General features: G+C 42.9%; 2 protein-coding genes across 4 annotated transcripts; both read left to right on the top strand.

The window, feature by feature from the left end:
* Window positions 1-16,232: 16,232 nt before the first annotated feature.
* Window positions 16,233-25,273, top strand: LOC129695816 (ARL14 effector protein-like). Of its 2 annotated transcripts, none has more exons than XM_055633164.1 (5): window positions 16,233-16,493; window positions 18,160-18,277; window positions 19,465-19,612; window positions 21,632-21,768; window positions 24,864-25,273. In XM_055633164.1, the coding sequence occupies exons 3-5, from the start codon at window positions 19,475-19,477 to the stop codon at window positions 25,090-25,092; spliced, it is 504 nt and encodes a 167-aa protein (XP_055489139.1). In that variant the 5' UTR covers window positions 16,233-16,493; window positions 18,160-18,277; window positions 19,465-19,474; the 3' UTR covers window positions 25,093-25,273. The 2 variants fall into 2 exon arrangements, with proteins under 2 accessions (XP_055489139.1, XP_055489138.1); XM_055633163.1 differs by lacking the exon at window positions 16,233-16,493 and adding an exon at window positions 16,955-16,996.
* A 14,920-nt stretch (window positions 25,274-40,193) lies between these two features.
* Window positions 40,194-140,600, top strand: commd10 (COMM domain containing 10). Of its 2 annotated transcripts, XM_055633160.1 has the most exons (7): window positions 40,219-40,349; window positions 41,497-41,911; window positions 45,083-45,173; window positions 48,415-48,525; window positions 56,543-56,698; window positions 139,059-139,118; window positions 140,003-140,600. In XM_055633160.1, the coding sequence occupies exons 2-7, from the start codon at window positions 41,790-41,792 to the stop codon at window positions 140,039-140,041; spliced, it is 579 nt and encodes a 192-aa protein (XP_055489135.1). In that variant the 5' UTR covers window positions 40,219-40,349; window positions 41,497-41,789; the 3' UTR covers window positions 140,042-140,600. The 2 variants fall into 2 exon arrangements, with proteins under 2 accessions (XP_055489137.1, XP_055489135.1); XM_055633162.1 differs by lacking the exon at window positions 41,497-41,911 and having other exon boundaries at window positions 40,194-40,349.
* The last annotated feature ends 3,579 nt before the right edge of the window (window positions 140,601-144,179 follow it).

Raw genomic sequence — 144,179 nt, 5'->3', positions numbered from 1 at the left:
ATTTTAGAAGATTGAGGGGGTATCTTATAGAAACTTACAAAATTCTTAAGGGGTTGGACAGGCTAGATGCAGGAAGATTGTTCCAGATGTTGGGGAAGTCCAGGACAAGGGGTCACAGTTTAAGGATAATAATAATAATAACTTTATTTGTTAAGCACCTTAAAAAGCAACCAAAGCTGACCAAAGTGCTGTACAGAAAAAAAATAAGCAAGACATCATAAAACAGGCAGAACAACAGAACATACAGCTAACACGATGCGCATAAGGGGTAAATCTTTTAGGACCGAGATGAGAAAAACATTTTTCACACAGAGAGTGGTGAATCTCTGGAATTCACTGGCACAGAAGGTAGTTGAGGCGTGTCCATTGGCTATATTTAAGAGGGAGTTAGATGTTGCCCTTGTGGCTAAAGGAATCAGGGGGTATGGAGAGAAGGCAGGTACAGGATACTGAGTTGGATGATCAGCCATGATCATATTGAATGGTAGTGCAGGCTCGAAGGGCTGAATGGCCTACTCCTGCACAATTTCTATGTTTCCATGTTTCCATGTTTCCCTCTCCTCACCCCTCTCCCTCTCCCACCTATCCCTCTCTCCCCCACCCCCTTCCCTCTCTACCCCCACCCCCCCCTTCCCTCTCTCCACCCGCCCCCTTCCTCCTACCCCTCTGTCCCTCTTCCATCACTCCCCCTACCCCCTCTCCTCCTCCCTCCCCACTCTTCCACCTCTCCCCTTCTCCCTCCACTCTCTCTCCCCACTCGTTCCCCTCCCCCTTCCTCCCTCCTCCCCCTCTCTCCCCATCCCCCCTCCCCCACATCTCTCTCCCCATCCCCCTCTCTCACCCCCTACCCCGCTCTTCTTTCCCTCCCAAATCTGTCCCGTTTCCTCCTCCTCCTCTCCCGTCCCTCACCCCACCTGTGTGTTTGGGGGGGGTTAATGTTAATGTGAGTGTGATGCCGCAGCCGCCCCCCCCCCCCCCCCCCCCCACTCGCAAACACCGTTGGGGAAACACAGACCCAACGGGTCTGCACTAGGTCTAGTATTCCATTAATTTTTCTCCGACACTAACTAGGAAGTCAACTAGAAGTCCTATTAGTCTAGAACTTAGCCAGTGTGAGAGCCTCCTTGCTTTTTAACATGGAAGCAGGCTCAGATTTTGTGGAAAGATACCTCATTGTGAAGTTCTCAACAGAAATAGTGACAGGGATTCTGCTGTGTGAGCCTGTAGTTAGTGTCGGAGAAAATTAATGGAATATCATTATGAGGATCTATTATTCTTTCAAAACTAGAACAGCAGGAATATGATGTTAACTGATGTAATGCCATGATCACAATGAATGGCGGTGCAGGCTCGAAGGGCAGAATCGCCTCCTCCTGCACCTATTTTCTATGCACGTGGATAACCCATGATTGCAGTGTTCAATTTATTATACAGCTGCTTCACTCAACTATGTTATCCTCGCAGGTACACAAAAAGCTGGAGAAACTCAGCGGGTGCAGCAGCATTCCGCAACAACCCAGATTGGGTTATCAAACCCGCCGACAAGGGAGGTGCCGTGGTAGTCTGGTGCGCCGATCTCTACAAAGCTGAGGCCACGCGCCAACCCCCATCTATGTTATCCTCGCATTTTGTACAATTAATTGGGCTTTGATTAAAGAAAATGCTGGAAATACTCAGCAGATCAGACTGCCACAATAGAGAGAAAAAAACCCCAATGTTTAGGGTTGATAATGTTTCATCAGCTTAACCTTAGAATTAACATGGACAAATGCAGCTGTGTACGCTTGTAATATTATTCAAAGTGTTTAAAATGCAAAGAATGCAGTACAATACAAATCAATATATAAACAGGTGGTCGCCATGTGCTAAAAGCTAATGATGGCTCTGTGGAGCAGATAATTCACATTTCCAAATTCAAAAGCTATGAAGATCACCAACCTCAATCTACATGGATGGATGAACAGACAAAAGGATGGTAATTTAGCAAAAGTGAAAATATTTCTTCTGAGATTTTTTTTAAATCCTCTCAATTTTTCCCTTTGTACTGTTTGGTTAATTAACACACATCAAACTCATTGAACTCTAAACAGGTAAGGGAAGTGTATTTGTTTGCATATCATTATAAATGATTAGTTTAAATCAACATAATTTCAAAACCCATTTATTTCAGTCATTTGAACAGCTGAAGTTTGGTTTTTGGGACTCAATGATACTATTTATTTTGCTGAAAAGCAGAATTGTTCTACCAGAGTAACGGCAATTTATTTGTTTAATTCAGTGATACAGCACAGTATCAACTGGCCCTTCATCTAAGCACATGCAGATCTATCTATCTATCTATCTATCTATCTATCTATCTATCTATCTATCTATCTATCTATCTATCTATCTATCTATCTATCTATCTATCTATCTATCTATCTATCTAATTGGCAAGGTGGGATAGAGGGGGGAGTAGAGGGAGAGGGGGACAGGGAGGGGTTGATTTGATGGGAGGGGGATAGGCTTGAGTGGTGGAATATTGCGTTGGGGGAACGGGTTGCATTGGGGGACGAGGCCTCCCTTGTGACTGGGACCCAATCAGTCCCACATAGTCTAGTCTATTTACATTAATCTCTCTTTATTCTCTCCACATTCTCATCAACTCACCACAGATTCTACTACTCAACCAAAAATGCATATGGCCAGGATACTGGATGCACACATGACACAATTAAAGCAAATTGGAATTCATGTTAACATTGACATGGTGTTAGAGTTGCTACCTCACGGCGCCAGAGACCTCGGTTTGAATACTGCCTATGGGTGCTGTCTGAACTGAGTTTTTCCATTCCTCCTGTGATCACGTGGGTCATCTCAAGGTGCTCCCGTTTTCCCCTACTTATTTGTATATCTGTTTGACCTCTGTAAATTATCCCTAATGTTTTTCAATAGGTAGTCTAGGTGTAATTGCTGCTTGGCTTGTATTCTCTGGCTGAAGGGCTTGTTTCCACGTTGTATCTCTAATCTAAACTATCTGGGACATCTCAGAGTTGACAAATTGTGACAACATGATGGCATCAATGCCACTCTGCTAAAAAGAGCTCCACCATCATGGGAAATCTGGTGGATCCATTCTTCACCTCACTGTTTTCTTGGAAGAGCTAAGGAAAAGTAATCATCATTTTTTATTGGGAGGCCATCATAGATCATCATTATGTAATAAAAAATGGAAACATGTTTGATATTGCAAGTTGATGCCAAGGTATCTTGGAAGGACCCCAATAAATGAAAGTCTTCATCCACCATCACATTAGTTACCACTAGCAATGTAGTTTTGGGCCCATTTTTAAATTTTACATGTGTGGCTAGAGCCGGTGACTTTTGTGATACTGGAATTTGCAAATGCTGTTGTAAATGTCAACATGTCTGAAGATGATTTCCTGCTGTTTGGTAAAATATAATTTAAAATAGTCTTAAAAAAGGATGTAAATGGATAACAGCAGAAGATATTGTTGATGCATAGATCTGCTCATATGACAGGAAAATCATACTGACCTGTATGTGGCAGGTGGAGAGATAAATCTACTAAGTCTCAGACTCCATTCAAATTTCACAAATCAACTGGGTGGATGGAATCCAAACAAAGGATCACATTTTTTTCGTGATCTGGTACATCTCAGGGTTGACAAACTGTGTTACCATTGGAAATCTGGCAGAGGCAACTAGGAATTGCACAGTACAACAGCTGGAAACTAGATACGGGTTGGTGTTGGGTGGATGAATTAATTAAATATTAACAATGTTACACAGTGTAACCTGCTTTAGAGAGGATAGAGAAGTTTCCCAGAATGCCGCCTGGATTAGAGGGTATTGGCCATACGGAGAGGTTGGACAAATTTTGATTGTTTTTTCTAGATTGAAGATGCTCAGGGCAGGCTTTATTGCATGTGGTGTGATGGGTGCCTAGAACTCGGTGCCAGGGGTGGTAGTGAAGGCAGATGCGACATTGGTAGGCAAGGGGCTTTTATAAAGGCACTTGGATATACTGGGAATAGTTAGATATGTATCAGGTGCAGAGGAGATTAATTTTACATGGTGTCATGTTTGGTGTGGAGACTTTATTAAGTGATATGACGAAAGAACTTCTCCGTAAGACAGTTCCTCAAGAGTACATGGGTTTATATACTGCCGAAGAAACAAGTGTATGTGCAGACTAGCCCTGTTCCTTAAACAGCTTGGTCGAGGAGTTGCGATTTGATCAAAACTGCCTAAATTACATTACTCAGACCCTACATAGGTGTTGTTGGTTTAGCAAATAACAGATAATAACATCACACACAAAGAAACAGACATCTGTACCCAATGCTCCAAAGATTTAGCCAAGTCTTTCCCAAGAACAATGTGGCATCTTTAGTTTTGCTATATATGTCAGCATGCAGAAGTTAAAATTTAGCAAAATTCTCTCACAATCCCTCCTTTTTGATCATATCTGATCAACCTATTCCCCGGGGTATGGGAACTCATAGCCATCAGGCAAAGGTCTCCTTTTGAGACATTCATACTCGTCATACTCCGGGTCTGAAGCAACCACTCCACGGTGCATTCCAGTGGTAATACTTCCTCTGGGGGGTAATAAGCAACAAATAAATCGTATACCGAGCAGGCACATTATTATTATTATTCCAAAAATTATTCCATAACGCGTCAAGGTGGCCCACCAGTTTCCAAATGGCCACCAGCCTACCCCAGGGTTATAATTGTGAAATTCTTGTCCCATTTTAAAATCTTATCAGCTTCCTATTTTACTGTAGAAATCTAGTATCGCTTCCCATTCACTATGTTTCCAGTGGACGGCCCATAAGGGTATTCCTCCTTCACTCTGATGGGAAATGTGGGTGCATACCCAGCAGGCTGAGGTATTACTGCGTTCAGCAAACTTAAAGCTAAAAACTGATTAAAGTACAGAAATAGTAAAATCCTGACCTGCAAGATTCATCATCACCCTCTGGATACAATAGTTGTTGAAAATTCATGCTTTTTTTTTTAATTAGAAGCACAATAATATGGGACCATAGATACCTAGTATATATTGACATGCTACAGTTCATGTACAGCTTCTTTTTTTATTTTATTTTAACAATAAAAAGGAGACAGAAAGAGAATAGAAAAGAAATAGTGTGTGATATCAGAAAGTGAGTAAAAGAAAATGAGAAAATAAAGAGAATAAAGAGAGAAGAAGAGGTAGAAAGCAGAAGAATAAGGGGCGATAGCTATTTGTTATTCTTGACCACCATTCATCCAGTCCTGAAACTGATCACTTCTACGTTTGTGTTGCACCATATGCTTGTAAGAAGTCGACAAATGGAGACCAATCCTCAGTAATTGGTCTATTTTGTCTGTTAGGAGTAATCGCATTTCTTCAAGATGTAAGGTTTCCAACATGTTTGAAATCCACATTTTAAGCATTGGTATCGATGTCTTTTTCCAAAATGTCAGTATGTTTTTTTTGCCGTTATTAAAGAAAGATTTTTGAAACATATTCAATTTATTCTTGTCTTCCAGTAATCCGAATATAATCAATTCAGTGTTAGGATCCAGTTTTATCTTAAGTAATTTTGAGAAAATTTCAAAGATTTTGCTCCAAAATTTGTGTAGTTTTATACAAGAAACAAAAGAGTGTGTTATAGTGGCCTTCTGAGATAAACATTTGTCACAAATAGCGGAGGTATTTGGGTAGAATTTATGCAATTTAGTTTTCCAAAAATATAATCTGTGTAGAATTTTAAATTGTATTAAGCTATGTCTTGCAGTAATCGAACATTTATGTATATATATCAAAGGTTTTTCCCAAGTTTCTTTCAGGATTTTTATCAGTAGTTCTCGTTCCCATTCTTCTCTAAGTGCCTCTGTCGGTGGTAATTCTATATTTAAAATGCTATTATATAAATATGATATTAACTTCCTTGACTCAGTCTTATTGTTCATTGCTTCTTCCAGTGAGTCTAGAGTTAAAGTTTGGTATCCTTGTATATGTTTTTTCAGGAAGTCACGGATCTGGTGGTATTTAAAATATAGGTTACTTTTCAGTTTGTAATTTAATTGTAATTGTTGAAATAATAACAAGTTTCCCATTTCGTACATATCACTGATCCGTTTAATTCCTAGTTTTTCCCACTGGCTATATGTTTTATCAGTGAAAGATGGTTTAAATGCTGGGTTATGAACTAATGGAGTTAAAAGTGAGAGGTTTCTTAATTTTAAAGTTAATTTTATTTGTTTCCAAATTCATATTGTATTATGAATGATTGGGTTCTTCTTATATATTGTGTTATTCAGTTTTGTCGGGGAGAAAAGGATCGCTCCTATATTAAAAGGAGAACAGTCCTCTTTCTCCATTTTTATCCATTCTGACTGTTGGGCAGAACTGTCCAACCAGTAGATTATATTTTTTATATGCACTGCCCAGTAGTAGTACAAAATGTTTGAGAGTGAAAGTCCCTCAGCATCTTTGGGTTTACACAAATGTTTTCTTTGGATTCTGTGTGATTAATAGTCCAAATTAAATTTGTAATATTAGAGTCTAGTTTTTTAAAGACATTTTTTGGTATGTATAATGGTATTGATTGGAATAGGTATAATATTTGTGGTAAAAAAAATCATTTTTATAGCGTTTGTTCTGAATATTAAGGACAACGGCTGTGTTTTCCAGAATTTAATCTGTGCATTCAATTTAGTTAATAACGGCATGAAATTAGCATTAAATAATGATTTATATTTTCTAGTAATTTGGATACCCAAGTATTTAAATTTTTCTGTTGCAATTTTAAAGGGGAATTTTAATAAATGTGTCGATTCTTGAGGTTTTAACGTCATAATTTCACTTTTATTCCAGTTTATTCTATAACCAGGAAAAGATCCGAATTCCTCTATTAAGTTTAATAACTTTGGTAAACTAGTTTGCGAGTTTGTGATGTATAAAAGTATATCGTCTGCGCATAGTGAGATTTTATTATTTGAAACTTTGGTATTGTATCCCCCAATATTCGGGTGAGTTCTTATACTTTCTGCTAAGGGCTCTATCACAAGGGCAAATAGCAGGGGTGATAGTGCACATCCCTGTCTATTGCCCCTTGAAAATTTGAAGATAACATATTATTGGTTAATATTCTTGCCGTTGGCTTGTCATATAATAATTTTACCCATAGAATGAAATTCTCTCCCATGTTAAATTTTTGCAGTACTTTATACAAATAGTGCCATTCTACTTGATCAAATGCTTTCTCTGCGTTCAGAGAAACAATTGATACATCTTCTTCTTCTATTTTATGAACAAGCGTCTCAGATTATTAAATGAGTATCTTTTAGGTATGAACCCCGTTTGATCTGGGTTTATTAATTTACTAATATATTTACTCAATCTTCTTGCTAGGGTCTTTGCTAGAATTTTCTGATCTGTATTTAAAAGTGCTATAGCTCTATATGAACCTGGTTCTTCTAGGTCTTTATCTTTTTTAGGTATAAATGTAATAGTTGATTCAGCTAATGTTTCTGGTAGTATGTTTTCCTTAAAGGCATGGGTGTATAGTTTTTGTATAAGTAGGGTGATTATGTCATGGAATCTCTAGTAAAAATTAATTGTTAAAGCCATCTGGTCCAGGCGTCTTACCATTTTTCAGCGAATTTATTGTTTCCTCTATTTCTTCAAGTGTAATCTGAGCTCCTAGGGGTTCCGAGGGGTCAAGTTTTGGAAGGTTACATTTATCTAAGAAGTTTGTAATTTTATTGTCTTCTGCTGTGGTTTTAGATGTGTACAAATGTTGATAAAATTGGGCAAATCTTTTGTTAATATCTTTAGATAATGTTAATAATTTACCTTTCTCTGATTTAATTTTAATAATTGTGTTTTCCTTTTCTCGTTCTTCAATTGACGGGCTAAACGTTTATGTGGTTTATCACCAAATTCAAAATTTTCCTGTTTTGTAATTTGGAATAGTCTTACCACTCTTGCAGATAAAATTCTGTTTAATTTAAATTTCAATAATGTTATCTTATTGTGTTTATCTGTATTTGGATCTTTGGCATTGTCTAACTCTAATTCTCTAATTTCTTGTTCTAACTTCAATTGTTCTGTATTATTTTTTTCATGCATTTAAAATAATCCATAATATAATGGCTCAGCCAGGTCTTCCTCTGAACAGAGGACAGGGTACCATATATATTGTACATTTGGCAACATTTCAGAAAAATCACATTTACCATAAACTGACAGAAAGCAACTCAGCATTCTGGTAAAAAGGCAATCTGATTCTCAAAGTTAACCCATTTCATGAAAAAAAAAAATATGTTGAGAATACACCACCTCTACCTGACTACAGTTCTTGGTTCAGGTTACACCATGGAGCAAAATGTGGCTGGGGAAAAGGCATATAAAACACTTTCTAACTCTCTGCAAAAGCAGATGTTAAAAATGTAAAAAGGTGAAAAAGAGGTCTACGCCATCTTCAAAATAAGTCAATGTCATAGTTTGAAATGTACAACAGTACCTGTACTAGAATTAGTACACTACTTAATGGGGTTGAACATTGTATCCATGCTCATCAATCCTGGAAACCTTTTACATTTATTTTGTATAATACAACAATTTTTTCAATTTCAACTTTTTTTCTTTACCTAGGATCATCCCATCATCGCCATCCCATTGTGTGATGGCGCCTAAAGGCAGTGGCTCCACTGCAGTCCGTCTGTCTTTTTTTTAAAAATTGTACCGTTAAATGTATGTTTTTAATTCTAGTTTTTATTATTGTTTAGCTGTGTATATGTGGGGGAACCGTTTAATCTCTTCCCTGAATGGGGACCCGACATTTCCCTGTCGGGTCTCCGGTGTCATTGGGCCTAACATCATGGAGCCAGCAGCGGCCTCCAACCAGAACTAACCTGAGGGCTCCAGTCGTGCAGCCTGCGGACTCGCCATCGCAGAGCTGGCCGGCTTCGGAGCGAGGAGCGGGGTGGCGCGCTGTGCACAGCTGCAACCCAACTTCGGAGCTTCGGAGGCTCCAGCCACAGGCCCGGTGGACAGGAACATCGGGAGCTCGCAGATCCCTGGTGGGAGACCGCTTTTCGGAGCTCCCATAACGACAACTTCTCCCTCGGAACGGGGCCTAACATCGCCCCGCGTGGCTTAAATGGTTGCGGGAATTACCATCGCCCGCCAGGGGCTTTAACATCGTGAGCCCAAGTCGCCTCGACACTGCAGTTGGACTGCTGGACCGCGAGAGAAGAACAAAGGGAAGAGATAAGACTTTTGCCTTCCATCACAGTGAGTTGTTGGAGATTCACTGTGATGGATGTTTGTGTAAATTGTGTTAAGTGTGTGTCTTGGTTTTTTTTTATAATGTCAAGAATGTAGGAATGAAATTCCGTTCAAACCTTGACTGTTTGAATCACAATAAAAGACATTCTATTCATTTACTATTTAAAAAGTCAATTGCCTTAAAATTGTTTTTGCATAATCTTTATTTTTAATTTTCGTAGCTTACTTTCCATCAGCTCACCACCACTGGTCACCTTTATCCTTCTAGATGACATCGTAGCCAGTAGCTCTCACCTTCCATTCTGGACAGGCAATTCTCCATCTCCAGGTACTCGCGGATCAGCTCCCGCTTGCTCCAGGGGGGACTAGGAGGTCACACAATCAACCTCTCTGATCTCTTATTCTTCATCCTCTTCACTCCTTTTTCTTATCCTGCTGCAACTTTCCGTCCGGCACATCTGGTCGTTTATGAAAATCTTTCTTACCTTTCCCTGTCGAGCTGGAGGTTCCCATTTTGATATTTTAAACCACAAATTTTAAACAACCAAAATATAATGGCTATTATTTCTTACTCTATTTAAAATCGTACTCTAAAGCCCCTGTCCCACTGTACGAAGCAACTCACGAGTTCTCCCGTGTTTTCCCTGATTCGAACTCGGAGAATTCCGTAGTGGGTCTGTAGGAGTTCGTGGATGTCTCATAGCGGCTTGTAATGCTAATGGTAGGTATAAAAAGTAACAATTTTTTTCATCACAAGTATTTTTTTACTCGTGGACATTTCTTACAGGGAAGAAAAATCGTCACGAGTTACTGGATGTCCCGAGTACCTACCATTAATGCTCGCTGATGAGTTTTACAAACCTGACAATGAAATAAGCAACTCTGCACAAGCCATCTGACGACTTCATCAGAATCAGTCTATTACATTTTTAGCAGTGAACGATGCCAAATTTCCAACTTAAAATGCATTTTATTTCTAACTTTTGTCACTTCTGATGAAAGATTGTCCACCTGAAACATTGTTTAAGAAGGAACTGCAGATGCTGGAAAATCTGAAACAATGATTGTTTTTCTCCTTCCTCAGATTTGCCTGTATTTTCAATGTTTGCTGCTTGTCAAATTTCCAGCATCTGCAGCATTTGTTGGTGTTTGAACCTTACAAGGTGGAACCAGATACAAAACTAAGAAATATGAACATTGTAGTCTTTTCTGATCCTCAAACTTGCTCAGCATTCAATAAGATCATGGCTGATCTTCCACCTCAAAATTATTACCAAATATCTCATCTGATCTCATTAAAAAAAAACCATTTTATTTAAAACAGATCAATCATGTCACCAAGTTAGAGAATTGCAAAGATTCACCACTCCAACTGAAGAAAAATCTCCTGCCCCTTATTTTGACCCCAATGTTGGACTTTCCAGCCAGGGAAACACCCCGTCAAGCTGTTTTCAATGATGTCACCCCTCCATCTAAACTGTAAAGAGTAGAGGCTTGGCACTCATCCCAAGAACCAGTCTAGAGTATATTTTTTGCATTCTCGTTATACCAGGTAGCCCAAAATTGTACACAGTTCGGCAGTTGTGATGTAACAAATGCTCTTTTTGATTGCAATAGGACATCTTTACTTTTATTCTCAAATTATTTTGCAACAAAGAACATCACATCATTTGCATTTGTAACTGTCTGCTCCATTTGCATGTTGGCTTTCAGTGATTATATTTTACACAATAAAGATTTGGACATATTGTTATTTAATCATCGTTAACAATAGATTTTAAGAATCATAAACGCAATGCCTGAGTGAGATTCACATTGCTGACAAGTTATGTACGACAATCTGAGTTGTTTTATTTTCACAAAAACTGAAATTAAACTGCTTATGTTCAATCATAATCGAACCATAAAGACCGATAGAGGAAACGTTATGCTCATTAATCTGAGCTCATTAATCCAAGTCCCAGAGGAAATTTTAGCGCTCCAACCCAGCAGTGAAATCATCCCCTTTGAGAATTTCAGTTACATCTCAGCAACAGGATGAGCTTTGGCTCCAAACAGTAAATACTCACCTATTCTGGGCCATTCAAAAATTCTGGAGATAAATGCCACCAACTTTGAAATCCTGATGAATGCACATTGATGATAATTTAAGAACTTAAAAGGCACCAACAAGTGTTATGTAAAAAGACTTGAGACAAAGGGAGAAACATTTCTAGAGAAGATTGGATTCTGCACGATTGAAGCAGCCGATTTAAAGGAAAGTGATGTAAATGAATGGATATAGTCTTGTGGTAAGTGTGGAAGATCATTCAATTTGAAAGAAGAGTAGGGAAGAGTGGAAAGTCCTGGAAAACTATCATGGTAATTGAAAATGACCCAGAAGATGGACTTCAATTATAGTGCAGATATGGCATTTGAGTATAAATTAAAAAGATACAAGAACGAGCTTGAGTGGGAGACCACATATTTGTGTATTGTTATAAATTGTTATAAAATGTTGAGTATACAATGTATTTTTTTTTTAAAAAGATGTATAACGTAAGCGACAAGATATTAGAAACATAGAAAAGTAATTAGAACCCATTACCTGAAAGATACTGCTGTGTATTGATTAGAGCATTATGTTGAGTCTGTGGTTGTAACTCTTATCTATTTTGGATAAAAGATCAGTTAACACAATTAACTGGTTTCACTGATTCAAGTCTAATTTCACCAAACACAAACAAAAGTGTGCACCTTGAGCACACTGAAACTGTAATAATTAACTCCCAAGCAGTTCTTCCAGAACTAAAGAGTTACTTTCAAGTTACTCAAAATGAATATAAATACATCTTGGATATCCTGGTATGGAACATCTCAGGCAGATGCGGTGGAGACGGAAGAATGGTAGTAGGCGAGAGTTTTTGCAGGAGGCAGTGTGGGAAGAAATGTAGTCTAGATAGCTGTGAGACTCGGTAGGTTTGTAATAGATATCAATTGATAAGTCTGTCTCCTGTGAAAAGATGGTTTCACAACACCTGTCTCTATACCTCCTCTCTCGACTCCATCCTGACAGTCCTTTCCGGTGAGGCATGGGGTAGATACAGATACAGGCAACCTCATCTACTGTATCTGTTGTGCTCAATATGGACTCATATATATCGGCGAGACCAAATGCAGACTGGGCGATCATTTGGGTGAACACCTACGCTCAGTCCGCCTTGGCCTACGTTATCTCAAAGTTGCCAAACATTTTAACTCGCCTTTCCAATGCTATTCTGACATTTCGGTCCTGAGCCTCCTCCTCCACTGTTAGAGTGTGGCCACATACAAATTGGAGAAACAGTACCACATATTTCACTTTGGCAGCTTACAACCCCAGCTGTATGAATATTGATTTCTCCAATTGTAAGTAACTCCTGCATTTCCTCTCTTTCTGCCCCTCCCCCACCCCACCGTCCAGTTCCACTTATATCCCTTCATTATCACCTCTTCCACAGCCAACAATGCTGCATTGTGGGCTCCACCTTTCCTCGGTCATGGTCTGATTTGTTCTGAACCTTTTCATGCATTTAGTTTCCCTTTCCCTCCCCCCAGTTGCGGCCCGAATTCCTTTTCTCCAAAAATGGTGTTACTCCAGCATTTTGTGTCTATCTTCAGTAAAACCAGCATCTCCAGTAGCTTCCGCCACATTATACCTAAGCCAGGCTTCAGCCTGCCTCTCCTCTTTCAGCTCTCTCACCCCCCCCCTCCCCTCCCTCCTACCCCTCCCCCCCCCCCAATCCCCATCCACCCCCCCCCCCCCCTCCCCCTCTCCCTCTCTCGCCCCCCCCCCTTCTCTTTCCCCCCCCCCCTTCTCTCTCCCCCCCTTCCACACAATCAATCTGAAGAGTAGTCCGTACCCAAAACGTTACCTATCCATGTTCTCCAGTGATGCTGCCTTCGGGATCTTCAGTGTAAACCAGGTCCTTCCTTATCCGTGGAGTTACTCCAGCACGTCCTTCTTTCACTTAGCTGTGTCACGTTGCCACCTGGTGGTACTTTTTCACTGTTTAAGAAGGAACTGCAGATGCTGGAAAATTGAAGGTAGACAAAAATGCTGGAGAAACTCAGCGGGTGAGGCAGCATCTATGGAGTGAAGGAAATAGGGGGGTTGCATGTAAGGTCACCGGGTCAAAGGGCTTGACGCACGGAGCCGCTCAATCCATCTGGAGGACATCGCAGCTTCCGGTATATGTTGTTAGTACACGAAACGCGCACTTTCCTACCTGTTAAAAACCGCCTAAATGGTGAATCTTTGCGTTGTAAATAATTGTGGAAGTTGGGGTAACCGTGAGAGACATTTATCCTACTTCTGAATTCCAAAAGTGAAGAGAAATGAAGGTAAAGAGAGCGAGAGCTGAAGGGACAACAACAGCTAAAGTGATTGGTGAACATTGGCCGTGCAGATATCAAATTGGAAAATATTGGGAATTATCGCGTTTCCTCACAGCATTTCATCAACAGTAAGGCATTATGTATAGTTTTTTTTTTAATTCATTTGATATGTAAAAAGTTTCAGTAGTGATAAATCTGGCTAAAAATTTTAAATCGCTCATGGTTCTGCAGTGGGTTTTTACAAGCAAAACAAAAACGCTTCTGAAGCTAAATTCATCATTAAAAAAATCTCCAGACTCCAAAAAAGTAAGTTTTCTATCATTATGCTATTGAGATGTATATTTTGGCAAATAATAAAATGCTTTGACAGCTTAAACGCCCACTCCCTTTCAATAGGATATTGTCAATTTGCTGAGGTTGATTATGTCCAATTAACAGCTAACAATTATGCCATTCCTTGGCTTGCATCTGAGTAAAATGTAATTCAAAACCCACGTATGGTTTGTGATTTTTTTTAAATTATGAATTTTGCTTCAGAGGCTTTGTGTAAGTAAAAACCCACTTGAGAACCATGGGCGATTTTAAAGGTTTACATCCAGATTTTTAGATGCTAAAGGAATCAAGATTTACTATAGATGAAATGCAGTGAGCAAACGCAATAATTCCCATATTTCCAATCTTGATATCTGCACGGTCAATGTCCGCCAAGCACTTTGGCTGTTGTTGTCCCTTCAGCTCTCGCTTCTATCTACCGTCATTTCTCCTCACTTTTGGAATTCTGAAGTAGGATAAATCTCACGCTTATCCTGATTTCCATAATTATTTACAGCGCGAAAATTGACCATTTCGGCGGGTTTTAACCGCCTGCTAGGCTGGAAACAATGGTCAGTGCTAACCTGCAGTTCATCGCGTGTACTCCAGTTGGCGTGTAAGGGCCGGGTCAAAGGGCTCGCACGGAGCCGCTCACCATCTGCCATGGGTTCCCTTGTTAGTACACGAAACGCGCACTTTCCTACCTGTTAAAAACCGCCTAAATGGTGAATCTTTGCGTTGTAAATAATTGTGGAAGTTGAGGTAACCGTGAGAGACATTTATCCTACTTCAGAATTACAAAAGTGAAGAGAAATGAAGGTAAAGAGAGCGAGAGCTGAAGGGACAACAACAGCTAAAGTGATTGGTGAACATTGGCCGTGCAGATATCAAATTGGAAAATATTGGGAATTATCGCGTTTGCTCACAGCATTTCATCAACAGTAAGGCATTATGTATAGTTTTTTTTTTTAATTCATTTGGTATGTAAAAAGTTTCAGTAGTGATAAATCTGGCTAAAATTTTTAAATCGCTCATGATTCTGCAGTGGGTTTTTACAAGCAAAACAAAAACGCTTCTGAAGCTAAATTCATCATTAAAAAAATCTCCAGACTCCAAAAAAGTAAGTTTTCTATCATTATGCTATTGAGATGTATATTTTGGCAAATAATAAAATGTTTTGACAGCTTAAACGCCCACTCCCTTTCAATAGGATATTGTCAATTTGCCGAGGTTGATTATGTCCAATTAACAGCTAACAATTATGCCATTCCTTGGCTTGCATCCGAATAAAACGTAATTCAAAACCCACGTATGGTTTGTGATTTTTTTTAAATTATGAATTTTGCTTCAGAGGCGTTTGCTTTGTGTAAGTAAAAACCCACTTGAGAACCATGGGCGGTTTTAAAGGTTTACATCCAGATTTTTAGATGCTAAAGGAATCAAGATTTACTATAGATGAAATGCAGTGAGCAAATGCAATAATTCCCAATATTTTCAATGTTGATATCTGCAGAGCCAGTGTTCGCCAAGCACTTTGGCTGTTGTTGTCCCTTCAGCTCTCGCTTCTATCTACCGTCATTTCTCCTCACTTTTGGAATTCTGAAGTAGGATAAATCTCACGCTTATCCTGATTTCCATAATTATTTACAGCGCGAAAATTGACCATTTCGGCGGGTTTTAACCGCCTGCTAGGCTGGAAACAATGGTCAGTGCTAACCTGCAGTTCATCGCGTGTACTCCAGTTGGCGTGTAGGGGCCACGGGTCCCACGGTGACCTGACTGCCGTGCAACTTCCCTCTAGGCAACGTTTTGGGTCGAAACCCAAATGTTCCTCAGAACATCCGAGGAAGGGTTTCGACCCGAAACATTGCCCATTTCCTTCGCTCTATTGATGCTGCTCACCCGCTGAGTTTCTCCAGCATTTTGGGATACTTTTTCCACTGATCTGTGGTCGAGCAAACGGAATGAGGGGGCCACAGAACGATCCGTTTACTCACAACAATCATGCCTCGGATTTTGCAAATTCAGCCGTCTCCACAGAGGCTGCCCAACTCGCTGATTTCCTCCAGCGGTTTGTTTCTATTTTAGCTTGAGATTCCAGTATCTGCAATTTGTTATGTCTCAAGCTTGATACTCCCTATTTATATGCTGTGATAACCGTTCCTCATTTCACCAGCGCACAACTGAGGAGATTTGGATCCCGCCGGCATTCATTATTTGCATTTGATTGATAGCAAGTCTTAAGAGACGATTGGTGAATAGATATTAGTAACACCTCGTGTGGTTGAAAAAAAATCGCGAGGTTAAAATAGTTTCAAATAATTTCGGGCACATAAAACAAGCAGTACGAAATTGTATTCTCGTTCGTTTTCGATACTAGTTGGCAACTGTTGCAATCTTAGCACGTTTAGTTTGTCGGGGTGTGTGTGAGCGCAGATTGCTTCAATTTCCTTTAAAATATTGCCCCAGGTATTTCATCATTTCTTCCACTGGGGAACAATTGTACCACAAAGCTTATTTGTGTGAACAGCTTGTAAGTATTGAACATGGTTTTTATTTCATTATTATGTACAAATATGCTATGTATCTTCTATATATTGGAGTCGCAAGTTGTTTTTAAGTTTAGTTTTCATAGTATCAATATATTATAAATTAAATAGTGTCGTCATCTGTTATAAAGTAAGGATCCCGACCCGAAACATCATCCGTCTACCCGACCGGCTGAGTTTCTCCACCACTTTGTGTGTTGTTCTAAATTGAGCATTGGAAATTGACAGTCGACAAAAGATGCTGGAGAAACTCAGCGGGTGTGGCAGCATCTATGGAGAAAAGGAGTAGGCGACGTTTCGGGTCGAGACACTTCTTCAGAAAATTTACATGTCAGTTTGAAGTGAAATATTACTCACAGCTTATTCAGAGCAGCTGACGTCCCAGGTTTGTGGCGTCACCAGACCGTTAATTTAACAAGATGCCCTGAACTAATCGATCATATAAGCACTTCTGCTGTTCAATAGATAATGATTTATCTAATTTCAAGTAAGTCTTGTATCCTCTCTCTCCACATCACCCCCCCCCCCCCTCCTCCTCCTCCTCCCCCTCCCTCCCTTCCTTCCTTCCTTCCTTATTTTCGTACTGTCGTCCTTTGAGTTCCATAGTCTGTAGTAACTCGTTATCGCTTATCCCACAGGCAATAGTGGACCATTGTGGGCTCCACATTTCCTTGATTATCGTTGCTGTCTGTATATCTTCCACTCATTTGTCTTAAGTGGGCATGTACTCGCTGGAGTTTAGAAGAATGATGGTGGGTGGGGACTTCATTGAAACATACAGAATAGTGAAAGGCTTGGATAGAGTGGATGTGGGGAGGATGTTTCCACTCGTGGGAGAGTCTAGGACTAGAGTCTCAGAAGTAAAGGATGTTGTTTTCGGAAGGAGATGAGGAGGAATTTCTTTAGTCAGAGGTGGTGAATATGTGAAATTCTTTGCCACGAAAGGCTGTGGAGGACGTCAGTGGATATATTTGAGGCAGAGATGGATAGATTCTTGATTAGTACAGGTGCCAGAGGTTATGGGGAGAAGGCAGGAGACTGGGGTTAGAAGGGAGAGGTAGATCAGCCATGATTGAATGGCAGAGTAGACGATTGGCCAAATGGCCTAATTCTGCTCCTATAACTTATGATTTAAGTACCGTCTTAAATTACGAGAGTCAGTGGAAAGTTTTATTGTGATATATCCCAGATAGATCAATGGAATTCTTACTTGCAGCAGCACAACAGAATATGTAAAACCTTGATTCTATAACGTCTATCCATGTAATCCAGAGGTGCTGCCTGATCTGCTGAGCTACTCGAGCACTTTGTGTCCTTTTTGTCAACCTGCATCTGCAGTTCCTAGTTTAGATTTTGGATTTTAGAAATACAGCATGGAAACATGCCTTTCAGCCCAGTGTTCACACTGACCAGCGATCACCCTGTACACATTTATAAATGTTACCAAAGCCAATTAACCTACAAATTGGGAGGCATGTGTGGGAGGAAGCCGGAGCACCTGGAGGAAACTCATGAGGTCACAGGGAGAACGTGCAAACTGTACAGACAGCACCTGTTCTTGGTCGCTGTAAGGCAGCAACTCAACCGCTGCCCCACCGTGCCGCACCATAAGTGTGTTTAATTTGCCTTTGTGCTTGATCTTAATCCAAGATAAAAGTGTCTAAGATACCAGAAGAGTTGTGGATCAAAGAAGAAAATACGTTGTGGCTATGACTGTCGGAGAAGCAATGGAATGAGGAGAGTGTGGTCCTACCAAAGTGGACAACAGGTGAGACATTGAAGGGAGATCTAATTTCATAAGCTGTAGGCAGCCTGTGAACTCTGAGGTGGGGTAGGTCACCTGATCACAGTATTAAATATGTCATTAATGATTTGGTTCAAAGGGCAGAAACCTAATCAGAAAGATCCAAACCTAAAATTTAAGGTCAAAGCACCTAATGTAGGAAGAACTCAGTGGGTGAGACAGAATCTGTGTAGGGGAGGACAGGTGATGAGAGAGGGATATAGGTTACATGGGTTGGAGGGGAGGGGAATAAAAGGGAAATGAGGCTCAGGATCATCTTGCCTTTAATCCCCCCCCCCCTTTTTTTTGTGCCTCTCCCCTGTCCTCTTCCATTTATATACCTCTCTGGCTTTACATCACTCCCGAAGATTCCACCTGGGACTATACTGGGAGTGGGTCCACGCCTCCCTTGTGTAGGGGCTGCAAGCCCGGGCTGACACCTTCCCCCCCCCCCCCCCACTCCCTGAAACAGGGACGGGACACCTGGGAGGGGACGGGGATGGTCCAGCAGCAACTCAACAGCGCCCGCGGCACGGAGACCTGACCCCCAACCATGGACCCGACACGATCTCGCTCACTCACCGGATGAAACAAAGGTCTGATAACAGCAGATCCGCTCCCGACAATGTTTATGGTGAGTGCCCGATGACCTGGCTATGCACAGTCGGAACATCAAACTCCCTTACAGTCCGCTGCACGGAACGTGTTGAGAGCTTGCTGCAGGGCCGGATAAAATCTTGTGGCGGGCCGGATGTGGCCCGCGGGCCATAGTTTGGAGATCCCTGATGTGTGGCATCAGTTCCAGGGACAAAGTTCAAAGTCCTCAACAGGGTAGGGGAGATTCGGACAATACCTTGACTTACGGAAGGACTGTTTCGAAGCCTGACAAGGGGAAGTAGCTGTTCCCTAGTCTGAGCATTTCATGCTTTAACCATCAGGTGTTGAGTTCCTTAATAGTTTATAATTGTTAACACCTAGCCATGCATTACAGCCAATTTTCCTATTGCACGCTGTCATTTAACTGCTGTTAGTTCAGATTTATAGTCTTTTTGTGTGCATAAAATGTTAAAATTAATTTCATTTCTGTGAAATACTAATAAGCTGATTGGTATAACACTTTTCTTGAGACATTATAATACTCTTTGTTTGCTCTGTAAATATCTATCCAATAGATCTGTGGCGATGTATGGGGAACAGGTGGTTGAATTGACCACTAGTAACCACGGCAGGATGATAAATGATCAAAATATCTCCCTCAACACCCAAAGGAAAACATTGCAAGAGAAAAATGTATTTGATACAGATACTCAGAAGAAACTGGTAAGAGTGGAAAGGATTGCCAAGAAGCCTGAATGTATTGGTGGCATTTTTACAACCAATGGTTATGTTTTGTTCTCTAACTTAATTAGTCCTTTTCAGGACCAACGATGACAGCGAGGTCAACATTTGTAACAAGATGGACACAAAAAGAATAGTATTGGTTTATTATTGTCATGTGTACTGAGATACAGTGAAAAGCCTTTGAATACTATAAAATACTCTGCACGAACATGAATATAACCTAGTCATACAGAAGTACATTTGATAGGACGAGGAAGAAACTTTTCAGAATCGTGCTCAGCAAATTCTTCCCAGAGTTATTCTCTAGCTCCCTTTTGAATACGAGGATTGTATTACCTCAAACAGTCATATTATTTTGGTGTCCTTAAGATATATTTCATCCACCCTCCCTGCCTTCCTCTCATTCCCCACACCTTTTTGCTTATCAATGGAGTGAGGTTTTTTTTCCGAATGAATTGAAGTATCAGGCAGATACATTACCTTATAGATGTTCTGTTCCTTCCATCATTAGCTTTGTCTGTAGCTACACATGGAAGTGGAAATGTATCATTTTTGAGGTTTTTGATTTGCAGATGTTTTAATTCTGTATTGGAAGCTATGCCAGTTCTACTTGCATAAATAGTCATATAAATATTTTTCTTCTTGGCTCTTTGCAAAGGTTATACAGAACCTTGTATAGAAAATGTAATTTAAACTGCCCATTACATAGATTGCCTAACACTAGTGTCCTTCCTAAAAATGTCTTGACAAGTGAAGTGAAAAATCTGTTTTTTCCTTCACCCATTCCCTTCTAAATTTCACACATATCCCAATTTCTGGTTATACCACATTATATTCTACAACTACCAACAAGTTTCACTTGGAACTCCAAAATTCTGTTGTGTTTGTCAACAGATCAGTTTCACACTTCCAGCCATTTATGATTTGTTTGCACTTGTAATTTAGAATTATGCCAAGAATATTTTGTACATTCAAACCAGATGGACGAGCAGGTTTAGCATCCAAAGCAGAATTAAGCGATTATATTAAATTGCACAGCTAAATATATTGTGCGCTTCTGCATGCAAGTTGATTGCACACCCTAAGTCTTCCAAATATAAATGCATGTGAGGTACATGCTAATTCCTAAATTATGATTCACTGTATATATAGAAACATAGAAAGTAGGTGCAGGAGTAGGCCATTCGGCCCTTTGAGCCTGCACCGCCATTCAATATGATCATGGCTGATCACCCAACTCGGTATCCCGTACCTGCCTTCTCTCCATACCCCCTGATCCCTTTAGCCACAAGGGCCACATCTAACTCCCTCTTAAATATAGCCAATGAACTGGCCTCAACTACCTTCTGTGGCAGAGAATTCCAGAGATTCACCACTCTCTGTGTGAAATATTTATTTTTAAATTGCAGGGTTTTGTTTTCCCAGCTTGCTTTGTTATTTTATGCAATCAGGCTTTGCTCATACAACTATGTGCTTGAACTATAATTATATTTGAAATGGGAATTAACTTATTATTTTTAATAACTGACTAGACCAAGTGCAGAGCCGTTGGGTCTGCTCCCCTAATGTATTGATTTTAACGGTAAAAATCTTGTGAAAGTTGGCATTTTTAAAGCTTTTATCACGAATAACGTGAAATAATAGATGAAATCTTCAGTGAAGCTGATCACTGCTATCCGAGCCATTGTGACGTCATCAGTTGAAACTGGTTGTTTTAATTTCAGTCTTTTGACTTTTTTAGACTTAATCAGTAATGAGTCGAGAAATAAAGCATATAATGTTCAGTGAAGATGGTCTCTGCCTAGAGGGGAAAAATGTAAATCGGAATATGTAAAAATGGAATTGTTACCACATAGTGTTTCTACGAAGATGGAGAGACAACCACATATACACACACACATAGAAGATCAGAGTTTTAGTAAGTATATGATATGATGATGTGTTGTTGAACATGATTTTAACTTTGAATTTTTCACAATTCTTTCAAAACTGTTGCAGAAGCAAACGGAACGGCAACTAAAATGTTTAGCATTTCGGAATCCTGGTCCTTTGCTAGCGGAGTTCAACCCGGAGACCAGATTACAGACAAAGGAGATTCGCAGGACAAAGCTGAGGCAGCTTGTCTTTGAAAACAAGTAATTTGATTTTCATTAAAATTACTTATCCTAATTTTTCATCCACCTCTCACAGGTTCAATTTCTTTTCAACTTTGATTACATTTTCAAATGTCATGTTTATATTTATTATTTTGAATTGTCAGTGACCAGTTAAAACAGCTAGAATGCTTCTATATTAAGAGTATAAAAGTGAGATCGACCAATTGACCAAATGGTGCCAGCACAATAACCTGGCTCTCAACACCAGCATAACCGAGGAACTGATTGTGGAGTTTCGGAAGGGGTAGGATGGGGACCCACAGTCCTGTTTATATCAACGGGTCGATAGTGGAAAGGGTCAAGAAATTCAAATTCCTGGGTGTGCATATTTCCGAAGATCTCTCCTGGTCCCAGAACACTAATGCAATCATAAAGAAAGCACATCAGCGCCTCTACTTCCTGAGAAGATTACGGAGAGTCGGTATGCCAAGGAGGACTCTCTCGAACCTCTACAGGAGCACAGTAGAGAGCATACTGACTGGCTGCATCGTGGCTTGGTACGGCAACCTGAGCGTACAGGAGTGGAAAAGACTGCAAAAAGTTGTGGACACTGCCCAGTTCATCATCGGCTCTGACCTCCCTATCATCGAGGGGATTTATCGCAGTCACTGCCTCAAAAAGGCTGCCAGCATCATCTATTGCAAATAGTCTGTTTCACATTTTTTTTTTAAATCTATACCCTGAGGTATAGATATCTGTATCATGGAGTAATGGTAGCTGCCTTTTCCCATAGCAAATGGTTTGGAAAGTTTGTGAGAGCTGCTTATCTCAAATAACTTGAAGCAATGGAGGTGAATGGGCAGGAGGTGTGAAGCAGAGAAGGATGGGAGATATTGTGCTGAATTTAGCCATTTTTGCAAGAAGTAATTTGAGAGATGTGTTATTTCATGTAGAGATCATGTCAGCAAATTGAGAATTAGATTTGTGTAAGTCTGGAAATATCCTTGTCCATACTAGTGGCTGTTGAAGAACAGCAGCAAAAATAGCTCCTAATGATTCTGATTATATATAATTAAAGAAAAAAGCAATAGATGCACAAAATCACTTGTAAAATGAGGGTATATTCAGAGGACACATTAATAAAATAATAATAATTGCTCAATGCGTCCATGCAATGAATTCTGATTAATAGCAAATTAAACTATTTTCACTCTTTCACTTGTCAAAACCAAGAAAACTGGCAAAAAGTCAAAAACCTCCCCAATCGTCTTGACAGAATTTGTGTTTTCTTTGAATATATCATTGTCGTTACTCAGCAATAACGTGTTATTAGGATTCTTGGTGTTCTAACCATTCCCAGATCAGAAGGCCATTCAACACATCTGCATGCCACGTCTGTGCCAGGGCAACAGATGAGTTGCACATACTTGCCCATCTTGTGATCCTGTATATTTTCCCTTGTCATATAGACTTCCCTCTTGAGGATCTCTATGATACACTCTCTACCAAATCAGCAAGACTATTCCAACACGCACTACATATTTTGAGGGATTTTCATTGTTTTTATATTAAATCTCTTTGTTATTTCTGTGACATTTGGTCATCTACCCAACCACAGGAAAAATAAGCATTCATGCTTATCTACATGCTGCATTATTTTATAAACAAGTTTGATTTCCTCTCAATCTCCTCCAAAGAAAATAGTCCTACCCTCTCCATTCTCCCTTTGTAACTGTAGTCCCTCACCCAAGAACACACTCTAAAATCTCAATTGCACTCTCCCCAATAGACAATAGGTGCAGGAGTAGGCCATTCGGCCCTTCGAGCCAGCACCACCATGCAATGTGATCATGGCTGATCATCCCCAATCAGTACCCCGTTCCTGCCTTCTCCCCATATCTCCTGACTCCGATATTTTTAAGACCCCTATCTAGCTCTCTCATGAAAGCATACAGCAAACCTGCCACCACCACCCTCTGAGGCAGAGAATTCCACAGACTCACACCTCTCTGTGAGAAAAAGTGTTTCCTCGTCTCTGTTCTAAATGGCTTACTCCTTATTCTTAATCTGTGGCCCCTTGTTCTGGATTCCCCCAACATCGGGAACATGTTTCCTGCCTCTAGCATGTCCAAACCCTTAACAATCTTATATATTTCAATGAGATCCCCTCTCATCCTTCCAAACTCCAGAGTGTACAAGCCCAGCTGTTTCATTCGCTCAGCATATGACAGTCCCGCCATCCCGGGAATTGTAACCTACGCTGCACTCCCTCAATAACAAGAATGTCCTTCCTCAAATTAGGGAACCAAAACTGCACACAATACTCCAGGTGTGGTCTCACTAGGGCTCTGTACAACTGCAGAAGGACCTCTTTGTTCCTATATTCGATTCCTCGTGTTATAAATGCCAACATGCCATTCGCTTTCTTCACTGCCTGCTGTACCTACATGCTTACTTTCATAGACTGATGTACAAGGACCCCCAGATCCCGTTGTACTTCCCCTTTTCCCCCACTTGACGCCATTTAGATAGTAATCTGCCTTCCTATTTTTGCTACCAAAGTGGATAACCTCACATTTATCCACATTAAACTGCATCTGCCCACTCCCCCAACCTGTCCAAGTCACCCTGCATTCTCATAGCATCCTCTTCACAGTTCACACTGCCACCCAGCTTTGTGTCATCTGCAAATTTGCTAATGTTACTTTGAATCCCATCATCCAAATCATTGATGTATATTGTAAATAACTGCGGTCCCAGCACCGAGTCTTGCGGCACCCCACTAGTCACTGCCTGCTATTCTGAAAGGGACCCGTTAATCCCTACTCTTTGTTTAATGTCTGTCAACCACTTCTCTATCCATGTCAGCACTCTACCCCCAATACCATGTGCCTCTCCAGTTCCTTTGTGTTTGACCTAGAGAGATCAGTAAAATTGAACACTATATTCCAGTTGAAATCAAATTAGTTTTTATAAAGATTGACTTAAAGGATGACTTTCTTGCATTTTATTTCCATGCATTCATTGCTTATGTCCATAATCTATGTATTATGTACTACATATTATGTAGGGGTAGATTATGTTTATTGGCTAGATTTTGAACTAATTTAAATTTTATTTTTTTTCTTAAATAGTGGTGTCAGGCAGAGGAAGTATGACAACACTGGAAAACTGCTGCATAATGGCATAGACCTATGCGACTGTCTGGTTGTAAACTGCCCTGGCTGTTTCTACCCTTGCTCCAAATGCAGTTCTTGGAAATGCGGTTGTAAATGTCGCTGCAACCGGAAGTGGATATATGATGGAATTGAAACTGAAGGAACCGATATAGTGCAAAAGTTCCCTAATTTGGACCTTTATTAATGTGCATATGATTTTCAATTATCTTTATCAAATAAGGAAACATTGTGATTTTTGCACCTCAACAAACATGGACAATTGGCAATTTTTTTGCCTTGCTTAGAAATAATAATTGGTGGATATAGTATTTACTTTTACTTGTGTTTGAATAAAGAATAGTTTACAAACAATTGCTACTTGTATCATTTTTATTTAAGCTGAAGTGACCTAAAAGTATAACATGATTTCATTGTATCACACAAAGTGCTTTAACTTTTTTTTAGTTTAAATAAGGGAATTGAGGAGTTTAGTAATGGGGTAAAGGGAACTTGAGAATGTTCTTAATTCTTTGAGCTGGGAATGTTGCGAGAAATAGCTGATTGTGGTAAAGCAAAACTAGCAACCCTATTTCTTAGATACAGGGAATATTGGAAATGGCTTCCAAAACATTTAAAGGGGTAAAAAATGAAATAGTTATTTGTCAAAAATTACTTGCAATTGTCTTGCAGATCATTAAGTACTTTTTTAATTTTTAACTATTTTTGTCTCGCTGTGAATAATTTTTGATGGGTGATTTTAAAAATAAATCCTGGGAACTGTTTTTAAATTCTAGTCATGATCCTCAAACATCAGGATAAAATCACACTATTGGAGATCGGAATTTTTCATTATTCAGTTTGATTGTGGTAAGTCTTAACTCTGATTTGATTTATAAATATTTATACCTTTCAATAGACAATAGGTACAGGAGTAAGCAATTCGGCCCTTTGAGCCAGCACCGCCGTTCAATGTGATCATGGCTGATCATCCAAATTCAGTACCCCATTCCTTCTGTTCCTCGACCCCCTTAGATCCTCTGGCCTCCAGTACTTCTGTGAGATTGTTTGTGTCTTCCTTAGTGAAGACAGATCCGAAGTACCTGTTCAACGCTTCTGCCATTTACTTGTTCCCCATGATAATTTCACACGTGTCTGCCTTCAAGGGACCCGCATTTGACTTTGCTACTCTTTTTCCCTTAACATATCTAAAGAAGCTTTTACTGTCCTTCTTTATATTCCTGGCCAGCTTCCCTTCATACTTCATCTTTTCAGCCGTATTGCCCGTTTTGTTTCCTTCTGTTGTCCTAACTCATGACTGAGTAGCTGGACATAGTGCGAACTCCATTATCAAGTTCGCCGACGACACCACTGTTGTGGGACGAATCACTGATGGCGATGAGTCAGAGTATAAAAGTGAGATCGACCGATTGACCAAATGGTGCCAGCACAACACCCTGGCTCTCGAAACCAGCAAAACCAAGGAGCTGATTGTAGGCTTTGGAAGTGGTAGGATGGGGACCCACAATCCCGTCTGTATCAACGGGACAATAGTGGAAAGGGTCAAGAACAGGGATGGGGAACCTTTACATAATGGAATGCCGCAATATGGCAGCTGTAATCTAATAAGGCCACATCCAAGAAACTTCAATTAGATATACTTCAAAATGTACATTATTTTGTAAAAATCTAACCACTCTGTACTAACTTCAAGAAAATGAAAACATTTTGTTAATTCTAAAATTAACTAATCTTTTAATGACTTTGTTATGACTGCTTTTTGTGGGAAAGCATTTGAATATTTGGTTGCAACATGGAGGTACGCAGTTTCAGCATCTTCTAGATGTGTGTCCGTCATTTGTGACCTTAAGGGCATCGAAGTGGTTGAAAAGCTAGAAAGCATTTTTCCTGCATGTTGCCAAAGATTCTACTGCATTTTTCCTGCATGTTGCCGGTATTCTACTGCATTCTACTAGACCCGCAAGCGCTGCTGAACCGCCACTGGCCCGGCAATAGACTGGGCCGCGCTGCGGACAGCCTTCAGCCCTAACCTGGAGTTAGAGCTGGCCCAGACTCTGAACTTGGGGCTGTTCGTTTTTTTCATCCTTTTTGTTATTTTTAGCGTTTGTTTAAAGTTTGTTTTAATGTTCTTCTGTTTGTTTTATGTGGGGGTCAGAGGGGGGGGTCAGGGGAATCTTTTTTTTCCAGGTTCTTACCTTCCCAGAGAGGTGATCAAGTTTCAGATCACATTCTCCGGGCTCTGTGGCCTACCATCGCTGGATCGGGAAGCCGCCTCGGACTGTCGTGAGCCCCACCACTGGGCGCGGACTTAATATCTGAATGGATCCCTTGCCTGGGATCGCTCCCCCCCCGCAGCCTGTGGACTTACCATCAAGGGTTCACACTCGGGAGAGGCTAGTCGGGAGCTCCAACGCCACAGAAGGTTCATCCAGCCTCGACGCGGGGGAGCTGACATCGCCCCGATGCGGGATCTGAACGCCTCGACGCGGAGGGCCCAGAACGCCGCTGGCAACGGGACTCAAGACCGTCCCGTCAATGGGGGGCTCGAGGCCCCCAACCAAGGAAGAACAAGGGAAGGATTTGAACTTTATATATGTATAGGAGTCACTGTGATGGATGTTTATGTTAAAATGTGTTTTTGAGTGTCGCTTTTTTAAATTGTATGACTGACCTGGCCAGTGAATTTCACTACACCAATTGGCGTATGTGACAATAAATAAACCGGGTCCCTGGAGGGAGACCGCTTTTCAGGGCTCTCGCAACGGCGACTTCTCCCGCCCGAGTTGCGGGGTCGAAGAGCTCCTGGAGCGGGGCCTAACATCACCGCCCCGCGCGGCTTGGAATGGCCGCGGGACTCTGCGAGCGCATGCCGGGGGCTCTAACACCAAGACCCGGTGTGCGACCTCGCACCACCCGGCGTGGCTTTAATGGCCGCGGGACAATTGCCATCGCCAGCCGGGGGCTTTGACTTTGACACTGACATCGGGGGGGGGGGGGTGCAGTGGAGAGATAAGTTTGTTTGGCCTTCCATCACAGCTATGTGATGGAGGTTTATGTAAATTATGCTGTGTCTTGGGTGTATTTGTTTGTAATGTATGGCTGCAGAAACGGCATTTCGTTTGGACCTCAAGGGGTCCAAATGACAATTAAATGTATCTTGTATCTTGTATCTTATGACAAGGGGAGGAACCCGTCCGCAGACTCTCTCTCTGACCAGGACAACTCCAGCAGCAGCGGCTCCGAGTCAAACGTCTTCAGCAAAGATCTTGTAGCAGAGCAAGATAGACCACTCCTCGAAAAACGCGTAGCATGACGTGTGTGATTGTCAACGCCATTTTATAAGGCATTTTATTGGGCTGTCATGGCGTCCTCATCTAAATGTTCATCTCACTGCTCTGCTATCAACTGTTCTAATCGTAAATCTAAACGACCAGATCTGTCATTCTTTAGGTTCCCCAATAAAAAAGAAAGGTAAGAAAATATTATTATTATTTTCTGTCGATATTCTGTCGTGAAAATGTTATTTTCTGTTCTCCCATCAACAGCCATTGGGAAACTAGGTTTGTCGGTACATTAGAAAGTTAGTAGACTTATTTTTAATGGATCTTTACTAACCACAATAATAAAGACAATTTTAACACTTCTGTACGTTTTTGGTTTTGTTCTTGTAAGGGATTGGTCTCCAAAATATGGCCCGCAGGACACATTGGGCCCATTGACCACGGGATTTTTCGAGCTCAGATTCGAGTCCGAGAACGCGACGGCTGTTACCCGTTATGTCCCTCGAATTGTCGAGACATCACAAGCAAAGATCACAAGCCCGCCGTGAAGAAGGGTGCAATCAAAGATTATACAACTCTGCTCTATCATCTTTGGGTGCAATGGTGGCCGGGGGGTTCGAAGGCGGCCGCAATCAAAGATACGAGAGGAGCTCTGCTCTATAATCTTTGGTCGGAATGGGACGGCTGCGCGTTATAAAATGCTATCGTTCCACCCTCCCTCTCCCCCCCTCTCCCTCCCTCTCCCCCCTTCTCCCTCTCCCCCCTTCTCCCTTCTCCCCCCCTTCTCCCCCCTTCTCCCCCCTTCTTCTCCCCCCTTCTCCCCCCTTCTCCCCCCTTCTCCCCCCCTCTCCCCCCTTCTCCCTCTCCCCCCTTTCTCCCTCTCCCCCCTTCTCCCTCTCCCCCTCCCTCTCCCTCTCCCCCCTTCTCCCTCTCCCCCTCTTCTCCCCTCTTCTCTCCCTCTTCTCCCTCTCGATCCTTCTTCTCTCGATCCCCTCTTCTCTCGAATCTCTCTCTCTCTCTCTCTCTCTCTCTCCCTCTCTCTCTCTCTCCCTCTCTCTTCTCTCTCCCTCTTTCTCTCTCTCTCTCCCTCTCCCTTACCTCTCTCCCTCCCTTACCTCTTCGTGAGAGTTGGCAGCTCTGCTATGGCTTGGATAGAGGATAAAAGAGGATAGAAAGAAAATACTTAATGTCTTTGTAAGAAGATTTTACTTTTAAGGTAAATTGACATATTAGAGGGAAAAAAGCATTGTCAATATACAGGTCTCTCCACACAACTGAAAACAATTGCACTTAAGTGATATGTCATCCATTGTGCAGGCATGTAGTTATGATCATTTTTTTTCTTATTAGTTAATCCTAAATGATATCTCCTGTAATTTCAGATGTCAACGGTGGGTCCAGAATACTCGTCGACAAGATCTCCTGCACCGAACTCTGGAGTACTTGTCAGCCAACTGTTGTCTTTGTTCTTTACACTTTGAACTTGACCAGTTTTCCAACAAGCAGACCAAGAACAGGCTAAATTGGAATGCAGTTCCAACGCTCTTCGACATTCCTAACCCGCCGAAACGTCTGTCTTCCCAACGCAGGTTACTCAAGAGGACGAATGAGAACCTCCCATCCTCACCAACGCCTTTAAAACAGCAAAGAGGCAAGTAATTGTCTCCTTTTTAAAATAAAATATATTCTCTCACTTTGGCTAAATATGAGAAAAAAATTGTATCCAAACTGATATGATTGCTAATGGTCAATATGTAATGGCATGTATGGTACTTTAATTTTCATTTTGTGAAATGTTCACAAAACTATAATCACACATAAGACTACACAGTGTGGCTGATGGAATGTGTGCTAGTATTTAATTCAAGTAAGAACATCCATTTAAAACTTCCTCAAGCATAATTATTACAACATTTAAATTGATTTAATTTATAAAAAATCTTAAAAAATATCAAGATTATGATTTTCTTCTGGTAGATTGAAATTGGTGCATCACATCTATTTTTAATTATAACTAGACCAAGTGCAGACCCGTTGGGTCTGTTCCCCCAACGTGCGGTTGGACTACAGCCTAAGGCCGTTGTTTGTGACCAAGGCCCAAGCAATGTTCGACTATACTCCAACTTCGTTGTGACGGAAGACCATCCTTTCTTCGTCCACGGGGGAACCAATATCATGACCCACCCCACTTGTTGAAAAACACTCAATCAAATTTGGAGAAATATGTTTTTGAGAAGGGAGAGGATGGCAGAAAAAAACATGTCAAATGGGCACATATTTACGCATTTTATGAGCATGATTCACAGTTGCCCATTAGAAAAGCCCATAAATTAACCAGAGGCCATTTTGTTTTAAACAGCTTCTCTAAAATGAGAGTCAACAAGGCTGCGCAGGTGCTTAGCCATTCAGTAGCAGCAGGTGTCTACACCTATGCAACTCTTGGAAAGTTACCTGGGGAGGCTGTTTATACGGCAGAGCTTATTGAAATGGTTGATGGACTTTTTGACTCCTTTAACAGCAGGTTTTACAAGGACGCCAAAAAGTTAAGGAGGCCTATGTCAGAAAAGTCTGCACATAAGTCATTCTTTGAATCATGCTTGACTGTACTCCAAAGCCTGACAGTGCTTGGAGCTAAAAATGTGTTGTTTGTCAAGGGATGGCGGCTTGCAATTTCTTGCATTTCACAACTGTGGCAGCACATCAAGGAAAGCACAGACGCCCGTTTTATGTTCACATCCAGGATCAATCAGGATGTTGTGGAGAATTTGTTCTCCACTATTCAGCGAAAGGGCGGTTTCAGAGAAAATCCATCTGCAAAGGAATTTCGATGTGCTTTTCGGATGGTTATGGTGGCTGAACTGATCAAGCCATCTGTGAGTGCAAACTGTTCCCCCGACTCAGACACATTTATCTTGACATTACAAACACTAACTAACGTAAAGCGCATAATTTTCAAAAATTATGTATTTGAAGTTATACTATTCAAGTTCAAGTGAGTTTATTGTCATGTGTCCCTGATGGTACAATGAAATTCTTGGCTTTGCTTCAGCACAAGAGAACATAATAGGCATTGACTACAAAACAGATCAGTGTGTCCATACACCATTATATAAATATATACACACATGAATAAATAAACTGATAAAGTGCAAATAACAGATAATGGGCTATTAATGTTCAGAGTTTTGTCCGAGCCAAGTTTAATAGCCTGATGGCTGTGAGGCAGTTGCTATCCCTGAACCTGGTCATTGCAGTCTTCAGGCTCCTGTACCTTCTACCTGAAGGTAGCAGGGAGATGAGTGTGTGGCCAGGATGGTGTGGGTCCTTGATGATGCTGCCAGCCTTTTTGAGGCAGCGGCTACGATAGATCCCCTCGATGAAAGGGAGGTCAGAGCCGATGATGGACTGGGCAGTGTTTACTACTTTTTGTGGTCTTCCTCTCCTGGGCGCTCAAGTTGCCGAGCCAAGCCACGATGCTCTCTACTGTGCACCTGTAGAAGTTAGAGAGAGTCCTCCTTGACATACCGACTCTCCGTAATCTTCTCCGGTAGAGGCGCTGATGTGCTTTCCTAATAATTGCACCAGTGTTTTCGGACTAGGAAAGATCTTCATAGATGTGCACACCCAGGAATTTGAAGCTCTTGACCCTTTCAGCCATATAAACGGGACTGTGGGTCCCCATCCTACTCCTTCCAAAGTCCACAATTATTTCCTTGGTTTTGCTGGTGTTGAGGGCCAGGTTATTGTGCTGGCACCATATGGACAGTTGCTCGATCTCTCTTCTATACTCTGACTCATCCCCATCAGTGATACGTCCCACAACAGTGGTGTCGTCAGCGAACTTGATGATGGAGTTCGGATTATGACTGGCTACGCAATCATGAGTATAGAGTGAGTACAGCAGGGGGCTGAGCACGCAGCCTTGAGGTGCTCCCGTGCTGATAGTTATCGAGTCTTGACACATTTCCACCAATATGAACAGACTGTGGTCTGAGAATGAGGAAGTCGAGGATCCAATTGCAGAGGGAAACCCAGTTCTGCGAGTTTGGTAACCAGCTTGGAGGGGATGATTGTATTAAATGCCGAGCTGTACTCAATGAATAACAGCCTGACATATGAGTTTTTGTTGTCCAAGTGATCCAGAGCAGAGTGGAAGGCCAACGAGATTGCGTCCACCGTTGATCTGTTGTGGCGGTAAGCGAACTGCAGTGGGTCTAGGTTTTTGATGCCCTTTTGAAGCAGGTGGGAACCTCAGACCTTGGAAGTGAGAGATTGAAAATGCCCATAAAAACACCAGCCAGTTGGTCCGCACAGGTTGAAAATTTACGTAGTTGAAAATTTTGATTGTTACCCATACAAAATCGTGCCAATGACGATTTATTTATCTATATTACTAAAACTAAGATCTTGACCGCTCTCGTCTTTCTGTTTCTTGATTTCCGAGTGAACGCCGCCACTTACGGCTGTCATTTTTGGCCAGCTCACTCAGAGTCCCAGGGGGGAGGGACCATAAAACCGGGAAGTGTTGTGCCTCACGCAGTCTCTGCAAGACAGAGGAAGCGAGAGGGTCACGGCTCTCTGAGCAGCGAATAACACTGAATGCACGTCTACTCCACGGCGAGCCCCCTTGATGTGGTTGCAAAGTGTTTGCCAAATTGTCTTGGCTTTTAAAGACTCTTCAGAAAATGTGTTGGATGCTTGCAAATTGTTTGCCAAATTGTCTTGGCTTTTAAAGACTCTTCTGAAAATGTGTTGGCTGCTTGCAAAGTGTTTTGACTAATTGGCTTGGCTCTTAAAATCGTCGCAACAGTATGCGGATGGATAAAGCGGCAATGTGGCGCTGAGTGCGTAATTTCCGGTTCGTGGCAAGATGGCGCTGACTGCAGAAGGCACCGAGTGAAGACACCGCTGAATAATTCAAGAGAGCTGACTACTCTGTCAATGGTGAGTGTGTTTGTTGGACGTTATTTAAAGCACGTATTTGCTTCAACAGCAGCAGCCTCTACAGGAGGCTTTAAACATTTGAGTGAGTCTGTATGTGTGTGTGCGAGTCTCTGTGTGCGAGTGTGTGTGTGTATAGATGTGTGTGAGTTTGTGTGTTTGTATATATGCGTGCTTATATAAAGGTGTGCTTCATTGAATGATGACTTGTGAGATAAATTATCAGATTTTCTTGGTTAAAGTTTGACCGCTGAATCTCTCTATATTTAAATTGTCTCTTTTTTTTATCAACAACAAAGAGACATAAAGACGCAGTGAGCAGCAACAAGAGGCACAACAAGAAAGAATTATTCTCATCTTTGACATTTAAAATGTTCTTATATTTTAAGAGATTCACATTTTAAACTTTAATAAATCATTTTTCCACTTTTCATGCCTGCGTGTTCTTCATCACAATGGGAACCTAATGGGCAGGAATGGATACTCTGTGGGAGTATCTTGCTTCTGCCCAAAGATAGGATCTTCACTTCGGCCTCTGCACTCGTATCCACAGATCCTATAGCGGAACAAACATAGAAACATAGAAAATAGATGCAGGAGGAGGCAATTTGGCCCTTCGAGCCAGCACCGCCATTCATTGTGATCGTCCCCTATCAATAACCCGTGCCTGCCTTCTCCCCATATCCATTGACTTCACTAGCCTCTAGAGCTCTATCTAACTCTCTCTTAAATCCATCCAGTGACTAGGCCTCCAATGCCCTCTGTGGCAGGGAATTCCATAAATTCACAAATTTCTCTGGGTGAAAAAGTTTCTTCTCACCTTATTCTTAAATTACCTCCCCTTTATTCTAAGACTGTGGCCCCTGGTTCTGGACTCGCCCAACATTGGGAACATTTTTCCTGCATCTAGCTTGTCCAGTCCTTTAATAATTTAATATGTTTCTATAAGATACCCCCTCACCCTTATAAACTCCAGTGAATACAAGCCTAGTCTTTTCAATCTTTACTCGTATACAGTCCCACCATCCCAGGGATCAATCTCGTGAACCTACGCTGCACTGCCTCAATCACAAGGATGTCCTTCCTCAAATTAAGAGATCAAAACTGTACCCAATACTCCAGATGTGGTCTCACCAGAGCCCTATACAACTGCAGAAGAACCTCTTCACTATATATTGAAATCCTCTTGTTATGAAGGTCAACATTCCATAGCTTTCTTTACTGCCTGCTGTACCTCTAAGCCAACTTTCAGTGGCCGGTGTACAAGGATGCCCAGGTCTCGCTGCACATCCCCCTTACCTAACCTAACTCTATTGAGATAATAATTTGCCCCCTTGTTTTTGCCTTCAAAGTGGATAACCTCACATTTATCTATAGTATACTGCATCTGCCATGCATCTGCCCACTCACTCAACCTGTCCAGGTCACCCTGCAACCTCCTAACATCCTCTTCACAGTTCATACTGCCACCCAGCTTTGTGTCATTCGCAAACTTGCTAGTGTTGCTCCTAATTCACTCTTCCAAATCATTAATATATATGGTAAACAGTTGTGGCCCCAACACCGAGCCTTGCGGCACTCCACTCGCCACTGCCTGCCACTCCTACTCTTTGCTTCCTGTCTACCAACCAATTTTCCATCCATGTCAACACCCTACTCCCAATACCATGTGCTCAAGATGGACCACTCCTGCGAAAAACAATCGACAATCGGCAATGTAGGTAATACGACTTGTCTTTCTTCAGGTTCCCCATTAAGGAGGAAAGGTAAGAAAACATTTATTACTTCTGTGGCATATTGAAAATTTTATTTGGCCTGTTCCATCTCTCACTGTAGTTAGATCATTGAGCTCAGATAGTCGAGTCCTCATAGCAACATCCTTGTAAAAATCTTCTCAAGAGCATTTTCTTTCTACATCTCTGTTATTTAATGCAGAATAAGAGCATATTGACTGCAGATATTTTCTGTAATTTCAGATGTCGACAGTGGACATGATCTACACCGAACTGCGGAGTATTTGTCAAATAACTGCCCTCTTATGTACATTGTGTGAAATTGTGATTTGTTAATTGCACAAAACTAATGCAAATGGCGATTTATTTATTATTGTATCTACGTTGGACATTTTGCTCTTTGGTGAAGCAGGGGTGGGGCTATCATTGTGTTACATACGTTAAATTGTACATCACTTTCACTGGTTAGCTGATATGCTGAACACTGCAATCCTGTATAACTCGCGCACAGAATAATGTGAATTGTGTAAATCTTATCATGCATGTCGGAAATAAAATGTTAACCATGTTAGTGGATCTCTATTATGAAATATTTAAAATTGAGTGTGTTGGCGCAATATTGGTTCCAGCCATCAGTGACTGCACTGCCAACCCACGAACCGTGAGTAAGTGAACTGCCAGCCCACCAGCTGTAAGTGACTGAACTGCCAGCCCACCAGCTGTAAGTGACTGAACTGCTAGCCCAATAATCCATTTAGTCCACCCTCTCAACCTTCTCTCTGACAGACTCCCTAGTCCTCACCTTTCACCCCACCAGCCGTCACATACAAAAAGTAATCCTCCGTCAGTTTTGCCACCTCCAACGTGACCCCACCACTCGCCACATCTTCCCATCTCCCCCCATATCTGCCTTCCGCAAAGACAGCTCCCTCCATAACTCCCTTGTCAATTCTTCCCTTCCCTCTCGTACCACCCCCTCCCCGGGCACTTTCCCTTGCAACCGCAAGAGATGCAACACTTGTCCCTTTAACTCCCCCCCCCGACTCCGTTCAAGGACCCAAGCAGTCGTACCAGGTGCAACAGAGGTTTACCTGCATCCTTCCAACCTCATCTATTGCGTCCGCTGCTCTAGATGTCAGCAGATCTATATCCGTGAGACCAAGCGGAGGTTGGGCGATCGTTTCGCCGAACACCTCCGCTCGGTCCGCAATAACCAAGCTGACCTCCCGGTGACTCAGCACTCCAACTTCCCCTCCCACTCCGTCTCCGACCTCTCTGTCCTGGGTCTCCTCATTGGCCACAGCGAGCAGCACCAGAAATTGGAGGAACAGCACCTCATATTCCGCTTGGGGAGTCTGCATCCTGGGGGCATGAACATCGATTTCGCCCAATTTTGTTAGTCCTTGCTGTCTCCTCCCCTTCCTCAGTCCCCCTGCTGTCTCCTCCCATCCCCCAGCATTCGGGCTCCTCCTCCTTTTTCCTTTCTTCTCCCCACCCCCCCACCCCCGATCAGTCTGAAGAAGGGTTTCGGCCCGAAACGTTGCCTATTTCCTTTGCTCCATAGACGCTGCTGCATCCGCTGAGTTTCTCCAGCTTTTTTGTGTACCTTCTCTCTCACAGAGTCTGTCACCTGTTTTGGGCAGAATATCTGGCATTTCTCAGCTTCCAGCCTGCCAGGTCTGAGTGACTGTACTGCCAGGCTTCAGTGACTGAGTTGCCTGGACTTAGTGATTGAGCTGCCAGCCCAAGAATCCATTCGGCCCACAATGTCCATACTAGCCCTCTGGAAACCAGTCCCTTCGGCCCACAACACCCATACTAGCGCAACAGAAAGCCCCTCCAACTGGCCAGCAATATAGGAATTGGTGGAGAGGTGGAATATTGCATTGGGTGACCAGCCCTCCCGTGTGAGGCTGGGACCCAACGGGTCCCACTTAGTCTAGTGATTGTGTATAAGTTGGAAATTTTGTTCTTTGTTTGAAATGTGTTGAATTTGACATCACTTTTATTGATTAGCTGATATGCTAAACACTGCAACCCTGTATATGTCGCGCACAAAATGATGTAATGTAAATAAAAATTGTTTTCCTTGTTTAAGAAGTTCAATTTAGAATTATTTGAAATTGTGGGGGTTGGTACAAAATACTGCTGACCCACAAATGTGTTGCTATGAGACATTCACATTTAAAAAATCCATGTCTCAAAAAAAGCAAGAAGGTGCCCATGTTATTTGACCAACTTATCAGATTAATTTAAATATGTAGGTATGTATGCATTAGTTTTGCTCCTAATTCCCTTTTCCAAATCATTAATATATATAGTAAACAGTTGTGGCCCCAACACCAAGCCTTGCGGCAAAAAAATCCAGAAGATTAGTCAAACATGATTTCCCTTTCATAAATCCATGTTGACTTGGACTGATCCTTTTAGTGCTATCCAAATGCCCCATTATTGCATCTTTAATAATTGACTCCAGCATCTTTCACACCACCAAAGTCGGGCTAACTGGTCTGTAATTCCCCGTTTTTTCTCACGCTCCTTTCTTGAAAAGTGGGATAGCATTAGCTATCCTCCAATCCACAGGAACTGATCGTAAATCTATTGATCGTTGGAAAATGATCATATGTATAAATATATATGTATGTGTATATATGCATGTATGTGATTTTATTTGATCCCAATAGCTGCCGTGAACCTCCATTTGTTGATTTAAGTCCATTGTCACGGTACGTGAAGCCAACATTTCTGAACCTGGGTTTTAGGATGGACAGTGACTTTAAATTAGATCGCCAAATATGCGCGGTGGTTAAGTCCAGCTTCTTTCACTTAAGGAAGCTGGCGAAGGTGAAGCCCATTCTTGAGCGGCAGCATTTTGAAACAGTAATCCACGCCTTTATTACATCTAGGCTGGATTACTGTAACGCGCTCTATTTTGGAGTTGCTCGTTCTTCACTGGCTCGTCTCCAGTTGGTTCAGAATGCTGCTGCTCGCCTTTTAACTGGGACTCGAAAGAGGGAGCACATATCGCCAATTCTGGCCTCCCTCCACTGGCTCCCGGTGCACTTTCGAGTTCATTTTAAGATACTGTTATTTGTTTTTAAATCTCTGAATGGGCTCGCCCCGCCTTACCTCTCTGAGCTGCTCCACCCATACGCTCCTGCCCGGTCCCTCAGGTCAGCTGGTCAGATGCTCCTGGAGGTACCGAGGTCTAATCTGAGGCTCAGAGGGGATAGAGCCTTCTCTGTTGCTGCTCCAGCGCTCTGGAACACCCTGCCGTTGCACATCGGGCAGGCCCCCTCACTGTCCATCTTCAAATCCAGTGTTAAAACACATTTGTACTCCCTAGCTTTTGACCATGCCTGAGACTTTGCTTCTGTTTTTATTGTTTTTAATGTTTCTTTATTTTACATGTCCTTTCCTACTATTTCTTTTGATTGTTATTATTGGTGTCTTAACTTTTTTCGTCAATGATTAGTGATGTACAGCACTTTGTTGCAACTATGATTATTTTTAAAGTGCTCTGTAAATAAAATTATTATTATTATTATATCAATCAATCAATCAATCAATCAACCTTTATTGTCATCTTGCAAGCAACAGTTGTACAGTGCAAAATGAAAAGACGTTTCCCAGTGAATAGCGGAGCATCGCACATGAAATTTAAAACATTTCACACATAATAACACTAAAAACAATCCAGTCCCTGATGGAACAGTATAAATAGTTAAAAGCAGGTAAAACACAATGTTAAAATACAATAAACCAATCATAAAAATGTCCGGGGCAGCTGATTTGAGTGGCCAGTGCCAGTTATTAAAGTGTCCGTGCCAGCCGCAGAATCAAGTGACTGTGAGTACAGAGTGACTGTTTAGCAGCCTCACAGCCTGTGGTAGGAAGCTGTTTAGCAGTCTTGTAGTCCGGGCTTTGATGCTTCGATATCTCTTGCCTGATGGCAGGAGATCCAGGTGTATATGGAGGGGGTGCAGTTTGTCCTTAGCAATTCTCTGAGCTTTTTTCAGACAGCGGCTCTGGAACAGTTCTTGTACTGTATATATGTATGCATATAAATGTATCCATATGTATGTGTATATATGTGTGTATAAATATATATATGCATATATTTATTATTATAATTATATATAATTGCCTTTATGGTTTATGTACATCATCTTACAAGACAAATAAATTAATAGTGATGATTTAAATCAAAGTTGCTTCTGATACATGAGAATAAACATTATCTCTAACTTGCCTCTCACACACAAACACACATTCATATAAATATATAAACGTTAAATTTAATTATGTGCAGTGTGTGTTAAAGCAATACAAGGGAAACTGCACAATACAATGCAAGGGAAACTACGCAAAGGAGGGGGCTGTTCCCGCTACAAGATACTCGAGGATCTTTGCTTTGGATCAAAGATTATAGAGGAGCTCTATTATCTTTGCTTTGGATTTCAGCGGGTGGCATTAAGAAATGGCGGTCGTACTACACGTCAGTCCATTGGATTTCGGAGAAGTGGTCTATCTTGCTCTGCTATAAGATCCAACAGAATTATGAACTAACAGAATTATGAATCTAACCCTATATCACACACAAAAAGTCCCCTGGCAATGTCAATTACCCTGCGAGCCGGGTCGGTTCCGGTTACTACAAAATCAACTCAAACACTGCTTGTGAACCATTTAAAAAGAAATGATTTAAAAAACATTAAAAAAGACAATTACCAGAGTCAACTTTTATTCTTGACAAGAAGTATGAACTGACAGATTTATGAATGTAACCCACAAACTGTTGCCCCGCAACATTGATTACACTGCGAGTCGGGTAGGCTCAGGTTACTAAAATGCCCAGGATCCCCTCCATAGCGTACTACACGTCAGCCCATTGCATTTATCAGGAGTGGCCCATCTTGCTCCGCTATAAGATCTTTGATAAGATCTTTGGTCTTCAGCAGGATCTCGGTGTCAGACTGAGGGCAAAGGGGGTGGAAGTGGAGGGCTGCTGGGACCGGCGGGACAGACAGACAGGCAGAGCCGCCCAGGCCCAGGGCTACCCCGGACAAGCTGGAGAAACTCAGCGGGTGCAGCAGCATCTATGGAGCGAAGGAGATAGGCAACGTTTCGGGCCGAAACCCTTCTTTCTTCAGACCATCCGACTCCATCCCGCCGCCGCGCGATCAGCTGGTCCCGGAATGCGCGTTGGAGGTTGCGCGTGACGTCAGCTGGCAATGGGAGGTTGCGCGTGACGTCAGCTGGCAATGGGAGGTTGCGTGTGACGTGAGGCGGCCGTTGGAGGTTGCGCGTGACGTCAGCTGGCAAGGGAAGGTTGCGCGTGAGGTGAGCGGCGGTTGGGGTGCGGCCGTTGGAGGAGGTTGCGCGTGACGAGGGCGGGTCCGGAGCAGAGCGAGCCCGAGCCCGGGCCCGGGTGCGAGGAGTTTGGCCACTGCTGCCGGGATGGCAGCCATCGTCAAAGAGACACAGAGGTGGGAGGTCAGCCACCATTGCAGCGGCTCCGCTGTTTGCACCAACCGCAAGTCTCCCTCACCTCTTTATTCAACAGCGGCGATTTGCATTGATACAGTCGGTTAGGTGGGCCGAGGCCGGCACCCGGGCAGAGCCAAAACAAAGTTTGCTATAACTCAGCGGGTCAGACAGCATCTGTGGGGACACTGTGTCCACCCCCACCCCCACATGCTTTCTGACCCGCGGAGTTACTACAACACTTTGTGTTTTGATGAAGATTTCAGCATTGCAGTTCCATGTATCTGCAGAGATGATGAAGATAATCAGAAAGTGCTGGAGTAACCCAGTGGGTCAGGCAGCATCTCTGGAGAAATTGGAGTATGTGATGTTTCCGGTCAGGACCTTCAGTGTCAATTACAGAGATTATTGTTTTAAGGTTATGTAAGTGAGAGGTAGAAACATAGAAAATAGGTGCAGGAGTAGGCCATTCGGCCCTTCGAGCCTGCACCGCCATTCAATATGATCATGGGTGATGGGTTCTGATAAATAATATGGAACTGGGAGGTCTGCTTGAGGTGCCACCACTTAGTTTAGTTTTAGTTTAGAGATACAGCGTGGCCTACTGAGTCTGCGCTGCCCACATTAACACGAGGGACAATTTATATTTGTACCAAGCCAATTAACCTACATACCTATACGCCTTTGGAGTGTGGAAGGAGCCCGAAGATCTTGGAGAAAACACACGCAAGTCACAGGGCGAAAGTACAAACTCCGTACAGACAGCACACGTAGTCGGGATTGAACCCGGATCTCCTGTGCCGCAAGTGCTGTAAGGCAGCAGCTCTGCTGGGGAATGTTGTGCTGAGATGTGGAGAAGTTGTAAGGCCTGAATTTAAGACTTGTTCTTTTTATGTTTTGGTTGAGGCAATAAGTTTATAAAACTCTACCCATTGGACTAAATACAATAAAATACAATAATACTTTATTAGTCAAGTATGTTTTGCAACATAAATGAGGAATTTCATTTGCCAAGTCAGACCTACAAATAAAAACAACATACAAAATTCATTTTAACATAAACATCCACCACAGTGACTCCTGCACATTCCTCACTGTGATGGAAGGCACAAAAATGTTAAATCTCTTCCCATCTTTGTTCTCCCGCAGTCGGGGGCCTCAAGTCTTCCATTGACAGGACGATCTTACTACCATAGCCGGCGGTCGGGCTCTCCGCGTCGGGGCGATCAAGCTTATTGGGGGGATCTCAGCGTCGTGGCGATCAAGTTTATTGGGGGGATCTCAGCTCCCTGAGCCAAGTGATCTGATCCCGGGTTGGGGCTTGTCGAACTTTCTGCATCGTTGGAGCTCCCGACATCTACAGTCTACCCGAGACTGCGAGCTCTCGATGGTAAAGTCAACAGGCCGCGGTTGGAACGATCCCAGGCAAAGGATCAGCTCCGATGGTAAGTCCACACCATCGGTGGGGCTCAAAGTCAGTCCCGAGCGAGACCTTCAGCTCCATAATGTTATGCCGCAGAGTGACCGGAGATACGACCCGGAAAATAATGGCATCCCTGGCAGGGTAAGAGATTGAAAAAAAAATTCCCCCGACCCTCCCCCCACATAAAACAAACCAGAGAACATGAACACACTTTTAAAACACTAAAAATAACAAAAGAAGATGAAAAAACAGACAGACTGTTGGTGAGGATGCTAATTGTGCGGTGCCCCTGGTGGTCACCTCACCAGAGAGTCATTAGTATTGAATTGTTATATGTACTGACACCAGAACATTGAAATTCTTACTTGCAGCAGGACTGCAGTTAACACACAATATGCAATAAACCTTCCTTTCAACGGATCCTTTTACAACAGATTTTGGTTATAGTGGACAGACCTGCCGACGCCACCACTGCCTAGCAAGGTGCACCACTGAGTCCTTCATCCGCCGCATGGTCTGTTTGACACGGCTGTTGTTGCGACTTACATTGTAGCCCCTGGTGACAACACTCGCTTCTGGTTGCTGCCACAGATTCAGATTCAGATTCAATTTGACAGGAAGAGCTCAGAGATTGTGGGGCTCCCTCCCCTCTCAGCAGCAGCTTCCTGTTGGCCGTTGCTTTGTCCACTCCCTGCTCCACCGCTGCCTCTTCCTCTTCCTCCAGTCGCACTGTCAATTTGGCCTCCGCCCCTCCACAGCTGCCATCTCCTCTTCTCCCTCCCAGTCGGTGACAGAATCTACTTTGGAAGATGTCGGTGACTCCGGGGAAGAGGATGCAGCGGAGTGGGCAAAGCGACGAAAGACAGAAGTGAAGGAGGTGCCAGTGGGGGAAGGGAGTGGACAAAACAACAGCTGACAGGTGAGAGGGGCGGAACCCCAATGGTGAACGAGCGCTTCATGTCATTGACAATGGCCTGAAGAAAGAGCTGCTGGCCAGGTGCTACAACATGAGCCACAACAACAGCCGCTTCAACTGGACCGCGCTGGTGCAGACCAGCTCGGCACCAAGTTTTAAGGTGAAACGGTACGAGGTGCTGGAGTAACTCAACAAACTATCACTGAAGAAGGGTTCCAATGTCACCTATCCATGTTCTCCAGAGATGCTGCCTGAACTGCTGAGTTACTTGGATAGATCTGTTTGATGGTGGGAAAGTCATGGACCAGGCAGTGTACACCACTCTGTAGTCTTCACTCATGGGTGTTTGAGTTTCCGAACCAGGCCATTATGTAACCAGTCAGTATGGTCTCTACCATACACATGTGGAAGTTCGATGAGGTACTCGTCAACATATCTAATCTTGATCATCTAAGGACATAAAGGCATTGATGAGCCTTCATTCTGATTGTAGTGATGAACTGGGCCCAGGATAGGTTTTCATAGATATTCACCGCCAGGAACCTGAAGCTGTTTACGTTCCAGGGGGATTAGTGGTAAGGGTCAAAATAAGTGTCAGAAGTGGTTAGGTAGTGTTGATGTACATGTGGAAACAGATCAAGTCTGAGCCAACATAGTGCGAAGAAGGAATCTGAAAATGTCTCCAAAAGACTATACATTTATATGGGTTGCCTGATATTCAAGTTTTGGATGTTAAAAGCAATCAAGGGGTGTTGAGTTGCTGCACAGAAGTGCCGCTGAAATGAAAGATCTTATTGAGCGACAGACCTGAGGTTGGCGTTGGGGGTTGGGGGGGTTTGGTCGTTGAATGGCGTAATCTGCTTCAATTTCTTATGTTCTTTATGACTGTATAAGGCTATTGAGGATGAGGTTAAGATCATGTACTATGATAATTATTGTGACTTGACTGGTGTAGTCGCCAAGTAATAGGGAAAGGTTATAATGAGAATTTGTAAAAATGTTGGCCACCAATGGTATGTTGATGTAAATTGGTTTATTCATGTGAGCAATTGTTGCAAAGGAATTGACATAAATTAATTGCGTTAAATGAATTTATGGGATAAAAACATGTCATTTATTGTGTGTTAGAAAGAGACCTTCGCAGTTTCTTAATGATATAATAAAATTTGGTGTGCTAAACATTTTGCTGAATCTCTGGTTTTGCATACGTTTTATCAGTATATCTAAATGTTAACTTTGAAGTGCAATTTTGTATACATTTAATAAATTAAATCAAATTTCTTAAGAATTGGCAACCAACTGTTTAAAAATACATTCTTTTTACATAAATGTCAAAAACGAGATCATTGATTGATCCAGCATGACAGCAGGAGAGGCCGAGTGGGCCAGCGCACAACTGTGGTGTTTCAGACTCATTAGCCCAGGGGTCGGCAGCCTACGGCCCCGGCCGTAAACCGAAATTACCCAGGCGGATTTTTTTTCCCCGTAATCATCCGGCCAGCCGAGCTCTGAGCTCTGGCTGTACTGCTTCCTGCGCAAAGTCGCCGGCACAGTCGCGCACCTTCTGTGAACACATTTAAGAAAGAACTGCAGATGCTGGAAAAATTGAAGGTAGACAAAAATGCTGGAGAAACTCAGCGGGTGGGACTGCATGAGGCTGCCTCACCCGCTAAGTTTCTCCAGCATTTTTGTCCACCTTCATTGAACACGTGATTTGATGACTGCCATCCGGGGCGGAATAGGGGCGGGATCCATGTGTACACGTGATAGACGTGGCCCGCCATCCGCACAAAAACATGCGCCCTGGCCCTTATGCAGAACAAGGTTGCCGACCCCTGCATTAGCCAGACTCTGCACTAGGCGAGTCCTGTCATTGTGGCAGAGACTGGACAAAGCCAGGGTGAAAGGGCGAGGGTTTTACTGATGGGGGAATAAATTTGGGGTGTAGCCATCAAATTCATCGCACACTGTCCTGGGCTTTACTGACAGAGAGGGTTCTCTTGGTGTGAGGTGGTTCTGATCACCAGTCAGCCATGTGTGTTTTCCCCCTCTGGGCTACCTAATCACCTCTTCTCCCTTCAGTGTGGCCCTCAAGTAAGCCTGAGTATTATTGATTGTTCCAGTACAAGAGGATTATATTCTTTACTGTCTATGTCTAAAGAAATTAGCTTTCATTGTATGGCCCCTTTCCCCCATCTCCCCAAAAAATCAAAAGCACTGTCCATGGACTTTGTTTCATGGTTTATCAAAAGTTGGAATGTTCAGGAATGCACAGTATTCCTTAAACACAGAACTAAAAATTTCCTCTAAATTTTATACTCAATCATGCTGTATTAACACTTTAGAAAACAAAACTATTATAATTTACTCACCTGACTTATTTTCTCTTTAAACAGCATAAAGCAAGCTGTGTTGTTGATTAATGGACTTGATACTACAAAATTCCCACGATTACTCTCTCGTATTCTTCAGAAGCTTCACTTGAAGGTACATGCTGTAAACCATAGGAGTTATTTTGTGTTCTATGAAATAACAGGTTATTTACTGAAGTTGTACATAGTTTTATTGCAGTCAAGTATGGCGTTTGATGTGTTGACATTTTTAAAATCTACAAATGGCATAATGAATGTTTATAACAAGTCCTGGTTTATTAATGCATCACAGTTGAATAAGCAAGTTCGATGTTCCGACTGTGCATGCCCAGGTCACAGGTCACTTGCGATAAACATTCTCAGCAGCGGTGCTGCTGCATGAATACAGACCTGCGTTTCATCCGTAGTCAGGATCGAACCGGGTCTCCGGCGCTGCAAGCGCTGTTGAATTGTTACTGGACCGTCCCCGTCCCCTCCCGAGTGTCCCATCCCTGTCCGGGGGCGGCTGGAGATGCCCGGGGTGACCCTGGACTGATGGGACACTGGCCCGGAACAGTGGTGGCCCAGGCTTACAGCCAGCACGGAGAAGAAGCGTTAACTCCACTGCTTCAGGCTGGTGTTCCGTCAGTCCAGACAGGCAGGGTTGAGCTGGAGTTAGAGCTTCTTCTCCATGCTGGCTGAAAGCCTGGGCAACCACTGCTCCAGGCCGGTCCAGAACAGGGATGGGACACTCAGGAGGGGACCTGGGTTCGATCCTGACTATGGATGAAATGCAGGTCTATATTCATGCAGCAGCGCATTTTTCGGAATACTGAACTCGCTTATAGGCAGTAGAGCCATGTCTCTGCCTTTGCCAGAGACCTGTGTTCAATTTTGACCTTGGGTACTAGCTGTGTGTAGTTTTCCTGGGACCATGGGTGTTTCCTCTGGGTGCTCTGGTTTACTCCCATATCGCAAAGGCATGTAGGTTCTGAGATTAATTGGCCACAGTAAATTGCCATGATTGTATAGGTGAATGGGGAGTGTTGACGAGAATGTGGAGCGAAAAACAGGATTAATGTAGAATTCACATAAAGGGTGGATAATAGTTGGCATGGATTCAATGGGCCAAAGTGGCCTGTCTCTGCGCGATTCCCCAGTGATGATAATTTGCTGTTTTTTGGGACAGAATTATCATTACCACTGTGGTTTCATGGATTTAAAAACAGAGAAACATTCTCTTATTAAAAAATTGGTTGATCCATACTTGTACCTGTGTGCAGAAAATGCACACTTATATTTCTGTCCAATTGTCTTCAAATAATGCAATTATGCAACCAAAATATGGGAAAAAATATTCCGCCTTGTGGAAAGAATTAATATTTAAGACCAACGATCATTTATCAGAACAAAATCATGCAAGAAAGTAAGAGCAGGAATAGACCATCCAATCCCTCAAGCTTGCCATGCCGTTCGATGGCTGATCTACTTCAGGCTTCAACTCCCCAGCTTTGCTATTTCCCCAATGCTCTCAATTCCCTGATCTTTTAAAAAAATATATATATGTACCTCTACTTTAAAAATTTCTCATGATCTAACCTGTGCGACCGTCTGCGTTAGAGAATTAGGGATTCACAGCTCTCTGCAAGAAGAAATTACTGTGCACTTTGGCGTTCGATGACCAGTTTCTTATCTTGTAACCATTTGACATTTGCCCATGACTGAAACAACTCAACTTTCCTGTTCTGTCCCCTGCGAGCTTTTATTTCAATAATATAAGCATCTTCTGCTAAATCAAAGAATACAGACTCAACCTGTTCAGCCTCTCTTGATTGGATGATCCCTGTATCTCAGAGATAGACCTGGTAAATCTCCCTTGGTTTGTCTCCAGTGCAGTGTCTCTTCTCATTGGTAAGGGACACAAAACTGTGCATGGTATCACAGATGTGGCCTAACCAACACCCTTTAAAATTGTAACACAGCTCCTGTATTTCCAAACTCAAATCAAGAATGTTTAACTGTCAAATGTACTGACAACAGCACAATGAAATTCTTACTGCAGGTTAACAGGCCCATTAATGCAATAACACAAATACATATATATAACCAATAATAAAATAAATTAATAACAGTAATACTGGGTAACATAAAAATGCAAAACCAAAGTCCACAGTGCAACCAAAGAGACAATCCATAGACTATCATTGTTGGTCAGGTAGTGGTTAGCGTTGTGCTATGTTCAAGGGTCTGATAGCTGCAAGGAATAATCTGTTCTTGAAACTGGTGATCATGGCTTTCATGCTTCTGTATTCCTCAAGGTGAAGGGGAAAAGATTTAATAGAAATCTGAGGGGTAACTTTTTGCACACAAAAGGTGATGGGTATATGGAACAAGCTGCCAGAGGAGGTTGTTGAGGCTAGAACTGTCCCAACATTTAAGAAACAGTTAGACAGGTACATGGATAGGACAAGTTTGGAGGGATATGGACCAAACACTGGCAGGGGGGACTAGTGTAGCTGGGTCATTTTAGCCGGTGTGGGCAAGTTGGGCCGAAGGGCCTGTTTCCACACTGTATCACTCTATGACTCTTCCCAATGCTGAAAGTGAAATGAGAGCATGACCTTGGTTGTGTGTGTCTCTGATATTGCCATTTTTTAGACAGCACCTCCTGTAGATCTGTTCGTTGGTGGGGTGGTCAATTCTGAGATATATTAGGCAATGTCTACACTCTCTGTAGCCTCCTTCATTCTTGGGCATTCGAAATTGCCGAACCAATCAGTATGCTCTCTATTGTACACCTGTAGAAGTTTAATAATTTGTCAACATACCGCATTTCCTAAATCTTCTGGATAGGGAGCATTTGGATGGTGTTGGTGGGAACACCCTCCTCTGCAAATTTACAAACTCCAGCCTCTTTGCAATAAAAGTCATTATTCCATTTGCCTGGTTAAATGGTTAAACATTTGTTGCACGTGCCTACATTTCTTTTGTGAACCATGCACAAAATAGGGTAAATACCTCTTCATTTCACTGGTCTCTATTCATTTAGGTATTCTGCCTTTGCAGCCATCACTGAAGTGCAAGACTTCACACTTTCCCACATTAAATTCCATTTGCCAAACTTTCGACCCGACATTCAATCACATTGCAGAATTGTAGTATCCTCGTCCGAACATGCCCTTCTACCTATTTTTGGGTTTACATTTCAGTGTCTCATTTTAGTTTGGATTGGAAAAGTTAACTTTTTAAATGTAACTTTGTCATGTTGTAGCTATCACTCAGAAATTAACATTTTCCTCATTTTATAATAATGCTTGCAATTATCTTCATGTTGACTAAAGCTTTTCTTGTACTGTGCTAATCAAATACCATTTTAGGATGAACATTCATTTAACGAAGAAGAGAGAGAAAAACTCCAAGCAGCACTTTCTCTGGAAAAATATGAACTTCGCTTGGTGCTGGAAACTGTATCTTTTATCTTGGAACAGGTGAAATAAAAGGAATTTACTTTGCATAATGTCTGGACCCAAGCATGTTCTTCTTTTAATTAAAATGGGTTCCACTTAGTCTAGTAACTATTAAAACTCTGATCTTGGATGGGGATTTGTGTGTTTATATGTTCGTGTGCAATCACATCTTCTCAAAAAAACCGACGCGCTAACGGTAAAACTTTCACATATTCCGGTAGAGATTTATCCCGTGGAGTCCAAAGTCGCCTTATCGAAAATATTCATGCATTATTTCTCGTTATCAATGAAAATGTCTCAAAAACCTTGGGGAAAAAACAACTGTCTTTCGCTTAATCCCTGTGCTTAGCCCAGCTCGCAACATTGATGCTATCCAAGTACACTGAGTTCTGCTAGTCCCAAGCAAGTGCAAATGCATTTTTTAAAAAGTTTTAATTGCGTTGGAGGAACGGGTTGTGTTGGGGGACCAGGCCTCCCGTGGGGGCTATGGGTGAGTGGTGGAATATTGTGTTGGGGAACTGGTTGCGTTGGGGGATCAGGCCTCCCGTGTGACAAGCCCACTTAGTCTAGTAACTATTAAAAATCAGAATAATATTAACATAATATCAAGGGGGATGCTTAGTGTATGTGTGTGTGTGTGGGGGTGGTTAGTGTGTGTGTGTGATGCCGCAGGCTGCCCTCTCGCAACCGCGCGTTGAGGGGACGGGACCCAACAGGTCCCACTTTGTCTAGTCTTCTATATAACTAAAACTTCTATGGTCTCATCTTGACCACTTCCTGTCTGCGCTGTATATTGATTTTAGAAAAACGCTACCATATATTGCTATGATTTTTGGCCATCTTACTCACAGTCTTCCTCCGCTGAGGCAGCCCCGAGGATTTTTCCGATCAATGAAAAATTAAAAAGTAATGAATGTTTAAAAAAATCTTGAGATCAGCTGATTGTCTGTCAATCACGTATCAATCACCATGATGAAGGTAACGCCACTTCCGGTGGGGGGGGGGGGGGGGGGGGGGGGGTGTGGAGTATAAAGCTTGAAATTGTATGAAATTGCATTTCAATTTGGTGGCCTGCACTCTGCTTGAAATGGGATGAAATTGCATTTGAATTTGGTGGCCTGCACACTCTTTGAAATGGAATTTCAAGGAATAGCCGTGTGTGAACTGCCAACCCACCAGCCGTGAGTCAATCAACTGCTAGCCTACCAGGCCTGAGTGACTGAGCTGCCAGCCCAAGAATCCATTCTGCCCACAATGTCCATACAAACCCTCTGGAAACCAGTCCCTTCGGCCCACAACATCCATACTAGCGCTCCAGAAAGCCACCCCCCACTGGCCACCAATATTGGAATTGGTGGAGAGGTGGAATGTTGTGTTGGGAGCCCAGCCCTCCCCTGTGACCATGGGACGCAACGGGTCCCAGTTAGTCTAGTACCTAGTCTGATTTTGTATGTGGATTTGTGTGTGTGTAATCTCATCTTCTCGAAAAACCGACGCGGTAACTGTAAAATCTTTACATATCCTGGAAGAGATTTTTCCCCTGGAGACCAAAATCGCCTTATCTGAAAGATTCATGCTTTATTTCTCGAGTTATTAATGAAATCTCCCTCCCCCCCCCCCCCCATTATTCAAACAACGCCTGGGGGTTGCTTTCCCTCGGGGATTGCTTGGTGGGGAGGTTGCTGCCGCAGGCCGAGCTTGGCTACTGGACCTGGGCAGAAGCAGATCCAGGAGCCTGGAGTGAAGGACTATTGCGTTTGGGAACCAACCCTCCCCTGTGACGCCGCGGCCCCCCCATCCCTCCTTCTCCGCCTACCTCTCCCCCCCTCTACCTCTCTGCCTCCCACCCCTCCCTCTCTGCTGGCCCCTCTGCCCCTGTCCTCCCTCTGCCCCTGCCCTCCCTCTGCCCCTGTCCTCCATCTGCCCCCGCCCTCTCTCTGCCCCTGCCCTCTCTCCCCCTCCATCTCTAGCCGTGCCTGCGTGTTGGGGGCTATGAGTGCTGGGGTAAAAGGAGCAAATAAATAATATTAATATAATATCAGGGGGGGTTGTTAGTGTGTGTGTGACGCTGCAGCGTAACCGCGTGTTGAGGGGATGGGACACAATGGTTCCCACTTGGTCTAGTAACTATTAAAGGGCTGATCTTGGATGTGTATGTGGGTGTTTATTTGTTTGTGTATAATCACATCTACTCGAAAAAACTACACGCTAACGGTGACAATTTTACATATTTTGGCAGAGATTTTGCTCCTGGAGTCCAAAATCGCCTTGAAAAATCTGAAAAATTCATGCTTTATTTCTCGAGTTATTAATGAAAGTGTTCAAAAATCTGTCAAAGCTTTGAAAAAACCCCACTGTCTTTCGCTAATGATGTCTCAATGGGTCTGCGTGCCTGCTGTTCTTGCTTGTGCTGCAAGATGTCACCCCCCCGACCACTTTCCCCCGAATTCTCGCCCCGGGTCAGCAAATGGTGTGGAGGTTGCTGCCGCAGACCGAGCCCGGTGACTGTACCTAGGCAGAAGCGGAGCCGGGAGCCTGGAGTGAGGGACTATTGCTTTCGGGAACCAGACCTCCCCTGTGACGCAGTGACGCAGCTTCCCCCCCCCCCCCCCCTCACCCCATCAAACTCTACCCTCTCCCTCTCTGCCCCCCCTCTGCCCCTGTCCTCCACTCCCTCTCTCCCCCACTTCCTCTCTTCTGCCCTCTCTGCCCCTGCCCTCCCTCTGCCCCTGCCCTCCCTCTGCCCCTGTCCTCCCTCTGCCCCTGCTGCCCTCCCTCTGCCCCTGCTGCCCCCCCTCTGCCCCTGCTGCCCTCCCTCTGCCCCTGCCCTCCCTCTGTCCCTGCCCACCCTCTGCCACTGCCCTCTCTCTGCCTATGCCCTTTCTTCCTCTTCCTTTCAGGCCTGTCTGCGAGTTGAGGGCGATGCGTGAGTGGTTAGGGTGGAGGATGGGGTAAAAGGAGCGAATGAATAATATTAATATAATATCAAGGGGGATGGTAAGTGTGTGTGTCTGGGGGGTGGTTAGTGTGTGTGTGTGAGGGACTCAAATCGTGAAAGCTAGTAGTCAGTGTGTGAGGCAGGTGGCAGAGAAGGGTAGCACTCGGACACAAAATGTAGGGGAGGAAAAAGAAAAAGATAATACACAGAAAGTGCGAGAGGGTGGGTTTCTTTAATGTGTATATTTTAATGCTAGGAGCATTGTAAGAAAGGTGGATGAGCTTAGAGACTGGATTGACACCTGGAAGTATGATGTTGTGGCGATCAGTGAAACATGGTTGCAGGAAGGCTGTGATTGGAAATTAAATATTCCAGGATTTTGTTGCTTCATGTGTGATAAGAGGTGGCGGTGTTGCATTGCTTAGTCAAGGAAGATATTACAGCAGTGCTTTGGCAGGATAGATTAGAGGGCTCGTCTAGGGAGGCTATTTGGGTGGAACTGAGAAATGGGAAAGGTGTAGCAACACTTATAGGGGTATATTAAAGACCGCCTAATGGGGAGCGAGAATTGGAAGAGCAAATATATAAGGAGATCGCAGATATTAGTAATAAGCACAAGGTAGTGATTGTGGGAGATTTCAATTTTCTACAAATAGACTGGGAAACACATTCTCTAAACGGGCTGGATGGTTTGGAGTTTGTAAAATGTGTGCAGGATAGTTTTTTGCAGCAATACATAGAGGTACCTACTAGAGAAGGGGCAGTGCTGGACCTCCTGTTAGGAAATGAGACAGGTCAGGTGGCAGAGGTATGTGTTGGGGAGCACTTCGGGTCCAGTGATCACAATACCATTAGTTTCAATATAATTATGGAGAGGGTCAGAACTGGACCTAGGGTTGAGATTTTTGATTGGAGAAAGGCGAACTTTGAGGAGATGCGAAAGGATTTAAAAGGAGTGAATTGGGACATTTTGTTTTATGGGAAGGATGTGGAGGAGAAATGGAGGACATTTAAAGATGAAATTTTAAGAGTACAGAATCTTTATGTCCCTGTTTGGTTGAAAGGAAATTGGAAAGAGCCATGGTTTTCAAGGGAAATTGGACACGGTTCGGGAAAAAAAGAGAGATCTACAATAATTATAGGCAGAATGGAGTAAATGAGGTGCTTGGGGAGTATAAAGAATGTAAAACGAATCTTAAGAAATAAATTAGAAAACCTAAAAGAAGATATGAGGTTGCTTTGGCAAGTAAGGTGAAAGTAAATCCAAAGGGTTTCTACAGCTATATTAATAGCAAAAGGATAACGAGGGATATAATTGGTCCATTAGAGAGACAGAGTGGACAGCTATCTGCAGAGCCAAAAGAGATGGGGGAGATATTGAACAATTTATTTTCTTCGGTATTCACCAAGGAGAAGGATATTGAATTATGTGAGGTAAGGGAAACAAGTAGAGTAGCTATGGAAACTATGAGATTCAAAGAAGAGGAAGTACTGACACTTTTGAAAAATATAAAAGTGGATAAGTCTCCAGGTCCTGACAGGATATTTCCTAGGACATTGAGGGAAGTTAGTGTAGAAATAGCAGGGGCTATGACAGAAATATTTCAATTGTCATTAGAAACGGGAATAGTGCCGGAGGATTGGCGTACTGCGCATGTTGTTCCATTGTTTAAAAAGGGTTCTAAGAGTAAACCTAGCAATTATAGAACTGTTAGTTTGACGTCAGTGATGGGCAAATTAATGGAAAGGATAGTTAGAGATAATATATATAAGCATCTGGATAAACAGGGTCTGATTAGGAACAGTCAACATGGATTTGTGCCTGGAAGGTTATGTTTGACTAATCTTCTTGAATTTTTTGAAGAGGTTATTCGGGAAATTGATGAGGGTAAAGCAGTGGATGGTGTCTATATGGACTTCAGTAAGGCCTTTGACAAGGTTCCTCATGGAAGGTTGGTTAAGAAGGTTCAATTGTTGGGTATTAATGGTGGAGTAGCAAGATGGATTCAACAGTGGCTGAATGGGAGATGCCAGAGAGTAATGGTGGATGGCTGTTTGTCAGGTTGGAGGCCGGTGACTAGTGGGGTGCCACAGGGATCTGTGTTGGGTCCACTGTTGTTTGTCATGCATATCAATGATCTGGATGATGGTGTGGTAAATTGGATTAATAAGTATGCAGATGATACTAAAATATGTGGTGTTGTGGATAATGAAGTAGATTTTCAAAGTCTACAGAGAGTTTTAGGCCATTTGGAAGAGTGGGCTGAAAGATTGCAGATGGAATTTAATGCTGATAAGTGTGAGGTGCTACATCTTGGCAGGACAAATCAAAATAGGACGTACATGGTAAATGGTAGTGAGTTGAGGAATGCAGTTGAACAGAGGGATCTAGGAATAACTGCACAGTTTCTTGAAGGTGGAATCTCATGTAGATAGGGTGGTAAAGAAAGCTGGCCTTTATAAATCAGAGCATTGAGTATAGAAGTTGGGATGTAATGTTAAAATTGTACAAGGCATTGGTGAGGCCAATTCTGGAGTATAATGTACAATTTTGGTCGCCTAATTATAAGAAGGATGTCAACAAAATAAAGAGAGTACAGAGGAGATTTACTAGAATGTTGCCTGGGTTTCAGCAACTAAGTTACAGAGAAAGGTTGAACAAGTTAGGTCTTTATTCTTTGGATTGCAGAAGGTTAAGAGGGTGACTTGATAGAGGTCTTTAAAATGATGAGAGGGATAGACAGAGTTGATGTGGATAAGCTTTTCCCATTGAGAGTAGGGAAGATTCAAAGAAGATGACATGACTTGAGAATTAAGGGACAGATGTTTATGGGTAACATGAGGGGGAACTTCGTTACTCAGAGAGTGGTAGCTGTGTGGAATGAGATTCCAGTGGAAGTGGTGTAGGCAGGTTCGATTTTATAATTTAAAAATAAATTGGATAGGTATATGGAAGGGAAAGGAATGGAGGGTTATGGTCTGAGTGCAGGTAGGTGGGACTAGAGGCGGATAAGTGTTCAGCACGGACTAGAAGGGCCGAAATGGCCTGTTTCCGTGCTGTAATTGTTATATGGTGATGCCGCAAGTCGCCCACTCCCCCTCCGCAATCGCGCGTTGGGACGGGACCCAAATATCATATCTCTATACTTATAAAACTTTAATCTTGGATGTGTGTGTGTGTGTTATGTGTATATAATCATACTGCTCGAAAAAATGACGCTCTTAACGGTGAAATTTTTTTGCATATTCTTGTAGAGTTTTATCACAAGTAAAAAATTGCCTTATCCTAAAGAATTCATGCTTTATTTCTTCAAAATGTTCACTAATCTCAAAAACCTTTGAAATTAAACGAGCTGATGACGTCACAATGGATCTGCTTGCTGCCGTCTTGCTCGCGCTGTGCGTGAGTGTCTTCCACGCGCTGGGCACTGTTTTCCACACGTCCTTTGGTCGCTGTGTTGACCGCTTTCCCCCGCTGCAACTCTCTCCTCCCCACTGCAACCCGTTCCCCCGCTAACCGCTCCTCCCCCCGCTGCTATCCGCTCCTCCCACCGCTGCTAACCGCTCCTCCCCCCGCTGCTACCCGCTCCTCCCCGCTGCTGCCCGCAGCTACCCGCACCCCTGCTACTACCCGCTCCCTTCCGCTGCTACCCGCTCTTGCCTGCTGCTACCCACACCCCCACGCTGCTACCCGCTCCCCCCTCCTCTTCCCTCCCCCTCTCCCCCTCCTCTTCCCCCCCCTCTCTTCCCCCCTCCTCTTCCCTCCCCCTCTCTTCCCTCCCCCCTCTTCCCTCCCCCCTCCTCCTCCTCCCCCCCACTCCTCTCCCCCCCACCACCTCCTCTCCCCCCTCCCTCTTCCCTCCCCCTGTTCTTTCCTCCTCCTCTCCCTCCTCCCTCCTCCTCTCCCTCCCCTCCTCTCCCTCCCTCCTCTCCTCTCCTCCCCTCCTCTCCTCCCTGCTCCTCTCTCCCCCTCGTCCCTCCCCTCCTCTCCCCCCCTCCTCTCCCCCTCCCCCACTCTCCTTCCTCCCCACCACCTCTCCCCCCTGTCTCCACCCCCCGGCAATGAAGACGCACCTGCATTGAACACGCACCCCCAATTTAAGTTGCTATATTTTGAGAAAAGCATGGCGGGACAGGATCTAGGGTTTGGTTTAGTGCAGGTGTCGGCAACATCGCCTGCGTGCCCCGGGACTGGCTGGAGTTCCCAGATCCCTCGTGTCCCCGGGACTGGCTTCAGTTTCCAGAACACTCGCGTTCCCGAGACTAGCTGCAGTTCCCAGGTCACCCGCCCCGGGACTGGCTGTAGCGCCCGGGGCGCCATGGTAGCGATGATTGAGTGAGTTGCTGGCATGATCCGCGATCCTCTCCTTCTCACCGCTCCTGCCCTCCCCGCAACTCCCAGACCCTCCCCGCCAATTTGTGCCGCCCAGGCCGTGCTGACCCGGGTCAGGCTCCCCAGACAGCTGTGAAAGGAACACTCCCCCCCCCCCCCCCCCCCCCCCCCCCCCCCCAGCGGTGCTGTCTTTTTTACAGCCGCTTCCCACTTTACAGCCACTTCCCATCAGCTGCCAGCAATGAGGGATAGACTTGGCAACATCATTCTTGAGGGATAGCCCAGTCTATCTTTCTTGGCTAACAACCTAACCTTCGGCCTCCAAGATGCAGGTATATTTTCGCGCCTTATTTTTGGGTAAAAAATAGCGCCTTCATTGCCGGGAAATACGGTAAGCAGGGAAAAAAAGGCATATCAATTGCAAGGCTTCAATAATAACCTCCACTAAATTTTGATGTCAAATCACTTTTATGATGTAGGAAACATTTTGTCCAAATTGACAAAGTAAAAATACTAAATGTTTCAAGATCATTTTATTGCTTCAGTTTCAAGTTCTTTCTAAGCACAAGCTTATTTACAGTGGCTATAAAAATTATATTGGGATCAAATAAGCGTAATTTGTGACAGTAAGAAGTTGAAGCACTATCAATAATTTTGAAAATAGTGTCTGCTTCAAAAAAAGCATACAAATGCATTTGTAATTAATTTGCGTTAAATTATTTGATCTTAAATGTGTGTTTCACTGTGGTTTTGTCATTTCTCACCAGGCAGCCTACTACAATGTGAAACCTACTGCTCTTCAGCAACAATTAGAAAATATCCACCTGAATCAGGAGAAGGCAGAGGCTTTTTCCCAGGCTTGGACAAATATGGGTCAAGATTTCATTGAAAAATTGAGGCAAAATACTTTTGCTCCTAAAAGGGTAAGAACAAGCCTACAGATCAAAATGTAATAGAGATGAGGATTTCTCTTTCAAAAATAAATTAGATGCTACATAAATATCCAAAAATATGTACGTTGATGTGTATTTGCCGTGGTATTATCACCAAAGAGATTACTGTATCTACAAGGAAATTAGTGATTTATTTGATAGTACTTATTATACATTTCAAGACCCTCTATGTCTACAAAGCACTCAATGGGCTTTCCCCCTCCTACATTAAAAGTCTTCTACCCACCACTCCACCTCCAGGTCCCTCAGATCAGCCGACTTGGGGCTACTGAATATCCCGCGGTCTAGGCATAAGCTTAGGGGCGACCGCACCTTTGCGGTTGCAGCTCCTAGACTGTGGAACAGCATCCCCCTTCCCATCAGAACTGCTCCCTCCATCGACTCCTTTAAGTCAAGACTAAAATCTTATCTATATTCCCAAGCCTTTCCTGACGTCCACTGAGCGAGGGATATACAGTATGTATGTAGTTTGTTTGTTTATACTATTTTTATAACAAATGTAAAGCACTTTGGCCAACGAGAGTTGTTTTTTAAATGTGCTATGTAAATAAATGTGACTTGACTTGACGTATTAGAGGTGATAAGAAAGAATAGATCATGGACCTTTGTAGAATTACTTTATATTTGTCACATTTCGCCATGTGTCCACATGAACCATTAAAGACAAATACGTATCTGACGAGGAATTTTAAGGCATTGGTCAAGAATAAGAAGGACGCATAGGCAGCTGGGATCAAGTGTAACCCTGGAGGAGTTTTGAGAAATAAGGAGCAAAGTAAAAAAGAAAATCAGAAGGGCAATAAGAGGCCAGGAAATAACTCTGGCAGATAGCATTACGGACAATTCAAGAGCTTTTATAAATACTTAAAGGGGAAAAAGGGTAATGAGAGATAGTGGGACCCCTCTGTGTGGAAGCCACAGAAGATGGGCAAGATTCTCCATGAGTATTTCTCCTCTGCATTTACCGAGAAGAAAGTCAAGTCAAGTCAAGTTTATTCGCCACATATACATGCGAGATGTGCCGTGAAATGAAAAGTGGCAATGTTCGCGGACTTCGTGCAAAAAGACAAACAAACAAACAACCAAACAAACTAAACAGAATGGAACAGAACGATCAGCTCCTTAGTTTTTTTGATGTTCAAGAGGAGGCTGTTGTCCTGACACCAGAGTGCCAGATTAGCCACCTCCTCCCGGTAGGCCTTTTCATCATTGTCTGAGATCAGGCCCACTACCACAGTGTCATCTGACACTGATGAAAGACAGGGGGACAGATGAACTTGGGGCAATCAATGGAAGTGCCTTGAGAGCAGTCAATGTTACGGTCGAAGAGGTGCTGAAGGTACTATTATGTATGAAGGTAGACAAATCTCCAGGGCCTGATCAGATAAATCCAAGGACATTGTGGGAGACCAGAGAAGAAAATGTGGGAGCCCTGGTTGAAATTTACGAGTCGTCATTAAATACAGAAGAGGTGGTGGAAGACGAGAGGGAGGCAAATGTTGTGCCTCTATTCAAGAAGGGCGGTAGGGAAAATACTGGGATCTATAGGCCAGTGAACATAACATCTATAATTAGAAAGTTACCAGCGAGTATTCTGTGGGATAGGATGGACAGGCATTCAAACGTACAAGGGCGTTTATGGATAGTCAGCAGGGTTTTGTACGTGGGAGGTCGTGTCTCACAAATAAGAGATTTTTGAAGACTTGGCCAAAAAGATCGATGAGTGGAAAGTTGTAGATGTATATATGGACTTCATCAAAGCATTCAATAAGGTTCTGCATGGTAGACTGCTCTGGAAGGTTAGATCGCATGGGATCCAAGGAGAGATAGCTGACTGGATAGAAAATTGGCTTCATAGAAGGAAGCAGAGTGTGATGGTGGAAGGTTGCTTCTCGGACTGGGGACCTGAGACTAATATTGTGCCTCAGATTTTGGTGCTGCTCTCATTACTGTTGGTCATCTATATCAATGATTTGGATGAGAATGCAGACCACATGATTGGTAAGGTTGCAGATGACACTAAAGTGGGTGGTTTTGCAGATATTGAAATTAGGTATCAAAAAATACAGCAGGATGTTGATCGATTGGCCAGGTGGGCTGAGGAATGGTTGATGGAATTTAATACAGAACAATGTGAGGCGTTCTACTTTGGGAAGTATACAGTGCCCTCTATAATGTTAGGGACAAAAACCCATAATTTATTTATTTGCCTCTGTAATCCACAATATGAGATTTGTAATAGAAAAAATCATGGTTGAAAAATGTGGTTAAAGTGTCTGATTTTATTAAAGGGTATTTTTTTACATTTTGGTTTCACCATGTAGAAATTACAGCTGTGTTAATACACAGCCCCCCCATTTCAGGACACCATAATGTTTGGGACACATGGCTTCACAAGCGTTTGTAATTGCTCAGGTGTGTTTAATTACCTCCTTAATGCAGGTATAAGAGAACTCTGAGCACCTAGTCTTTCCTCCAGTCTTTCCATCACCTTTGGAATCTTTTATTGCTGTTTATCAAAATGAGGACCAAAGTTGTGCCAATGAAAGTCAAAGAAGCCATTATGAGATGGAGAAACAAGAATAAAACTGTTAGAGACATCAGCCAAACCTTTGGCTTACCAAAATCAACTGTTTGGAACATCATAATGAAGAAAGAGAGTACTGGTGCGCTTACTAATCGCAAAGTGACTGGCAGGCCAAGGAAGACTTCCACAGCTGATGACAGAAGAATTCTCTCTATAATATAGAAAAAACCCAAACACTGGTCCGGCAGATCAGAAACACTCTTCAGGAGTTAGGTGTGGAATTGTCAGTGACCATCGTCCGCAGAAGACTTCATGACCTGAAATACAGAGGCTACACTGCAAGATGCAAACCACTGGTTAGCTACAAAAATAGAATGGCCAGGTTATAGTTTGCCAAGAAGTACCTAAAAGAGTAACCACAGTTCTGGAAAATGGTCTTGTGGACAGATGAGATGAAGATTAACTTATATCAGAGTGATGGCTAGAGCAAAGTATGGAGGAGAGAAGGACCTGCCCAAGATCCAAATCATACCACCTCATCTGTGAAACATGATGGAAAGGATGTTATGGGGGTGTTATGGCCTGGGCATATATGGCTGCTGAAGGTACTGGCTCACTTATCTTCATTGATGATACAACTGCTGATGGTAGTAATGCTGTAATTTCTGAAACCAAAATGTATACAAATGGCCTTTATTAAAATCTGACAATGTGCACTTTAACCACATGCAATTTTTTTTCTATTATAAATCTCAAATTGTGGAGTACAGATGCAAATAAATAATTGATGGTTCTTTGTCCAAAACATTATGGAGGGCATTGTAACATGGGCAGGATCTACAGTGAATGGTAGGGCTCTGAGGAGTGTTGTGAAGCAGAGGGATCTAGGGGTGCAGGTGCATGGTTCTACGAAGGTGGAGTCTCAGGTAGATAAGGTAGTTAAAAAGGCTTTTGACACATTGGCCCTTACAGTCAGAGTATTGAATATAGGAATTAGGAGGTCATGTTGCAGTTGTATAAGATATTGGTGAGGCTGCATTTAGAGTATTGTGTTCAGTTCTTGGCACCATGTTATAGGAAAGATGTTGTCAAGCTGGAAAGGGTACAGAGAATATTTACGAGGACGTAAATGTTGCCAGGACGAGAGGCTCTGAACTATTGAGAGAGGCTGGGACTCTATTCCTTGGAGCGCAGGAGGATGAGGGGTGATCTTATAGAGGTGTATAAGATCATGAGAGGAATAGATTGGGCTGATGCACAGTCACTTGCCAGAGTAGGTGAATTGAGGGCAAGAGGGCATAGGTTTAAGGTAAAGGGGGAAAGATTTAATAGGAATCTGAGGGGTAACCTTTTCACACAAAAGGTGGAGGGGTATGGAACAAGCTGCCAGAGTAGGTAATTGAGGCAGGGACTATCCCAACGTTTAAGAAATAGTTAGACAGGTGCATGGATAGGATAGGTTTGGAGGGATATGGACCAAACACAGGTAGTTGTGACTGGTATAGTTGTCCATGTTGGCTGGTGTGGGCAAGTTGGGCCGAACAGCCTGTTTCCAAGCTATATCACTCTATGACTCCATGACTTTGCAAACAATTATGGAGGAGAGCAGTGGTCTGGTCTGCAGCTTCGAGCCTGGTTCTGAAGCACTGTAGGGGTAGGGGAAAGGTGTTGCCTTGTCTCCCTGGTGCTAGGATCCAGGATATCTCTGAGAGATTGCAGACATTCTTAAAGGGAAGCGCGAGCAGCCAGAAGTTGTTGTGCACATTTGCACAAATGACATGGGTGGAAAAAGGGATGAGATCCTGTGAAGTGAATATAGGGTTAGGCAGAAGATTAAAACACCCAGGGGTAGTAATCTCTGGATCACTCCCAGTGTCAGGTGCAAGTGAAATAGGAAGATAGGGTAGACAAATGCGTGGTTTATGTGTTGGGGCATGGATTCAGATTTTTAGTCCATTAGGATCTCTTGTGCAGCAGAGGTGACCTATACAAGTGGGATGGGATGATTCCGAAACTGGATGGGGGGGGGGGAGGCAGTGAGGGGTAGGAGCCAGAGGAGTAGGTATGAAATTGGAAGGATTGATGGGAAGGTAGAGATTAGGACCAATAAGTCTCAAAGATAGGACAGAGAGGAAAATGCAAAGGTATATGGTGATGTTGATGGGCTGAATTGTGTTTAATTCAATGCAAGCAGTATTCTTTTCTGGATTGGTGCTAGGACCTATGATATTGTGGCCATTGCGAAAACGTGGTTGCGAGAAGGTCACTATTTAATGTTTCAGGGTTTCGATGTTTAAGACGTGGTCGGGCGGGAGAACAAAGAGGTGGAGGAGTTGTGTAGGAACGAACTGCAGATGCTGGTTTACACTGAAGGTAGACTAAAAATGCTGGAGTAACTCTACAGGACAAGCCGCATCTCTGGAGAGAAAGAATGGGTGACGCTTCAGGGTCGAGACCCTTCCTCAGACTGAGTTTTGCTACTAATCAGGGAGTCTGTCATGGAGCACTCAGAAAGTACATACTGGTGGGTTTGTCTGTTGACGCAATATGGAAAGACCTTAAAAATAAGAGGATTTCTTGAAAGTATTTGGATAATCCAACCCAAAAAGGGAACATATTGGATCTTGTGTTGTGAAATGAGCCTGGCCAGGTAACTTGTGTTACAGTGGAAGAGCATTTTGGGGATGGTACAGACATTTTGGGCTTAAGGGCCTGCTCTTGGGTTGTATGGTTGTATTGTTATGTGTTCTTTAAACCTCATCTATGGTATTTAATGTTCTCAAAGTGGCTCCTTTTCAGATGCCTTTTTCGTTTGATCGCCCCTCTTTCCAATCCCCTCGGTTTCCTTCCACCAATATCACACCCTGAGGCTTTACATTTCACTCCTTCTCTTCATATCCGACACCAAATTTTAATGTTGGTTGTCTCAAATCATCAGGCATTATTCTGTTAAAACATGCAAATGTTGCAGGTTTAAATTCATTAATTAGAAAAGAGATCTATGAGCCCAAATGATTATTGTGTATCATTTTTGAATGTTTGGTCTTGCAGACATGTATGCAAAGTGAACGTTTATTAGGAAGTAATGTCTAACATCAATGAGTGAGCAAAGTAACAACTTTTTCTACACCACACTCTCTTTTCTATAAACTTTAATTGAACAATATTACTCATTGTGGTTGAACATGGCTAACTTTAACATGTTGATTGCTCTAAATATTTAGATGCTATAAACCACTCTTCAAAATGATTTTTCATACATAGCTAGTAAATTTACCATGATATAAATTGTCCCAAATATATCGATGCCATAATGGAAATAAATTTGCCTACTTAGCTAGTAGGTTTCCCCTGATGTTAGGCACAGTAAATTGGGCTATGTGCTATAATAAATTTAGCAGTGTTAGACTATAGATGCAACAAAATGTACTTAATCTGCCAAAACTGTTCATGCTTGCAGCTTGAAAAAATTGGATGGTGTTTTAACCTCGAAATGGGGCAGTCACTGCAAGCAAAAAATGAAGTCCCCCCATGCTGTTCTTGAACTTGGAATTACTAGTGAAGATTCTGAGGTAAATAAAAATGATTATAAAGGGGTAAACTGCCCTGTGGTACTATTTGACATACTTTTTGCTAATCAGCTGCAACAATTCATTATTATGCATTCAGATCTAAATTGTTGTGCATTTAATGGATTTATGCCAGGCAGGTTATTCTGTTACAATACAATACAATACAATACAAATTTATTATCATTTGAGCCCCAGTGAGACTCAAACGAAATGTTGTTTCCACAGCCATACAAACAAAGACACTGTCTTACAGACATACACATAATTAAATTCACACAAACATCCATCACAGTGAAGCCACTGTGATGGAAGGCAAGTCTTTTCTCTCCCCTGTTCTCCGTGTCTCTCCCGATGTCCAAGCCCCAGGCGGGCGATGATGAGTCCCACGGCCATTTTAGGCCGCGCGGGGCGATTTACGGCCCCGCTCCCGGTCTGAAAGTCACAATGTTGGAGGCCCCGGCGGGCGCTGGAATGTCCCACGGCCATGAAGCCGCGCCGGGCGACGTACGTCCCCGCTCCGGGTCGTTCCAACCCCGCGACACGGGCTGGAGAAGTCGCGTTGCGGGAGCTCCGGGAAGCGGTCTCTCCCTCCGGACCCGCGAGCTCCCGATGTCCCAGTCCACCGGACCTGCGGCTGCGTTGCTGGAGCCTCCGAGCCCCAGGAGTCGAGTCGCAGCAGCGAGTCACCGCCGCTCCCCACGCTCCGAGGCCGGCCACCCGATGGTGAGTAGTCCGCAGATCCGCAGTCTCCGGGACTGGAGCCCCCGGGTCGTTCAGGTTGGAGGCTGCTCCACGGTGCTAGGCCCCAACGACAGCCGAGACCCGACAGGGAAAAAGTCGGGTCTCCCGGACAGGGAAGAGATTTAAACAGTTTCCCCCTCCCCCCCCCCGCCCCCCACATTTACACATTTAAAAATACTATTAAAAAACACCAACACTACATTTAACTAGACAAAAAATAAAAAAAAGACAGACAGGCTGTAGGGGCCGCTGCAACGGGTGAGTCGCGCCGCCAAGACAGATGTGTGCACTTTTATTGCTTTCCCTTCTGCTTAAATTGGCAAATACCGTTCAATTACTTTCTGAAATATTGCCTACCGTTCCATTTCTTACTGAAGGAAGTATTTTATTTCTATGAGCTTTAAGCACTAACCGTTGTCAGGTTGTTTAATTGTGATTGATGAATGTGAAACTACGCAGGTATAATTGAATTTCTTGAGGGTACATTTTTTCTGGTGTGTATAGTAGTAGAAAGTGTATTCAATGATACATTAAAAAATATAGTCATCGAATCACACGGCATGGTATTGGGCCTTTCAGTCCATAGTGTAAATCCCAGCCATCACCCATCTCTCCTGATCCCATTTCTCAGTACTGGAACTTTAGCCTTTTTTGCCATGGCGCTTCAAACATTACTCACATTGTGTCATATAAAACATAGTAAATTTTGTGAGTGCCTATCTCCTCCACCCCTTCAGGCAGCGAGTTTCAGATTTTAACCATCCTCTGGGCAAAAGTATTCTTCCTCAAATCCTTTAAATTTCGTCGCCGCTTTCACAGATATGATATGTGTAAGTTAGGATATATACTGCAGAAGAGATCATGGACCATACACGACTCTTTGGGCCACTATTCACAACATGTCGCGGGGCGACGCCTGTATGGTCGTGAGTAGTGGCCCAAAGAGTTGTGCCTTTTTCTGCTCGTCGCTGGATTTTCAACATTTTAAAAATTTCCGGCCACCTGCTGCGACTATGCCGAAAAAAACGAGTAAGTGGGACAGGCCCTTAAGGAGTATAATTGCAGTCGGGTTATGTGCTCAGGTTGACCTTTTAGCAACTTTGTTATTTATTCATCAAGAGTGAGATGAACAGCAATCACATCTTTGGGGATGAACAATATTTGCTGGCCTTGGATAAATAAATAAATAGGAAAATTCAACCAAGAGACACGAGTCTATTGAATGTTCTGAAAAATGTCAGTGAGAGCTTGGCAGCATTTGATAGGGAATGAGCCGAGTTCTGAATCTTATCTAAAAATAAAGACATAACTTCAGTGCTAGCGGTGATATGGTGATTGTAATATTGTGGCTAAGATGCTGGTCTAATAGTCAGAGCTCTGAACCATTGATTCAGAGATAAGATCTTGAATCCTATCATGGCAATTAATTAATAAATCTGGAATTATAAACCAAAAGCTAATCATTTGTAACTAGTGGATTGTTGCAATTCAATAATGTTCTTCGAGGAATGAAATCTGTTGTCTTTACCTACTCTGGAGTACATATGACTCTGCAACTGCCAATGTGATTGGCTCTTGACAATCTCCTTAGTTTGTGTCCAATGTGAATGGCAGTTAATGATGAGAGTTAATGAGAGGACACTTAGATTAGTGGCTTTGGCCAGCTTTTCATTGCCTCTCAAGCCATTCGAAGGTCACCCAAGAGTTTATGCTAAACACATGTTCCGTTATATGAGGTGCAATCTCAATATCATTTGTGTATTTTAATCCAGCGAGTTGTAAGATTTAAATTAGATATCTCAATGCCCATAAAGCATTCAATTTTTGAAGCAAATTTGTGTTATAACTAGTCTGAGAGTTTCAACAGAAGAGAACTATAAAGGCAATACGGGGAGAAAACATGAGGTACGAAGGTAAGCTAGCCAAGAATATAAAGGAGGATAGGAAAAGCTTCTTTAGGTATGTGAAGAGGAAAAAAAATAGTTTTGACCAAAGTTGGACCCTTGAAGACTGAAAAAGGTGAATTTATTATGGGGAACAAGGAAATGGCAGATGAGTTGAACAGGTACTTTGGATCTGTCTTCACTAAGGAAGACACAATCAATCTTTCTGATATACTAGTGGCCAGAGGATCTAGGGTGACGGAGGAACTGAAGGAAATGGTGTTGGGTAGACTGATGACGGCTGATAAATCCCCAGGGCCTGATGGTCAGCATCCCAGGGTACTTAAGGAAGTGGCTCTAGAAATCGTGGATGCAATGGTGATAATTTTCCAATGTTCTATAGATTCAGGATCAGTTCCTGTGGATTAGAGGGTAGCTAATGTTATCCCACTTTTTAAGAAAGGCGGGAGAGAGAAAACAGGGAATTATAGACCAGTTAGCCTGACATCGGTGGTGGGGAAGATGCTGACGTCAATTATAAAAGATGAAATAGCGGTGCATTTGGATAGCAGTAACAGGATTGGTCCAAGCCAGCATGGATCTACGAAGGATAAATCATGCTTGACTAATCTTGTGGAATTTTCTGAGAATATAACTAGGAAAATGGACAAGGGAGAGCCAGTGGATGTAGTGTACATGGACTTTCAGAAAACATTTGATAAGGTCTCACATATGAGATTAGTGGGCAAAATAAGGGCACTAGGTTCTGGGGGTAGTGTGCTGATATGGATAGAAAATTGTTTGGCAGACAGGAAACAAAGAGTAGGGATTAACAGGTCCGTTTCAGAATGGCAGGCAGTGACTAGTGGGGTACCGCAAGGCTCGGTGCTGGGACCGCAACTATTTACAATATACATCAATGATTTAGATGAAGCAATTCAAAGTAACTTTAGCAAATTTGCAGATGACACAAAGCTGGGTGGCAGTGTGAACTGTGAGGAGGATGCTATGAGAATGCAGGGTGACTTGGACAGGTTGGGTGAGTGGGCAGATGCATGGCAGATGCAGTTTAATGTGGATAAATGTGAGGTTAAATGTAGCAAAAACAGGAAGGCAGATTACTATCTAAATGGTGTTAAGTTGGGAAAGGGGGAACTACAAGGGGAACTGGGGGTCCTTGTTCATCAGTCAATGAAAGTAAATGAAGCAGGTACAGCAGGCAGTGAAGAAAGAAAATGGCATGTTGGCCTTTATAACAAGAGGAGTTGAGTATAGGAGCAAAGAGGTCCTTCTGTACTTAGTGAGACCACACCTCGAGTATTGTGTGCAGTTATGGTCCCCTAATTTGAGGAAGGACATTCTTGCTATTGAGGGAGTGCAACATAGGTTTACAAGGTTAATTCCCGGGATGGTGGGACTGTCATATGCTGAGAGAATGGAGCGGCTGGGCTTCTATACTCTGGAGTTTAGAAGGATTAGAGGGGATCTTATTGAATCATATAAGATTATTAAGGGTTTGGACACGCTAGAGGCAGGAATGGTATTCCCGATGTTGGGGGAGTCCAGACCCAGGGGCCACAGTTTACGAATAAGGGGTAAGCCATTTAGAACGGAGACGAGGAAACACTTTTTCACACAGAGAGTTGTGAGTCTAGAATTCTCTGCCTCAGAGGGTGGTGGAGGCCGGTTCCCTGGGTACATTCAAGAGAGAGCTCAATAGGGCTCTTAAAGATAGCGGAGTCAGGGGATAGGGGGAGAAGGCAGGAACGGGGTACTGATTGGGGATGATCAGCCATGATCACATTAAATGACGGTGCTGGCTCGAAGGGCCGAATGGCCTACTCCTGCACCTATTGTCTATTGTCTTTTGACTCAAAACGTCTCCTATTCCTTTCCTCCAGAGATACCAACTGTCCAGCTGAGTCACTCCAGTATTTTGTCTCTATGTTTTATGTTATATTAGTTGTTTTGGTCATATGTCTCCATTGTGTTTATATTTTTCACCAATTGCTTTTCGTTGTCCATTTATCTCTGGTAAGGGTATTTACCCGGACATCTTTTAATTGTCAGGTATTTGTGATGGTAATGCATTGAGAACCAGCTGGTGGCTCTCATTATCTTTAGTGAGTTGGAGGGCTGCTTGCTCTTGAGATTTGTTTTAAATTACAAAGTTGCAACCAGTTTTCCAAGCGAGGTGTTGTGACTATATGCCAATCTTATCATGTATGTTGTGGCCTGAACTTATTCTTGCACAGCTGTTAGCAATTGTAGAGGTAGGTTTCTTAGATCCATGCTCTGGTAACCACAATGCTCTTGTTCATTATCAAGAGTCAAGAGTCAAGAGTCAATTTAATTGTCATTTGGACCCCTGGAGGTCCAAACGAAATGCCGTTTCTGCAGCCATACATTACACACAAATAGACCCCAGACACAACATAATTACATTTTACATAAACATCCATCACATAGCTGTGATGGAAGGCCAAAAACACTTATCTCTCCCCTGCACCCCCCCCCCCCCCCCTACCCCCGAATGTCAGAGTCAAAGTCAAAGCCCCCGGCTGGCGATGGCGATTGTCCCGCGGCCATTGAAGCCACGCCGGGTGGTGCGAGGTCGCACACCGGGTCTTGGTGTTGGAGCCCCCGGTGTGCGCTCGCAAAGTCCCGCGGCCATTCCAGCCGCGCGGGGCAGTGGTGTCAGGCCCCGCTCCAGGAGCTCTTCAACCCCGCAACACGGGCGGGAGAATTCGCCGTTGCAGTCTCCCCCCAGGGATCCGCGGGCTCCCGGTGCCGCCGTCCGCAGACCCGCAGTAGCAGCCTCCGCATCAGCAGCAGCATTATCTTCTATTTAGCGCATGGGATCATTCATAGATTCTCCAACTACACCAATGCAAACTAATATAACTTTGGGATATTAGTCTACATTAATTATTTACTAAAAAGGGGCAATATGTATGAAGAGGAACTGCTTTGATGCGATACCTACTTAATCTCTGTTATTTCTCTCCGTCCTCTCCCTATTTACTGCAGTGACATGCTGAGCACTTTATAGTGATGGGTAAATAATGGACGGTTAGAGTGTTTAAGAAGGAACTACAGATGCTGGAAAATTGAAGGTAGACACAAATGCTGGATAAACTCAGCGGGTGAAGCAGCATCTATGGAGCGAGGGAAATAGGTGACGTTTCATAGAAACATTGAAAATAGGTGCAGGAGTAGGCCATTCGGCCCTTCGAGCCTGCAACACCATTCAGTATGATCATGCCTGATCATCCACCTCAGTATCCTGTACCTGCCTTCTCTCCATACCCCCTGATCCCTTTAGCCACAAGGGCCATATCTAACTCCCTCTTAAATATAGCCAATGAACTGGCCTCAACAACCTTCTGTGGCAGAGAATTCCAGAGATTCACCACTCTCTGTGTGAAAAATGTTTTTCTGATCTCGGTCCTAAAAGATTTCCCCCTTATCCTTAAACTGTGACCCCATGTTCTAGACTTCCCCAACATCGGGAATAATCTTCCTGCATCTAGCCTGTCCAACCCCTTAAGAATTTTGTAAGTTTCTATAAGATCCCCCCTCAATCTTCTAAATTCTAGCGAGTACAAGCCGAGCCTATCCAGTCTTTCTTCATATGAAAGTCCTGACATCCCAGGAATCAGTCTGGTGAACCTTCTCTCCCCTTTTCCTAATCGGCCACCATTTAGATAATAGTCTACTTTCCTGTTTTTGCCACCAAAGTGGATAACCCCACATTTATCCACATTATACTGCATCTGCCATGCATTTTCCCACTCACCCAGCCTATCCAAGTCACCCTGCAGCCTCCTAGCATCCTCCTCAGGTCGAGACACTTCTTCAGATTGATTATTTATTTATTAATTTTTAAATGCGTTGAATTTTGAAATGTAATTAAGGACATTATAAAACATTAGATTTTAGGGATAGACTTCTCTAAGCAGTAATTATAATTTATAACAACACTAAAATTTACTTAGACCTTTTCTGACATGGGATATAATTTTCTGAATCTTCAATCGTGAAACTAAAAGATGAGAACCAAAATAGCCACTTAGTGCAGGTAATTTTTTTTAAATTCCATTATAAAGGATTCAAACAGTGCAGCCTGCAAAAGTGCTATTGGATTCACAAACTTATCTCTGCAAAACCAGGTAATTCAGTTGTCAGCATTGCAGCAGAATCCAGGAATTTATCTCTAGTATCAGGTTTTCCAGTTCAGATATTCTTCTGCAGGGATGTATCTGGTGTGTACCCAATCTATTATTTTTGAAGTCACATTACTAATCTGTGATTCTAATTATTGCTCCTCTGGTTGAATAATTTTATATTTCATTTTCCATTACTGTTAATAAATTGTGATAATTGTTTCCAAATACACTTTGGCCACTGGAAGTGCTTCATTGCATCACTTTATTACTCAGAGCAGTGCCTCCTTCTCTGGCTGGATATTTGATCAGAAATCTGCACCTTTGGAATCCTCAGCATTATGAACAGGTTTAACTATAAAAATAGGGACATCAGTCCATGAACTGCTTTGGGGAACCTTTTGAACAAATCCGTTAACTGTGTTAAGCATTTATAATAACACATTGTTAATATATTTCTTGATTTTTAGTTTACTGCAGATAGTAAATAAAGCTAGATTTTACAGTACAGCTATTTTATGTTATTAGCTTACATCAGGGTACATGGCTGAAGTGTTGCTGGTGCACTGTGTGTCATCAGAGGTTCTTATTGATGCACTTGGTATTAATTGGAAAGCTCAAATGGCTTTGTGAAAAACATGTTTGCTTTATGCTCAGTGGCCAATGTCTGGTGTGCTATGATCCTCATCAATGGATCTATGGCACAACCAATGTCAATAAAAATCAGTGTCAAACAAACCTTGTCAGTGCCCAATCTCATTGCCATAATGTTCAATCTCTTCTGCCATAATTCTGCAATTCATCTCCAACAAACTTATTATGGGTCAACAAGCAAACTGCTGGATGAGCTCTGGGTGGGGTTCATGCAACATCGATGGATGCAGAGGAATGGCTGATGTTTCTGATCGTGACCCTAACATCATTCCATTGTTCTTCTGTCTCCACGGATATTGTTTGACCCACTTGGAAATGAGCAGGACAAGTTTTGGGTTGGTGACTGTCCATTTCCCTCCACAGATGCTGCCTGACCTGCTGTGTTCCTCCAGCACTTTGTTTTTTGGTCAAGATTTCAGCATTTGCAATCTCTTGTGTCGCCAGTTTGTTTATTGTCTCCTCTCCGTGCAGCTATATACCATTGATTTGGATTGTGAAGCAAAAATACTGCAAAGTATTCCTCAGAGGAAACATTAGCTCATGGTGTTTTCTTTAAATGATTTGCCAGAGTTATATACCTTCCATTGGCAGAGCTCAGCTTCTGATAAGCCTCTACAGTATCCTGAACCATTCATGAACCATCCTAGAGTAATGGGCAGATTGTTTTTTTTTTTGCTCTGTCTGTTCCTTGCTGCAGCCATGGTTATTGCAGTAATGTTCCATTTCCCCCAGATCTGATGAAGGGTCACAGACCTGAAATATTGACAGTTTCTCTTTCCAAAAATGCTGCCTGATTTGCTGAGGTTTTCCAATATTTTCTGTTTTGGTATCCCATTTCACTATGTTGGCTTTTGACATGTTGATGGGTATGGAGAAGATTTAGCATCTTCCAGATTTTTATTTTCTCCTGCAAGAGGTTGTTCAGTTGCCCAAATGCCCATCTGGACCCCACTGTCAAATTCTGTCAGGTTTCACTGGCTGCTAGTTTAGAGATACAGCATGGTAACAGGCCCACCGAGTCCAAGCAACTTGCGCTCCCCTTACACGAGCACACACTACGCACTCGGGCCAATATACAATTTTTACTGAATACAATAAACCTACAGACCTGTATGTCTTTGTAGTGTAGGAGGAAACCAGAGCACCTGGGAAAAAAAACACATGGTCACGGGGAGAACGTACAAACTCTGTACAGACAGCACCCATACTCATGGTTGAACCTGGGTCTCTGGCGCTGTAAGGCAGCGACTCTACCGTGGTGCCACCGTGCTGCCCCTTCATGTCCTACAGTGTGGTCTCAGTGGTCTTGTAGGCTACATGTGTTGTCAGACATGTTATAGCATTCCTCCTTTGTTGGCCACAGCTCGTGGGATGTTTGGTGATGTTGCAGTGGGGTATGCAGGATGTTGATGTTCTTTGATTTCAGGTGGCAGTGATGATTCTGCACTGGGTTGAGTTTTGCTTTGGCAAAGTGTCCCATACCAAAGTGCAGTCAGCAGTGTAGTAACAAAAGGTCATTGTGAAACTTCTCAGTATGGGTGCATGTATTTTACATAGAAACATAGAAAATAGGTGCAGGAGGAGGCCCTTTGAGCCAGCACCGCCATTCATTGTGATCATGGCTGATCGTCCCCTATCAATAACCAGTGCCTTCTCCCCATATCCCTTGACTCCACTAGCCCCTAGAGCTCTATCTAACTCTCTCTTAAATTCATCCAGTGATTTGGCTGCCACTGCCCTCTGTGGCAGGGAATTCCACAAATTCACAACTCTCTGAGTGAAAACATTTTTTCTCACAGCCTTAAATGACCTTCCCTTTATTCTAAGACTGTGGCCCCTGGTTCTGGACTCGCCCAACATTGGGAACATTACTCCTGCATCTAGCTTGTCCAGTCCTTTTATAATTTTATATGTTTCTATAAGATACCCCTCATTCTTCTAGACTACAGTGAATACAAGCCTAGTCTTTTCAATCTTTCCTCATATGACAGTCCCGCCATCCCAAAGGATCAATCTCGTGAACCTACACTGCACTGCCTCTATCACAAGGATGTCCTTCCTTAAATTAGGAGACCAAATCTGTACACAATACTCCAGATGTGGTCTCACCAGAGCCCTATACAACTGCAGAAGAACCTCTTTACTCCTCTGAAATCCTCTTGTTATGAAGGCCAACATTCCATTAGCTTTCTTCACTGCCTGCTGTACCTGCACGCCAGCTTTCAGTGACCGATGTACAAGGACACCCAGATCTCGCAGTACCTCCCCCTTACCTAACCTAACCCCATTGAGATAATAATCTGCCCCCTTGTTTTTGCCCCCAAAGTGGATAACCTGGATATACTGCATCTGCCCACTCACTCAACCTGTCCAGGTCACCCTGCAACCTCCTAACATCCTCTTCACACTTCACACTGCCACCCAGCTTTGTGTCATCCGCAAACTTGCTAGTGTTGCTCCTAATTCCCTCTTCCAAATCATTAATATATATGGTAAACAGTTGCGGCCCCAACACCGAGTCTTGCGGCACTCCACTAGCCACTGCCTGCCATTCTGAAAAGGACCCGTTCACTCCTACTCTTTGCTTCCGGTCTGCCAACCAATTTTCTATCCATATCAACACCCTACCCCCAATACCATGTGCTCTAATGTTAGTCACTAGTCTCCCGTGCGGGACCTTATCAAAGGCTTTCTGAAAGTCTAGATACACTACATCCACTGGCACCCCTTCATCCATTTTACTTGTCACATCCTCAAAAAATTCCAGAAGATTAGTCAAGCATGATTTTCCTTTCATAAATTCCATGTTGACTTGGACTAATCCTTTTACTGCTATCCAATGCCCCATTATTACCTCTTTAATCATTGACTCCAGCATCTTTCCCACCACCGAAGTCAGGCTAACTGGTCTGTAATTCCCCGTTCTCTCTCTCTCTCGCTCTTTTCTTGAAAAGTGGGGTAACATTAGCTATCCTCCAATCCACAGGAACTGATCCTGAATCTATTGAACATTGGAAAATGATCACCAATGCTTCCACTATTTCTAGAGCCACCTCCCTGAGGACCCTGGGATGCAGACCATCAGGCCCAGGGGACTTATCATCCTTCAGTCCCATCAGCCTACCCAATACTATTTCTTGCCTAATGACAATTTCGTTCAGTTCCTCTACCTCCTTAGATCCTCTGTACTCCAGTACATCTGGGAGATTGTTCGTGTCTTCCTTAGTGAAGACAGATCCGAAGTACCTATTCAACTCTTCTGCCATTTCCTTGTTGCCCATAATAATTTCACCCGTGTCTGCCTTCAAGGGACCCACATTTGACTTTGCTACTCTTTTTCCATTTAACATATCTAAAGAAGCTTTTACTGTCCTTCTTTATATTCCTGACCTTCTGTTGTCATATGAAAGTTTCCCAATCCTCTGGCTTCCGTCTACTCTTTGCTGTGTGCTTACTTTTCTAGCATTTAATATGTACAAGCATTAATTCTCAATATGGGTGCATGTATTTTCTACCTTGTAATATGTATAAGCCTTCTTTGTGAGGGAAGAAGATGATATCTGGAAGTTTGAGAGTGTAGCTTAGTTCAGGTGTTTGGTACTGAGTAGTGAGGTCTAAGTAATTGGACACACTGGGCTAAAAACCTTATCACCAAAGGACTAATTAATTTAGTGAAGAATTCCATAAACCTTAAACGTTTGGTTTGCTGAAGTGTCTCTCAGCTTCGCAGTAGTGTTTTTTTTAATTAAGGATCAAATACACTTTACATTTTGCGACTGGAACATACCCTATATTTTGTAGCTAAGCATATTGCATCTAGATTGACTTCATAAGGGTAACATTCAGCAATTACTGTAACAGCTTTTTTATTTTTTGATTACACATTGGGCTAAATATAATCTTTTAAGAAAATATTCATAAAATTGACATTTAAAGATCATTTAATCAGTCTAGACATTTTCAAAGGTTGACACAAGGAACAGCAGGAATAACAATTCAAATGTTCATGAAAGAATATATAAAGGCAGGGGAAACAGGAGGCAAATAGGGTTTACAAAAAATGAAAACTTGGGAATATGTGCGATGCGACTTAAGGGTTTATTTGTATAGATGACTACGTTTTATGAGCCCTGAGTTTCAAATTATTTTTTGAAGTAGGATATATTTGGACCGTAATTACTTGTGACCGTAATTCTTTTAGTTATAAAGTAGTTAGAGAGAAAGATAGGAATGGTCCACAAGTTAAAGTCCTAAATTGGGATAAAGCCCCTTTTGGAGGCATTAGATAGGATCTTGCAGGTGTGATGTTAGTGAGTATCAGTCATCGGGAGATGTTGGACAAAATTGGATTGTTCTCTGGAATTCCGGAGGTTGCAGGGAGACCTGATTGAAGTATATACAATTACGAGGCAAAGATAGGGTAGATAATCCAAACCCTTTTCCCAGGAAATACTTAAGGGCATAACTTTAAGGTGAGTGAGCAAAGTTTAAAGGAGTTGTGTGGGGCAAGTTTTTTTACATTATGGTGAATCTGGAATGCAGTGCCTGGCATGGGGGTGGAGGCAGATTTGATGATATTAAAATACTTCTGGATAGGCACATGGATTTGCAGTGAATGGAGGGATTTTGTGCAGGCAGATGAGTTGGTCTTGGCATCATGTTCGGTACAGACACTGTGGGCCGAAAGTACTATTCTATGTTGATTTGAGGAGTCTGTTTGCAGGTAAGAGGATGGCTTTCAAGTGGAAGACTTTTAAGAGTTAGTGATAGAACACGGCAGCGTGTTCCAGGTAGGGTTAAGGGCATTGCTGACAGGTTTAGGGAACCATGCTTGACATAAGATGTTGAGGCTCTGGTCAGGAAAAAGGAGGCATCCATCAGATTTAGGCAATTGGGATCAAGAGAATCCCTCCTCGAATATAAGAATTGTAGGAGTACATGTGAGAAGAAATCAAGTAGGTAGAAAAGGGGCATGAAATGGAGCTGACTGGCAAGGTAAAGGAAAATCTAATTTCTACAGATAAAAGTAAAAAGGTGGTTAGGGAAAGAATAGATCACCTTAAAGATCAGCATTACTGTCTGTGTGTAACACCACAAGGCGATGGGGGAGATATTACATAAATACTTCTCATTTGTTTTCACTAGGAGAGGATCATGGAAGCTAAGGAATTGAAACAACAGTTATGATGTCTTAGACCAATGTTTTGATATAGGTGTTTTTTAACTGCATTAACATAGAAACATAGAAATTAGGTGCAGGAGTAGGCCATTCGGCCCTTCGAGCCTGCACCGCCATTCAATATGACCATGGCTGATCATCCAACTCAGTATCCCGTACCTGCCTTCTCTCCATACCCCCTGATCCCCTTAGCCACAAGGGCCACATCTAACTCCCTCTTAAATATAGCCAATGAACTGGCCTCAACTACCCTCTGTGGCAGAGAGTTCCAGAGATTCACCACTCTCTGTGTGAAAAAAGTTCTCCTCATCTCGGTTCTAAAGGATTTCCCCCTTATCCTTAAGCTGTGACCCCTTGTCCTGGACTTCCCCAACATCGGGAACAATCTTCCTGCATCTAGCCTGTCCAACCCCTTAAGAATTTTGTAAGTTTCTATAAGATCCCCTCTCAATCTCCTAAATTCTAGAGAGTATAAACCAAGTCTATCCAGTCTTTCTTCATAAGACAGTCCTGACATCCCAGGAATCAGTCTGGTGAACCTTCTCTGCACTCCCTCTATGGCAATAATGTCCTTCCTCAGATTTGGAGACCAAAACTGCACGCAATACTCCAGGTGTGGTCTCACCAAGACCCTGTACAACTGCAGTAGAACCTCCCTGCTCCTATACTCAAATCCTCTTGCTATGAAAGCCAACATACCATTTGCTTTCTTTACTGCCTGGTTCATAAATCCCTGGAGCCTGATCAAGTAAATCCTTGGACCATTTTGGAAGTTAGGGAGGAAATTATGGAAAACCTTACAGAAATATTTACATCATCTTAATCTACTGATGAAGTCCCAGAATACCCAAGGATGGTAATGTACTATTATTTAACAAGGGCAGCAAAGGGAACCAGGGATCTACAGGACAGTGAGCCTGAGTCATAGGTGGGGAAATTGGACTTTAGCCAGGCCTTTGACAAGATCCCACTTGAGGGGCCAGTCTGTTAGAATGCATTGAGCCGATTTGGATTCAAAATTGGTTTGGAGGAAGGAGTCAAACTGTAGCTGTGGAGAGTTGTTTTTCCTGTTTGGAGGCCTGTGGCCAATGGAGTGCCGCAGGGGTCATTGCTGGGTCCACTGATTTTTGCTATATACATGAATTACTTCAATGATAATGTAGTTAACATTGCAAGTAAATTTGCAGATGACTTCAAAATTGGTGCTATAGTAGATAATGAGGAAGGTTACTGAAGTTTATAACAAGATCTCGATTAATTGAGAAGGTAGTCTAGGGAAGGGCAAATAGAATTTATCTCTGACAAGTGCGAGTTGTTGCACTTGATATGCCAAACCAGAGCACAACTTACACATGGTAGGGCCTTGGAGAGTGTAGAACAGAAACATTTTGGAATACTGGTGCATGGCTCTCTAAAAGTGGTGATTTAGATGGACAATGTAGTGAAGTACATTTGCTTTCATTGGGAAGGGTATTCAACCATGGACATCATTATGCAGCTGTAAAAAATTGTTGGTGAGACCACACTTGGAGTACTGTGTGTCGTTAAGTTGGGAAGGGTGCAAAAGAGATTCACCAAAATGTTACCTGGTCGTGGGCTTATGTTACAGAAAGTTGGATAGGACTTTTTTCTTTTCAATGTTAGAAGCTGAGGGGTAACTCTATTGAAGTATACAAGATCATGAGGTCGAGGATAAGAATGTCCTGTCTTTTCCCTAAAGTATAGATTCAAAAACTAGAGACCATAGACTTAAGGTGAGCGGAAAATTTAAAAGGGACCTCGGCTACTTTTTTCACTCTGAGAGTAGTCCATATCTGCAATGAGCTGCTAGAGGAAGCATAGAAGCATAGAAATTAGGTGCAGGAGTAGGCCATTCATGACTGATCATCCAACTCAGTATCCCGTACCTGCCTTCTCTCCATACAGAAATATTTACATCATCTTAATCTACTGATGAAGTCCCAGAATTCTATAAGAATCTTATAGAATCTTATAGAATTTTTCGAGGATGTAACTAGTCGAGTGGATAGGGGAGAACCAGTGGATGTGTTATATCTGGACTTCCAGAAGGCTTTCGACAAGGTCCCACATAAGAGATTAGCATACAAACTTAAAGCACATGGTATTGGGGGTTCAGTATTGATGTGGATAGAGAACTGGCTGGCAGACAGGAAGCAAAGAGTAGGAGTAAACGGGTCCTTTTTAGAATGGCAGGCAGTGACTAGTGGGGTACCGCAAGGCTCAGTGCTGGGACCCCAGCTATTTACAATATATATTAATGATCTGGATGAGGGAATTGAATGCAACATCTCCAAGTTTGCGGATGACACGAAGCTGGGGGGCAGTGTTAGCTGTGAGGAGGATGCTAGGAGGCTGCAAGGTGACTTGGATAGGTTGGGTGAGTGGGCAAAGGCATGGCAGATGCAGTATAATGTGGATAAATATGAGGTTATCCACTTTGGTGGCAAAAACAGGAAAGTAGACTATTATCTGAATGGTGGCCGATTAGGAAAAGGGGAGATGCAACGAGACCTGGGTGTCATGGTACACCAGTCATTGAAAGTAGGAATGCAGGTGCAGCAGGCAGTGAAGAAAGCAAATGGTATGTTAGCATTCATAGCAAAAGGGTTTGAGTATAAGAGCAGGGAGGTTCTACTGCAGTTGTACAGCGTCTTGGTGAGACCACACTTGGAATATTGCGTACAGTTTTGGTCTCCTAATCTGAGGAAAGACATTCTTGCCATAGAGGGAGTAGAGAGAAGGTTCACCAGACTGATTCCTGGGATGGCAGGACTTTCATATGAGGAAAGACTGGATAGACTCGGCTTGTACACGTTGGAATTCAGAAGACTGAGGGGGGATCTTATAGAAACTTACAAAATTCTTAAGGGGTTGGACAGGCTAGATGCAGGAAGATTATTCCCGATGTTGGGGAAGTCCAGAACTAGGGGTCACAGTTTAAGGATAAGAGGGAAGACTTTTAGGACCGAGATGAGGAAATAATTTTTTACACAGAGAGTGGTGAATCTGTGGAATTCTCTGCCACATAAGGTAGTTGAGGCCAGTTTGTTGGCTATATTTAAGAGGGAGTTAGATGTGGCCCTTGTGGCTAAAGGGATCAGGTGGTATGGAGAGAAGGCAGGGATGGGATACTGAGTTGGATGATCAGCCATGATCATATCAAATGGCGGTGCAGGCTCGAAGGGCCGAATGGCCTACTCCTGCACCTATTTTCTATGTTTCTATACCTCCTGATCCTCTTAGCCACAAGGGCCACATCTAACTCCCTCTTAAATATAGCCAATGAACTAGCCTCAACTACCTTCTGTGGCAGAGAATTCCACAGATTCACCACTCTCTGTGTGAAAATTGTTTTTCTCATCTTTAAAGCAGACGTGTGGAGCATGTCTTTTTTCTCCAATGAGTGGTAGGTGCTTGGAATGTGCTGCCAGAGGTGGTGGTGGGAGGCATACAATAGTCTTTTAGAAAGACACGTGCATATGCAATGAACGGAAGGATATGAATCGTTTGCTGGCTGAGGTTCAGCACGGACATTGTGGGCCAAAGGACCTGGTTCTATGTTGTAGGGGGCACCATCGAGTATGGCTGCCCTGCCAACAGCTGTTAGTCTTTTCACCCTTTTTAACTATTTTTAGTGACTTGTTGATCAGGCGCCTGTTCCGGGTCCGAGCATAGTGTGCACCCGGTCTGGCCATCGTGTACGCCGTCCTGTCCGTTTCGTACCTCGGATACTTGGGGGGGGGGGTCCTGTGGCGGTCCCTGGGGGGTAGGCCACTCCTTGGATCACCCCCCTCGACGATTGAGGGACAGGGGCGTAGGTCTGACATGGGGTTTACCGGTCGACTCCCGAGGGGTAGAGATAAGAGTGTCGGTGTGTGTTCTTGAACTGTTGGAATTAAAAAGCTTCTTTTGAATCCGCCTGGCGTCCGGTCTTTTCCTGACCTTGACCAGGCCACTACAAGTTAAAAGCGTTTGTTCTGGAGGTCTTTTAGTCTTTTTATGTGAGGGGGGGAAAGGGGGAAACTATTTTTCTCAGTCCCTAGCTGGTCGGAGATGCGGCTTTTCTCCGAGCCGCATCTTTGCCCCTTCCTCGCGGCCTACCAACAGTCTGGAGCGGCGTTTCCTGCCGGGACCGGCCAGGACTTCAGCTTCGGCGGCGGCACAGCGGTGAGGCACCATCGTGTAGCGGGCTTTGCCTTACCCGGGTCGCCGTGCGGTAAGCTCCAGAGTGCTATGACAGGCGACTCCAACATCGTGGAGCTGCGGTCTGTGGAGCCTCCAGCCGCGGGCGGCGCTGAGCTTTAAACATCGCGGAGCCTGGGATTTCACACCGAGGTCGCCAGTGTCGGAGCTCGGACTGGCGCGGCCCGTGGACTTCGGGAGCCGCGGTCTCCGGGGAGGAAGCAGCCGCTCCAGACACTCTGAGCCGCTGAGAGTGTTCACCCGAAGCCAGAGCTTCATCATCCGGCGAGAGGGCCTGAAGCATCAGGCTGCCGTAGCGGCGACTGCGGAGGCCTCAATAGGCCCGACTATGGGTGAACAGGGGATGGGACTGGACTTTTGATGCCTTCCCCCACAGTGGGAACCATTGTGAGGGGATGTTTTTATGTTTACTGTTAAATTCTTTGATGTTGTGTCTTATCTTTATTTGTGTGCTGCAATGGCGTCAAATTTCACTACACCAATTGGTGTATGTGATAATAAATGTCCCTTGTATCCTTTGTATTATTTTGTACTGTTCTGTTCTATTTTCTGTGTGAATGTTGCTGAACACTTATTGCCACTAGATGGCATACAATGCTCATTAATGTCACTTGTGCAAATTTGGACTGCACATACCATGTTGTCTTCAACCATTGGAGTAATTATTTTAGGAGAATTTAGGCCTATTTTGATGTTTGTTGCAAGTCTGTCTAGATTAGGCCTGATCAGATGTATCCAAGGACACTGTGCTAGGAAGAAATTGCAGGAGTCCTGGCTGAGTTCTTTGAATCATTGTAAGACACTGGTGAGATGTCGGAATACTGGGGGGTGGCTTATGTTGTACAGGTGCACAACCTTTTATCCGAAGTTCCAAATAACGAAAAGCTCTGAATAGCGACATTTTTTCGGTCCTTGAAAAAAGGTCCTTGAAGACGTTCACCGAGGGCGGCCTGCAGAGGTGACAGCGGAACCTCCGGTCGGTCCTCGAAGAAAGGGGAACTAAATCCCCATTCATAAAAGAGAAGGTGAGGGTATATTGCGCGGGAGGGTTAATAATTGACAATCTGCTGCTGCCTATCCGTTGAGTTAAAAATGTTCCCACGGTAGACTCACGATACACAGTGTATCGTGAGTCTTGCATGGGAACTTTTTAACTCAGCGGGCAGGTAGCAGCAGATTGTCGCTCCCTTCAGTTTCACCCCACCTACACCCCTCTGCTTCCCGGCCATGTGTGTGACCCCTTCCCTCCCCTCTCCAGCTCCCCGCCCATTGCACCGGCGCGGGGGCTTTGCACTGTCTTCACGTCGGAGCCAGTGCCAGTCACCGGAGACGTCAGGACCAACGGGACAGCGGCCCCCAGGCCCACTGCAAGCACGGAGATCCCAGAGACCCACAGCCAGCAGCAGCCCAGCCCCGCTCCAACTACAGAGGAACACGCTCCCCGTAGGGACAGAAGCTGATGGTGTGCAAAGTACGTCTTGGTCTTGGGGTTGCGGATGAGGGGGCGCAGCTCGGGCTGCGACGTCTCCGGCCACCCCCCTGTACAGGAGCTGAGACTGGGAACTGTGGGGTTGTTTGCAGTTGCAGAGGGAGGGGGCAAGGGCGGTAAAGTTCCCAGTCTCAGCTCCATTCTAGGGGGTGACCGGAGACGTCAGGACCAACGGGACACCGACTGCAGGCACGGAGATCCCAGAGACTCACAGCCAGCAGCAACTCTAGCCCAGCCCCGCTCCAACTCCAGAGGAACCCGGGTTGCGGATGAGGGGGCGCAGCTCGGGCTGTGGGCGAACTGCCACGTCGCTGTAGCGGCGCATCGGGGAGCGGGTTCTTGTTGGTCCTGACGTCTCTGGCCACCCCCCTGGACAGGAGCTGAGAGACGTCAGGACCACCAGAAGCCGCTCCCCGATGCACCGCTACAGCGACAAGTGGCAGTTCGCCCACAGCCCGAGCTGCGCCCCCTCATCGGGACACCGACCCCCAGACCCACTGCAAGCACGGAGATCCCAGAGACTCACAGCCAGCAGCAACTCTAGCCCAGCCCCGCTCCAACTCCAGAGGAACCCGGGTTGCGGATGAGGGGGCGCAGCTCGGGCTGTGGGCGAACTGCCACTTGTCGCCATAGCGGCCCATCGGGGAGCGGATTCCTCTGGAGTTGGAGGGACAGGGAGACACAGCGGCTTTTGAGAATGGTGGGCAATCACTTCCAAAGTTCTGCCCACACAGTCAGTACACCTCTCCTACACTTGTCTCCCGCACTAAGATCATCTCGCGATTGAGTAACTGCCGGGATCGAAGCGCAAACTCGCGACCTTGCGGATATGAGCCGAGCACTCTACCACTACGCTAAAAATCTTCCATTCCGAAAGCCGAAAAATTCTGAATTACGAAAAGTGTCTGGTCCCAAGGCTTTCGGATAAAAGGTTGTGCACCTGTACCTCTATTTTGGAAGCGATGCAAAAAAAGATGGGACTTGTAGACTACTACGTCTAAAATCTGTGGTGGTACGAGACCTCATTGCAGACTACTGCTTTAATCACCCCAAATATAACCTGTCCCAAATAGTGTAGGGTATTGGAAGTGGATCAGGCGGCATGCGTGGAGGGAATAGATAGCTGAAGTTTCTAATCAGGACTTTTCTTCATCTGTCCATTCCTTCCATAAATGTTGCCTGACCCTCTTGAGTTCCTTTTTTGCTCCAGATTCCAGCACCTGCAGTTTCTTATGTTTCTAGAGTGTTACCTGCATGAGAAGTATTGTTATTGGTATGGATGACCTGACTGCCATTTCCTCAGGCCAGTGTGCTGATGAATGTGAAGATGGGCAAATGAACAAGCAGTGCCAACATTGGTTTGCCAAGCTTATGATAAATGAAGCTTGTTAGAACAATAAATTATAGGCATGACCTCTGGCAGGGCTTAGAAGATTCAGCCTACTGATTAATTCATCATGTCATTTACCTCTTCATCACATTTTATTGCAAATGGTCATCAGGTGCCGTGTCTGTGGTTTTACAACTTAATATAATTCACCATGAAAACATGTCTCGAGGTATTGTCATTCCAATTGCAGTGTTTTATATGTTAACTAGACCAAGTGCAGACCCGTTGGGTCTGCTCCCCCAATGGTGTGATCCCCCAACCCAATATTCCGCCATGCACCCGTCTCCTCCATTGGAACTGAGCCCGTTTCCAAATGTAAGATTGCAGCCCTCCCCTGCCTGCTGCAGCAGTGAAAAGTTCAGTGTTCCTCTCTTGCAACTTTGTTTCGAAGTGTGTTGGAAGCTGACATGTAAATGGAGAAGGTTACACAAAAAAGCTGGAGAAACTCAGCGGGTGCAGCAGCATCTATGGAGCGAAGGAAATAGGCAACGTTTCGGGCCGAAACCCTTCTTCAGATGTAAATGGAGAAGCCTGTTTATTTTTGAAAAACTTGGGGTGGGGGGGGGGGGGGGGGGGGGGGGGGGGGGGGGGGGGGGGGGGGGGTAAATCTAGGGGGGGGGGGGGGGGGGGGGGGGGACTGGGGGAGGATTTGATTAAAAACATGTACTTCAACACGACGAAATGAAATGAGGAGCGGATACTTAGAAAGAAATCGAAATCTCTACCGAAATGGAAAATATCTCGGAGATTGAGCGTATGATGATATGATGATAGATAGATATATCTCTGGTCCTCATCTACATTAATATTTACTTCCTCATTATGCTAACCATGGACTAAAACTTGTAATTCACCGGATCATTTCCCTGAGATTATTGAGATTTGCTAATTTGAGTTTCCTGTTGGATAATCATATTTTATTCAAAATGCAAATTAAATGTAAATAAGCAATATATATATATATATTGGTATTGAAGAACTAGCGTCATGTAAGGGTTTTCTTGTCTTGGCTTGTTGCGTTGCAGGAATAATAGTTTTATTATATAAGCCTTGAAGTGTCGTGATGAAAAATAAATTACAAACCATTCTATTGTGTATGTTTTTAATTATAAATTTGATATTTATATATTATTGACATTGATTAATTATTTCTTAGCTTTTCATTTTTATGTAGAAATGAACAATCTGAACTACCATTATTCTTCCTTCAAATTTGTTCAAAGACTTTGTTCAAAACGAAGAGCAGACTGATGCCATGATTTCCCACAAAGCTAAGTAATTAGACAATTGTGTGGCTGAAGTTCAGACATTTTTCCAAGTGCTTTGAATTGCGCTAGGGTCACATTTTATGTGCCCTGGAGACATAGAAGGACTAAAAAAGGATCTGTCCTTTGACCCTTATTGAGGTTTACTGTTAATAATTATTGAATCAGTCAGTAACTTTGAAGATCTAAAAGATATTTATTGACAATTTAAAATTCTCAGAGCCTATAGTAATATTTAAATGTAAAACAATAAGATAGGATTATACATTTCTTACAGTATTGCTTATCCAGATGTCAGATCTCGTTCAAGTACACCAGCACACTTGTATATTAAAAAAGCCATAATTAACTCATAACCGATGACTTCTTGCCTCTTTCCACTTTCTTCTCCCACGCCAAGATTTATTTGCTAAATTCAAGGCATGACTCCTGCTGGGATTTGCAGGAACATCTACTATGGTTATATACTGCCCAGTCTTTATACGAACCTCATCGACCAAACCAGTACACATATCTGTGTCTCAAAGAGAACCGAGGTAGAAATAGAGGGCAAGCTAGTTCACCTCAATGAGAATGAAAGTTCAGGTTTTCCATCAGTTGAATATTTGAACTTGTGCAAATCAATACTTTTTATTATCTCCTTGATGGTTAAAAATGTTGAAGGGTAATTACAACTATCTTATTTAAACCAAACAAAATGGTTATGTTTATTTTGCAACATTCCTCTATGATAAATTATACAGATTGAATTAAGTGAATTACAATAAAGCAGCTATTCTGTTTTTTGCCTTAGTGGTGAAATAAGATAATATATTCATTTGTGTCTGATCTCATTTCACTTGGTATTTAGTTTTCTATTTTGGAAGAAATTAAAGAAACATGCAATGGGCACACATATGCAATCCAGATCACAAGAGGGTGTATTTTATGCGTGAGTTGTGCTGCCGTGCATGTAGATATAAAACAGTAACGGGTCTTACAAAATTAAGATGCTTGGAATGAGTGACACCATGGAATTACAAGTATCTGTAACATATATTAATTTTTAATGGAGGACCCAAATTAAAGTGGATCTGCCAGAAATAAATTGGTATAGAAACCTGCCAATACTGAACCACTTGAGCATTACTAGCTTATTCTTTAACACAATTGTACATATCTTGTGTTACATTGTAGCTGCAGTCTGCAAGTTTTCAAACTTATTTTAACGATTAAACTATTAAACTGGGTAAATTAAATGTAGTTAGGTTATTAAAAAATGAAATTGTGTATCAGATATCTCAACCAGGGTACTACTTAAAGGTTGGCAATTATGAAGTGGATTTAGCGAGTGTTGAGTCTATGCATGTTGAAAAGCAGTATAGCAACCTATTCAACATTTTAAATTTTCAACCAAAAGTTTTTTTTCACATTTCAATTTCTTTTAGTATTAGATAAGTAGTCACAGGCATAATAGTAAATGTGTGCAGTTTCCATTGTGTTAGCGTTTAAATTTTTATTAAATTTTATAAGTGTGAGGTGCTACATCTTGGCAGGACAAATCAAAATAGGACATACATGGTAAATGGTAGGGAATTGAAGAATGTAGGTGAACAGAGGGATCTGGGAATAACTGTGCACAGTTCCCTGAAAGTGGAATCTCATGTAGATAGGGTGGTAAAGAAAGCTTTTGGTGTGCTGGCCTTTATAAATCAGAGCATTGAGTATAGAAGTTGGGATGTAATGTTAAAATTGTACAAGGCATTGGTGAGGCCAATTCTGGAGTATGGTGTACAGTTTTGGTCGCCTAATTATAGGAAGGATGTCAACAAAATAGAGAGAGTACAGAGGAGATTTACTAGAATGTTGCCTGGGTTTCAGCAACTAAGTTACAGAGAAAGGTTGAACAAGTTAGGGCTTTATTCTTTGGAGCGCAGAAGGTTAAGGGGGGACTTGATAGAGGTTTTTAAAATGATGAGAGGGATAGACAGAGTTGACGTGGAAAAGCTTTTCCCACTGAGAGTAGGGAAGATTCAAACAAGGGGACATGACATGAGAATTAAGGGACTGAAGTTTAGGGGTAACATGAGGGGGAACTTCTTTACTCAGAGAGTGGTAGCTGTGTGGAATGAGCTTCCAGTGAAGGTGGTGTAGGCAGGTTCGTTTTTATCATTTAAAAATAAATTGGATAGTTATATGGCTGGGAAGGGAATGGAGGGTTATGGTCTGAGCGCAGGTATATGGGACTAGGGGAGATTATGTGTTCGGCACGGACTAGAAGGGTCGAGATGGCCTGTTTCCGTGCTGTAATTGTTATATGGTTATATGGTTAAATTGCTCTCAATTATTGACATAAATACCTTCATTTAGCATCTTTCAGGATATCTCAAAATATTTGATACAAACACATCCTATAAGACATAGGAGGAGAATTAGGCTATTTGGCTCATCGTGTCTGTCCGCCATTCACTCAGAGCTGGTCTTTCCTCACTCTCGACCCCATTCTCCTGCCTTCTCCCCATAACCTTTGACAGTAGACAATAGGTGCAGGAGTAGGCCATACGGCCCTTCACTGCCATTCAATGTGATCATGGCTGATCATCACAATCAGTACCCCGTTCCTGCCTTCTCCCCATATGCTCTGATTTTCAAGAGCTCTATCTAGCTCTCTCTTGAACGTTTCCAGAGAACCCACTGCCCTCTGAGGCAGAGAATTCCATACTCACAACTCTGTGTGAAAAAATGTCTCCTCATCTCCGTTCTAAATGGCTTACTCCTTATTCTTAAACTGTGGCCCCTAGTTTTGGACTCCCCCAACATCGGGAACATGTTTCCTGCCTCTAGCGTGTCCAAACCCTTAATAATCTTATATTTTTCAATAAGATCCCCTCTCTTCCTTCTAAACTCCAGAGTGTACAAGTCCAGCTTTACTTTACTTATGAAGGCCAATATGTAATTTGCTTTCTTCACTGCCTGCTGTACCTGCATGCTACTTTCATTGACTTATGAACAAGGATTGATGCCATTACTAATACACAACCTATCAATCACGGTTTAAAAATGTCCAATGACTTGGCCTCCAGTCATAACATGCGGAGATTAATTCAACAAATTTGCCATCCTCTGGTCCTAGACTCTTCCACTGCTGGTAACATCCTCTACGCATCCACTCCATCTAGGCCTTTCATTATTCAGTAGGTTTCAATGAGATTCCCCCTCATCCTTCTAAACTCCAGTGAGTACAGGCCCAGAGTCATAAATGCTCCTCGTATGTTACCCAAGCACCCATATAACCATATAATGATTACAGCACGGAAACATGCCATCTCGGCCCTTCTAGTCCGTGCCGGACACTAATGTCCCTGTCCCACTTAGGAAACCTGAACGGAAACCTCTGGAGACTTTGCGCCCCACCCAAGTTTTTCGTGCGGTTCCCGGAGGTTGCAGGTGGTTGCCGGAGGTTGCAGGTAGTGGAAGCAGCTCAACAATGAGGTGCTCTATAAAGCCATATTGTAGGCAATCTCCAAGTTCCTTCTATTAGAATCCAGTGCCCACCTGATTTTCTCAGTGTACCTGCATTTTGAAATCCCCCATGACCAAGGTAACATTGCATTTCTATCTCCTAATGTACAAATTACAATTACAAATTGCAAATTGATTTGTATCCTACTTCCTGGCAACTATTCAGAGGCCTGTATATCACACGCATCAGGGTATTTTTATCCTTGCAGTTTCTTAAATCTACCCACAAGGATTCTACTTCTATTTCCTATTTCATTGCCAAGGATTCAATTTCATTTCTTAGCCACAAATCTGTGCTACCGATAACATCGTACCTGCCAATTTCTAACTGCTCTGTAAGCGCATCCACCTTGTTTTGTATACTGCGTGCATTCAAATATCACACCTTCAGTGCTGTATTCACTACCCCTCTTCTCAAATTGGTCTTGGTATTAGATTCTTATCCTTTTCTAAACGTTCTGTCCTTTTTTTACTCTACAGATTTCAGTCGCCTCTCCACTTCATCTCTTTAATTTTATCCATACTTTTCCAATCGGTTTGAACCCACTCTCTCCCAATTTTTTTTAAAAACGGCGTTTCTACAGCTCCAGCTGTGCTACGAGGCTGCTAAACAAGATAGGAGCCCATGGTATTAAAAGCAAGGTGGTAGCATGGATAGAAAATTGGCTGACTGGCAGAAGGCAAAGAGTAGGAATGTAGGGGATCTTTTCTGGTTAGCTCTGGATAGCAGTAAAAGGATTAGTTCAAGTCAACATGGATTTATGATAGGGAAATCATGCTTGACTAATCTTCTGGAATTTTTTGAGGATGTGACAAGTAAAATGGATGAAGGGGTGCCAGTGGATGTAGTGTATCTAGACTTTCAGAAAGCCTTTGATAAGGTCCCGCACGGGAGACTAGTGACTAACATTAGAGCACATGGTATTGGGGGTAGGGTGTTGATATGGATAGAAAATTGGTTGGCAGACCGGAAGCAAAGAGTAGGAGTGAACGGGTCCTTTTCAGAATTGCAAGCAGTGGCGAGTGGAGTGCCGCAAGGCTCTGTGTTGGGGCCACAACTGTTTACCATATATATTAATGATTTGGAAGAGGGGATTAGGAGCAACACTAGCAAGTTTGCGGATGACACAAAGCTGGGTGGCAGTGTGAACTGTGAAGAGGATGTTAGGAGGTTGCAGGTTGACCTGGACAGGTTGAGTGAGTGGGCAGATGCGTGGCAGATGCAGTATAATATAAATAAATGTGAGGTTATCCACTTTGGTGGCAAAAACAAGGGGGCAGGTTATTATCTCAATGGGGTTAGCTTAGGTAAGGTAAGGTAAGGAGGGGTGCAGCGAGACCTGGGCATCCTTGTACACCGGTCACTGAAAGTTGGCTTACAGGTACAGCAGGCAGTGAAGAAAGCTAATGGAATGTTGGCCTTCATAACAAGAGGATTTCAGTATAGGAGTAAAGAGGTTCTTCTGCAGTTGTATAGGGCTCTGGTGAGACCACATCTGGAGTATTGTGTACAGTTTTGGTCTCCTAATTTGTGGAAGGACATCCTTGTGATTGAGGCAATGCAGCGTAGGTTCACGAGATTGATCCCTGGGATGGCGGGACTGTCTTATGAGGAAAGATTGAAAAGACTAGGCTTGCATTCACTGGAGTTTAGAAGGATGAGGGGTTATCTTATAGAAACATATAACATTATAAAAGGACTGGACAAGCTAGATGCAGGAAAAATGTTCCCAATGTTGGGCGAGTCCAGAACCAGGGGCCACAGTCTTAGAATAAAGGGGAGGCCATTTAAGACTTAGGTGAGAAAAAACGTTTTCACCCAGAGAGTTGTGAATTTATGGCATTCCCTGCCACAGAGGGCAGTGGCCAAGTCACTGGATGGATTTAAGAGAGAGTTAGATAGAGTTCTAGGGGCTAGTGGAGTCAAGGGATATGGGGAGAAGGCAGGCACGGGTTATTGATAGGTGACGATCACCCATGATCACAATGAATGGCTCGAACGGCCGAATGACCTCCTCCTGCACCTATTTTCTATGTTTCTCCCGGTATGCTACTCATCAGGACCGGGTCCCAGCAGGATTGAGATGCAGTCCGCCCTATTGGAACACCTCCCTCCTTCCCCAATACTGATTCCTATGTCCCATGAAATCAAACCCATTCCTACTTCACCCATCTGTACCAACACTTAATCTCCAAGGCTACCTTCTCTTCATAGAATAATTTCCTTCATAGTCATAGAGTCTAACTGTTTCTTAAATGATGGGATAGTTCCAGACTCAACTACCTGCTCTGGCAGCTTGTTCCGTACACCCACCACCCTTTTTGTGAAAAAGGTTATCCCTCGGATTCCTATTAAATTGTTTCCCCTTCACCTTGAACCAATGTCCTCTGGTCCTTGATTCCCCTACTCTGGGCAAAAGATTCTGTGCATTTACCCGATCTATTCCTCTCATTATTTTGTATACCTCTAAAAGATCTCCCCTCATCCTCCTGCGCTCAATGGAATAGAGACCCAGCCTACTCAACCTCTCCCTATAGCTCACCCCCTCTAGTGCTGGCAACATCCTCGTAAATCTTTTCTGAACCCTTTCCAGCTTGACAATATCGTATAACATGGTGCCCAGAACTGAACACAATAGTCTAAATGTGGTCTCACCAACATCTTACACACTGCCCTATGACCTCCCAACTTCTATACTCAATACTCTGACTGATGAGTGCCAAAGTGCCAAAAGCCTTTTTGACCACCATATCGACCTGTGACTCGACCTTCAAGGAACCATGCACCTGTACTCCTAGATCCCTCTGCTCTACAACACTACCCGGAGGCCTACCATTTACTCTGTTGGTCCTGCCCTAGTTCGACGTCCCAAAGTGCACCTCAAACTCCTCGGTATTAAATTTCATCAACGATACCTCAGCCCACCTGGCAAATCGATTCAGATCCTGCTGCAGTCGTTCACAACCATCTTCACTATCTGCAAAACTCTAACTTTTGTATCATCAGCAAACTTGCTAATCCTGCCCAGTATGTTCTCATCCAAATCATTGATGTAGATGAAAAGATGTAACTGGCCCAGAACCGAACCCTGAGGCATACCACTAGTCACAGGCACACAGGCATCCAGTCTGAGATGCGACCTTCCACCATTACCCTTTGCTTCCTTCCATGGAGCCAATTTGCTATCCATTTAGCTATATCCCCTTGGGTCCCATGTGATCTAACCTTCCAGAGCAGCCTACCATGCAGAACCTTGTTGAACGCCTTACTGAAGTCCATGTACACAACATCTACAGTCTGCCCTCATCAACCCGTTTGGTCACGTCTTCCTCTGTGTCCCCCTCTCTGTTTCTGTGTCCCCCTCTCTGTTTCTGTGTCCCCCTCTCTGTTTCTGTGTCCCCCTCTCTCTGTGTCCCCCTCTCTGTTTCTGTGTCTCTGTTTCTGTGTCCCCCCTCTCTCTGTTTCTGTGTCCCCCCTCTGTTTCTGTTCTCTGTTTCTGTGTCCCCCTCTCCCCCCTCTCTGTTTCTGTGTCCCCCTCTCTGTTTCTGTGTCCCCCTCTCTGTTTCTGTGCCCCCCCTCTCTGTATCTGTGTCCCTCTCTCTGCCTCTGTGGCCCTCACTGTGTCCCTCTCTGTGCCTCTGTGTCCCTCTCTCGCTACCCCCCCCCTCCCTCTCTAGCCGCGCCTGTGAGTTGGGGGCTATGCGTGAGTGGATAGAGCCGGGGATGGGGGAAAAGGAGTGAATGAATAATATTAATATAATATCAAAAAGGGTGGTGTGTGTGTGGGCTCTGAATTGAAGCCGCCGACGAGTTACGTTAACCCCCCCCCCCCCCTCTCCGACACGGTAATTTTGTCGACTCCCGACTCACAGTCCACTCGCACTTGTTTTTCACATCCGTGGCATGCAACAGACACCCGAGCTGGCTCACGGACTCGCCAGTCGCAGCCCACGCACGACCATCCGAAGAAGCCGCTCTCCAAGCCCCGGCCACATTCCAGCCGCACACTCCCGAAACCTGGGTAATCGGTACAGAGGGGGGAGGGATGGGGGGGGGGGGTCTCCCCGTCCGTCTGCTCCTGGGCCCGGCCAAGACAGTCACCCGTGGGTCCAGGCAGCGGGCAGCCGACGGCCACACCGGGATCGAGCGCCCGCCCCTCCTCCGGGCGTACACCCGTGCATCCCCAGAGAGGGACCATGCAGTGTCCACGGGGACCCCGCAGGAGGTCGAGCGCTCTGTTGATAAAGTTGGCGATACATCAACTTGATGATCGCCTGCCTGCAAACTGTCAACATAGGCAGTCCCTGTTTGTATCAATACTCGCACTCAGCCGGCTGCAGCACATGACCCCTCCCCCTCCACCTCCCTCCCCCTCCCCCCCCCTCCCCCTCCACCCCCCTCCCCCCCCACCTCCCCCCCCCTCCCTTACCCCCACCCTCCCTCTCCCCACTTCCCCTCTCTCTCTCTCTCTCTCCTCTCTCTCTCTCTCTCCCCCCCCTCTCTCTCTCTCTCTCTCTCTCTCTCTCTCTCTCTCTCTCTCTCTCTCTCTCTCTCTAATCTCTCTCCCCTCTCACTTTCCCTCTCCCCCCCCTTTCCCTCTCTCTCATTCTGCCCCCCTCTCTCTCCCCCTACTCTCTCCCCCCCCTCTCTCCCCCCCTCCCCCCCTCTGCCCTCCTGCCTCCTCAGCCCCCTCAGTCCCTCAAGTCCACTCCCCTCCCCCTCCCTTTGGCCCACTCCCCCTTCCCCCCCCACCCCTCTCCCCTCCCACTCTCCCCCTCCCCTCCACGTCCTCCCCCCTCCCTCCCCCTCTCTCCCTCCCTCCTCTCTCCCCCATACCCCCCCCCCCCCCACCCCCCCCCACCCCTTCCCCCCTTTCCCCCTCCCATTCCACCTCCTCCCCCCCCCCCTCTCAGCCCCCTCCCTCCGTGTGTGTGTGTGTGTGATTGTTTGTTTGTTTGTTTGTCTGTAGGACAGCGGTCTGGGACAATGTCCGGGGTAGTGATAATCGCGAAGCTGCGAGTGACTGTGAACGGGTCTCCCAATCTTCAATTGGTTGATCAGTAATGATTGCATCAATATCTTGCTCATTGCCAATTCATAAGGCAGCTCCTCAAGCGGGAATATGTCGCACCTCCCAAACCTTGGTTTTTCTCAATCGTTCTTGGATTGTCGGCGATGCAAAAGAAAAACAAATGCTTGAATGAATGAATTGCTGCATTGTGCGAGCTGTGGCAGCTGCAGTCCGGAATGTCAATGGATGACCACTGTAAACTAGAAGCTGCTGTTCGTGCAGCGATTAGACGGCTGCAGAGGTCAGCATCCAACGGAACCTTTGTCTGATCAAACCCTCCCTATAATATCACCCAGATTCACATCACTCCAGTAGACACAAAATGCTGGCGTAACTCAGCGGGACAGGTAGCATCTCTGGAGAGAAGCCAGCTGGTGATGTTTCAGGTTCAAGACCCTTCATTTAGGGCGAGTTATTCCAGCATTTTGTGTCTACCTTAGATATAAACCAACATTTGCAGTTCTTTCCTACACATATCTGTCCGGTCCGCTTTGGTCTTTAGACTACTGCCTTACTTTAGAGATGCAGCGCGGCAACAAGCCCTTCTGCCCACCGAGTCTGCGCCGACCAGCAATCACCCCGTACAGTAACCAATAAAGCGGGGGGGGGGCTGTAGCCGCCCCCCTCCCCAGACCTCCCGTCCCCCCCGGATACGCGGCCCATGCTTAATGCTAACCGCCTGAGCTATCTCCTGTCCTCTTTTTGCCCTTCTGATTTCCTTTTTTAGTTTACTCCTTAGTTCCAGAAACTCCTCCAGGGATGCACTTGATCCCAACTGCTCATACCTGTCCCATGCATCCTTCTTGTTTTTGACTAACGTCTCAAGTTCCCTCGTCAGCCAAGCTTCCTTACGTTTGCCTACTTTGCCTTTCACTCTAACGGGGACGTACACATCCTGAGCTTTCTTCAGTACACTTTTAAAAACATCCCACTTGGCCGATGTTCCTTTCCCTTCTGCTAATAACCTGCGCCAGTCAACTTGAGTGAGACCTTCGCTCATACCCTCAAAGTTGGCCTGACCTCAGTTGAGCATTTTAACACGTGGACCCTCTCCGTCCCTATCCATAATTATCTTAGAAACATAGAAAGTAGGTGCAGGAGTAGTGCATTCGGCCCTTTGAGCCTGCACCGCCATTCAATATGATCATGGCTGATCATCCAACTCAGTATCCCGTACCTGCCTTCTCTCCATACCCTCTGATCCCCTTAGCCACAAGGGCCACATCTAACTCCCTCTTAAATATAGCCAATGAACTGGCCTCAACTACCCTCTGCGGCAGAGAGTTCCAGAGATTCACCACTCTCTGTGTGAAAAAAGTTCTTCTCATCTCGGTTTTAAAGGATTTCCCCCTTATCCTTAAGCTGTGACCCCTTGTCCTGGACTTCCCCAACATCGGGAGCAATCTTCCTGCATCTAGCCTGTCCAACCCCTTAAGAATTTTGTAAGTTTCTATAACATCCCCTCTCAATCTCCTAAATTCTAGAGAGTATAAACCAAGTCTATCCAGTCTTTCTTCATAAGACAGTCCTGACATCCCAGGAATCAGTCTGGTGAACCTTCTTTGCACCCTCTATGGCAATAATGTCCTTCCTCAGATTTGGAGACCAAAACTGTACGCAATACTCCAGGTGTGGTCTCACCAAGACACTGTACAACTGCAGTAGAACCTCCCTGCTCCTATACTCAAATCCTTTTGCTATGAAAGCTAACATACCATTCGCTTTCTTCACTGCCTGCTGCACCTGCATGCCTACTTTCAATGAACCTAATCGAACTGTGGTCACTGGTCCCAAAAGGCTCCTTCACATACACTTCATTAACTTGCCCTTCCCAATTTCCCCAATACTTAATCTGCGTTGCCCTCTCACTTGTGGGAAAGAAGAGTGGGTACATTTGTGGATCTGTGGTTGTTTGATTTAGCACATCAGGTTCCACAATTTGATGTTAGCAAATAATCTCTTTAATGATGTAGGTTTAAAAATAACTATCTTTAGGCACTTTCATGTATTTTTGAAACTCAGCTTCATATGCGTATTGAGTCTTTGATGTGCACCTTGATTATTTTTTCAAATCTGAAATTCCTGAAGCTAGGCGAAATGTCTTTCGTGAGCTTTTAAAAAAAATTGTTGACATTGAAGGCACATGGTACTATCTTCATCCCATAATGATCCTGAGCCGATAGCAAAATATATTGTTTTTTTGTAACTGCACATGGATCTGACTACAATGCAGGAAGATGTAGAACGAGTTACTAATCAAGAAATCGGCTTCAGTAAAGGGGTACATATTTTTACAATTTCTGAAATTTCTGGCCTTCTCCATGAGGATGCAGATGAATTACTGGAAATGTCACAGTTGCCATCACTTCATGCACAAACTGCAAGTTTAGAATAGGGCTAAGGTGGCATTTTGTGCTTTCCAAATATCACAAATACACAAGGTACACAAGTGTAAAATTTTGATGATTTGGACAAGTGACCTTTGACTTCCTTTTTATTGTTCACCCATTGTCAGTGAGAGGTGTAACAAAAGAGAACAGATAGATTTTACTTCCAGCAATTACGGTTGATGGAAGGCCTGAGCAAATGGAAATAACACAAGTATAATCTCTTGGAGAATCTGAAACATTAGCACATTCTGCCCTGTGAATGGCTTTAAGTAATCTTATCATGACGCAAGTGTTTAATAACTAATCTGTTTCTCTAAATTGTAATCAGATTACACCCATGCATGTTTATTTGTCACCACTGCCTCAAAGACTTGTTTCAGAAGTCACTTTAATTAGATCCTGGTACAAGATCATTCTAATTTACATAGAAACATCATAGAAATTAGGTGCAGGAGTAGGCCATAATTTACATCAAAGTATGCCTTTTCAGATTTGGCCACAAGGGCCACATCTAAATAGCCAATGAACTGGCCTCAACTAATTTGGCAGCCAGATTCTTGGTGCACTCATGCGGAGTTTCAGTTCAAAGAATGCAGTCCCGTCTCCTTTGACTTTTTTTTTCCTGACTTTTTTTTGTATATTGGCTTAGTGTCTGTAGTTTAGCTTTTGGATTGAATTCAGTCATCCATCCAACGATGAAAGAAAGATGGACGAATTGATATTGAATATTTCTTAACTTCAGGTTGTCTCAAATGCTTTAGAGTTTATGCAGAAGATTTATTTTAATTCTTAATCTCTAGACTATTTATTTCTGTTTTGTTCTGTTCCGTTGGAATTTGCAGGCATTTCTATAAATTTAACATCCTGAATTATAAAAACATAGAAACATAGAAATTAGGTGCAGGAGTAGGCCATTCGGCCCTTCGAGCCTGCACCGCCATTCAATATGATCATGGCTGATCATCCAACTCAGTATCCCGTACCTGCCTTCTCTCCATACCCCCCTGATCCCCTTAGCCACAAGGGCCACATCTAACTCCCTCTTAAATATAGCCAATGAACTGGCCTCAACTACCCTCTGTTGCAGAGAATTCCAGAGATTCACCACTCTCTGTGTGAAAAAAGTTCTTCTCATCTCGGTTTTAAAGGATTTCCCCCTTATCCTTAAGCTGTGACCCCTTGTCCTGGACTTCCCTAACATCAGGAAACAATCTTCCTGCATCTAGCCTGTCCAACCCCTTAAGAATTTTGTAAGTTTCTATAAGATCCCCTCTCAATCTCCTAAATTCTAGAGAGTATAAACCAAGTCTATCCAGTCTTTCTTCATAAGACAGTCCTGACATCCCAGGAATCAGTCTGGTGAACCGTCTCTGCACTCCCTCTATGGCAATAATGTCCTTCCTCAGATTTGGAGACCAAAACTGTACGCAATACTCCAGGTGTGGTCTCAATTATAATGTTAATTTTTTTTTTCCTCGTCTGTAACCTAGAATCAGGGGGTATGGAGAGAAGGCAGGTACGGGATACTGAGTTGGATGATCAGCCATGATCATATTGAATGGCGGTGCAGGCTCGAAGGGCCGAATGGCCTACTCCTGCACCTAATTTCTATGTTTCTATGGTTTTCTAATCTCAGTCCCCCAATTGTTTTCAGTTTTACTGTTGTTTGAAGAATTTGAAAAGTATACAGCTTTTGGATCAGTTTAAATATGATACAGATGTAGCAATCATTGTGACATGACACGCCCCATAAAATGACATGTGAGATTAGAAATAATTCATTATTACTGTTAAGTTTAAAAATGCAGCCCCTTTTGCAGGAAATTTTTATCCAGTTAAACCATGTTGATTCTAAATTACAGTTTTTATGGTTATGATAACTAGATGTAGAGCTACTTTATTCAAATTGGTAAATGATTCACTTATTATATATCAGTCATAAAATTCGATTTTCTACCGATTTGTTTCCACTGCTGGAGGTGCAAATGGATGGTGGCTATGATGACATTTTATCCTCGGCGTCACTATTAGGTAAAGTTAATTACATAATTGGCATGAATTAGTGTATTTGAAATTTCATCATTAGCACAAATAAATTATGTAGCATCTGGGTATTATCAAAATTAACATGGCAATCCAAGTAAAATTTAAGAATGCTGCCTGTCTTTTCCTTTGGAGAGTAACTAGTATTATAAATTAGGCCTCGTTGTGATCATTAAACAAATTTATTAAGAATGTAATAAAATTAGATTTTATTCAAAATCACAGTAGTTTTGAGTTTTGTGAAGTTCTGAATGGTGAAATCATATTTGGCAATACCTTCCAGTACTCAACATGTGTCAGGAAACCCCAGCATTTCCCCAACAAAATATTAGCAAATGTTCAAGATACTAAAGGGCTTGTCCCACCTAATCTGCGAGTTTGGAAGAGTTTGCCCTGGACTCAAACTCGCAGCATGGTCGACACGAGGTCCTAGGAGGTCGCTGGAACTCTCCTGCATGTTCGAGGGAAGTTCCCGCCTACTCGGCCTCAGCTAGCTCACAATTTTTCAGCATGTTGAAACTTTTTTCCGCAAATAAAATTTGGTCGGCATGGGTCTTTTTCACTCGTGGTGCAGTGTAGTGGGGTCGCTATTTAGTTACGGACAGTCAAGGACAGCCATAGGCAATCTCCTTCGCTGACCGGGCATTTTAATTGGCTCATTGGAGTTTTCAGGACCTAGGAAAACCTACCAGTAGGTAAAATGCCCGCTAAACTATATCATACTTCTTAAATGTGTCTCCACTCCTTCTCTCCCACCCCCTCCTGTGCTTTCTAAAGGACTTACCGTTACTGTGCAGCCGTTCACCTTCATCTTCATCGCGCAGAAAACGCTCCACCGCTCTCCCTGACCCCCACCTTCGCGATGTGTGCGTGTGTGTGTGTGCGGTCGGTTGATCCAGCTCGCGGTTTCAACCCGGCCAGTCGATATCCAGCTCGAGGCTTTCCAGGAGAGTGCCCTCGAGCTTGAAGGTCGAAGACACTCTTCAGGACTCGCGGATTAGGTCGCCCAAGTGGGACAGACCCTTAAAGTTGTTAAGTGCTGGCTGGCAATTGTTTTCTCTCTGCCTGGAGCTCCTCATGGAGACCAGTGGCAGAGCCCAAACTTTGTCCAATTCTCCAGCAGTTCTGAGAAAACGTTGATTTAAAAACTGCTTAAGTATAGAACAGCTATGCATTAGAACATTTTCCATTGGTTTGCATTAATTATGTTTGCTTAAGTTTATCTAACTGTTGGGCTGATTTTATTTTTAATAGTATTTTTCAAATGTTTTAGAATATTTGATAATGCTGTGGATAATCATGGCACTCAGTGTTGTTTAGCAAGTCAATTGGGGTCTGGTTTAATTCTGCTGTGAAAGCTTTCTCAACATTGCATTGGTGGAACTTCTTCCCCCACCCCATAAAATGTTTTATTTTTGCATAAGGCCCTACCGCTGGGCAGTGCCACATTATTGAATCCAGTATGTTAAAGTAAGTTATGACTGAGGAACAGTGAAAGATAAGTTTGGACTTGTACAAAACTAGTCACATGTCAGATTTTCAGGCTCTGCCATTTATGTCCAAAAGGCTTGGCACTGATTAGGACCTCATTGATGTGTGGTGCTTCAGAAAGCTGCATTTTTACATCAGCTCAAGATAAGAGCAAACTTGGAAATGACTATCAGGAAATTTCAAGCCATTTCTGCTTGGGAGTCTGATCAAGATTTTTTAAATTTATTTAATTTGCTGTGTACACGATTCCAACCATTTCAGAACATTGTCACTTCATAAAGAAGTTAATGACACCTGGAAGGTTCTAAATGTTCAGATTTAAAAGGCACTGTTGAGTTTGGAAACTGATGAGAAAAATAACTTGCTCTTTGAAGAACAACAACCCTGGAAGTGATTCTCAAGGAATGTTTATTTGGCGTCTTCAAGATCTGCTGCCGTTGTTTATGTCTACTGCGAAACATTGGGTTTGATCACGTCGGTTGGGACAAATGGTTCTTAAGGGAGCTATTGGTGCTTAGCCATTGCATGCAAGTAATTTCTGGTTCAGCATAGTGATTGCACCTTGCCTCTAGGCCTTGATTAATTTCAGATGTTCACTGCATTTGATGCTTTGCCATTGGGCTTGATGTGAAATCCAGTATGATGCTATCTGACCTGCTGATTTTCTCCAGGTTTTTGTGTCTATCTTCGGTTTAAACCAGCATAGAAATATAGAAATTAGGTGCAGGAGTAGGCCATTCGGCCCTTCGAGCCTGCACCGCCATTCAATATGATCATGACTGATCATCCAACTCAGTATCCTGTACCTGCCTTCTCTCCATACCCCCTGATCCCTTTAGCCACAAGGGCCACATCTAACTCCCTCTTAAATATAGCCAATGAACTGGCCTCAACTACCTTCTGTGGCAGAGAATTCCAGAGATTCACCACTCTGCAGTTCCTTCCACACATTTTGAAGAAAGTCTTCCAGGAATTCCCCAGCAATATCTATTGGATCAGAAGTGGTATTACTTGTGTTTTTCTTTATTTGTTAATGTCTTAATGTGTCTTACATTAAATAATCTTATTGTTTTTACTTTCTTTCATGACATAAGACAAGTTGGTTTTGGTTCAATGCGCTCCAGGTTATATGTTTGAAATAGAGCTTAATTGCTTTTTTTCAGATCAGCCAGTCATAGGTTCAATGTGATAATACTCACAAATCTCCCCGTCTGTGTGAAAATAGTGTTTCAAGCCCATCTAGCTCTCGTTCTAAATGGCCTACCCCCCTTATTCTTAAACTGTGGCCCCTCTGATTATGGACTCTGCCAACAAATCTTAAACATGCTTCTGGGACTGTGCCCAAACCCTTAATCCAAACTTATATTTTTTTTTCACTAAGATGCCCTCTCATCCTTCTAAATTCCAGAGTATAGAAGCCCAGCCACTCCATTCTCTCAGCATATGACTGTCCCGCCATCCCGGGAATTACCTTGTGAACCTACGCTGCACTCCCTCAATAGCAAGAATCTCCTTCCTCAAATTTGGAGACCAAAACTGCACACAATACTCCAGATGTGGTCTCAGTAGGGCCCTATATAACTGCAGAAGGACCTCTTTGTTCCTATACTCAACTCCTCTTGTTATAAAGACCATTTGCTTTCTTCACTGATAAGCAGTGTATATACATGCAAGTTCTCCTTCCCTGTAATTATCCATCCAAATAGTGACTCTTTATTTCAATCTTTTGTGTTACCAAATTATCATTAGGAAAAATGTGCAAATTCTACATTTGCATCTTAATTTTGCGACTGTGGGATGTGAATTTTCCATACTATGAGAACTTAAATCATGTTTGGATCAGATATCTTTAACATCATTGCCTGTAGAAGATTTGAAAAGAATATTTAATGAATGGATCTGTGATCCTAACTAGTACCTTTTGCATTTCTAAATATGTGGCTGTTTCTTGGTTGAACTTTGGAATTATGCTGATTACTCGTTCAATACTCCATAGATTTCTCCATGTCAAGAAACAAAACTGATGTAGATTGTTAATGGTTTGCAGCTAATCTGAAATTCTTGATTAGAATGGGACAAGTCATTGATTGTAATTTGGATTGTGCCCACTGAGACACGTAGTATTAGTAATGGAGCAGAAAACAAACTTTGGACACGAGATTACTTGCCAACGAGAAAGTAGTAAAGTTACCAGAACATTTTTGTACAGATTGGATTGCTGGAATAAACCTCACTGCCAACTCTACTTTGCACTTTGCGCTGTTCACCACTAGAGTTCCTGAAATAATTGTGTTCATGATAATGCTCTTCTACCATTGAATTCTCACAATTCTGTTAACCCTTGCTGTTTCCTCCCCTTCCTACCTCTCCCTCAGCCTCTGGTTCCTCCTCCTCCTTTTCCCTTTCTTCTCCCCGCCCCCCAATCAGTCTGAAGAAGGGTTTTGGCCCGAAACGTTGCCCATCTCCTTCGCTCCATAAAATGCTGTTGCACCCGCTGAGTTTCTGCAGCATTTTTGTGAGCCATACATTCATATCCTCTATCTTCCTATTCTTACCTTCTTCAATAGCACGAGGTAATCTGGAGATCACTACCCTGCAGGTCATGCTTTTCAGTCTTCTGCCCAATTCCATAACATTTTGTTGCAGAAACTCCTTCCTCTTCTGACTTATATCATTCATTCCAACATGCACACGAACCTCCGACCTCTCCCCCTTACTCTTGAGGACGTCCTTCTGGACCATGGACCCTGGCACCAGGGAGGCAACACACCATCCTGGAGTCTCGCCTGTTGCCGCAGAATATCCTGTCCGCACCTCTGATGATGGAGTCTCCCACCACTACGGCTCTGCCTGACATCACTCTTCCCCATTGAGCCTTAGTACCAGGGTTAGAATCACAGCCCTGGCTACCACTCAATCTTTTTGTGTCGTCCGCTTCCTTGTACCAGTTTTCAGTCGGTACAGCCACCGGAGTCTCCTGCACTCCACGTTTACTCCTCTTTCTCACAGTCACCGATCTTCGCTCTGCTGGTGTCCTTGGTGTGACAACCTCACTGTAGGTCCTGTCCAGGAAATTCTCATTTACCCGGATGGCCCTGAGGTCATCCAACTTCTGCTCCAGTTCCCCAACACTTTTATTCAGGAGCTGCACCTGGACACAACTTCCCACATCCTGCAGGAAACACACTGCACTATCTTGCCTGCCATTTCTTCAGTGGTCAAAAATCACAAATTTCAATCAAGTGTAGCCTTCTTGTCTCAGCCTCCTCGCCGAAGACGCTTGAGCCAAAGACTCACACTCACCAAGGCTGTTCCCAACAAGGCTGCTCCAGCTACACTTGTTTTTAATCTCTTACCTAATTAACTACTTTATGACTAATTAGTAAATTACCTGAACCTGGGTCTTGGCGCCCTTTTTAAACTGTCTTTCCGTGACACTCACCTTCTTTCTCACAGATTTTCAAGCCAATAGTCACTTCTCTACTTCTGCGAGCTCCACGTAAAGACTGCGACTAGGACCGGTCTTGACGCTTTTTAAAAAACTGTCTTTCACTGTCACTCACCTTCTTTTTCACGCTTTCAAGCCTCTCTCTCTCTGCTTCTGCTTCTCCGACCTCCACGTAAGGACTCTTCTGAAGCATAAATAGGTTCCAGCATTTCTACAGAACAGAAAACAATGAATTATAGTTTAAATGGCTTTGTTTTTCAATTCAATACTATCTATACAACGTGGAAAGGCTATCAACATATTTTCCTTTCAGTTCCACTTGTACTTCCATTTTTATCCTTGCTTCTCTCTTTACCATCTGCATTTATCCTCATCATCCTCTTTTGTGAGTCAGGCCCTTTACTCTTTACAGAATTCATAAAAACTCTAAAAGATTCCTTTCCAAACACTTTGAATGCAAAAGGTGAACCTTGATACTGAGCTTCTAACTAACTGTTTTGTTTTCACCTCATAATTCTATAGACCTGTCCCTAATATTTTAAAGAAAAACACAAAACTGGCCCTCCATGACCGAACATGGAATGGTGTCCAAAGGCTGATAATCTCTAAGAAAATTACTTTTTCCCACTATCCCACGAATTCAGTGGCTATTAGATGTACTTAATTACATCATATCGAGCAATTTGTTGCAAGAGCTTATTCCGTTGACTTGGGAATCTTGAAAGCCAAATTCGGGTGATTTTCACACTTCCTTGCAGCATAGAGGGAGGACTTTCAGCCTATTGAGTTTATGCCAATTTTCAAAGCAATCCATTCTGTCCAACCCCCACCATGTTTTTCAGTCATTGATTCTCTCGCACAGGCTGATTAATCCTCCACCTCCAAAAACACCTTGGATTCTCGCAGCATCCACCTGGACAAGGATTAATATAAAATCAACTCATCACTGGCGATGCGTGAGGAGGCTGGAACAACCAGAGAATATCCACATGGTCATAAGGAGAATGTGCAAACACCACACAGGCAGCATCAAGCCTCTGGTCACCAAAGCTGTAAGGCAGCTGTCACTGTTCTGCAGGCTATGCAGGGCCCCTTCTAATTCTAAGCTTCTCCAAATAACCTGTACGAGGCAAAGCGTATTATTTGAAATGATTTTTAATGTTTTATGTCATTTGTTCTTCTTGGCTTTAGTTTAATATATACTGATTGGACTAGATAATGCATGTCAGGATTACATGTGATTCCCACTGTTAGAGGCTGAGGGAGGTAGCAACCCCAAGTGATCAAGAAATTAATGTGCTGAACTAATGCAAGTGGCTTTTATTTTCACCCTCGCGTTCCCATGGGAATGAAGTGAATTTTGAAGAAACAATCCCAATATGGTTAGAAGCTGCTAATGGCAAAACTAGGGGATATTCTCATGATCCCAGCTGAATTGAAGTTATTCAAAGTCCATTGATTAATTTCTGATTTGATATCTGTAACTATTTCTACTGTTCCAAACTGTCCCTTAAAACATGAATGATAAGTATTATTTTAACCATATTTGCTTGATCAACTTTTATGTGTCCACTATTCTAGCCTACATTATTGAATGACAACTCTATGAATGTTCAAAATTTTGTTTGAAAAGATGTAAGATCGCTATGCTAAAAGGCATCCAATTAGAACCGCTACCTTCACGGTACTGAAATCTGCCTGGTTTGGACTCCCGGCACCTCTTCTATATGCAGTCCTGAGTGAGAGATATTGGAAAGTGATTGTAGATGAAGCTGCGTCATTTTCTCTGCTTTGTTTCAATATTCAAGTGCTGGCTCCAAGGGAGAAGTGATCAGCCTGTGGCAAGTAGTGTTGTTCACAGACTTGTTTTTAAACTACACATTGGGGATAAAGCTATTTGGCACCCAATGCGAGAACACTAATTTCATCGCAGAATTATTTTACTGCGTTTATGGTTTTTTTTGTATTGAATTAAGCAGTGGAATTTGGCCATACATGGAAGTCAAATATGAATATACAAAGAACTTGTTCAGTATTTCTCGCTCAGCCTTTGGCCTATTGATGACACTCAGAAAATGGTGAATTCCAGCCTGCTTTGTGTTCAGAGCTAAAGAATCTATTTTGTGAAGTTTTGTTGTTGTTGGATTTCTGTTCCCACAGTAATACTGTAAAGTTGATCGTGTACTATAGTGTGGATTAGTAAAGGTTGCATACCAGAAGGGCTAACTGTCGTGTCCAGGCGATAATAAGGCTCATTACATCAGTTACTTTTAATCTGGGGGGAAAGATGTAAATACATTGAGAAGAATGAACAATTCAAAGTACAAATTAACAATGTATAAAGGTAGAGATGGCACCTCCTATTTTCACAAGCATTGTGAAAGGTAGTTGTAGTAAAATCAGTTCTGTAATCAAGTATTGACCATTGTCATTTTAGATATTTGTGGGAAGTATTGTAAACTTGTAGTGAATAGCAAATATGCATAAATTATTGTTTTTTAAGTTATAATGTGCTTTCTAATTCTACAGTCTCTAAGAATCAGATCTTTAAATGCGAGAAATAATTAATTTGGCCAAAGTAAATTGTTTCTTTAATTAGCCCATTTTGAAATACTCATTTGATACTTTCTGATACTTTCGCCAAGGTGCATATATTTCACCATGCAGCCTTTTGTTGCAAGCTCTTCATTTATAAATGACAAAAAAGCAACAATTAAAATTTATTGAACTCTTATTCCTTGACCTCAAATTAGACATCATCGAATGGCCCTTCCTTGCTGACTAATTAAATGTAATTTAAAATGTTTTAATGGACCCCATTATAACGGATTTTGGCATTGCAGACAGACCTGCTGATCCACCCTCTGCTCGCACCTCCTCCTCCTCCTTCTCCTCCTCCTCCTCCTCCCCGGCCCCGGCCCCAGCTTCCGACGGTACTCCTGGCTTGCAAAGTGCACCAGTGAGCTCTTCTTCACACGCTGCACGATCCAGTTGACGCAACTGCTGTTACGCATCGTGTTGTCACGGCAGGGAACAGCATTTTCTTCAGGGCACTGGCACAGGTTCCACTCGGTTACCCATTGCTTTGTCCATTCAGCTTTTTTCTCTCTCCCCCCCCCTCCACAATGTACCCCTGCTCCTCCCATTGCTTTGTCCACTTGACCTCTTTCCCACTCCACTTCCTCCCACTCCTCTTTCTTTAATCCCTTTGTCAACTCTGCCACTCTTCTCTTCCTTCTTATCCCGTCACTCTGTCCTCTCTCCCCCGGAGTCGCCGACATACTCCACCTTAATTTAGTTTAATTTATTGTCATGTGTACCAAGGTACAGTGAAAACCTTGGAAGATGTTGGCGACTGGGAGAGCAGACAAAGCGACGGGTGAGAGGGGAGGGAATGCCACAGTGGCAGAGTGCGTCCTGTTTGGTAGCGCGGCCTGTACTTTGGGGGGTTACAACATGAGCTGCATCACCAGCCATGTTAGCTGGTGTGGAAGGGCTTGCTAGTGCAAACCTAGGTTCGCCAAGTTTTAAGGTGAAATGACAAAATGTTGGAGTAACTCAGCAGACTGAATCAGTCCGAAGAAGGATCCCAACGACACCTATCCATGTTCTCCAGAGATTCTGCCTGACCCGCTGGGTAACTCCAGCACTTTGTGTATTAACTATCATCTACAGTTCTTTGTTTCAAGCACATACAATGATAATACTTTACTCTTGTTATATCGGACAATCAGCAATAATGGACACCATAGGACACCATGGACACCCCTCCCCCAGTCTGTTATAATGAGGGTTTACTGTATTCATTCAATATTTAAAAACTAGTGTGAAATATGTGTATTAGAATTTAAAATAGTGTTTTTTTTTTACATATTTTCATTTATTTTTTATTTTGTTTGTTGCCAATCATTTTTAAGTTGTTGAAACATGGTACATCTTTATGTGAGACTTCACATATTATTTGAACAGTATATCTGTAAACCTTTAGAATTTCTTTTATATGTACCATCTATATTCATTACAATTTTTGATATTCATGTGTAAAATATTCATTTATATCTTCCACCACATTCAGGTTCTTCTAGAAAGTTTGTTTAACTAATGGAGGAAAAACAGCAGTCTACTAATAATATGATTATTTAATTAATTTAGGAATTGTATAGCCTGGTTATTTGATTTAAACAGCACAACTAAAATGGGAAAGTAGAAAATACATTTTTTAATTCTCAAATAATTTGAATAGCAACTTTCAAATAACGTAAGTAGGCTATAAGGATAATACATTTTTGATCATTTTTTTGGAAGGATGAGATTTAGTGGGTTTACCATTGCAGAATGAGGAGCAATTCTTAGCTGAGAAATCAAAAAAGTTTTATGTATGTAGTAAAGACACTGCTACCTTTGATTGGGATTCAAATTTAGAAGATCTTTCAATTTCAAAAATGTTATCGTGTCCGGGTTGGAGGATCAGTAAAATAGTACATTCCTCCTTGATTCTCAATCACCAACTGTGCAATGGTTCAAAATCCCCAACTGAGGATGGGATAGATGTCAATACAAATTTCTTTGTGTTTCAACTAAGTCTGCATGCTGAAAAAATGGACATTATGACTGGATGAATAAGCAACTTGGCGAAGCCCAAGATTCAGTCTTGCTATTCAAGAGGTGACGAGACAGAGGCTGGTATAAAAATTGAAAGATGTTTCTTGTTATTTGAGAGTGAAGCTTAGCTCTTCTGCTTTCGTTTTTGATTGTGCCAATTTGTTTAATCTCCAAGAAATGATTAGAAATCAAATATTATGATAACTGTGTGTAAGTATTTTAACCATCTTCCTCAGCTATTTGAGTGAGGTGTGCCATTATTTTTCAACCTTGATGTAGTGCACTATAATTCCCAATCTATTTTAACAAAAAAAGCTGCAGCATAGTCTTAGTATGAGGGCTTTCTGATCCTTAATTATGATGCCTTGGTTGCTTCAAGCGCTATTCCTACTTCCAACCAATGTGATTCTCAATTGTTCGGCAAATGCACAACATAAGCTGTCCTTTACTAGAGGGACCTTGCTAACTCTGGTAATCGCTGAAGTCTTCTGATTCAGAAGACAGGTCATACATCAACACTTTCAAAGCAGATCTATTAACAGAAATGCCGAAGGTATTTTGATGTACAACTACCTGCCACAACTAAGGTTTCAAATTGATTCAGTACATCAAAAGTTACTATATTAATAGATTTTCCCTAAATATATCAAGGATTTAAGATGATTAAACTTTTATCAGAAAATGTGTTATTTTTTATTTGTACATTACATTCCGTGTAGAATTGGGTCTTTGTGCAGCTTCTTATTTTTGTTGCCAGTGTTTTCTAGGAAGGGTGCTGAGAAATGAATGTTGATGCCAATGTGAGGAAATGTTTATCACTTTCTATTGTGTTCTGAGTGGAGTGACAAGGAAGCAGGTGTGAATTTGTATTTAAATTCCCAATTTCATTATCTTGTAAAAGGCCTGAAACTGTCACCAGCTATTTCCATCTGCAAATTTATGGGGAAGGGAGTTGAAGAATGGTGTATCATCACATCCTGCAGCTGTATGGTATAGTTATTTTTATAGCTCATTTGTTTATCTATTTCATTTCACGAGGTACTAAGTTCATTTTGGAATATAATATTGTACAAACAGCATAATGTCATAGGTACACGCAAGTATGTGTACTTTTATTTTTGTAGATCTAGCATAATGGTGCAATGCATGATTTGACATGTGAATACTCAAGTCAGAGGTACGTCTAATACAATGTGTGCTTATCTTGCAGTACATGAGAAACTGCTGCCCTGCCTTTCAACTATATCCATCCCAAGTATTTTTACCATACTGATCTGCAGGCAATCCCCACATTACAGGTTGTTTTCCTAAAAAGTGGGTTGTATTGTAATTTTCCATACCACAAAGCCACACCATCTGCATATGCATCAAGAAACCTGTTGAAAATGTATGTTTTGTATTTATTTACTACTTTAAACTCAAATGTTATGTGAACTCTGCAAATTTTTTTATATAAACGATCCCAAAGAATTATCAGAATGATTTTTCCAATCCAGCTAACTGTCCGATATCAGCAAAGCAATGGATGATGTCGCTGATGGTAGCAACTCATGCCATGTTCAAAAATAACCAACTACTCAAAACTCAGTATGGGTTTCTCTTGAGCTCTTGACCTCATTACAACCTTAGTTCAAATGGTGATACATGGTTTGAATTGCTGAGGAAGGGTATTTAATTGAATGTTTCATTATGGAGCTTGGCTAAGTCAACCTTTCCACCAAACACAATTAAAAATCAAAAGTGTGATGGAATACTTTGCACTTCATCATTCAAGATCATTTATGTTTGATACATCTGGGCGGCCACAGTAGTGCACGGTAATGTTGCAGCACCGGAGACCCGGGTTTGATCCCGACTACAGGTGCTGTCTGTACGGAGTTTGTACGTTCTCCCCGTGACCGCGTGGGTTTTCTTCGAGACCTTCGGTTTCCTTCCACACTCCAAAGACGTACATGTATATAAGTTAATTGGCGGTGTATGTGTAAAATTGTCGCTAGTGAGTGTAGGACAGTGTTAATGTGTGGGAATTGCTGGTGGGTGCAGACTGGGTGGGCCGAAGGGCCTGTTTCTGCGCTGTATCTCTAAACTAAACTAAAACTGAGACAGCATCCACTTAATTGGTAACCTTTAGGATACTAAATATTGATTCGCCACTGCTGGTGCATTTTAACAATTGTGTTTAGTAGACAATAGTAAAAAATAGCAGACTATTTTGGCAGCACCTAAATGCACCATCCCCATCCCCATAACGCACAAGGTATGTCACCATCTAAAGTTCCCCTTCATGTTGCGCATTGTCCTGGCTTGGATATGTATCATTGTTTCTCTGTTGCTGGATTAAAATTGGTTGGACTTCAGTTCTAAGAAGGGCTGTTAGTAATTGATAATAAATGGCAACAATTGTTTTCCTTGACAACAGCAAATATAAACAAGTTTTTGGGGATTTACCTGACAATAGAAACTAAGAAACATTGAAATATCTGTCTAACAGCAGAGGCTATGCTCTGCATTTGTTTGCATTTAGAATGCCTAGCTTGCTAATATTTCTGCACTGTGGATGAATGACTTCAGAAGAATGATGTGACCAGCATTTTCCACACACATTTCCACACAACTGCAAGAGATTTTCTTAATGGTGAAGCATGAGCCTACACAGGCTGCTCAGGAATTACTTTGGGAATTCTATCCATTGAAGCTGTGCCAGGGTAGACCTGACTTTGGAACAGTGAGCCCATTCATTGGAATGGAGAATAGCTCTTGTGAGCAAGAGTATCAATGTTGTTGATTTAAAAAAAATAATCGTTAACTTAAACACATGTAATAATGTTGTCTTTTTAGTATATTTTTAAAAAAAAGAATAAAAAATCATGAACCATCTTTTGCTGGGAATGCTTTGCATATGTTTAAGGTTTCCGCATGCTTTTTCAAATAACTCAACCCTCGTTGGGGAGGAAATGGTGTCTGTTATTGCAGATGGTCTGCTTTAATGGAGTAAGGTGTTATCATCGGTTACACAAAAAAGCTGGAGAAACTCAGCGGGTGCAGCAGCATCTATGGAGCGAAGGAAATAGGCAACGTTTCGGGCCGAAACCCTTCTCCATTCTGAAGAAGGGTTTCGGCCCGAAACGTTGCCTATTTCCTTCGCTCCATAGATGCTGCTGCACCCGCTGAGTTTCTCCAGCTTTTTTGTGTAACCTTTGATTCTCCAGCATCTGCAGTTCCCTCTTAAACAAGGTGTTATCATCGTTTGTAGACACAAAATGCTAGAGTAACTCAGTGGGACAGGCAAAATCTCTGGAGAGAAGGAATGGGTGACATTTCGGGTTGAGACCCTTCTTCAGACTGCGTCAGAGGAGAGGGAACCTGGAAATGTGGATGTATACAAAGAATTCTCTATGGTGTGAATTATCTTTAGTAAGGTGTGAATACGACAGATCAAAGCAGACTATGGTCAAAGAAATGTAGAATAGTTAACTGTTGGCAGAGGGAAAGGTGACAACGAAGCATCTATATACGTAAAACTCTCATCTTGTCCTCTTCCGGTTTGCGTTGTTTTTAAATTTGCACATAAACGGTACCTGATAGCGCTACGATTTTTCGCCATCTTACCCACCATTCTCCTGTGCTGCAAGTGCATCAAGTTTTCTTCCGATCAGTGAAATATTACAAAAGTTATTGGTCTTCTCTCCTGTCATTTGCCGGGACAGCGACGCCCCTTCCGGCACCCGCTGTCAATCACTGGCAGTGAGAATAAAGCTGAAGGAGCGTAGTGAGCAGAGTGTGTGCGGGACTGTGTTCGTGGGCAGGCGGGGGCGGTGTCCGCGGGCGACTGCCTCAGCGACCACCATGACGAGCCGCTGAGTGCGACAGGAGCCGAGGGCGGGAGCCGCTGAGTGTGTCCAGAGCCGGTGAGTCCGTCGAGGCAGTGAGCCGCTGACCCCACACACCCCTCCCCCACCCTATCACACACACCCATCCCACATGCCTCCCCCTACATGCCTCCCTCCCTCCACACCCTTCCCCTCTCCCCCCCCACAACGCTCCCCCCCACAACGCTCCCCCCCCCACACCGCTCCCCCCCCCCCACCGCTCCCCCCCCCCACGCTCTCGCTCCCCACACCCTCGCTCCCCCCCACACCCTCGCTTCCCCACACACACCCCTCCCCCTCAAACCCCCTCCCCCACAAACCCCTCCCCAGCACAACCAGACCCCTCCCCCACACCTACACTCCCCTTCCTGCCACACACCCCCTTCCCACCACACAACCCCTCCCCACACCCCCTCCCCCACCTACACTCCCCCGCCCACCCCCTTCCTCCCCCCCCCCCCCACCCATTCCCCCACCCACCCGCACCCCCCCCCCGCACACACAACCCCCACCCACACACCACCCTTCCCCAACCCCCCCCCCTCCCCCCATATCCCCCTCCCCCCACACCCCCACCCACACCCCCCACAACCCTCCCACCCCACACGCCCCTGCCACACACCCACCCCGCCACACAGCGGTGGACCACGCCAGCGGTAGGCCACACCAGCAGCAGCGGTAGGCTACGGCAGGGTTAGGCCATATTTTAAGAGATTAACATTTTAAGCTTTGATAAATCCCTTGTCCGCTTGTCGTGCCCGTCAGCTGCTGCTAAGAGTGGATTGGGGGGGGGGGGGGGCGGCATAAGTGGTTGAGGGGGGATGGAGTGAGTGCGTGGGGGTGAAGGGCAAGGGGCGGAATGGAGGGGGGTGGGTAAGGGGAGGAGGGGAGGGGAGGATCAGGGGCATCACAACGGGAACCCGCCAACCGCGCCTTCGCAGTTGAGGGCAATGCGTGAGTGGTGAAATATTGCGTTGGGGGACCAGGCCTCCCGTGTGAGAATGAGACCCAAAGGGTCCCAATTAGTCTAGTACAAACTAAAATTAATCAGGCGAATAGTAAAACTAGTCGGAAACTAGGGTGGGGGAGGAACAGAGAGAGGGAAAACGGGTCACTTGAAGTGCAGAGGCAGCATCTCTGGAGAACATGGATAGGTAATGTTGAGACCCTTCAGACTGATTCAGTCTGCTGAGTTACTCTAGCACTTTGTGTCACTTCACCCTAAAACTAAGTGCTGATGCAGCTGCTTAGTTGCAGAGAAAGGTTGAACAAGTTAGGTCTTTATTCTCTGGAGCGCAGAAGGTTAAGGGGGAGACTTGATAGAGGTCTTTAAAATGATGAGAGGGATAGACAGAGTTGATGTGGACAAGCTTTTCCCTTTGAGAATAGGGAAGATTCAAACAAGAGGACACGACTTCAGAATTAAGGGACAGAAGTTTAGGGGTAATATGAGGGGGAACTTCTTTACTCAGAGAGTGGTAGCGGTGTGGAATGAGCTTCCAGTCGAAGTGGTGGAGGCAGGTTCGTTGGTATCATTTAAAAATAAATTGGATAGGCATATGGATGAGAAGGGAATGGAGGGTTATGGTATGAGTGCAGGCAGGTGGGACTAAGGGAAAATAATTGTTCGGCACGGACTTGTAGGGCCGAGATGGCCTGTTTCCGTGCTGTAATTGTTATATGGTTATATGGTCTGCACCAACGAACCTTCCTTCACCAGCTATCGAATAATCCAGTTGCCGCGGCTGTTGTTGGTGGTGACGGCCTAAAGAAAGAGCTGTCCCCGGGTTACAATGTGAGTTGCAACAACAGCCATGTTAACCGGACCATGTAATGGGTGAAGGAGGACTCTCTGGTGCACCTTGCGAGCTGGGGGTGGCGTTGGAGGAGGCTGTCTGAGCCGGGGTTGGCGATGGTATAACCAAAATCTGATATAACCAAAATCCGTTGTAAAAAGGGTCAGTTAAAATTAGGGTTTAATGCATAACTATAATCATTTTATGAAATGCTTAAGATGTTTTTTTGAAAAAGTCATACGATATGGCAAATTAAAATGTTGTGAATGTCAGAGATGTTGATTGAATATTAAATCTCTGACAGTTTTGATCACTTGGCAAGTCACTTGGATAATTCGTATCTAGGGCAATTAGTGCCTTTAAACAAGCTTTAGTTAAGAGTGAGATTAGTGAATAGGTGATGGACAAGAAAGAAGAGCAATCAGTCAGCAAAATATTTCGATTTAAAATGTATTCACAAATATGCAACCAGCTAGTTGGCCCTTTGTAAACTTTGTAAACTGCATTAAAACAAACTATCAAGCTAGTAAGGAGCAAAGGGGTGAATGAAACTGGTTAGGGCATGTCATGAGCTGCAGCATCTGAATTTAAAGGCAACTTTTCTGCAGAAGTATCCATTACATGCCAGTGATAGAAAATTTAGTTTTTTTTATTCTGCAATGTGACATCTTGTTCTGTTGGCCACCACTCCGCTATGGACCTTGGGAGTCATACTTCCAAGATACTGGTGTATTTATTTTTCCTTTGTACGCGTGAGAAGATGCTGAATTGAACATTTTAGCAATTTTTTCCATCCACTGCTACGTCAAGCTTTTTGGATGAGACAAGGATGAACACAGAATAAAGATCAGAGAAACGCCAGTGAATTATTCAGCATTCAACTCCATTGCTGCAAGATTTAACCTGTACCTCAGTATCCTTCAACTGGTATTGTCTTTTATCCCTTCTTCTTATTGCAGTTTAAAAAAAACATATCTAAGGCACGTAGGGCATGCGAGTTTCATATTTTTACTGCCTTTAATGTGGAAAAGTGAATCCTAACCTCGCTTCTCTCTGGTCTTGTTCTGATTGTAAGATTACTCCATATTTTCCCCTGGCATGACCAATATATTTTTAAAGAACTATATAAAGATTATTTTATCATTTTGCAAACTTAAATTAAAATCCATGAACTCAAATACCACCTGTTTTCTTAATTTAATGCTCCTACCCATAGTAAAATAATGGTGGCCAAGTGTTTTTCCTGATGTACTGTTCAGTATCAAACACAGTACTCCAGTGGGATCTCGGTACGTTTTTATACAGTTGAAGTTTTTTCAATTTAAAATTCCTTTCTATTTGAGATAAAGTTCAACAGTCCATTTTTTTATTTTGTACTTACGCTCCAGTTTTAATGTTACATAGCTACCTAAATAACTGTTCTTGCATGCTGCTTGATCTGGTGCAAATAATACAATGCTTCATTTTGCTTTTTAATGTTAACTGATCTCATTATTGCCATTTTGAACATTTTCTAAAGCTGTGCTCTTCTTACTTTACTATAACTTACTATCAGCTGTAAATTTGGATGGGTGACTCTGTGCCTCAATCATAACCTTTGAATTGTCTGACTGCACAGGAGATGATAATTTATTCCAATGTGGCTGATTGGCAGAATCAGTCTTGTTTCTTTGTTGCCTTCCATTTCTTTATTGTGCCATTTATTTGTTTGGTGAAAAGCTGCAACCTCAGTGGAACACATTTGTCAAATCCATTCAGGCAGTGACTTGCTTTCTTCAACCTCCCAGACAAATTGCCATCCAATCACCACAATTTAATGTACCTTTTTCCGATAATTTCTTGGTCAGAACTTTATCAGATTCCTTTTGGAAGTCTACGTAAACAAGATGGTAGATACTGCCCTGCCCACCATCCTCATTACCTCCTACAAACCTCTAATACCACCCCCTCCCCAGGTTCCTTCCACTGCAACCGCAGGAGTTGTAACACCTGTCTCTCTACCTCCTCCCTCACTGCCATGCAGGGACCCCAGCAGTCCTTCCAGGTGAGACAAAGGTTCTCATGCACCTCCTCTAACTTATTCTACTGAATCCAGTGTTCCCGGTGTAACCTCCTGTTCATTTGCAAGACGAAGCATAGATTTGATGACCGTTTTGCTGAACACGTGCTTGGTCCTGTAATGGTGCAACCAGAACTACACACAATACTCCATACTCTTTTGTTTCTTGTTTGGTCTTGAAATAATGCTCTTTATTTCTAGTTTCAGTTGAATATTTGCACAATAGGAACTTCTGCTAATCTTTTGTCACTGGCTTTGACAAATGTTTTTTTTTTCTCCTGACCTGTAGTGGGAGAAACAGAATTTATTTCCCAACCCCACTGTCCTTGGGCTACTCTAATCATGGTGTGGGCTTTTTAATATCAACTAGGGAATTAAAGTGAGGGCATGTTACAATGAAATGCCTACTGTTGCATTTTAATAGATGGCAAATATACTACCTTCTGTGTCCTATTATATTTCTAAATTCTGTCCACTATTATTTGTAACAACAAATTGTTTAAAATACTGTGCTCTTTGTAGCCTAAGAAAATATTTCGTAAGGAACTTGTGTATGCTCTACATCGTTGAGAAAAGGGATATTCATCTTTGGGAAAACAAATCTTTTTTTCATAAAAATGAAATATGCAATATGCTGCAATTGCATAACATTTTCAGATGATTTGAAACATTTTTAAAATACATGGAATATACGTCTTTAAAGTACAGGTGCACAACCTTTTATCCGAAAGCCTTGGGACCAGACACTTTTCGTAATTCAGAATTTTTCGGCTTTCGGAATGGAAGATTTTTAGCGTAGATTTTAATGGCTGGCTCAGTGGTAGAGTGCTCGGCTTGTATCCGCAAGGTCGCGAGTTTGCGCCTCGATCCCGGCAGTTACTCGATCGCGAGTTTGAGTCTTCAATGTAGTTTTTTCTTGCAGAATAGGAGAGAATAGGGAGGGTTAGGCTGGGATCATTCTCTGCGAGATAATCTTAGTGCGGAAGTCAAGTGTAGGAGAGGTGTACTGACTGTGTGGGCAGAACTTTGGAAGTGATTGCCCACCATTCTCAAAAGCCGCTGTGTCTCCCTGTCCCTCCAACTCCAGAGGAATCCGCTGCCCGATGCGCCGCTACGGCGACAAGTGGCAGTTCGCCCACAGCCCGAGCTGCGCCCCCTCATCCGCAACCCGGGTTCCTCTGGAGTTGGAGCGGGACTGGGCTAGAGTTGTTGCTGGCTGTTAGTCTCTGGGATCTCCGTGCTTGAAGTGGGCCTGGGGGTCGGTGTCCTGATGAGGGGGCGCAGCTCGGGCTGTGGGCGAACTGCCACTTGTCGCTGTAGCGGCGCATCGGGGAGCGGCTTCTGGTGGTCCTGACATCTCTCAGCTCCTGTCCAGGGGGATGGCCGGAGACGTCAGGACCAACAAGAACCCGCTCCCCGATGCGCCGCTACAGCGACAAGTGGCAGTTCGCCCACAGCCCGAGCTGCGCCCCCTCATCCGCAACCCGGGTTCCTCTGGAGTTGGAGCGGGGCTGGGCTAGAGTTGCTGCTGGCTGTGAGTCTCTGGGATCTCCGTGCGTGCAGTGGGCCTGGGGGCCGGTGTCCCGTTGGTCCTGACGTCTCCGGTGACTGGCACTAGCTCCGACGTGAAGACAGTGCAAAACCCCCGCGCCGGTGCAATGGGCGGGGAGCTGGAGAGGGGAGGGAAGGGGTCACACACATGGACGGGAAGCAGAGGGGTGTAGGTGGGGTGAAACTTAAGGGAGCGACAATTTGCTGCTGCCTGCCCGCTGAGTTTAAAAGTTCTCATGCAAGACTCACGATACACTGTGTATCGTGAGTCTACCATGGGAACTTTTTAACTCAGCGGGCAGGCAGCAGCAGATTGTCAATTATTAACCCTCCCGCGCAATATACCCTCACCTTCTCTTTTATGAATGGGGATTTAGTTCCCCTTTCTTCGAAGACCGACCGGAGGTTCCGCTGTCACCTCTGCGGGCCGCCCTCGGTGAACGTTTTCAAGGACCTTTCTTCAAGGACTGAAAAAATGTCGCTATTCGGAGGTTTTCGTTATTTGGATCGTCGGATAAAAGGTTGTGCACCTGTATAAAATATGTGCTTCTTCGGCTGAAAAATAATTTATGTGACTAATTCTGAATAACTGGATAGTGAATAACTTGAATCGATCATCCACCATCTATGAATTTAAATTATTTTCTTGTTAATGAAGTAGCCTTACCAGTCTACAACATATGCAAATTGTTTCTGTCAAAAAGCAGCATTTGTGCAGTGAAATATCTTTCATTGCAGCCAACTTGCATCCAAAATAGAATGTGGGAAGAAAATTCTGCATGCCATGATAATATTAATTATACATTATAGATGAAGGTGGGGGGGGGGGGGGGGGGTTCTTTTAGATAATCTTGATTACTTTGAAATAGATCAGGTACTTTTTTTTATGATTTAGGTAAAATAGGCAGAATATCAATTGTGTTTATGAAAAGACATACCCAAGTTGAGGTATGTCACTTCCTAGGTGTGCTGAACAGATAATTGATGTTAGTAATCTTGTACTACTTGTACATCCAAGTTTCTTTTGTTGTTCTTTTTCCTCTACTCTAGGCTTCTTGAATTAGCATTTTCCACCTTAGTAAATTTAATGTAAAGTAAATTTATTTATATAGCACGTTTAAATCAACTCGCGTTGAGACCAAAGTGCTTTACATAGAAAAAAATAATTAAGCTTCCGTACATCCATAAAAAAATTAAAATTAAGAAAAATGACACAATATATTGTATAATTCAACACAAACATCCCCCCACAACAGATTAAAACATTTCCACTGTGGGGAAAGGCATCAGAAAGTTCAGTCCTCTCCATCTGTGATCACCCGAGGTCGGGGCCTATTTGTGGCCTCCGCAGCCAGTCCGATGTTTTCAGGCCCTCTTGCCTGAAAGCTGGAATGCCGGCATCGGGTGAACGCTCCTCGGCGGCTTGGAAATGTCTGGAGCGGCCGCTTCCTCCCCAGAGACCGCAGCACCTGAAGTCTTCAGACCGCGCTGGTTGGAGCTCCGACTCTGGTGATCTCGAATCCCAGGCTCCGCGGTGTTTAAATCCAGCGCCGCCCGCGACTGGACGCTCCGCAGCCACAGCTCCCCGGATGTTGGTCGGCGGTCACAGTACTCCGGAGCTTACCGCACGGTGACCCGGTGAGGCATCACCCACTCCGTGTTGGTGTCCCAGTGCTGCACCGCCGCCGAAGCTGTAGTCCTGGCCGATCCCGACAGGAAACGCTGCAACAGTCTGATGGTAGGCCGCGAGGAAGGGGCGAAGAAGCAGCTCGGAGGGAAACCGCCTCTCCGACCAGGTAGGGACCAGGAAAAGTTTCCCCCTTCCCCTCCCCCCACCCACCACATAAAAGAAGACCTCCAACAAACATTTTGTAGTAACAGGACTAAAAATAAAAATAAAAAAGGGTGAAAGGACGGACTGCAGGCGGAGCAGCCATACACAACGGCGCCCCACTCCTGCAGTCCGCCATCTTTTCTTTTGTTGTTCTTTTTTCTCTACTCTAGGCTTCTTGAATTAGCATTTTCCACCTTCTCCAATTTAACACGTTAATTACTTCAGTGGGCTGAAGGAGTGCTTGCATGACGATGTTCCGCCACTTTGTGCTGTGAGCAAAGATGTTAAAACATTTTGGTTGTACGAAATAGAGAATCTGACAATATGACTATTTTTGTTTTAGCAATATGATTCTGAATTGTCGAACTGATGCTCTCTTGTCCCATTGTGACCTCCTGTGAGATGTTAGTATTGGAGCCCTCCATCCTGCTTGTCATCTCGTGCATTTGGACTGATAGCTCAGTCAATCTGACAAGCACTGTGCAGTGCATCCCCACTACTTACTTGGAATGCTTCCTTCTTGAACCTCATCTGATTCATGTGGGCATTGCTACTGTGTAGACGCACTTCATTGCAAACTAACACAGTGGATCTCCTGTCTGAATTCCCGGTGTGGAAATGTGCATTCACAGTGGGTGTATCTGAACTGGTCCTAAATAATGCAATGTATCCTGACTCAACTGAAGTTTCTGACCGTCTAACCTTTTTTTCCCGCTGTCATCTTCCTTTTCATCGCTATTCAGGGGCTTCTGGAATCTCCCAATGTGGTTTTATTATGGCAAAAGATAACCCATATAAGCACAATGCATGCAAAAGTGACTAATGATAAATGAGTCATCTCTAAAGGGTTGAAAAATGTGGAATAATTAAAATGTATATCTTGACAGATTCCTTGCTTGCCCTGGGAGCAGGGGCTCATGGCTCACTTAAGGTGTACTAATATTTTCAGTTGGCAAACAACAAACTGCTGGAGAAATTCAGAAGGTTGAATGGCATCTGTACGAGACAAAGGAATAGTTGAAATTTCAGGTCGAGACTACTACAGGATTAAGGGTGTAGAGGGAAAGGGGGAGGAGAATGGGTGGATGACATGGGTGATGGATGGGATAATGGGCAAATGGAACCAGATGGAGAATAGGGAGGAGGCAGTCTTGAGAGAGCGGCGGGTGGATGATAAGTAAAAACAGATAAGGAAGAAAAATATTGGACAGAAGGAGTCAAATTGCAGATAGGATGGGTAGGCCAAGGAAGAAGCTCAGTGGATATGTAATTGGGTGAAGGGACCAGGTGTGGGGGAGTTGAAAGGGTAATAAATAAATAAAGGTAATGGGGAGGACTGAGACAATGGAAAAGGTGAACAAAGGGAGAGTGAACGGTGGGCTGGGAGGAACACTGGGTGTGGGTTACCTGAAATTGGAACATTCATTGTTCATACCAACTCACGACTCATTGCCACCAGTCCACCTAGATCTCTCTCTCTCTCTCTCTCTCTTTCTTCTGGCAAAAAGGGACCAACTAGTGAGATGGCCTCCCCCTGATTTTCTTGCTTGATAAATGTACATGAGTGTGACCAGGTGTATGTGGAGGATAGAGGGCTGCCATTGTGAGGCTGTGATTGTGGGGGAGATAGAAATGCTGGTTGAATGGTTACAGTGTTGGAGCTAATGGTTGCTAAATATGTCAATAGTAACAAAAGAGAATGAGGTTTTCATCTCAGGTACACAAAAATGCTGGAGAAACTCAGCGGGTGCAGCAGCATCTATGGAGTGAAGGAAATAGGCGACGTTTCGGGCCGAAACTTTTCTTCAGACTGATGGTTTTCATCTCTAAGCTTTGTAGATCAAGGCATTTCTCACTGCATGTATTCCATCCTCTTCCTGTATTCTGTGGGTTTTACTGCAATTGAGATCCTAGACTTTGGTGCCTGGTTGTTACCCCTCGAGTTTTCCTACATCTCCCTGTCACACATGAACTCTTTCGAGTTGTGGATCTCTTTCACTCTTTCCAAATCTGAATTTGGAAGCAAGTTCTCTATGTTTCCTACTTGTTTCTCAGTCATTTGAATCACAAGAACACTATTGCAAGTGGCAACAATGCTGTGCCAAGATTGGGCAGGTGTCATCAATATTGGTGCTATGAGGGTGCAGTCGGGAGCTAAGTTTGTAGCTGTGTCATATTGGTTTAGATTATATTAATTGGCATAGATATGTGGTAGAGATTATTTTCCCTCTAGTTGTGCTTGTAAGAGGGACCCTAAAGAGGGTCATAATTTGTGATCTTTTCCTAACTTAAAAACTGTGCTAGTGCAAAGCCTTCATGGGTCTCTGACTTCTGAGTAGCTTAATTTCTAGACAAAAATATTCTTATGAATAAATTGCCATTTTTCTTTACTTTCTCTGTGCAGTGAATTATGGTGATTTATGTGCATTAAGGATATTAGAATCTTGATTTTCAATAGAACAGATGGTTTATACAGTTATCAGCAATGTTTATGTAAACTTGAGTGTGCGATTAAGTTAAATCAAATCTAATTTAATGGTTTAAAATATTGCCAGCAGCCCCAGGCTTTGCAATAAGCCTGGGTACAGTGGCCTCCATAATGTTTGGGACAAAGACCCATCATTTATTTATTTGTCTGTACTCCACAATTTGAGATTTGTAATAGAAAAAAAAATCACATGTGGTTAAAGTGCACATTGTCAGGTTTTAATAAAGGAAATTTTTACACATTTTGGTTTCACCATGTAAAAATTACAGCAGTGTTTATACATAGCCCCCCCCCATTTCAGGGCACCATAATGTTTGGGACACAACAATGGCATGCACATGAAAGTAGTCGTTTAGTATTTTTGTTGCATATCCTTTGCATGCAATGACTGCTTGAAGTCTGTGATTCATGGACGTCACCAGTTGCTGGGTGTCTTCTCTAGTGATGCTCTGCTAGGCCTGTATTGCAGCCATCTTTAGCTTATGTTTGTTTAAGGGATAGTCCACTTCAGTTTTCTCTTCAGCATATAAAAGGCATGCTCAATTGGGTTCAGATCGGTTGATTGACTTGGCCACTCAAGAACTGACCATTTTTTAGCTTTGAAAAACTTATTTGTTGCTTATAAGTGAGCTAGTACCATCAGCAGCCATACATGCCCAGGCCATGACACCCCCACCACTGTGTTTCACAGATGAGGTGGTATGCTTTGGATCTTGGGCAGTTCGTTTCTCCTCCATACTTTACCATCATTCTGATATAAGTTAATCTTCATCTCATCTGTCCACAAGACCTTTTTTCAGAACTGTGGTTGCTCTTTTAAGTACTTCTTGGCAAACTGTAACCCAGCCATCCTATCTTTGCGGCTAACCAGTGGTTTACATCTTGCAGTGTAGCCTCTGTATTTCTGATCATGAAGTATTCTGTGGACAGTGGACATTGACAAATTCACACCTAACTCCTGAAGAGTGTTTCTGATCTGTCGGACAGGTGTTTGGGGATTTTTCTTTATTATAGAGAGAATTCTTCTGTCATCAGCTGTGGAGGTCTTCCTTGGCCTGCCAGTCCCTTTGCAATTAGTAAGCTCACCAGTGCTCTCTTTCTTCTTAATGATGTTCCAAACAGTTGATTTTGGTAAGCCAAAGGTTTGGCTGATATCTCAATGACAGTTTTATTCTTGCTTCCCACTCATAATGGCTTCTTTGACTTTCATTGGCACAACTTTGGTCTTCATTTTGATAAACAGCAATAAAAATGTCCAAAGGCGATTGAAAGATTGGAGGAAAGACTAGATGCTGAGAGTTCTTATACCTGCATTAAGGAGGCAATTAAACACACCTGAGCAATTACAAACACCTGTGAAGTCATGTGTCCCAAACATTATGGTGCTCTGAAATGGGGGGGGGGGGGGCTATGTATAAACACAGCTGTAATTTCTACATGGTGAAACCAAAATGTATAAAAATGACTTTTTATACACATCTGCCAATGTGCACTTTAACCACATGTGATTTTGTTTCTATTGCAAATCTCAAATTGTGGAGTACAGAGGCAAATAAATAAATGATGCGTCTTTGTCCCAAACATTATGAAGGGCACTGTATACCCGGTATAATAACAACAGAAGTATTGTTACTAGCGCATTGTAATAATATTGAGTGCCAGTAGGCAATGAAGTGGTAAAGAGCTTTCAGCTGTTAAAATTATATCTTGTAATAATTACTGGCCTCAGTTATGATGAAATTTCAAACGTTCCTCAATCATTTTATAGTCTACAGCCTGGAGGCCATAACATTTTTTTTGTTCCTTTATGCATCCCCTTTTTGTAGCTAAACCTGATGAGTTATCAAACAGATCACAGTGAAGACTAGTTTTCAGCCCTTATGAGGCGAGTTAAAAGTAAACGAAGGCTCTCCTCAGAAATGTTGAGACAATGCTTATCTTGATGAATTCTTCTTGTGTATTGAAACATTTATCTGTCAAATGCTCATCATATGTTCACCCTCTTCCTGGGAACATTCTCGTAAACCTCTGGACCCTTCTCCAGGGCCAGTACATCCTTCCTCAGATATGGAGCACAAAATTGCTCACAATACTCCAAATGTGGTCTGACCAGCACCTTATAGGGCCTCAACATTACATCCCTGTTTTTGTATTCTAGTTCTCTCGAAATAAATACTAGCAGTGCGTGTGCCTTCCTTACTACTGATTGAATTATCTTCCCATTTAGAAAATAGTCTATGCCTTTATTCCTACCACCAAAATGCATGACTCCACACTTTGCTACTCTGTATTCCAGTGGCCACTTCTCTCCCCAATCTCCCAACCTGTCCAAGTCCTTCTGCAGTCCCTGGTTTCTCTGCACTACCTGCTCCTCCACCAATCTTCGCATCATCTCCAAACTTAGCCACAAAGCCTTCAATCCCCTTGTTCAAATCATTGATATACAACGTGAAGAGTAGTGACCCCAGCACTGATCACTGCAGATCTCCGCTAGTCACTGGCAGTCAACCAGAAAATGCCCCCTTTATTGCCACTCTTTGCCTTCTGCCATCCAGCTGGCCTGCTATCAATGTATAGGAAAGAACTGCAGATACTGGTTTAAATCGAAAGTAGACACAAAATGCTGGAGTAACTCAGCGGGACAGGCAGCATCTCTGGAGAGAAGGAATGGGTGGAGTTTCAAGTCGAGACCCTTCTTCAGACTGATGTCAGGGCAGTGAGCTGCATGGAGATAGAATGTAGTCGGAGACAGTAAGACTGGTGGGAGAACTGGGATGGGGCAGGGGATGGAGAGAGAGGGAAAGCCAGGGCTATTTGAAGTTAGAGAAGTCAATGTTCATACCACTGGGGTGTAAGCTACCCAAGCGAAATATGAGGTGCTATTCCTCCAATTTGCACTGGGCCTCATTCTGACAGTGGAGGAGTCGCAGGACAGAAAGGTCAGATTGGGAATGGGAGGGGGAGTTAAAGTGCTGAGCAACCAAAAAAACAGGTAGGTTAAGGCGGACAGAGCAGAGGTGTTCATTGAAACGATTGCCGAGCCTGCACTTGGTCTCTCTGATGTACAGAAGCTGACAGCTGGAAAAGTGGATACAGTTGATAAGGTTGTTGGAGGTGCAAGTGAACCTCTGCCTCGTCTGAAAAGACTGTTGGGGTCCTTGAATGCAGTCGAAGGGGGAGGTAAAAGGACAGGTGTTGCATCTCCTGCGGTTGCAGAGGAAAGTACCTGGGGAGGGGGTGGTTTGGGTGGGAAGGGATGAGTTGACCAGGGAGTTGCGGACAGAACGGTCTCTGCGGAAAGCAGAAAGGGATGGAGATGGAAAGATGTGGCCACTCGTTGTAACCCGTTGGAGGTGGCGAATGTGTTGGAGGATTATATGCTGTATATCCATGTTAGTATCTCCCCTTTGATACCATAGGCTCTTATCTTAATTAGCGGCCTCGTATGCGGCATCTTATCAAAGGCTTTCTGAAAATCTAGGTAAACAACATCCACTGACTCCTGTCTGTCCTGCTATTTACTTCATCAAAGAATTCCAACAGATTCGTCAGGCAAGATCTCCCCTTCACAAAACCAAGCTGACTTTAGCTTATTTTATCATGAACTTTTATTGTACTCTGAAACCTCATCCTTTATAATGGACTCTAAAATCTTACCAACCACTGAAGTTGGGCTAATCGGCCTGTAGTTTCCACTCTTCTACTTTGTTCCTTTCTTGAACAGCAGAGTAATATTTGTGGGCGGCACAGTGACGCTGCGGTAGAGTTGCTTTACAGCGAATGCAGCGCCGGAAACCCGCGTTCGATCCCGACTATGGGTGCTGTCTGCACGGACTTTGTACTTCCTCCCCGTGACCGCGTGGGTTTTCTCCGAGATCTTCAGCTTCCTCCCACATTCCAAGTATGTAGGTAAATTGGCTTGGTAAATTTAAAAATTGTCCTTAGTGTCTCTAGGATAGTGTTAATATGCGGGGATCACTGGTCGGCGCTGATTCAGGGGGGCGAAGGGCCTGTTTCCACGCTGTATCCCTAAACTAAAATTTAAACTAAATTTGCAATTTTCCAATCGTCTGGAACTGCTCCTAACTCTTGTGATTCTTGAAAGGTCACTGCTATTGCCTCCACAGTCTCTAAAGCCACCTCCTTCAGAACCCCTGGGTCAGCCCATCCCACATATTTAGGTATAGGACCACTGAGGTTTTGAGAATTTTTTACATACTTTTTCAGGTGACTTATCCACCTTTCTGATTCCCAAGCAGCTTCTCCTTAGTAATAGTATATGTTTGTTTATTACAAAGTTCCTATAAAAGGGGTATTTGTGACTTGGAAAAGTCGTAATGTTAACCCTACCAATTGCTCTCTTCCCAACTGCTTGCAGTTTTTGATGCTTTTCCCTTAATTTCCCTTATTTTTCCCTTAATTTAATTCCCTTCCCTCATCTCTTACCCCCCCCCTTCCCCCCCCCACCTCTCCCTTCCCTTCCCCCTTCCCCTTCTCCATCCCCCCCCCCCCCCCCCCCCCCCCCCCCCCCCAAACCTCCTTCCTGATAATTACCTGCTTACCATCTTCTTACGGGTATTCTGCGTAATTATTTTTAAATAGTAAAATTCCTCCGATTTTTGGCAATTTTTAGAGATTACTTTGCTGTCTTTTGTAGTTACAATTATCGTGGTGGTTATTTAATTAGCATTTTAATTTTTTTACCATTTAGAGCTGAATATATTACACCCGCTTCCAGAATGAATACCACCTAATAATTAGGAGTTTTGGCTAAGTTGCCATTTTGCAACCATCAATGTTGCATCACATGTTGGACAAATAATATCCCTTGTAAAAAGTTGGAAATACTCAGTAGGTCAAGCAGCATCTGAAGAAACAGTAAATATTTTGAGTTGATAACTCTCCATCGCAACTCTACTTCTGTTTTTATGCCAGATTTCCACTATCTGCATTTTTTGGGGGAACTGATAATATCCTTTGTTTATTGTAATAATCGGTTTGTCCTCGATTTTCAATTGAGCATTCGTTTGAAAGTTCTGGTGGTGGCAAGGAAGGGGAAAAAAGAATGTTCCGGTTTCTGTAGTGGGCAAAGATTACAAGACATACGAGCAAGACTATTTAGGATTTAAAATATAGATACCCATCATTCCCCTTCGGAGAATTGTAATGGGGTGGCTTGTTGGCTCTCATAAATCAAAGGAATTCTTGTGCCAAAAGGAAATGTATGCTTCAAATGTGATCTGCAAAGGGAGCACATTTTCCTCTCCAAGCTGGTTTGCATCAATCCTTCAGCTGAGGCAAATGACTGTAAATAATTGACTCCAGTACTTGATTTTTATATTAATAATAAAATCAGTGAAACATTACCAAGGTTATGAATTTGAAAAGTATTTTTACTTTGCAATATGAGTCCATAGTTGCCATGATTCGCATTGCTTTAAGCGTACAATTGTAACAGCCTAGATTGGGCATCTTGTTCTGCATGAACAAGTTGGTATCAAGGGCCTTCTTCTGTGCTGTATGACTCTTGACTTTAAGATTCTACATTTACTTTTTTTAAGTATAGAGGAAAAGCACAAAAAAATATTTAGGTATAGGACCACTGAGGATCTGAGAATATTTTATACTTTTTCTGATTTTAAACTTTTTTCCAATGAATAAAATCCAGAAATATGTGCAACTTTGTTTTGGTGTGAAGTGATCATGTTTGAACAAGTACTGTTGTTGCTGATGCTGGATGGATATACTGGCAAGATATCTTGCTTCTAATTATAACCTGATTATGTGGGGACCACACACTGCTCTATTTTGGCGTCCTTTGGCTTGAATAAAGCTGGAGGATTGTTCATGAGACCAACCCACAAAACCAGTTTGCAAAAGCACAACCCACTTTGGTGTGGATTAACTGTAACCATAGATTTTTGCTATGGACTGTTTCATCTTTTTTTCATTTATTTTAATTGAGTATAATTTTTGTTTTTATAATTAACCCTCCACTACATCTGTCTCCATTTTAATTTATATTTGTTGTTTTGTTGTATTCTTTATTGTTGCTTTCCATTTTAAAATATCAAATTTGGAAATAATAATAATCAAGATGATATCTGTATAAGATGCCTGTATAATTCAAAAAATGTATTTCTCGTCATATGCTTTTCTTATTTATTCTGCTTTCCTGGTAATAGTATTGGAGACAAATTTAATGCCATGTACATTGTCTGGCTGCAACAGTAACAACTATTTGACTTGATTTGACTCGTCTGATGGAAAATCTCCCAAGGCTTTTCACAGGAACCATATTTGAACAAAACGTGACACCTTGTCACATCAGGTAAACATTACAGGAGATCAATTCTAAAGTGAAGACATGGAGAGGAATATGGAAGGCATTTGGGGCTTGGAGTTAAGATACCTGAAGGCATAATCACGATTGGAATAATTAAAGTGTAAATATCAGCAGAAATTATGATTCCTTAAAACTGTCCGAGTGCACCCTGTCCAGACATTGAGTACCTGCTTTGAGGTTCACCACAGTTTGTGTACCACAACCACTGTAATTTGGAGAGGAGGAACTGTGGCATAGAAATGATAATAGCTCGGCCTAGATCACTACAGTTTTGAACCACCTTTGGTGGCCAAAGAACCCAGGAGATCTGCACGATCTCTATGGACAGCACAGAAGCAGCACTCTGTAGAGAGGAAGGTGGAAAAAGGTCTGTGGTGCGATTGCAACAAAGATGGACTCATTGCCTGGTAAACACACAACCTTCATCTTGGGGCCTATCGACAAGCAATTGAGAGAACTGATGAGACTAGTTAAGACACCCTCAGCTCATTGATACATCTAGCCAGTGTGCACAGGCTTTCAGGGGCCGAGCTTTTGGCCTCTGGTTTGGACACAAATCTAAGTCCTGTAACCTGCCAGCAGTGGGAGTTTAGATTTATTATTATTGTCATGCTTACTGAGGTACAGGGAAAAGCTTTTTTTTGCATGTTATTCAATTAGATGAGGTAATACTATATAATCAAGCCAAACTCAAGTACAATAGGTGGAGTAAAGAGGAAGATGCCGAGTTCAGAATCTTTCTCAGCAGGCAGCGCATCAATTCCAGAGTCCAATTTCTGCAATTGGGTAGAGGATAGTACTCTAGCTAATGGAAGGACCATTCAGAAGCCTAATGACAGAGGGGAAGAAGGGATTCCTGAGTCTGATGGTACGCCCTTTCAAGCTTCCGTGCCTTTTACCTGACAGGAGTAGGGAGAAGAAGGAATGACCAGGGTGGGACAAGTCTTTGAGTATGTTGACTGCTTTTCTGAGGCAGCATGAAATGTAGACCGAGTCGATGGGCAGAAGTCTGGTTCTTGGAATTGGACTGGGCTACATCTGCAACTTTGCAATTTCTTGCAATCTTTGGCAGAGCTGTGAAGCAATCTCGTAGTATGTTTTCTATGGTGCATCTGCAAAGGTTTGTAAGAGTCATTGGAAACATTCTGAATTATTTTAAGGATGAAGAGGCATTGATGTGCCTTCTTGGCTGCTGCTTCATTGTGGTTGGTTAATGACCCCAGGATGAATGGTAGATTTCTGTTAAATATCGCTACAATTACAAAACAAAATGGAATCCACCCATATTAAATTACTCCTGCATGTTACCCAGAGAAGACTTTGGTATACACATAGTTTAAGAACTTTTTACCTATTTTTATTGTCTCCCTAATGCAAGGATAAACAGTGAAACATATATGTTCTACCAACATTTATATTGTGATATCAGTAGCATATAATCCTGTGATTATTTTATACAAATAATTCACCTAATCAATTTTAATTAAACTCTAATTTAAAGACATTTTGCAAATAGACCTGATCTTTATTTGCAAATTACATTTGTTTATGAATTTTGTTAATTTAAAATCGATGGGCTATGTATGGCTGAGACAGGTGAGCAGGAAGTTAAAGTGGGATGCCTGCATCAAGTTTAGTTTAGTTTAGTTTAGAAATACAGCGTGGAAACAGGCCCTTTGGTCCTTCTGCTCTGACCAGCGATCCGTGCACATTAACACTATCCTACACCAACTGGGACAAGTTTAACATTTACCAAGCCAATTAACCTACATACCTGTCTTTGGAGTGTGGGAGGAAACCGAAGATCTTGGAGAAGACCCACGCAGGGCACGGGGAGAATGTACAAACTCCGTACAGACAGCACCCGTAGTCGGGATTGAATACGGGTTTCCAGCGCTGCATTCGCTGTAAGGCAGCAACTCCACCACTGTGTAGCCTGATAGGTTTTGTAAATTATTAAATTAATCCTTTCATATATCCTTTTAAAATTTACTTTATTTTCAGGCTCGTCGCTATGTACCACTTTCTGATTTTGGACATCCCTACCTTTGTTATCTTTTTCCTTCCTTCACCATGTGAATTTTAACTTTGTAACCGATTGCACTATGGTGTTGGGATCCTATACTACTGACAAATAAATCCCATCTAAGTTAGCTCTGCTGTAGACTACAATAATGCTGCTTTCTGTAACATTCATCAACTTTATATGTGCCCTCGAAAATTGAAGAGCCATTTTAATAAATGAGTGACTGGCTTAAGGTTACAGATTTATTACTGTTTCGTTTCTGGTCCTTTGAAGACTCAATGTCTTGAAGTAGACTAAACAAATCTAAAATCTTTGCAGCTGTGAAGAATTTGTTTTGTAGGTTTCACTTTACAGAAAAATGACTACTTGGTATCAGTAGTCCATGCATTTCTGTGTATAGAGTAACTTAAAAATGATCTGAGGAGCCCATGTGGGGCCATTATATACAAGGCTGTGAACTATGATGTGGAAAGTGGGATTAATCTAAATTAGATTTCTCAGCCATCATTGACACAATGCTCTTAGTGGCTACTTCCTCTTCCATTAATTTGTATAATTACTCTGATAGTTAATCTTTAGGGAAAAAATAGCTGAGCAGCATTTGTTAGTTCAAGCATTTTTCTTGCAATCAACATAAATCACCTAAATTGGCTTCAACAATTCCACAATAATTAATTTGAAAATGGATTGCACCAACTTACTAAGATTTCCTTTGCAGCACCTGGAGAAACTGCAATCTTTATCAGCTAAAAAGACAGAGGCAGCAATCATTTGACTACCACCTGCAGTATGGCTTTAAAATCATATGGCATACACATTTGAGAATGGTTTGCTGTTCCTTTGTGGTTACTGGGTCACAATTCTTGCGTGCCTAGCTAACAGTAATGTAGAAATTTCTTCTAATTCGAACTGCAGTGGGAAAGAAAAATGCCTTCTCAGTGGTGATTACTGATGATCATTACAAGCTGAGCTGTGACCAATCCTTACATCCATTTATGAAGAGCAACTAGAAAACATAACGGCTCCTATGTTAATCTTCCCTTCCTGCTATAAATACAGTGTTAAACCCCCTTTTCACGGGGCGACTTGACGCAAGAGGTAACCAGAGTTTGACATCGTGGGAACCTCGTGCGGTAACAGTACGGCATTCGTGGACCACCGTGGCGCTAACGGCAGGTAATCGTGTAACTTGGGTACTCGGGAGAAAATTCAAACATGTTTGAATTTGTCCAAGAGTGACTTGTACACTTGTGGTTGAGTATTGCAACATTTTATGAACGTAGTGGCCAGTGCGATATCCGTAGTAACTCTTGCGGTCACCGTGGGAACTCCTGCGAACGGTGAACCCGGAAGTTGGATAGAGTGAATCCAGCCAGTTTGCTATTTACATACAAATCTAATAAAACTAGGGAAAGGTGGGGGAGTCGAGGGAGAGGAGGGGGAGACAGATGGGGGTGTCTTCATTTACTGGCGGTGGGTGTCGGTCACTGAAACAGGCAGGTGAGATTTCGCATCCACCTTGTGTGTGCCTCTCTCTCTCTCTCTCTCTCCCTCTCTCCCTCCCTCCCTCTCACACAGGCATGAATGAAGGAACTCCGCGGGCCAGGCAGCATTTACGGAGGGAAATGGACAGGCGACCCATTCTTCAGGCTGCCTTATGTCTCTCTCTCCCCCCCCCCAACTCTCACCCACACACGCGAATGCTGGAGAAACTCCGCAGGTGCAGCAGCATCTATGGAACGAAGGAAATAGACACCGTTTCGGCCCCGCTGCACCTGCTGAGTTTCTCCAGCATTCGTGTGTGTGGGTGGGAGTTGGGGGGAGGGGGGGGGGGAGAGAGACGTAAGGCAGCCTGAAGAATGGGTCGCCTGTCCATTTCCCTCCATAATTGCTGCCTGGCCCGCGGAGTTCCTCCAGTCATGCCTGTGTGAGAGGGAGGGAGGGAGAGATAGAGAGAGAGAGAGGTAGTCCTGGTCAGTCCTTTGAAGATAGACACCAGTTGCTTGGAGCAACTCAGCGGGACAGGCAGCATCTCTGGAGAGAAGGAACGGGTGGCGTTTCGGGTCGAGAGCCTTCTTCAGACTGAAAGTTTCACCTCTCAGTAGATCATAAAATAACACAATCATCACGGTCAATGTGAGACACAGTCTTTATTCATATTTGACAAAATAAAAAGACGACTTCTTGCACATATTGAGAGAAGGTGCATCACAAGAAAACAACATTTGTCTAAAAAAACACAGATTATTCTTCAGCTCATTAAAGAGCTCGGGTGAAAAAAACAAATATAGTGTGTGACAACAAAGTAACATCATTTGTGCCACGTGATTAACTACACTACAGTCCACGATGTTCATTCACGATTAACGGGAAAGATCGGGAGACGGACAAGTCACTCGCACAAATGACAGAATTGCCGAGTACCGTGGGAACTCTTTACTCTACCCCCGTTATATCGTGTGATATTGTGCTAGACCACGACCACTCCACTCTGGCTACATCTTGCGTCAAGTCACCCCGTGTAAAAGGGCTATTAACGTGCGCCTACATCATGACAGAAAGAATCAGCCAATTCAACATTGACCAATCATCCTCAACGATTCTGTTTTGACCTATCTATCGCATGTCTTTGCTTATCATCCTTCTGTACACACTTCCTGTCGTAGCAATAGCCGGTCTTGTCCTTATAACTGATGGAGGTTACAGCTTTTCCAGGTATTGCTGAGGAAATCTTGGATGCTTTTGAAATCCGTGTTGTAGATATGATATAGTGATGTTATAATTTATGATTGATGGATAAACAATAGACAATAGGTGCAGGAGTAGGCCATTCGGCCCTTCGAGCCAGCACCTCCATTCAATGTGATCATCTCCAATCAGTACCCCGTTCCTGCCTTCTCCCCATATCCCCTGACTCCACTATCTTTAAGAGCTCTATCTAATTCTCTCTTTAAAACATCCAGAGAACCTGCCTCCACCGCCCTCTGAGGCAGAGAATTCCACAGACTCACTACTCTCTGTAAGAAAAAGTGTTTCCTCGTCCCTGGTTCTGGACTCCCCCAACATCGGGAACATGTTTCCTGCCTTCAGTGTGTCCAAACCCTTAACAATCTTATATGTTTCAATGAGATACCCTCTCATCCTTCAAAACTCCAGTGTACAAGCCCAGCTGCTCCATTCTCTCAGCATATGACAGTCCCGCCACCTCGGGAATTAGCCTTGTAAACCTACGCTGCACTCCCTCAATAGCAAGAATGTCCTTCCTCAAATTAGGGGACCAAAACTGTACACAATACTCCAGGTGTGGTCTCACTAGGGCTCTGTGCAACTGCAGAAGGACCTCTTTGCTCCTATATTCGATTCCTCTTGTTATAAAGGCCAACATGCCATTCGCTTTCTTCACTGCCTGCTGTACCTGCATGCTTACTTTCATAGACTGATGAACAAGATCCCCCAAATCCCGTTGTACTTCCCCTTTTCCCAACTTGACGCCATTTAGATAGTAATCTGCCTTCTTGTTTTTGTTACCAAAGTGGATAACCTCACATTTATCCGCATTAAACTTCATCTGCCATGCATCTGTCCACTCCCCAACCTGTCCAGGTTACCCTGCATTCTCATAGCATCCTCCTCACAGTTCACACTGCCACCCAGCTTTTTGTCATCTGCAAATTTGCTAATGTTACTTTGAATCCCGTCATCCAAATCATTGATGTATATTGTAATTTGCTGCGGTCCCAGCACCGAGCCTTGCGATACCCCACTAGTCACTGCCTGCCATTCTGAAAGGGACCCGTTAATCCCTACTCTTTGTTTCCTGTCTGCCAACCAATTCTCTATCCATGTCAGCACTCTATCCCAATACCATGTGCCCTAATTTTGCCAACTAATCTGCTATGTGGGACCTTATCAAATGCTTTCTGAAAGTCCAGGTACACTACATCCACTGGCTCTCTCTTGTCCATTTTCCTAGTTACATCTTCAAAAATTTCCAGGAGATTAGTCAAGCATGATTTCCCTTTCGTAAATCCATGCTGACTCGGACCGACCCTGTTACTGCTATCCAAATGTGTGGCTGTTTCATCTTTTATAATTGACTCCAGCATCTTCCCCACGACCGATGTCAGGCTAACTGGTCTATAATTCCCTGGTTTCTCTCTCCCGCCTTTCTTAAAAAGTGGGTTAACATTAGCTACCCTCCAATCCACAGGAACTGATCCTGAGTCTATAGAACATTGAAAAATTATCACCAATGCATCCACAATTTCTAGAGCCACTTCCTTAAGTACCCTGGGATGCAGACCATCAGCTCCTGATGATTTATGAGCCTTCAGTACTATCAGCCTATCCAACACCATTTCCTGCCTGTGGATTTCCTTCAGTTCCTCCGTCAACCCAGATCCTTGGGCTGCTACTATATCAGGAAGATTGTTTGTGTCCTCCTTAGTGAAGACATATCCAAAGCACTTGTTCAACTCATCTGCCATTTCCTTGTTCCCCATAATAAATTCACCTTTTCCAGTCTTCAATGGTCCAACTTTGATCTTAACTAATTGCCACTGATTTTTTTTTGGATTGTTGTGCTGAGTTGCCAAGCTGAGCATGGAATCTGCAAATGGCTGTGATGGATACATAACAAGTTGAACTGTTCCACCAGGAGTGGGGAGCAGTGTGGTTTAGCCACATAATAGGAATTGTTCAGGTCGCAGGATCACAGATGTTGCCATTTGAAAGACGTTAACCACTTCTCACGAGCAGCACTGCTCAGCAGTCTGAGTAATCTGTCAGTACTTCGATCGCTGCATACAGTGCCCTCCATAATGTTTGGGACAGGCCCATCATTTATCTACAGAACACTGAGAATACTGACCTGTGAGTGCCCTGTATGTGTTTTTAAACTGTGCCTTTTGCAACTGTGTGTCTTTTGCAATTGCGAAAAAAGATGAAAATGTCTAAAATTGATTGTTTACCCTCGCCCCCTTCTCTCTCACAGTCTCTCACCTGTTTTCGGCAGAATTTCTGGCAGTTTCTGAACTGCCAACCTTCCAGGCTTCAGTTACTGAGCTGCCAGGGCTGAGTGACTGAGATGCCAGCCCAAGAATCTATTCGGCCCACAATGTCCATACTAGCCTTCTGGAAACCAGTCCCTTCGACCCACAACACCCATGCTAACACTCCAGAAAGCCCCCCACCCCCCCCACCGGCCAGCAATCTTGGAATTGGTGGAGAGGTGGAATTTTTTTGTTGGGGGACCAGCCCTCCCGTCTGAAACTGGGACCCAATGGGTCCCACTTAGTCTAGTACTTCTTATCTTTTTTTCATACTGCCCTTGACTTTCATTGTCAGACACGGTCGCCCCTTACTCCCCTTGGAATCTTTCGTCCTCTTTGGAATGAACTGATCCTGCACCTTCTGTATTATTCCCCAGAAATACCTGCCATTGCCATTAATGAGACTGAGAAACAAGAATAAAACTGTTAGAGGCATCAGCCAAACCTTCGACTTACTAAAATCAACTGTTTGGAACATAATGGATTCTGAAGTGTATAGACACATCCTATCTGTTCAAGTTCACAACTCATTGACCGGTGATTCATTCTACAAGACAATTATCCCAAACATACTGTTAAAGCAACAAAGGGGTTTTTCAAAGGTAAAAAATGGTCAATTCTTGGGGCCTATTGAGCATTCCTTTTATATGCTGAAGAGAAAACTGAAGTGGACTAAATATTATGATGCCCTGAAATGGGGAGACTATCTATAAACACTGCTGTAATTTCTACATGGTGAACCCAAAATGTTTACAAATGGCCTTTATTACTATCTGACAATGTGCACTTTAACCACATGTGATTTTTTTTTTTTTTCTATTACAAATCCCAAATTGTGGAGTACCGAGGCAATAAATCTCCCTGTGGCTGAGCACTTCAACCCCCCCCTTCCATTCCGAATCCGACCTTTCTGTCCTGGGCCTCCTCCATTACCAGAGTGAGCACCACCGGAAACTGGAGGAGCAGCACCTCATATTCCGCTTGGGCAGTCTGCGGTGGCCTGAACATTGGGTGAACATTGACTTCTCCAATTCCCGGTAGCCCTTGCAGTCTCCTCCCCTTCGCAGCTCTCCCTCAGCCCACTGGCTCCTCCTCTTCCTTTCTACTTCCCGCCCTCCCTCCCCCCCACTCTGCATCAGTCTGAGGAAGGGTTTTGGGCCGAAACGTTGCCCATTTCCTTTGCTCCATAGATGCTGCCGCACCCGCTGAGTTTCTCCAGCAATTTTGTCTACCTTCGATTTTCCAGCATCTGCAGTTCCTTCTTGAACAAATAAATACATGATGGGTCTTTGTCCCAAACATGGAGGGGACTGTATATCTTGTCAAAAGTTCCAGACTTTGTGCATCTGTGTCCTGTGCTTCAGATATAAACCAGAACAATGAAATTCTTGCTGCTGCAGCATTACAGGCTCATTAGACCCAACAACAATGATAAATGCGCAATAAAATATCAATCATTCATAACTCTGACCCTTTAATAGTGAATTTGATAGTGAATCTGAGTTTGCAAGTGGAATTCCAAACTTCTGATAAAGAAGACATTTATTATGCCTGTGATGAAATGGAATATGAGATGTGTCTTCATATTCTGCACCAAGGTTAAACAGGTTGATGTATACTGAAAGTGGATTCCGTGTCCAGTGTAGATTTATAGCTGCACTGCTCTTTGATGTTCCATTTGCAGGCAGGCCTACACTCATCTCAATGTCCAAGCATTAATAGGCTTGATCTGCAGACTTTGTCTGAGACCTTCAATGCAACAATAGTGTGCAACTTGCATTCAGAGATCTTGAACACATGGCCTACTGTTGCCTAGCTGCCAGTCGTTCACGACCATTGACTTGCCATGTGCAGATCTGACGTAAAGAAAGCTCTGCTTCCCACTAAATTGCAAAATATGAATTGGTGGTTTCAGCTGGTGGTTACTGAACGGTCCTCCATAAATTAAAAATATAGGCCCAATCATGCCTCATTGTGGTCATGTCACTTCTCTGCAGCTGTAATGCTGTAACATGATACACGATTATTGTTCTCTCTGCGCAACTGTTGTATGTGTATGGCTTGATTGAACAGTATGATTTGACTGGATAGCACACATAATTTTTCATAGTATCTCGGAACCTGTGACAATAATAAACCAATACTATTAACAAAATCAATCACGGTGCTAAAATACAGTATAGAAATCTCTTATGGTTTTATTGAGAAAGATGTTAATTGAACATGGTAGGATTTCTAATGTAGTTAACACGTTTTCATTTGTAAAAACATTTTCTCTTGGGCCAGTCTTCTAAACGTTGGATTGGGGTGATGCTGGAGTATGAAGCTGAGAGAGAAAATTGTGACGTTTAGACAAGTTTAAAAACAGAAACTGATGGAAGCACATAGCAAGTTGAACATTCTGCATGGAGAGAAGCAAAGTTAACGTTTCAGGTCTGCGACCCTTTGTCAGATTGTTAAAGGGAGGATTCAAGTTAGGTTTCAGATGCAGAGTAGGTGGGGAAGGAATAGCGAGAATGAGGGGGATATCTATACGATGAGGCCATGAGAGATGAAGGTTGCACACAAAGTAGATGTTCATCAGAACAATCAGGGAGTTTGTTGTTTCCAGTGCACCGAGAGTCTGTCGCTGTGGAAATAGTGTGACAGAACAGGATATGGTCTCTGAAATATGTTCAGAAGGCAGCACTTGTGTGTAACTAGCTTTCATGTGTGGAAGGGTACTGTTGAATGTAAACAATTTTCTGTTGCAGTGTCTTTTGGGAACATAATTATCTTGAAATATTTTTTCTTGTTTCTCCTAACATTCTTATTTGTGCCTCCCAGCATTTTTGATTATATAGCTCAGACTTTTGGGTTTCACTCCATCGGTATAATTGATATAATGGTGTGTACACCTATTTAAATTAAGGGTTTCTGTAACTACTCTTTCCACATGTCAGGGCTATCTGTTTAGTTGTGACTATTTTAACCTGGTTATATTCCATGTTTGCATGTTGTGACAACTAAGCATTCTTTCAAGCTGGAACAAAGATATAGGGAACTTAGGATGCAAGCTCCAGACTTATTGTACTGCATCACTACTTTTGATAAAAAGTAGTTATGGTGATAAACTAATATTTGAATTGCAAATGTTTTAGAATGGATGGAATTGAATATCCTACTTGATGCCATTATGCTTGTTTTTGATGCAGTAAATAACAAGCTAAATCATTTTTTTTTAAATTTCAGCTAAATATAGGAAATAATTCAAAATTGGATTGCCATTATCCAGGATGATCTAGAATTTAAAGACTGGTTATGTTAAGTTATTGTTAAAAGCTGAAGACTAGTGGTGTGCCTCAAGGTTCGGTGCTGAGCCCGGTACTGTTTGTTATCTATATCAATGATTTGGATGAGAACATACATGGCAAGATTAGTAAGTTTGCTGATGATACATAAGTGGGTGGTTTGCAAATAGTGAAAATGGTTATGAAAAATTGAAGCAGAATCTTGATCGATTGGCCAGGTGGGCTGAGGAAAGGTTGATGGAATTTAATACAGAGAAATGTGAGGTGTTGCATTTTGGGAAACCTAACATGGGCAGGACCTACACAGTAAATGGTAGAGCTCTGGGGAGTGTTGTAGAGCAGAGGGATCGAGGAGTGCAGGTGCGTGGTTCCTTGAAGCTGGAATTGCAGGTAGATAAGATAGCAATGTTACAAAATTTTGAGATTTAAAAAATCAAGTCTGTAACTTATCCCATCAGATAAAGCATAAAAAGAAGTTTAATTTGACACCTAATTCACTTTCATATCTCAAGTATTTAAAAAGTTATGGCCATTTTCATACTCGGAAATTAGCATCTTGTTCCCTATTTATTTTCTATGGACAAGACAAAAAAGCTGTGATCGTATGCTGTCAAAAGCCCATAACCTTCTTAAAAATTAAGAGAACTGAATGAAATTTTCAGTTATCATAGATTGAACCATTCTGAAATAAATATAAAATAATCTTACTTGGATGACCTGAAATTAAAACATATAATTAGTTAGTTACCCAAGTGTAGCTAATTTCAAACTCCAATTACTAGATCTAAACATCTATCCATTTATTAATAAATGATTAACATTTTTAAATAGCCCGTGTCCAAATAATATTCATAAATAATTCACAATAAAACATGATTTTGAAATCTCATTTACATTCATTTATAGGCCAAATGGAAGGAATTTAGTGTTCAATTGCTGTAAATTAAAGTCCATTTAAATCAGCTTTCTAGTGGGATCCTGTGAACGCGCTGGTTTAGAACGTTCACATTGCAGTGGATTTGTGCCCTCAAATGCCCAGAAAAATACTGTGGGATATAATGGGCCCAAAATTAGCTACTCGCAATATTAAACTTTGTATAAAGGGTTCTTAAGAAGCCCTTTTTAATGTAAAAATAAGCTACATACCTTCTGTATACGGCTCCATGCGGCCCTGTGGTTGCGTGAGGTCGTGGGTTTAGAGAGTGAAACAGACAGGTACATGGATAGGACATCTTTGGAGGGATATGGACCATACGGAAGCAGGTGGGACTAGTGTAGCTGGGATATGTTGGCCGGTTTGGGCAAGTGGAGCCAAAGGGCCTATTTCCACGCTGTGTCACTCTATGACTCTATACTTTAAAGACAGTATGTGTTGGAGGAGGAACTCATTGGTAACTACAATTAACAAAAAAAGATTATTGCAAAAAGAAACAATGGGATGATACAAGCACTTGAGACTGTGCAGATGGCAAAGTAATTAGAGGAGATTACATGGTTGGTATGCATGTCTATAAAAGTGTCAACTGTTTGCTATTAAATTGTGCAATTAAGGAAAAAGTTAGCTAATTGACTCCCATTTTAGTTATAAAATATCCCTATTAAATGTTCCCACTACTGCCTTACAAAAATTCAAATCAGAGCACTACACATGTAAAATGACTGGAAGATGGTCTCTCTAAGTTGAGTGATGGCGAAAGTTGAATTGCCTTTTAAAGTCATGCAGACTGATGGGCTATACCTTGGACTTACCTGTAAAGTAAGATGCTGCAGCACTACTTTCTGGGTGAATAGGAATATTTTGTTGTAGCTTTTAATTTGCACCAAATGTTCAGCCTAGGTAGGATTGTGCCAATGAAAGCACTGTTCTCAAATACATTGCTTATTTTTTATCTGTTTTATCACTAATAGAGACTATTATGTAATTGAGAAGTAGAAAATTGCACATAATATTGCATTTCTTATTTTTAGAAAAAAATTCCACATTTTAACCAAATTTATATAGTTTTTCTGGTAAATAGATTTTCATAATGTTTGATGTTCTATTAGTTGATCTTGTGGGTATATTCTAAGTTTGATTGTTTTCGAGGATTAGACTTTGGCAACTGGCATTCATTACAACTGTTGCAATCACTGCAAAGTTAAAAGATGTCTGGAAATATAATAGACTTTTCTAAAATTGAGTGATGTGGGAAAATGCAGATGTTTGATCAATTTAATTGGATTTTCATGCTCAGAATATTTATGTCCTCCATTCCATTGGTGGCTTGTGTGCACATTAATTGAATGCTTTTATCATGTTTAATAAACAGAGTTAAATTTTTTATGGCTAATGAAATACATTCATTTCACAAATGAATAAAATAATACTTTTGTTTTTATACAGAATACAGAAAACATTTTTGTGGAGTTTAACCATGGAGAACTTTTAGATTTTTATAATAAGGTGAGTTTTTTTTTCATTTTATGGCAAATCTCAATTGACAGCCTACTTTAATAATATTGAAGAGGCGAGGGGGCGAATGCTCAGGATGGAAATATATCTGGCTTCCTGACTTCAGAGGAGTGCAAAATATTTCCTCTGAGAAGAAAGGATGAAGAACTAGTTTTGGGATTTATTCCAAATGGCATAGAACGCTGCCTTTAGAGTTTACCTCTGAATGTAACTACATACTCTTTTTGAAAGTACTGCCCCTTGGTGTAAGTTTTCCACAATGAATAGCTAATAGATCTTGTTAATATAATGTTTACTGTGTTTTAAGCCTATGCCTGTATGTGATCCACCCACAACAATCCTCGTCAGCAGTGACATTCTTATTTGCATACAGCCCAGTAAAAATCTTACCATGCCTTAGTAGAATCTGACATCAGTCCAAGAAGGGAAAGATAATAGGTTTAACTTAAAGTAGTCTTATCTTGGCCATAAAGACCCATTGTCCTGGAGTTGTAAGGCTTGGCCTGACCAAGAGATGTGGTCAATGTACTCCTCTGATACTAGATTCTAGATTTGTGTTCAATGACAAACTTACAAACTCCAGAAATTGCTGTTATAACAGTGAGCAGCGATATATCTTATAACAGTGAGCACTGATATATCTGCTCCAGTTTCTCCCTGTAAGTCCAAGACATTGCATCTGTTTGTGCCTTTGGTTTGTATGACCTGTAAAATGGTGACAGAATTTGAAACATAATAAATCCTTACAGTATTGACATTGGACAAATTTAATTCAATAAAAGTCCCTTGCTTCACATTTGTTACATTCAAATGTTTACTGTGACAATGATCAATGCATAAGAGTTATCTAAAATACTTTTTTTAATCTTTTATAGTTGGAAACTATTCAAGCACAGTTGGACTCTCTTACATGAACAAGATGTACGCATCCACTGGAAGCACACTTTAGTCAACTGTAAATTTAATAACTGAAGTTTTCATCACACAATACATGCTGCAGAAATCAAATTAACTATTTCCATCAAGTTATGTAGCATTGCTATGACGTTACCACTTTTTGATATCTTCACTGATCATTTTTTTCTTGGCTTTCACAAATTGTTACTGAAAATTCAGTAGCACTTGAACTGAATGCTGATAGACCATGAAATGTTCTCATTTAATTCAGGCTCATTGACTGCATTTTAGTGCATGTTAATGTTCTAACCATGATATGATTTTGAATTTATCCTCTGCCAGATTAGGATATATTTGAATCAAAAAACAAATACAAATTATAACATAGCTTTAGGAAAGATTGAGCATCGTTTTAATATTGCTTTCTGAAGCTGTATTTGACATTCATGAATTTCACACTATTAGCACAAAAAACTATTCTGTAGAATTTCACTTGCTAAAGTTACCATTGTATCTTTTCTGTTCTTGCCACATTTCCCAAATTGTACAAGTAAACCATACAACATTTGAAATGTGTTACATGCCATGCCATTTCTTTCATTGCCAGTTGAGTTAAATTGTCAGAACAATCCATTCTGTGGACTAAATATTCATAGTTTCAGGCTAAAGATGAAAAGATTGAAGTGGAATCATCTGCATTAAATGAAACTGTTGATTTTTTTTTGAATGTGGATTTTTACTATGCAGATCTTTCATTGTCGTGTGAGGTATCTTTCCGATGCTATACGAAAAGTGGTAAATAACTCCTACCTTTCCCTGCGAGCACGCTCACCATGTTATGGTCATACAATTGCAGTGGCAAATGATTTAAGGTCATTTAGTTCAGTTTAGTTTATTGTCACTACCGAGGTACAGTGAAAAGCTTTTGTTGCACACAGCAGTTATACTTGTGACTAATAGCAGGTTATGTGCACATTCATTCTTTGTTCCCCCAACTATAATCTTCAATAAAAATGTGTTTCATTAGTATTGGGAAAATAAGTTATTAAATAAATGAATACAGAAAATCAAAATCTGACCTGTGATCTTCTGGGGTCCTCTGAATTCCAGGAATCTGTTTGAAATATTTTTATTGCATTGCTTTAACTGTAGTAATCTTCAGAGGACATCCATATGTTTCCACTCTCAAATGCACCCCTTGGAATTCCCATAAGCCAGCGGTTCAACTGCGGAACATTCTTTGTGCTCCAACTTCACAACTGACTGCATGAACTTGGTTCATATGTCATTCTAAGCTGGAATACAAAAAAAAAAAGAGATTTATTCCTAAAGGTAAAGAAAATCCACTTTATCATCTCCATCTAAAGTAAATTCAAGCTTGTACGATGTTACCATCTGGTTTGATCAATTGAGTGATATTTCCACAGTATTTGATATTGACTGAACATAGTTTTGTTTAATCCATGCCAAATATAGTGTGTGGTTGTTCGACATATTGTATATATATTTCAAATGGAGTATAGGAAAATACATTCAGTCACTATGTACTATATGAAAAAATTGATAATTGTTTTGACAGAATGATCCTGGGATGAGTTGCACGATTGTGCTGTGTATTGATAAATGGCACGTTTACTCAGCATTGATTCAAATTATGAAAGCATTCTAAGGTAGGCACACTGATGGCATATACCTGGCAGGACGTGCTAATTCATTTGGAGCACAAACATTTGCTGTAGCTCAAATTCTTCATCTGAGCATTGGCCAACAATCATGCAATCAACTATATCTCCATCTATCTCATGTTCAGTCTGTCACTCCGATTTCTTTTACCTCATGATATTAAATATTAGATGCAATCAACATAACAAACACACAGTTTTTGCTTCACCGTTTGGCACTGATATAATTCTCTCCCACTGCGCTATCATCCAACAGGTCATGCAGTTAACTCTTTGTTGCACTGCCATAATAAAGCTTACCGTGAGGGTCAGGTGGCTTTTAATTTGCTATCTTGATATAATATCACCACTGCACTTCAGTGGAGGTTTTGCAATGATATTAAGAAATGCAACAAGTGTCAAAGAAAACCTACAATGCAGAGTGGGCGATTCAGCAGGGGTGAGAGTGCAGGGTGACCTGGACAGGTTGGGGGAGTGTGCGGATGCATGGCAGATGGCGTTTAATGTGGAGAAATGTGAGGTTATCCACTTTGGTAGCAAAAACAGGAAGGCAGATTACTATCTAAATGGCGTCAAGTTGGGGAAAAGGGGAAGTACAATGGGATCTAGGGGTCCTTGTACATCAGTCTATGAAAGTAAGCATGCAGGTACAACAGGCAGTGAAGAAAGCGGCCTTTATAACAAGAGGAGTCGAATATAGGAGCAAAGAGGTCCTTCTGCAGTTGTACAGAGCCCTAGTGAGACCACACCTGGAGTATTGTGTGCAGTTTTGGTCCCCTAATTTGAGAAGGACATTCTTGCTATTGAGGGAGTGCAGCGTAGGTTTACATGGTTAATTCCCTGGATGGCGGGACTGTCATATGCTGAGAAAATGAAGCAGCTGGGGTTGTACACTCTGGAGTTTAGAAGGATGAGAGGGGATCTAATTGAAACATATAAGATTGTTAAGGGTTTGGACACGCTGGAGGCAGGAAACATGTTCCCGATGTTGGGGGAGTCCAGAACCAGGGGCCACAGTTTAAGAATAAGGGGTAAGCCATTTAGGACGGAGACGAGGAAACACTTTTTCTCACAGAGAGTTGTGAGTGTGTGGAATTCTCTGCCTCAGAGGGTGGTGGAGGCAGGTTCTCTGGGTGCTTTAAAGAGAGAGCTGGATAGGGCTCTCAAAGATAGCGGAGTCAGGGGATATGGGGAAAAGGCAGGAACGGGGTACTGATTGGGGATGATCAACCATGATCAAATTAAATGGCGGTGCTGGCTCGATGGGCTGAATGGTCGAAAGGGCCAATTGTCTATTGTCAGCCCAATGTCGGTGTTGCTTAAAAAAAGAGCTATTCTGCCCAATTAACTTTCCAACACAGTCATAAGGAATAGGAGTAGAATTAGGCAATTCGGCCCATCAAGTCTACTCCACCATTCGATCATGGCTGATCTATCTCTCCCTTCTAACCCCATTCTCCTGCCTTATCCCCATAACCTCTGACGCCTGTGCTGATCAATAATCTATCTATCTGTGTCTTAAAAATATCCACTGACTTGGCCTCCACAGCCTTCTGTGGCAAATAATTCCACAGATTCACCACTCTCTAAGTAAATAAATTTCTCCTCATCTCTTTCCTAAAAGAACGTCCTTTAATTCTGAGGCTAGCCCATGGTCCTGCTGATAAAGGCATTTCAAGTATACATCCAGGTTTTAAAATATGAAGTCAGTATTTGAAAGAGTTCTTGTTTCCTGCCTCCTATTTTTTTACTACCAGCTACTTTATATCTATGTCCTTTGGTTTTTGATTCCTCTATGGAGGGAAAAAAATACATTCTATTCTCATTTGGCTTTCATAATTTTACACATCTCAAGTAAGTTTCTCTTTAGCTTCCTCTGTTGCAAAGAAAACACTCTAAGCAATCCAATCTTTCCAGATAACTATTTTCCAGATATGTCAATGTCCCTGTCAATCTCCTCGAGTAGAAGCATATCTTTCCTCTATTGTGGTGGCCACAGCCAAACATAGTCATTTAAGCTGCACTCGGATTGTTTTTTCTGGACCATCTAAGGCTTAGGGGAACCTTGAACCATACTGAACTAAATGCAGTATACATTTTGAATGCAACTTTGCCGCCCTTGCATTCTATCCTTTGCCTAATAAAGGAAAGCAACATGTTTTTCTGAGCAATATTCTTCCCAATGGAAATGGTGTCATCCTACAAATATGAATCTTTATTTTAGAAATACTGGGAATTACCAGGTCTCTCTGGATGAGCCTCTACATTCAATAATACAGTGACAAGACTGCATGGAGTCTCCAAATTTGGCTTGACCAAAGTTTTATGCAGCTGCAACAAAAAAATTATATTCAGTGACCTGACTGTTGAAAACAAGCATATCAAATGCTTTCTTTATCATCTTATCCACTTATGTTATCACTTTCAAGGAGCTGAGCGTTTACACCTATGCACTATGGATTTTTTTTTTTGC

This window comes from Leucoraja erinacea, chromosome 3 (genome assembly GCF_028641065.1).
Source record: "Leucoraja erinacea ecotype New England chromosome 3, Leri_hhj_1, whole genome shotgun sequence".
Classification (NCBI taxonomy): domain Eukaryota; kingdom Metazoa; phylum Chordata; class Chondrichthyes; order Rajiformes; family Rajidae; genus Leucoraja; species Leucoraja erinaceus.
This window is presented reverse-complemented; position numbering and strand designations above follow the sequence as displayed.

Coding starts and splice junctions, on each gene's coding strand:
- LOC129695816 (XM_055633164.1), top strand. CDS start 19,475: ATGTATGGGGAACAGGTGGTTGAATTGACCACTAGTAACCACGGCAGG. Junction 19,613..21,631: donor CAGATACTCAGAAGAAACTG/GTAAGAGTGGAA, acceptor AAACTGTTGCAG/AAGCAAACGGAACGGCAACT. Junction 21,769..24,863: donor CAGCTTGTCTTTGAAAACAA/GTAATTTGATTT, acceptor TTTCTTAAATAG/TGGTGTCAGGCAGAGGAAGT.
- commd10 (XM_055633160.1), top strand. CDS start 41,790: ATGGTAAGTCCACACCATCGGTGGGGCTCAAAGTCAGTCCCGAGCGAG. Junction 45,174..48,414: donor TTCAGAAGCTTCACTTGAAG/GTACATGCTGTA, acceptor ATACCATTTTAG/GATGAACATTCATTTAACGA. Junction 139,119..140,002: donor TTTTAGATTTTTATAATAAG/GTGAGTTTTTTT, acceptor AATCTTTTATAG/TTGGAAACTATTCAAGCACA.